General features: G+C 31.0%; 4 protein-coding genes and 1 long non-coding RNA gene across 15 annotated transcripts; 3 read left to right on the top strand and 2 right to left on the bottom strand.

The window, feature by feature from the left end:
• Positions 1 to 50,778: 50,778 nt before the first annotated feature.
• On the bottom strand, positions 50,779 to 53,498 carry LOC121120006 (solute carrier family 2, facilitated glucose transporter member 6). The gene is made up of 8 exons (XM_040714858.2): positions 53,123 to 53,498; positions 52,894 to 53,064; positions 52,672 to 52,839; positions 52,373 to 52,593; positions 52,172 to 52,312; positions 51,659 to 51,844; positions 51,208 to 51,420; positions 50,779 to 51,135 (listed from the first exon to the last, which is right to left on the bottom strand). The coding sequence occupies exons 1-8, from the start codon at positions 53,355 to 53,357 to the stop codon at positions 50,953 to 50,955; spliced, it is 1,518 nt and encodes a 505-aa protein (XP_040570792.1). The 5' UTR covers positions 53,358 to 53,498; the 3' UTR covers positions 50,779 to 50,952.
• Positions 53,499 to 73,104: 19,606 nt separating this feature from the next.
• Positions 73,105 to 116,002, bottom strand: LOC121119951 (solute carrier family 2, facilitated glucose transporter member 8). 9 transcript variants are annotated; one of them, XM_040714803.2, is made up of 10 exons: positions 78,713 to 78,922; positions 78,501 to 78,648; positions 76,992 to 77,270; positions 76,768 to 76,938; positions 76,543 to 76,710; positions 75,767 to 75,987; positions 75,543 to 75,683; positions 74,395 to 74,580; positions 74,108 to 74,320; positions 73,105 to 74,030 (listed from the first exon to the last, which is right to left on the bottom strand). In XM_040714803.2, exons 3-10 carry the CDS (start codon positions 77,197 to 77,199, stop codon positions 73,812 to 73,814), a joined length of 1,527 nt encoding a protein of 508 aa, XP_040570737.1. In that variant the 5' UTR covers positions 77,200 to 77,270; positions 78,501 to 78,648; positions 78,713 to 78,922; the 3' UTR covers positions 73,105 to 73,811. The 9 variants fall into 9 exon arrangements, with proteins under 9 accessions (XP_040570737.1, XP_040570772.1, XP_040570778.1 ...); XM_040714838.2 differs by lacking the exons at positions 78,501 to 78,648; positions 78,713 to 78,922 and adding an exon at positions 115,911 to 116,002; XM_040714844.2 differs by lacking the exon at positions 78,501 to 78,648 and having other exon boundaries at positions 78,871 to 78,963.
• Positions 83,583 to 86,214, top strand: LOC121119998 (uncharacterized). Its single transcript, XR_005864904.2, has 3 exons — positions 83,583 to 83,877; positions 84,794 to 85,276; positions 85,409 to 86,214. It is a non-coding gene; the product is annotated as an uncharacterized lncRNA (long non-coding RNA).
• On the top strand, positions 110,399 to 113,029 carry LOC139905521 (trehalose transporter 1-like protein). 2 transcript variants are annotated; one of them, XM_071888915.1, is made up of 9 exons: positions 110,399 to 110,532; positions 110,923 to 111,152; positions 111,231 to 111,401; positions 111,489 to 111,656; positions 111,720 to 111,937; positions 111,993 to 112,133; positions 112,187 to 112,372; positions 112,440 to 112,652; positions 112,716 to 113,029. In XM_071888915.1, exons 1-9 carry the CDS (start codon positions 110,510 to 110,512, stop codon positions 112,926 to 112,928), a joined length of 1,563 nt encoding a protein of 520 aa, XP_071745016.1. In that variant the 5' UTR covers positions 110,399 to 110,509; the 3' UTR covers positions 112,929 to 113,029. The 2 variants fall into 2 exon arrangements, with proteins under 2 accessions (XP_071745016.1, XP_071745019.1); XM_071888918.1 differs by lacking the exon at positions 110,399 to 110,532 and adding an exon at positions 110,536 to 110,817.
• A 103-nt stretch (positions 116,003 to 116,105) lies between the features above and the next one.
• LOC121114408 (trehalose transporter 1-like protein) lies at positions 116,106 to 121,171 on the top strand. 2 transcript variants are annotated; one of them, XM_071888901.1, is made up of 10 exons: positions 116,106 to 116,302; positions 116,376 to 116,417; positions 116,469 to 116,738; positions 117,225 to 117,395; positions 117,458 to 117,625; positions 117,685 to 117,896; positions 118,410 to 118,550; positions 118,622 to 118,807; positions 120,616 to 120,828; positions 120,892 to 121,171. In XM_071888901.1, exons 1-10 carry the CDS (start codon positions 116,299 to 116,301, stop codon positions 121,060 to 121,062), a joined length of 1,578 nt encoding a protein of 525 aa, XP_071745002.1. In that variant the 5' UTR covers positions 116,106 to 116,298; the 3' UTR covers positions 121,063 to 121,171. The 2 variants fall into 2 exon arrangements, with proteins under 2 accessions (XP_071745002.1, XP_071745003.1); XM_071888902.1 differs by lacking the exon at positions 118,410 to 118,550 and having other exon boundaries at positions 116,139 to 116,302.
• The last annotated feature ends 23,008 nt before the right edge of the window (positions 121,172 to 144,179 follow it).

Below are 144,179 nucleotides of genomic sequence, written 5' to 3'. Positions count from 1 at the left end.
GATGCACAATTTTTTTTTACTATTTTCATAATCTGTATAAAATTACGCAAATTGTGATGCCCTTGTGTTTGCATAGCCCAAAAAAATACATTAACGGGACACCCTAATGTACAGTATATTTACGCAAATTAATCCCCCCCCCTTCATCTCAGTCTCATCTATGTTATCTTTCGATATCCTAATTTAATTTACTTCCTTTCCTTATAAATTACACAATTTCAAAATATCTTACCTCTCCTTTTACTTGGCTAAGTACTTTATAAATAACCCTAAAGCATTCTGTTAAAAGTTTCTTCAATAAATCATTCAAAAAATTTCATGAAAAAAAACAACCTAAACGAATAACCATTTCCCCCCTTCTCTCTAAATTTTTTATTTATTAATATTAAATACTATTTGGACCTTCGAATTAGAGATGATGAAAAACCTATCAGTATGTTACTTTAGCAAGAGATAACAATCGCATTTTCCTCATAGTACGTAATTATAACTTTTTGAAATATGTTAACTTTTTATATTTTTTTTTTTGCAAATGACAGACTATAAGAAGATACTTTTAATTGTATGTATGATACACATTGATATTAATCGGCAATTTTAAAGTTCACCCTGTTTTGTATTTGATAACCTGAGGAGTAAATTTCCTTTTCTACTACGTACAAGCTGCCATTGATATATATACGAAACCGGATTGAACATCTGTGTATGCTGATAAAAGACAAAGATTAACTCTGAGGGTGTGGTGTGAATTAAAAAAATTGTAAGTCCTTGTTGGACTCAGAGTAGAATTGAGGATCGACATCGGACTCATTCTTATCTATGTTCTTGTTAAATTCTTTCTCTCTCCCCCCCTTGTCGTAATTTCTTGTAGATGATTATTATTCCAATTGTCAGGGTTACAATGCCAATTTTCGGTTTCTTTTTTGACATGTCCAAAATGTTACCAATTAGCACCCCTGATGAGGTATAAAACATGTCCTGCCACAATTTAAAAATGTAACAAAACAGCAATCAACTGTATGGGTCCTTCAAGATGAGCCAAATCCAACAAGAGTTGTTCGTGGGACAAGAATGTTTTGAAAGAAAGCAGCTTAGACGTTCATATTCCAACAGTTATATGCGGCCGTGAGAGAAGGAAATAAACCCGAATCCCACTCCTTATATAGCAAAGACATATGAATTGGAGTTACCCTTATTTACAGTCAAATCCAGATAAAGGAAACTGATCTTTTTTAGGTGAAAAGTTGACTATATTCGGAATTTTCTTATATCCGATGTATATAAAAACACAATTTTTTATCCATACCTGGTATGTAAATAAGTAATTTTGATACAACAAGTATTTGATTAGATCATATTTTCGACATTTCGTCGATGATTTTTATCAAGCGAAAATTCTTTATGGGAGGCCAAGGGTGTCCCCAGGATTATATATATATATATAAATATTTTTTTTTTTTGGCCTTAGTTTTTGGAAAAAGATTTCAAATATTAAATTATTACTTTCCCTCCAGGCCTTTCCTGTGGACGCCCATGGGTACTCATAATATGAACATATCTGTATTGTTTGAAAAACAACCTTAAATAAATTTAATAAGAAACATTAGGAATAAAAATGTTCGCGACTGTTTACGATTTGTACCTATAAAAATATAAAAAATATTCAAGGGAATTCGTCATTCTCATGAATTTCCAATGAATTTATGCCAAAAAAGGCGGAAAGTTGACTTGAAAAAAGGCCAGAGCGCCCCTGGTAGTTAACCAAATAAGTCAATCATACCAACTTCCATTTATACTCTGTTTTTATAATCTGTATCTGTACTCCCAGACTATCACTGTCATAATATTTCTTCACCATTTTTAAATTGAATTACATATTATATATATTATAAAGATTGGACTGTATATCCTTAATCCTTATTCGAGTTCAACAAAGACTTACAATTATAACTTCCAAACAAAGACTTTTTGTTACTCTCCGTCTTTTTATTAGTACATGCGCTAGGTATTACATGTTTTGTCTCCAAGAACTAAATAATATTATAGCAGCTTATGAAAATAATAAAGTATGTTCAGATTACCAACTAAAAAAATCCCTCTCCCACTTTCTAGGATATACTTTATACACCTCTGTTTATAAAGCAGATATTTGATAGGGGGTGTAGCCCTCCCCAAATTAAGGAATTTTTGCTTTTTACTAGAAAATATAATACTTGAAAAATAATTTTGTTGCCTATTTTTTTTTCTAGATAACCGTGGATTTTGTATGCTTTTTTCCAAAATATTTAACATTTAAAATTTAAAAAAAATGTATATTTTTTTTTGTGAATAGGTGTTTATTAATTAATGTTTGAAACTTTTCAAAAAATTTAAGATATGACATTTAATTTTTGAAATTTTTTTCCACAAAAGCAAGCTCTCTCTCAAATATAATCCTGCAGACTCCCCTGCTAATTATTTTTGTAAATACTGAGATCAAAGAGAGGAATATTCTATACTTTTACAGCAAAGGTTACATAAATTATTAATATTGTAGGTTCATATATAATGTAATTATTGATCGAGTTATGTTATGTACATAATTGATTCAAATCACTTAATAATGATTATGCTGTTCCAGAAAATATTTAGAAAATAATTCATTATGTACTGTATGTGATAACATCAGCATAGTATGAGAGGAATGTTAATTGAGATCTATTAAAAGCTAAGTAAATACAACGTTCTACATTCCTCAAAATCCAAAGCATGTAGATGTCTTTACCTTATATTGTCTTTAGGAAATGCTTTATTTTCAGCAATTAAATAAATATGCAAGTTACCCATTGCAATAAGTAATAATATATTTTGTACAATGTATATGAATAAGTCATCATTCTTTAGATAATGGAAATGATAGGAAATAGCCAAGACACGATATTAATTTTATACTAATGTAAAAATATTTACATTCTTCATAATGTTTTCGGAATAGTATTTATACTTTATTTGTGGAATTGTAAATACTAAGTATGTTTTAGCGTGTGGGTTTGGTTGTTATTGGAAAACTTTTTTATTGTAACCATGAGTCTGTGTACTCATGAAAGATAAAGAGTAACGTTGATGGATTGTTTGAGAGTTGTATGATTTTAAATTCTAAGCATTTTTTAGCTTGTCAGTTTATTTTTTGTTGGGAACCTGAAGATTGTTTTTTTTTAAAGCTAAAACTTGTATCCTTATTATTTCATTCTTGAGGAGACGGCATATAATTATAATTTGTAACTACGAGTGCATGTGATCATGAATGTAAGAGAGTAAGACTAAGAAGCTGATTGATAGTTATAATCAGGAATACTAATCGGGAGCATTTTGGGTATGTTAAAAATATACCCAAAATGAACATAATAATCCAGACAATTTGAAGAAGAGCAGATTAGCTATAATGACGTTTCATTAGATCAGATATTACAAACTATGACGAGAAAGGAAGGAGAGAAGAAAATAAAAAAGGACAATACAAGAATTACTAAGATGTCTATCCTTAATTCTACTCTGAGTTCAACAAGGACTTAAAATTATACCGGGTGCGGCGAAAAAACCTTTACACTTCTTTTTTGCTATATAAATCAAGGTGTTTGTGAATGCGCCAAAATTGCTCCGGTCAAATGCTAAAAATAAATAAAAAAAGTCCGCACACTTTTGGACACTGGCAAGAAAACCAACGGTGATTGCAAAGCAGTTGGGGATCCAACCCAACTACCCGGATATAAACGGGGTGTTCCAAAAGGATAGTGGGCCTGGACACACCTCTAAAAAGCCCCAGAAGTGGTTGGAGGACAACTTGTCTTTCTGACCAAAGAAAATGTGGGCCCCCTACTCACCAGCTGTCAACCCATTGGACTTTACTATTTGGGTACATGTTGAGTCCAATGCCAGCACTGTCCGTCACTCAAATATCAACAACCTCCTCAAGGACACTGTCAAGCAGCACTGGGATGTCATGTCTGAGCACTACATCTGCAATAGTTGCAAGGCATTCTGTGGCCGGCTGGAAGCCGTCATTGCTGCAAAGGGGGGGGGCGGGGCTACATCGATGATTAAGGTAGCCTAGACATCATAATAGTTTTTTTATTTTATTGATATACCCTACTACAACTGGTTGCTGAAATATATCTTGATAAAGCTGTAGATTGAAAGTGTAAAGATTTTTTTTCTGCACACGGTAACTCCTAAACAGATCATCAAGGTTACTCTCTGTCTTTTAATGAGCACACGCAAATTTCCAATCTAGTTTCTTATTTATTAATGATAGCTTGTACGTAGTGGAAGAGAAAATTCATTTCTCATGAATTAAAATATAATGACAACAGCTTAGGAAAAGAAAAATCACTCTTTAGTTTGCTTACTCCAAAAAAACCGGTTGAGCTAAAAAATGCACCCGATTTTCATAAGTAGTTATAAGGGTAAGTCCCTGTTGGACTCAGATTAGAATATGGGATCAAAAACAGGGTAAAGCCTGCCTCTGTCCTTGCTTGATAAGGAGTAGGACTTGAGTATCTCCTCCTGTTCTTGTAGCTGGTTGCAGTTAAACTAATGGAACAGCTAAGTTTCTCCCCTCTAAAACATTCTTTAGATTGTCAGTGTTAATTTTCAATTAATTTTTTTACATACCCAAAATGCTTACGATTTACACCCCAATTTATATGTACGGAAGATGTAGGAGAGTTGATACTCTTTTTGCTTATGACTCAATTACTGGAAGCTGGTTTACTTATAAAACACCTTAAAAATCCAGCACAATATACTAGTCTTGTTTGGTACAGCAATACTATAGTGACACTGGTGTGTTGACACATTCAAAACGATATTAGGTTTACTAAAGTGATATTAGAACTGGACATATAATTGCAAATATGAAATATTAGTCTGGGAGAATAAGGTTTCCTGCACCTCTCATCCAAATTTGGATACGCTCCAAGCTGCCGTCATGATAGCATGGTACGCCACAGATACGGCCTTCATCGTCAAGACCTGCCAATATGTTCGTCGGAAGTAAAGAAAGGCATATTGAATCAAAAATATAGTATTTAAACATATCATCATTTGGTCGTAGTTGTCTTTTCTTGATTCCATAAAAATAATGTTATTATTTATTTAGTGATGCAAGTTTTGGTTCCCCTTTGTAGATTAATTTTCATAATGGATATATTTTTCTGACTTGTTATAACAAATTAAAAAAATGCAGTTTCTTGACCCAATGAGTGTTAATAGTGACACGATAATTATTCAATATATATAATATATTCAGTATAAAACATCAATTTTCAATCTTTAATTTTGAGTATTACCATAAGAAATGGTAATTACATATTGTAATGAAATCCATAAATAGTCGGAAATATTTATAAATGATTTCATCCTTTGATAAAAAACATGCATTTTTTTCTTCTTCTCTAATATAAGCATATGTACTTAGCTAATTAATTATCTATGTACCTATAGCAAATGTGTTTATGCATTTCTATTCATTTTTGATTAATCTCAATATATGAGCATATATTTTTTTGCCATTTTGCAATGTACATATTTGTTTATGTACTTAAGATTGCATGCAAATTAAATGGAATGAAGCAGTGTTTGCAAAATAATATCTTCCTTAATCCTATAATTAAAAGTCGAACAATACATAAATCAATGATCCAATAAAATATAATAAAGGTGGGAACTAGAGGGGGTCTTACAGAATTCTTGTTTGGGAAATAACTAGCCTGGAAACTTCATTTTTAGCCCTAATCAACAACACAAATTTACTAAAAAATAATTTTTAACACTAAACCACATCTGTCAATCTTCTTGCCCTTGTAGTTCCAGGAATTAAGAATAAAACTTGTAAATATTGATTAGCATTTACAATATAATAATTTCAATCTCGATATGTAAATAATGGACTGTTGCATAAATACAAAATCAACTAATAAGTTATTGTTTTTTTAAACGAATTTAAATCTACTTTTGCACCATAAAGTTATTGTATTGAGTTGCAATTTATTGACATTGCCGTAATAAGATTTTTCTTACAACAAGCAAAACCTAATGAATTTATCATTGGAAGTAAATCGCTTAATGTTATTAATTTAAAATATATATATAAGTTGGGGCATGATTCAGAATGATTTATTGGTTCCAGTTAATGTATATTACACTTCCAATATCCAGAAGAAAAGATCATATCAAACAAAAATTACCGTTTTTTGGTGTCTTCTACTTTTTATAATATTACCATCCAAAACCTTAGAAATTGTTGTTAATGGCGATTTAATTGATTTGTCTAAGAAATCATTTAAAACATTTCGGAATTTCTTTTGATTAAAGACGGTCAATTTTCTGAATGGATCAAAATATCCTAATCCAAAGACATCTTTCCTCTGACGATAGAATCCTTCAGCTAGTTTCGGAATAGCAAAGACTTTTACTATTCTGTTGAATTAGTTAAAAGGCTGTCCGGGTGGCTTGAAAATATTTAGGATATCTCTAGGCTTTTTTGTTTTCAAATTAAGATAAAGTTTCTTCATTTGAAATATTAATTTATTGTATCAAATTTTAATGTATATTGCTAAATCGTAGGCAAAATTATATTAAACGTCTAAAAATACATGTATCTCATAAGAAATCGAATCCCTCAAGTAAAAATGGGAGCAAGAGTTTTTGTGCCACGCCCATATTTTGAGTGAAATAATCAAAAATAAAGATAAAGTTATATAATCAAGGTACAACGGTAAGCCCTCACACCAAATTCTGTTCCAATTCATATAAATTTATTTCATTATTTATGATTGAAATAATCACTAAAATACTGTTTAATGTTATAATGTGGGCTTGTAATATATCGTAAATATCTCTATTTTTTGAGAATACATGAGGATTTCTTATTTTTTTTCCGAAATTTAATTTTTCAAATTTTCTTCTAAAATAACTAATTTTTTGTGAACAGCTGTAAATTTTTGATTTTTTCTCTAAAAAAATTAAGATTGTACTTTTAAAAATAATTTTCCAAAAAAAAAAAAGTAATATTTGAAATTTTTTGTAAAAAGCTGTGATTTTTTGAAATTATCCTTTAAAATATTTAATTTTTTGAGTTGTGGATTCTCACAGTTTTTTTAATGTAATTTTTCCAATTTTTTCAAAAAAAATTTAATTATTTGATTTAATTTAAAAAAAATAAAATAAAAACCAATAATAAAAAAAAGGAAGATATATATATACATATATAATTCATAAATATAATCCTTCGGATACCCCTTTAAATAGTTATAGAATTAGTATGAGAATCGGATCTCTTGATCTGGAAAGTAAAATACAAGTATTACAAGCGTAACTTTGATTCTACGAAGAAATAGAATCCATTGAAACCCTCTGGAATTAACAATCTGGTATTTACAATCTCGTGTTGTCTTGAAGCATGTAAATTTAACATTAAAAAAAATAATTATATTCTATTTTATTATCATAGCATTAATAGTATTTTATCAAGACCATTTATCGTATATTATTTAAAACCATGTATATATATATATTCATATCCTCTAAGCATTAGAATGTTACGCCTCATAAATAAAGTAAACTATTTGAATTTATTCAAGCAACCATTGAAATGAGGATTTTTTAAACTTTTATTTTGTCAAATACACATTGATATGACAAATTGAATACAATATTTGATAACAGCTTTTGTGTCCATTATTCAAACTGTACATTTTACCAAAGAGTTCCGTTCCTTGTTCTGTTTTTTCCCCCGAAATAAAGATAATAAAGAAGTAAATGATTATACCATAATGGTTTGTTCTTTTAAGAGTTCCAAGGTTATCACATTATTAGGGCTTAGGAACGTAGATGATGACCGCTTTATGTAGATAAGTTATTTCTTTTTTGGCACATGTTTGTTTTCCGTGAAATGATTCGAGTCATTATGCAAAAAAAACTAAACCAGAAGGATTAGAAGATCAAAAAACATAATCTCACCCGAAGGACAATGTATTATTATGTACTTTTGTAGCAACTACTTGCGACTTCTTATGATTATTTCTTTCTTTCTACGGAGCCAATGACATGAAGATGTTATGTTATACAAATATAATGCAATTTGAATTATGGATTCAACTAAACAATAAATAAAACTACCAAACAAAAAAGAATTGCATTATAGATGTATCAATTATTGATGGAAATATTTCTTAAAAAATCCTGATGTCAATTTTTCATCCAATTCCAACATTATTTGTAACACTACTAATGAACTTTAGACTATTTTACAGAGGTTACTACAGTACAATTTAGTTTCAATTTTAACCCCTTCATTTTTAACTACCAGGTTTCATAACACAACCAAGCGACTGTTGAATAAAAAAAATAATACAAGTTTTGTTTTAATCCCATGTCTAAAAGTGTAACAATGTTGCAGTAACAACAAAAATGCAATGCGTTTATAAATGCTTCCACGCTGGTGTTAGTGCCGAGATGGCACCAAAGACCGTTGGCATTTAAATCCAGACCGTCAACAACGTCAAAAAGTCCTTTACAACCCATTTCCAGCTAAGAAGAACCAAAACTTCTACAGCAACGATATGCCCTACCTCCATGTAGCCATCCATCCGTCATCACCTCAAACTTTGTAGTATTTGGATAAGAATATCTATAGCATCTCTTATCTAAATTTAGATTAGCTTAGAGCTGCTAATATGATAGTGTGGTACGCCATGGAAACGGGGTTCATCGTGTCAAAACCTGTCAATCTGTTCACCAGCAGTGAAAGAGGACATAGTGAATAAAACATACACCTAAATATAGGATTTCAACATATCCCAAATGTGTTTTGAGTTGTCTTTTATTGATTCCATATATTTAGTCATACTACAGCAAGTTTTTAGAACCCGCTCTTTACATTTGGTCATTTTTGACTTATCTAAAATAATCACTGGTATAAGCGTAATCTGTAATATTGTGCACTTGTAGTTTAACTGATGTAAAACACTAATAGCGAGTATAACGTGTAAGTTAGTACATACATTGCAAAGATCATAAAAGAACCTTCTTTACGGTCTCAGATGTGAGCCAACATGTATTAGATTTAAAAAACATATTGTAATAAAATTACAATTGCATGCCCTGACGCATGTGCTAAGAATACGTTTTGTTAATGTTCTGTTTTTGCTCAACTTGTTTCTTGTTTTTGAGCAATTTTTGATATAGAGACTATTATATAAAATAATAGGACTACAAAAAAATCAAATCGTCCTTTCGTGTATCTTAACGAAAATATTTCATTATTTTTTCATAAATTCATAATTATCGGAAATTAATAATTATTTTCCTGATTCAAAAAAGTACACGATTCTTACTAATTGTCTTATCACTAATCTCCAGTTTTAACCCTTTGTTATTTCCCTTCAATTTTTTCCTGGCCTGCTTTGTTATCCACAAAATTGATATCTTAGCAATATAAAACTGTATTTGTTCTTTGAAGTTATCACATCTGATACCTTCTATAAGGTCTAGTACACAAATTGTTTAATTTTTTTTTAAAGAAAATAATATTGAATTTTGTATAAAAAAGTTCGGACCTATAAAAAAGACTGAAGAGAGGGGGGAAGAAAGTCATATTAGGAAATCAGTCTATGACCAATCCAACACTATTTGTACTCAATCAGTACAACTACATCTGACCAATTAAAGGTACATTGAAAAAAACTTTGTTGTCTGTTATGAAAAAAACTATTTCTCTAATTTGGCATTTGAATTTAAGCAAAAACATTCTTTCAAAAGTCCCCATGGGCTCCCTCCCTAATAATATTGTGGAGCCCCTGATGACGTTTCCAATATATAATTTGGACTCCAAATACATTGCGGAGCACGTACTTGAGGATTTATCCATCCTGGTAAATAAAATATCCTTGTAGTTTCTTGTATCCATCATATTTTGGCTCCACTTTCTATGTTATTCTAAATTTACGATATACTTCCTATATTCAGTTTTTGTTGATGGAAATTTATCATTTTTTGAGTTATTATCAAATTTATAATTTAATTCTCGAGGTTTCAAAGAATCTTTTTGATGTATCCTTTTTTTACTCTTCATACGTCATTACTTTATTGTATCATACAATCTTTCTTCCAAAAAAAAAACCAAAAACACAAAAAAAATATGAAATCATTTGGTAGTTAGCCGAATAACCCAATCATACGAGCTCCTATTTATCCCTTAAATACTCTCATAATCTATAATTCTCAAATTATTATAGCACAATTTTTAAAATCAGTTACATAAATATATTTTGTAATTTAAAAATCTTACATAGTGTTTTATTCGATACTCTATTATAATATTTCCTAGTAATATTTTATTAAAAGTGTAGCTATATTTATATATATAAGATAGGCAAAATTTATTCAGAGAAATAATAAGATAGTCAATATATACATATATATATATATGACAAGGGATCAACAAAAAAAAAACCCATCCTCCTGAAAACGGAGCATAAGTATGGTATAAATTATAAGTTCGTTTATTTATAAAAATGATTAATTATGAAATAGCCATGTCGTATAAAGCGCGACGAAGGAATCGACAGCTGGCAACAAAATACATCTTTATAGCAATAATTCATTTTCTCATCCGCCAAAAAAAAAATCATATAACCAGCACCTGATATTAACAAGATTCTTAATTCAGGTGTACGATATGTATCACTCCTACCTTCTCTTCGCGCACTTTTTTTCATTAAAAATTGGTCAACTCTACTATGCTCTATAAAACATGACTTGAATGATAAAAATATATTTAGAAAATGGAACGACCAAGCTTAATGGACAACACACTTGGTAGAAATTATTTTATTTAAATCAATGTGACCGTATGTAAATTGACTTTATTTAACTCTACGATACTTTTATCGTAGAGTTAAATAAAGTCAATTTACATTGTGTGTTTTGACAACTTCCTTTGAATAAAAAGCAAAATATTTTTCAAAGCAATTTGGTTTTAACTTCCTACCAATCCTTGTAATTATCCATATGTAAGTCTATAATTGAGCTTTTCCACTCAATTTTTCAAAGGTCTATCTATACATCTCTTTCTTTCCCTCATTTCCCAACTCAACAATATGAAGGAAGAAGATAACCCTTATCAATTAGATCTCTGTTATCCCTTCCGGTCTCATTATCTAATGATGCTAGCAAAATCGATTTTGTTAAATTTAAAAGTAAATATTTTGACAAGTTATATAATATAATTATAATTAAAAAATCAGTCCACGATTTAATAAATGTTGTAGTATTCTTTAAAGAACTTTTCAACATTACAAGGAAGAGATTATACATTATATAAGTAGGGAATACTGGGCTAAGGTGAAAAGGTTTTTATATGCACGTTCACAGTGCTCCTAATTTTATATTTTAAACACAAATTCTCGACACGGTAGGATCATTCCTACAAAAAACATAGACAAATGACTAAAATGAACACTTGGAAGAGTGCAAAACCTCCCTCTAAAATGAGATTGAGTTATGTATCTCAATTTGTTCCAAAGTTATGGTTGATTATGATTTTTTTCCGTTTTGTGTTACCTTGACCACTCGATATGTAATGGCTTACTCTAACCATATATATTCTTTTTACCAAGTTAGATCAAAATCGATGAGTAATTTTTGTCATAATCATGATGACTAACAAACAAACAAATAGGAGAAAAAACATAGCCTCTGTTAAACTTCGTTGACGGAGATAATAAATTGGCTTTGTAGTTAATATTTCATTGTTCCAAGTTGTACAAAAAAGTGAGCTGGTTTTTAGGTCTGGCTGATCCTCTAACAACACAAGGGAAATGAAGTTTTGTAAATATGTCATGTTTCTGAAACGTAGCCTCGTCATTATTGTCAAGGATATAACACGCTGTGATAAATTTCCCCATTTTACATGCAAATTAATCTAATAATGCTATGAGAAAATGGATAAAATACCATATACTTTTGGACGGGAGGGGGGAGGTTCATACGTTATCTCACTTCTAACTCTCATTTTTGAAAAACCGGGGATAATATCATTCAGGAATAACTCCCTGGAGGGAGTCACCTTAAAAATAAATATATAATGGGAAGCAAGTAAATACAGGGGGATCATCTTACTCCAATGGCCAATTATCCCAGTCTCCCTACAATGTTAGACGTTTTCTAGATGATTCTTGATTTCTCATCATCATTTATTGGTATCAGGGGAGAGGCAGCACCTATTATTACTAATAAATAAATATTATTATTATGTATATTTAAACTTACTTTGTACCTAATTATTAATGTAGGTATATCGTCATTTTTTTCCCCAATAATACTCATAAATACAAGGCTAGACATCATGATAAAGGGTGTGTATTTAATATACTATGCAAAGGTCAAAATAATATATTTTTTCCTAGAAGGTGTGTGTGTATGCAGTAGGATTTGAAATATCCTATAAGTTTCACTTATATGTGTAATGTGCATGGTGATAATCTTCTTTTTGCTACGTCTTTCTGTTGAAAAGACCCTCAATTATACAACCCCTACGTATAATAATGAAATCAGGGTCTTTTGATGTATTTAAATTAATTAATTAATTTATCTGATTAGCGTAAACGGTATTTTTTTTAATTTATTAAAAAATGGTAGCAGTAGATAAAATCATTGAGGATATCTATCTTATTTAATGTAGCCTATTTTGTCCTCAATAACAGATATGATTTGGGTCAGTAACTCCGTGCATGCCCTGCAAACTAGAGCCCAATCTGCATTCTTGAATTACAGGAGGATGCAGTCAATCAGGGTATTGGGTTAGGACCTCTGTAATCCTTTGACTCAAGGAAGCTCTAGACAAAATAATCAATCAGCTTCAGGTCGGGGGAGCTATGAGGCCAAATATCCTTGAATTCTCAGTCGTAGTAGTGGTATTGGAGCCAATCCTGAGTCGTTTTGGAGATTAAGCAAGCGTATAGGCCTTTTGCCAGACCCATGGACGATCTACAGTGACCTCATTGATGTAGTATAGCTAAATATTAAACATCACAATAAAGTGCCTTGAAATCTTCTGTTGTTGACTCCATGGTGGGGTTAGGCTACTAAATAAAACGTTGTTACGTTTAATTCACCATAAACAAAGTGTTGCACAATTTCATCATCGTATATGCCGGAAAAATACGGAAATTTGAAGCAACCAAATTTTGTTGTTACACTCTGTACTACAATGTTCTATAAGTTATTTTGCGAAAGGTATGTTTCAATCAGATTATAAGGTAATAGACATTGCCGCTCCTTTTTTTTTTTTTTTTTTTTTTTTTTTTTTTTTTTTTAAGAATAAGCATGAATTTCTCCGTTTTTTTAAATATATCTATACAAATGCCTTTTCCTCTTCCTACTTCTTCTTATTTCCCTCAAATTCAATGCAGAACCAAGGGCATCATTTTAAACTTATGTAAAAATAATTATTATTCAAGGATTAATATAATTTATATTAATAATATGTATAAATCAACTGATCATTTACGTCGAGAGCTTCATTAGGGGATTATTCTTTTTGTGTTATAGCTAAACTGTCCGATTAAAAGATGGATCCATCAAAAGGGATCATTGAGGTACATACATATGTTCAAGTTAAGTACAGATTTCAAGATCTGTTTTTTTTTTTTTTTGTTCAATCCGAGTATACACAGGTAATTTAATATCGGTTTCGAGTAAAATCGGGTATTCTAATACTTGTATATAGGGCATAGCCCCCAAAAACTTTCAGAAGTACGGCATGCAACTAATTAATTCACTAAAGTTACTAATATGTAGAGTTGAGTAGCTTGTAATGAAAAAAAGTACGAGGGGAAGGTAAGAGACATATGGCAAACCCGAATGAAGACCTTTTTTAATATCAGCGGCTTTTTATATGATTTTTTTAGGGGGGGGGGATGAATTACTTATATATTACTTAGGAGAACCTTCTACATTGAAAATATCATTAGTGCAAGGAAAAGTATAGTAGTTATATTTAAATTCATACCTATTTATTTTATCATGCACTTTAACAAAAAAAAAAAAAATACACCAAAGATAGGCAATAATACATACATCAAAAAGAAAAGTTCACATCACGACGACCGATTAAACAATGAACATAATAGAAGGAAGAGCACAAGTAACAACCGTCTTTCCTTTTCTATTTTTTAATGTTGTTTTTGCATTACAATTTACTCAACTTTACTGATAAGTCATGGAATTCTAGATACATGGAAGTCTATTGCCCTCATTTTGTTTTAATTTTTTCACACTTGCGTCATAAATACTTCTTCTTATATTATTTACTTTATAAACATAATTTGTATTTACATAGTTGAGTTTTTTGTTTCAAACTTTAAACAAAACTAATTCAATTTTTGCCCAATATAATAGTTTAGATTAATATTTGTAATAAAAAAATGTATAAAATTTACTCCATCCGACTTTATCTTTGAAGTCCGCATACATAATGTATTTTCCCTTTTTCTATGAAATGACCGAGACGCAAACTTACACATATTGCGTCCAAGAAAACATTTTTTCCCGAGCGTCGTCCATTGAACTACATCATTTTTTTTAAATACTTGTAATACTAATCATTTTGTCGGTTGTCCATTTATGAACTTAAAAAAAAACACTGACGAAAATAAACGACAAGAATGTAAAACGAAGGATAAATGGAGAGAAACTGGATAAACGATCAACATAAAATGCCGATTGATCATGATGAAACTATGTAAAAAAAATTAATAAGTATTCATAAAATATAATTAAAATATTCAAGTTTTATTTATACTTTCTTCCTTCTACATCTCTGTTCGTCAATTCTCCGATACACACCGGCCTCTTCTATAATCTGTGAGCAGCAAATCCTGTGGAACATTGGGAGGAAACTCACAATTAAATTTCATGTTTTTTTTACAATTCGAGTGTGGGCTAGACGTCGTTATGAGCCAGTCTAGGACGTCTAATTTTACCCCTTCGACAACTTCTGACATACCTTGAATATTTCAGTACTTGTAGAACATGTCTCTATATGTCTTATTTTATAACCCATAGAAATTGCAAATTCTATTCGTTTGATCTTGTAGTGACTTATTCAGAAATAATAAGGAGGTGGACATTCGATAGTGGAAACATTTCTTTCTGGAGTCCATGAATGGTTGTTTCAATACACGTCTTCAAATTTGACTTTTTTCATTTCAAATATATAGAAACTGATATTTTTTCCATACTCCAAAGTCTAAACTAATTAAATATAAAAATAACTTTAATTTTGGACCTTGGATATCCCTACTGCAGGTAGCATCTAGCTTTATTATCGACGTTTTTCAAAAATGCTGCAAAATTCGAAATATTATTTCCTTGTTCTCATTGTACACTGAAGCTCATGCCAAAGGATTGGAAGGGGAACAAAATGAAAGTGAACACAATATTCTTTAAAACGGAGGTAAAAATATATATATTCATGTGCTAGTGAGAATTTTATTTATTTCTCGTGTCCAAACTTACAAATAATATTTTAACAAAAGCACAAAAAATGTCACAAATATATGTATTGTCACTTGTTCAATGTGGTTTTCTTGAAACTGTCGAATTTGTTCCTGGGGTGCTTTACTGACCCTGAGCAGTTTCTCGGATCTGGATCAGTTATGACTCGAGTTGAGTTATCAATCATCAGCTTAACACCTCTCTTAGCCACATCATTAGTCACTTTTACAGACCTCACAAACTTCTGGGCTTTCCTGTTGCTGTCATCATATTTCCAGGTGTCAGTATCAGTAGTGGGCCAATCTCATTTCACTTCAAGAGAAAAAAACAACAACACTGGATTGTATGTTCTGTAACTCTCAGGTTTCTCCATTTCTGATAGCTTGACTGCTAGCTTCTTCTTAGAGGACATGTTCATGCTGTCATGATTCCTGGGTCAGATACCAGCATTAACATTTCCTTTAGAACAGGGGTTGCCAGTTCATAGTCAAACTACTTGTATTACAGCATGTCCTTCAAAAGATGGAGGTTATGGATAAGTGCATCAGCAGCAGATGTAGTGGTTACTCAGTGGCTGATGTAGAATAAGTCCAGGAACTCATGCATTCTCTCGAAGTTGAAGATTTGCTGTATTTGCAGTAAAAGTTCCTGGTCATCCAGTGGGCTTGGTGAATGCTACTTGGCTTTGCCTAACGGATACTTCGAGGAGATTTCTCACCAAGCAGGATTATGCATAGCTCTGGTGCCTCTCTATAATTTAGCCTTGGACTTGACATGTGAAGGAAATTGCTTATGACTACAATTGTGATTGTTGTCTTCTGTTTCAAATAGTTTTCAACTTTACCGAGAACTCTTGGGCATTCCTTTTCCAACTTATCTCACATTTTTTTCGATTGGTTGAACATTTAATTGTCAAGGATATTAGCTCTGCCAAACACAGTCTGTCATGCACTCCCAATTATTATATCTGATGGCGCCAAGCGAAGTAAAGTACCTTAACCTTTATTTTTTTCTTCTATTAACTTCACTGCACCTGTAATTGATGCATCTGTTGGTCGCTGCGGTATCAAATACTATACGTACAATGTTGTTTGTGGACCCTATATATTAACCGTTCTAAGGTGGCATTGCACTGTTATATTCTTGGGGAACTCTCTATGAAGGGTACACCAAGAAGTTTTCCTTCTTCTAGGGTGGAACACCAGAGACAGGTACTGAAAAAATTTCCCCCGTTTATGTTTCACAGAGAACATTCCTTATAAGCCCTCCATCATCCCATTATAGTGTACAGTAATCTGGCAGATTTTCCATGAAATTATTCATGTAAGTCTGGCACAAGTTATGACGAGTATTTATTCTATTGAGTCTTAAAGGAAGCTAAAATTAACAAGGTTAATCTGCACCTCCTGTCTTCATCACTACGGACACCATGGTTTTTGTCTGATTTTCAGACAGTGAGCTGTCCATTGTCTAGAACTAGGATCTCCAAAAAAATTAATTTATTGCAGATTTAAACTAAATTTATAATAGTTGTTTTTTTTTAATTTTATTATTATATCTTATTATTGTTCTAATATTTCTTGACAAAACAATAAACAATTAAGAACAGAAAAAATATTTTGCCCTTTGAACATTTTTTTTACATCTTTTAAGGAAGTTTTCTGCAAAATATCTTTTAAAATTAACTTATTTTTTTTCTTAATTTCCAAAAACCTTTTTCGTAAGTCCACCCCGATCAATTTGATTGATAAGAGTCTGCCGTTCATGATCACTTTCGTATGTAAACAAATTTACATTAATTGTTTTCCTTTGATATGTAAAAATATTTTTACATGACTTACACGACACTATTTTACATAGGAAATGGCTAATATACCCTGAGCACAAATAAATAATTGGTACATCTTCAGTACGCTTTAAAAATATTTCTAACGTCAAGCTTGTTATTTGTGAAAAAATATTAGAGGACACAGTTTCAGTTTTTTTGTTATCTAAATAAAATGTATCCTTTAATTCCTGATGTCACCAAATTTTATAATGTTTTGAATGCAAACACATTTTCTGCTTCCAAATATTGACTTACACTCAAATCAATAATCGTACCGCATCTTCTCTTGTAGTCAAAGCAAGCCTCAATGGTATTATAATTAATATGTCCAAAAAGAACATTGGCTTCATTCAGCATATTTGGTTCTAGATTAAGTAGTCAATTTTTTGTTTGAGTGGCAGCCAGAAAGGCTTGTCCCCAAGCTCTCCTTATTGGCGGTAAATATGAAAAACCCTTTAAAAAGTAATTGAGTAAAATAAGACGTAATTAGCTTTTTCCGCTGGATTCTTATATAAGTGCCAATTCGTGGAGATCGAGTCTTGCTTATCATCCACCATATCCAAAAACTTCCAACAAATATGTTGTAAAACTACAATATTTTTTATTATCTTCTTTGCTATAATGGCATAATCCTGCCATTGTGGATTCCTGAAATAAATTGTCAGTATTTTTAAGTTTAATTTTTTTATCGGACGAAGATTTAAAACTCTTTCGGTCAGCTTGTGAGGAATTTTAAGTGGTTATCCAAGCTCTATATTATAAAGTTTACTATATGTGAGACCTTTGCTTTCATTACTTTTCCCCTAAATTAGGACAAGCAAATTGACCAACAATAGGATATTATTGAATAAATTTTTCATAATATTGACAGAGTCAAAAATTAAAGATAATTTTGAATCTGGATTCCATGGATTATAAATAAAAGAAGTAATATTTTTATTAAAAAGCTCAGAAGTGTGTGTTTTTTGATTAATTTCATGAGTGGTGCAAATTGTTGCTCGAACATTGAACCCAATTTGAGTGATAGCTTTTACAACATTTATGTTTAGTTTTTCTCTCATTCTCTCTGTTTGAATATTGTAAAAAAAAGTTGAAGCCGGTTTACTGATGCACCACCCAATTCATCTTCAGTGACATTTTAATAATTTAATATAGCATTCGAACAACAAAATAAATTCAAGTAAGCTAGTATGTTCAGTAATTTTTCAGTACAATTGTTTGTTATAATATGCTTAGGTGGTGAAATAAAAGTTTTTTAGGTTTTTATCTAAAATTTAACTATTTTAAATACTTAAACACAAAAAATAATTTGGATTGTTAAATCTCTTACAAAGTTTGAATCGACTGTGACACTAAATCCCACGGGAAATCCAGGTGCATTCACAAATGTATGATTATAGAATATGATTTAATTTAAATTTTTATATGTTCCTTTCGGTAAACGAGCTCTATCAAGCTTCATGTAAAGTACTTCTAAGGAAAATACTGTGTCAATCATCTTAAAGTTTTGAATGTTTTTTGTTTTTTTTCATTTTCCTAAACAAGCTAAGATGAAGAAAGACAAGCTTTGGATCTAACTGTTGGAATTGTTTTAGAGTAACAAAGAAAAATATTGGGAAGCTGGGATGGAATAACATTTTTTTTCAATATTTTTTGGACTATGTTAGGGTCTTTATGACAAAGTAAAGGAGATAAAATGGAAATCACAAAGCATAAAATATTTTTAAGATTCCTAATTTTGGCGAAGTACGGATTGAATCCAAAGTTTTCTTAATGACTCGCCCTTAGAAAAAATATAAAAATGTTGTTTCATTGTGTTTCCAGGGCCATTTTTGACAATTTTGGTCTTAGTAACTATGTAGCCACTACGGCAACATGATGCAATACAATTTCACCCACGATTCTATACTTAAATAATTCAAATACTGTACATTTAGTTAAAATATCACACTTCGAACTTAATGCTGAGTTTACTCATTATAGTTTAACATAAATATATGTTCATATTTTTTATTATATTTTGAATCTCTTTGAGCGAATGAGGGGAGGAGAAGTTGCAAGATACTTTTTATACTAAGTTGTTAATATATTATTTCCAGGCATAAAATACATTTATGCTTGTGTATTAAAAATAATTAAATTTTTCACAAATACATATTTTTAATCTTTATATTCAGGAATATTGTATTGGCTCTCATTTGGTAACACTTTCAGTGCCATACCATACCTCCAAGGGTATCTACAATAAAAACAAACAAAAAATATCTAGAACTTTTCAGCACTTTTTAAAAATGTCGAGGATAAAGCCTTATGGCTCTTGTAGCAGTCATGTAATGTAAGAAAATCATAGCCTAAACAAGATTGTTTTTATATTGATGCACCAAATTCCAAAATAAAAGTGATATATTTAGTTAGTTTAGATATAGGAAGATAGGAAAATATCAGTTTCTATATTTTTAATAAAAAAATTAAATTTTATGAGGTCTAATTTAGCATATTTGGCATGGCCGCGTATTTGCAAGTTTCCCCCAAAGTTTGTTTGATCCACACTGCTATTATCGTGTAAGAACTCAAAATTTAACTCTGGACAGTATCATTATTTCTAAAAGATTCTAAAGCAATGACCGATAGAATTAATGGAACATATGGAAGAGAAGGTTTCGGCATGGTCTCTCATGGTATTCTCTTAATAGTTCAAAAAATCCTCATGGTAGGGATAAAATCCTCAATATAAGCTGCCCCAATAATATTAATCCAGTAGATTCATAAGCCTCTTTGCCACTGGTGAAACGTGATCAAAAGTAGCGTGACTATACGTCATCATATCAATATATATATGACTTTATTTTCATCAAACAGTACTCCTCACTTTTGAATTAGTTCCTCCGCCCTTGTTGATGGGTAATGACGATGAGTGAGACTGTGAAAACGAACAACACATACACTTTGACGTCATGGTATTAATTTATTGCTGGATTTTGAAAAAAGTTGAAACGTCACAAAAACTATAAGCTATATCTTATGCATCTATCATACAACATAAGAAAGAGTCGTAATTACCCACCTACACTAATTGATAGTGAGAAATACTCGGATAACAACGTCGAGTAGATAACTGCAGGGTACCCGCTTTTTGCAAGTGTTTCTTTATATTAATGTTCTGGATATAAGTTCATGGGTACGAGTATTAACCGGACCCATCCCTAAAATCAGATATCAAGTGTATGTATGTATATTTGAAAGTTTATTAATCCAAATGGAAATAATGATGAGTTTACAGTATCCTCCACGCCTGTGTCGGTACTGAGAAGGATGCAGAGAACGTTGACATCTTCATCCAGAATACAACATCAATAATTTCATTACAACCAAGAACAAGCAAAACTTCTGCAGCAATAATATGGCTGAATTCTTGCCATACTCCATGTGGCCTCCTTCACCTCCGACATCAAACCCCTGGGCTTTACAGTTTATGGCGTCTTGGAGAAGAATCTCTGCTGCAACCCTCATCCAAATTTGAATACGCTCTCTCATCATGACAGCGTCATACGCCATGGATAAGGCCTTCATCTTCAATAGCTGACAATTCGTTCTCCGATTCATTATTATTTCAATTGTCTTTTTATTTAGAGTAACTGTAGTCTTCTCTATCGGAATTAGTGAAATTGAATTAATGAATTCTTTAAACAGAAATTCTGGTGTTTTTGAGACTGTGATCTTAGGAATCTCTTCAATTTAATTTCAGTAATATCACTTCCACAATAAACTATTTAAAATATACTTTGAAAATTTATAAAATATTTTTTAAAGATACTACAGATCCTTTTTGATTTGATTAGGGGAGAGTGAAGATACATGTTACAAAAATAATTTTTTTGTAAACTGTCATAAGTTTCACAATTTTAAAGATACCGTGCAACATGAGAAAGGTAGTAACCTAAGAATCAGGAATACCATGTCTGAGGACTACATCTGCAATGGGTTCAAGGCCTTCCGTGACCGCCTGGATGATTAGGATAGCTAAGACATCAAATTCGTTATTTTTATACTTTTGACATACCCTAAAACTACTGGTTGATGAAATACATCTTGATAAATTTCTAGATTGAAAGTCTAAAAATTTTTTTCCCGCACCCGATAAATTGTTTCTTCCATAGCAAGTATCCTCACTCTAACCTAAACTGTTACAGTACTACATTTGTTGGTGGAAAAGTTGGCTCATTAATAATTATAAATATAACTTTCATCTTCTTTAAGACAATCAAGAACATTTAAATAAATATTTTTATCTTTGGCGCTCTCCTTCATGATATATAATTGAGTTGAATCATAGTTAAACAAAACAAATAAAAATAAGGCGTGATGAAAGGTATCTAAGTATTTTACTCACGTAGAAGATGTTGTAAAAATTCTTTGTATCTATGGGTCATTATTTTGTGTATTACTCTGTATTTTAAAGATTTTTAAAACTTTAAATTTGATTTGATTTGAAGAGTTTACTTTACCATCGACAATTAGGGTGGTTGGCTCATCACCCATTACTGCTTAATCAAACAATGCTCAATAAAAATCAATATAATTATTAATTAAAATATAAAACATTTTCAATAAATTTTATTGAATATTATGGGAGTTGTATACATAATTAATTCTAAGAGTATATTATAAAAACCATTCTTGATGAGTGAAGTAATATATAATACAACAACGCTAAAATCTATTTAATATATTTTTTTTAAATTAAATGAGGCAGGATTAATAATAGTTATTTACTTAGCTATAATGACGCCTAACCTAAATACAGGGTTCGGTAAAATAACTTCCTTTTTCATAATATATGGCAATCAGGCTGTGGAAGTAGTAGCGAAATTGGGATGGTTTCATTCTAGAGGAGAGATTTTAATGTTTCTTTCAATAACTCCATGGATCATTATGCTAGAGAGATCAATTTTTAATTGATGTGACTTGTTCAAATGAGGTATTTAAAAACCTGATTAAGTCTAGAAAAACCAACCTTTGTAGAATCACCAAAAACTAACAACCTAGTCAACTAATCATCCATAACCGTATAATAAACTATTTAAGTGATTACTTTTTTTGTCTTTTCTATAAAATGATATTCCTTCTAAAATCTCTGTATAAAATGTTACAAAAAAATGAAAAAATCACCAGGTATTAAAAAACTGGAGTTCAGTTTATTCGATCTATGGACAATGGTGGACGTCATCCATTCAAAATTATTTTTAAAATTAAATTAAACAAAACTTATAATATGTCCTATCGCCATGAAACAAAAGTGGAGTTTTTTTTACTAATATATCTTGTTTGATTGCATTTTGAAAAAAGGAGGTTATGCTGCTGCACCCTGTATACTGTAAATAATGATTTATTAAATTTACAAAATAACTCATTATTAATTATTGAGTTCAATAATCATCCACAATTATAAGATAAAACATGTTGCAGATTCAATTTGTCATCATTTGTTTATATAAAAAATCTTCTAAAACCTTTCATTGGAAAGTTATTAAAAGAGAAAATAAAAAGCTGGGTATTAAAATTCCGAAGTTTGGTTTCAGGATCTGTAAAAGTCATAACGTCATTAAAGTAGATTGGTAAGACCTATGCACCTTGAAGTTTTATAAAAATGATAGGACTTGTGAGCAAGTGCAAGAGTTCTAAATATGTGCCTATGATGTTGGACCACAAAACAGTATACATATAGACAATAAATCATGGCCACTTTTCCTTCGGTAGAGCGACACGTCATTTAAGTAACTGCTAATTAAAAAGTATGAATTATGATAATTAAAAGAAAATATTATCTACAAAATACATATCTTGTTTTTTGTTTTCGTTCCTCCTTTTGTTATATCCTCGTTACTTTGCAAAACTGGGCCAATTTTTGCATACTCTAATAAATTATGTATTAATGTAATTAAAAAACAAACATACACATATAGAAAGATCGTAGAGTGAGGTCCAACACCAGATTTCATTTGAAATGCTTTATCAAATCTTCAAATAATATACATGTTTTTATCCCAAGGGCGTATTTTACTGTGAGCGGGACCTGATACAAAAATACAATGTGGGACCTTTTCAGTTCAGTCGCAAAAATTTTACATGGGGATTGACAAGTACATTGTCCAATGTATTCAAACTTTGACAACAATGTGTAGTGCTTAATGCAAGTGCCCTAAATCCCTCTCCCAACCAGCTTTGCTCACCCACTTAAACCAAAATTTACAATATCTTTAGATATTATTTGTCCATTTTCTACTTTTTCCCCCTCCCTATCACCTTTTGAACGTTGAATTTGAATGAATTCTTGTTGTTGAGCTGTGAACAATTATCAACAGTTAATTATTAAATAATAATTTCAAAGTTGGAAAGAGTTGACTAACTACAATTTGGTCTTTGGACATTTTTTCATTTTCTTTTTGGAAGAAAGGTTGCGTGATACAATGCAGATAACGAAGTTATAAATTAAGACAATAAAATGAAAGTCCTTGTTGTCCTAATACAGATAAGTGCTAATTACAGTAATTATATTCATAATATTCGGAATATAATATTTGAAATATTTCATAGAGAAAGTTCCATATAATGTTTTACGCCTTCATGAAATGTATGGGAAATCCACCATTTCATGATATATAGTCCGCAAATGTTAGCTAGTTTTCTTTATAAATATGATTTAAAACTGTTATTTAAATTTTCTTTCTTGGCATTTTCTTCCTGAAAAACTATTACTTTTTATGCGCCACTGAAGCTAAGCTATATTCTTTTTTTTTTAAACTATTCTAGGCTAAAGCACAGAACTCTAGATACCTAGAATAAATACGGCATTTTATCTTATCTATATTATAGAAGCAAAGTTTGTCTGTCTCCCTCTATGAATGTATGAAAACGAGTCTCTGGGTTCAGGGTATATACTGCTCCATAATGTACATATTAGACCTATTTTGATCCAAGAAATAACAATACATATAGTCCTATTAATGCAATATAGCAGGAACGTACAAATAGTATCCAAACAAGTATACAGGGTTCACTGTTTGTAGTGCTCCCCGATGTAAATCTTATATATATTTTTCATATAAGAAATAGCTGTATTAATAAAATATTGTAAAAGTATGCATCTATAACAAAAGCACTGTTTCTGTTTGTTTTTGTTATGTGTCTCTTATTTTACGTTATCTTCTATATTATTAAAGCAAAATTTGATTTTTAGGCGACGCCTAATTACTTCAGGAAATGCCAAATACTTCCGTTTGTACAATAATATATCACAGTAGAATAGGGCCCAAATATGTTGTTTTTATTGGAAATTTGAGCACAAATAGGTTTTCCTCACATTTTTTTTAAATACAAATTTTAATATTAACTATTATTTTGGAAAAACAAATAGCTCCACCATTTACCACAAATATCTTTTAAAAATTTTATTTCGGAAGAATCACCAACAAATAGAGATTAAGGACTAAGAACTGTAAGTCTATAATGTATATTTAAAAAGAAGGAGAAGAAGGATCTAGTGGGACTCAAGTGGGGAAAAACATAATAACGACGATAGACTAACATGTATTAAGAATTCCATGGCTGAGGGTATCAACTTCAACGAATTTTTGTTAATAAAATAATAATATTCTATACTCTTGTGGGGTCTTTGCCTTTTTACTTTTTAATTATCTCATATTCATTTTTAAATCAATTTTCGCTATTCTTCATATGTCCCCCTCTTTAATTATTTTCCTGATAATAAATTTAGCTTTTTTTATTAAAGCTTCCTATTTTTTCCTGTCACTTATGACTCATTTAGCTCTCGTAGAAACTCCATTTAAGGTATCGATAACTTCAGCAGGGATTCTACTAAATTAGGAGGTTTTTGTCTTATTCAATTTGTTATTGTTATTTATTTATTCCTTTGAGGATTTATTAAATTTATGGTTTTATTTTCAACAATGGAGGCAGCTTTTACAATAACATTCGGTTTTGCGTAGGTCAATATAAAAATTATTATTGCTTACTCCCCTGTAAGTACATACTCAGAGATGAGAAACGTGTGTGTTTTGAGTATGTTAAAAAAAAAAGGAAAAAAAATCAACATTCTAACCCTGACAATTTAAATAATGATTTAGAGGAGAGCAACCCAGCTGTCATGACTTTTCATAAGATCAGCTACAAGCAGGGCACACAAATGTTCAAAAATGTTTTCAATATAGTTAAATGTAGCAGAAATGGAAGTTCACTCTATAATTAACTTTGTTGCTCTTAACACCAACTGTTTTTTGTTTTTGGAGTCGCGTTAGGTTACGTAATTTATATAGTTGGGTCTGTTGTTTCCAAAAAAACAACCCAATATTTACTGGGATACAAAAAACGACCTGTACAGATGGGAGACCCAAAACTTACACTAGCATGACTTCATTACGATTAACGTGATTTTTATAGAATCAAGAAAACACAAATGTACATAAACCAATTTGTGATATGCTTTTGGGATTAAGCAATTATTTTTTTTTTTTTCATTATGTCTTCCTTTAAAAGCCGGCGAAACGATTTGTAGCTCTTGAAGATGAAAGCCGTGTCCATGGCGTATACCAATGTCATGATGGCAACTCGGCGAGAATCCAAATTTGAATGAGAGGTACAACAGACATTATTCTCTGAAAGAGGGCCACATGAAGACAGGTCAGAAGTCAGCTATATTGTTTTGGTTGTATGGGGTTGTACCAGACTTTTTGATGGTGTAGGTAGTCTGGACGGAGATGAAAACCGTATTTCGAGCTGTCTCAACATAAGAGATTACACACACGTTGCCATTTTGATATTACTCCGACATTTATACACTTAGAGATATTAGATAAAAACAAAAATTGTTGTTTTTTTTCAACTGTCGTTTAATTGAGTAATGAAATCTCGTAGTTAAAAAAAAAGGGGATAAAAGCTTAATTTAATACACTCTGTTGTTGGTACGAATGTACTTTTTACAACAGTTAAAAAATATCACACTATATGTAAAAGTAGCTCCTTATAACGACTGCCCTAATGATTGCATGCTTACTTGGCATTTGTTTCCATAATTGTTATAAGCATTTACTCACAGGTTAATAAAAAGTTATGAGGATACACATTCATAGTGTACGTGCTTCATACTACAACATAAATTAAATATTGAATACTGTTGATGGTTTGCCAAACGTCATAATCTTGAAGAAAAAAGTTTAAAATACGCATATTTGAATATAAATAAATAGATATTATTTTTAATAATTATCTGCTCTGTTCTCTCTAACCGTTGAATTACTTTTTATGTTTAGTAGTAGAAACATGATAGGCGTTCAGGTTACTAATAAGAGGGATCACAAATAAAAATACATTGTTGATGTTTTTTCAACTATCGATTTTTCAACTTTTGAATAAAAAATATGGCTAAATATAGTTTATAAATACAACTCAAATTAGTTTTGAGTTGTCTTTTATTGATTGGATAAAAATGACGCTTTTCATAATTCAGCCATGCTACTTCAAGTTTCAAATCCCCACTCTGTACATAATATATTTATTCATAGACACATTTAATCTGAATGATGGAAATTCGAAAAGATTTTGAAAATCACAACATTTTATCTTGTAAAGATAGCATTTAGCATCACAAGCAACTTTGATCATGCTACGCAGCAAGAGTCCTAAATATATTACTCATTGTTTCCAACAGTTTTCAAGTGAATTGAAAAGGAGTAAATCAAAACAATACAAACAAAACAGGAAGTGTAAGAGCCAAACTTTGCAACAAAATAGCAGACACTTAAATTATTAAATATTAGTTCTATATCATTATTTCTATCCCTTCAAAAGACTACATTTGTGATAGAAACTCAAAAAAGTATCAATTTATTACTCTTAGGAACGCTTTATCTGAGTATTGAGTGTAATTTGGAAGGTTATTTGTAGTGATCTGACGATTTCAATAAACTTCCAGATGTAGATTCTGGTCCCAATTCTAGAACAAATTCCCAATCTCAATTCTACAACTCATTCTAACATAATTTATAGCATTGCTAACAATTATAGACTGTTATTCATATTTTACCAAAAAAAAAAATCACTGTTTACAGCGTAATAAATACACTTGTGCACTTGTAGGTCGACCGATGTTACAGCACAACTAGCAAGTCTAACGGGTTTCCCAGTACATTACAGTTTTTCCTGCAAGTTCAAAATTATTTTTTATTAAGTGTATAGAATATGTTTTTGGATCCAAAAATGAGGGTTAAAATTAAATTTGACGTTTGTTGACGGTAAGTTTATGTTTATATTGTTTTTTCTCAGTTTTCGAGTACTTTTTTATCTTAAACTATTTTATTATGATATCATATATAATAAAAGACTAAGGTCATAAGTTCACATGATAGTTTCCTGTATCTTGACGGAAATATATATTTTTTTTTTTTTCCAAAATTTGGAAAATTAATAAAGAGTTAAAAACCATTAATAAATAATAATGCAGAAGAAACGTACTAGGAAAGTCGGAAATTGAATCTTATTTTCCCGATTCCTATTCCATAACAAGTACTCGATTCTCTGATTCCGATTAATCGTCCGATCACTAGTCAATAGTGTATTTTGTTCTTCATAAATTATCTAATAATCATTTAATATTGTGATGTATCGATCTTGTTACAGGTACAGATCCTATCCTTTTCTCCCCAGTCCCACTTTTTGGTATTTAAAGAAGGTAAAATAAATCCCTTATGAACTCTTTGAGGGTGCTTTTTTATAGCTCTGTTATTACAATAAATTATATAACTAAGTAAACATATAATAATTTTTTTCAATATATACTGGCCTGGACATTGAACGGAAAAACGAAAGGCGTTCACGCTTTCCGTTCTTTTTTGAACGATGAACGGGAAAAAATGATCGAGAAATGGGGAAAAATATGAACGGCGTTCATTTTCTTATTGTTTATAAATGGTCACATTTTGACTATTTTTTTTTTCAAAGATTACTACATCTTTTTTTCTTGATTATGGGTATAACTATAATTATTATCTTTGATGGTTGCTTAAATATAGTTTTATATATATATATTAAAAATTATAGATCTGATTTTGTTTGTACAACTTTCAATTACTTTGTAAATAGATTACTTTCTATGAAATGTCTAACCACACAATTTGTAATTTATTTAACAGTCTTCACAGCGGGATTATTGTTATTGTCCAAGTTTGTCAGAGAGGCTTGTATTTGGCTAAAAAGATCATTTCCAGACATCACAATATGAATAAAAAGAATAAATGAAGTAATAGAAAATGGGTTAAAGTATTGGTAGTTCAATGGAAAGGATATGAATTAATTTCAAGTGGAAAACGTTCATATTTATTCTCTGAAATGGCCAAAAAATAGGGGATTTGCAGATCTTCACTTAATAATTACAGAGTACTCCTAAATTTAGTTGTATTTCAAAAAATCTTGTTATTTTAACTAAGCTTGACGCCACCATACGCTCCTGCGTCCTTCCTTTCACGTTGTGAGAACAGAATATAGGATCAAAATTGAGGTACTTTCTATACTAAGGATGTCCAACCCAATGAATTATAAATTACAGGGATTAACTACTTGTCCTTAATCGTACTTATAAAAACTGAAGAGCTAAATTGCAATTAATATAAAATTTATAAGATATTATGTCAAACTATTTTGTAGCAAAGTTTATTTTTGGCTGCAAAGTACGTTCCTCATTACTCCAATACAAGATAGCGATTGACTGTATTTTTAAGAAAACTTTAAAATATTGCCTTTAGAATAAAACTATGTTTACATTGTCACTACTTCTACAGCTCGATTGCCACGCACTATAAAAAAGAAACTTATATTGCTACACCCTGTAAATATGTATATGTTGAATGAAATAATATAAGACTAAGAAAATCAAAAACCTGAGATTTATTTAAGGGCTGGAGCTACAAACAACTTCCCAAAATTATGTAGAAGAAGTATGGCCAAATTTAAAGAAAATAGAAAAAGAACATATTTATTAAAAGGGGAATTGTGAATCTTCTTATCTTACCTCATGGACCTAAAACTTAGCAACCCTTGAGAGAAAATTGGAGGTCCTTCCCTCTCATCATTGGCTCAAATTATATTTAAATTTCTTGTTATTGTAACATTTGATCGCACATCCCATAATTATCTTTTATGTGACCTTTAAAAAAGAATATATTGTAAGAATAAACAAATTTTCTTAAATACTGTTTAAATCAGTAAGCTTATTAAAAATGTATATCTACATATATTATCAGTTGTTAAACGCTTTGCTTATTTGACTAAACATATTTAAGGTTAATTAACGTTTTGAAAAAGAATATGTTTTAAAATTGAAGGTTTTGTTGTTCCATGTGTTTAAAACTAAACAAATTACTGTATTTAGAATGTTTATTTTAATATTTGCATATCATAGCAAACATTATTTATGTTCGTATATGGAGGGGATAATACATGCAGTAGCATTTAATTACAATTTTATCCTGGATTTTCAATTGTGAGGTTTCATTTTGTAACCAAAGGACAGCTGACGGAAAAAAACAAGTTTTGTATTGATCAATTGTCTCCAAATGTCAGTGAAACAACAAAAAGGTAACGCCTCTACAATTTCCTCTGTGCCAGTATCAGTGCTGGGAAAGACCGTCTCAATTCAGACTGTCTACAACATCAATAAGTCAATAACAGCTCCACACAGACAAGAAAAACCAAAGCTCCTGAAATAACATTATGGTTGACTTCTGTGGCCCTCTAAACCCCAATTTTACAGTTTGAAGTGACTGAGAGAAGATTGACTGCCTCATCTCTTCTTCAAATTTAGGTTCGCTCTAACCTACCATGATGACAATGTGATACGCCATGGACATTGTCTTTATCGTCAAGAGCTGCCAATCTATTCACCGGCAAGTCGAGGTTAAATTGCACGAAAAAAGAACCATTTGGGTTCCCATTCTGTAGTAATATAAATCATAAGTACACAATATCTTCTTCATTCCACTCCAAAAGGAACTCTCTATGAACCTTATAATAGTTCCAGGACAATTGGAGAAACATTTTGCCGAAGAACAATTTGAAATATTTGACCAAAAAAATTGTATTTATTATAATAATAAATATATGTGATTACATATATGAATTCAATATGAAATGGTAGTATGATGATTAAGTATTTTTAAAATGCTATATAGGTGTATTAATAGGTGTTATTTTGCAGAAAAATATACTTTTTTAATTATATTCATTTAGGATAATTATATAAACACAACATTGTAGATGGATTTTCGAACGTATTTTAAATTGAATACATATATGTATTCAATTTATACTAAATATAATTTTTCGGTCATTTTTCCAAAATGGTCCTCTGGCGAAATGTCTAACCTTTTTTAAATTTCAAATAATATCGATTTGAACGGGTGAAATCATTTATTTTTTCAGATTTTATTCCATTTTCGACTTATTATACCTCCAATTCACATAAAAAACTACATATATACGTAATAAATTTGTATATGATAATTTGTGTTTGTCATAGAATTTATAAGAAATTAAAAGTTGATGATGCGTCTGCTAGTAGTCGCATGTTCCAAAATCAGATTATTCTTTTGGCATTATTCGTATTTATATAATATCGTTATAAAAAGTTGTAGATTATTAATACTTGATATTTTAAACAATAAAAGTATTTTTTATGACAATTTTTCTACCTAAGCGACGAATTTACAAAAGAGTTGCAATACACAAATTGTTTCTAAGGATAAATAAATGAACGAAAATACGCAGAGTTGGGCAGCAAAACGTGATCTTGAGAGGTCTTCATGAACTTTGTATGAGGAAAATCCCTATTTTCCCTTCAAAACTCTCTGGATGTTCCTTAAAGCCATGGAGAAGTTGTTGCCCAGGCGATTCATCGATTTGAGGGTCCCCTCCTTGATCTTTTCTCCAAACTGGACAAAAACTCCGGATCTCTCTTCAAATTGAACCCTCCACTTCCTGATATCCTGGAGAAGTCTACTCCATGATTATTTATCTTGCCCACTTTGAACACCTGGTTCCTAGAGCACTTCAGAATGTCCATAATCCTCCCCACCTCAACTTCAGTATCTAGGAGCTCTGAAATGCACTGCCTTATGATTATTTTGTCATATTCAGGATGACAAGATGAATAAATCTTTATTATAGCTTGTATATGTACAAAAAATGGCTGAACCAGCTTGTCAAAAAATAATCACTAAGCCTTCCCATATTAATGAGAAAATTAAAATTAATTTAAACCCAACATTTTGCTGTCCAGCCCTCTATAATTCATTTTTTTTTATTTCACAAGAAATAAACTTGGTCATGATAGTGTTAAAAGAATGAATTACTATAATCATTGATCTTACTTTTTGTTAAAAATATATGAAATATTTATAATGAAACAAGTAACTTATCAACAGATTGTTGAAACAAAAGATTTTATTTCAATAATTCTCGAGGAAATGTTTTTATAATCCTTGAAAACAAAATTTCTCATTTAAAAAAAAATATACTACTGAAAATGCATTCCTAGATTTGTTTTGACTACACTAATCACTTCAAGCTGAATTAGTAATGGCTCCACAGAAATTAAAATGAACTAATTGGTTATCATTTTTATAAATTAATGAAAAAAGTACTAACAAAATCGTGATGATTAATTGTATCATAGAAGCTTTAAATGTTATATAATTAGTTAACTTTTTTATCACGTAAAGGCCTTCGAAGCATAAGTTTGCATATTTTTTTTTTATTTTTGTTAAAAAACCATTAAACGTGTTTTTCTTCTTATTCAAAGGTTAGAATAATAAACACATTGCTCATACTGAAAAAAAAAATTCTTGTAGTAACAAGTACGAATGTGTATTACTGTCCACAAGATACACAATGCTCACTATGTGTCGTCTTTGTGAAAAGACGATCAATATCATGGATGGATGGACTAAGAAGAAGGAAGTGATATACCAGGAGTTTGATGACTCTGAATCATATTCCTAAATACCCAGGAGCAGAGGTTCTGTGGGTCACATTTCACAAGGTGCCCATGTGTAAATTGTATTGCTCCTACACTACAAATTTACAAAAATCTTCTTTTTTTTTATTAGCTCTTTGTTAGGGGAATTTTGGAGGATTATACTTTTTTTTAGAATAGTAAAGACCTAAAACTTACAGTAGCATGACTAAATCACAATAAGCTTGATTTTTATTCAATCAGGAAAAGACAAATCAAAATGAATTTGTGATATGTTTAATTATTATATTTTAGCTATTCTTTTATTCAATATATCCTCCTTCATAATCAATAACAGGCTCAACAAGCCAGCAAAGAGATTGAGAGCTCCTGTAAATAAAAGCCGTATCCATGGCGTTCCACACTGCCATGATGGCAGATCTGAGCGAATACAAATTGGGATGAGAGATGGGGCAGACATTTTTTTTTTTTTTTTTTTTTTTTTCCCTTCTTTCAAAATATGTTTCAATGCCCCTAGACCTGTTTTAGCGTGAGTGGAGCCCAAAAAAAAATGTGAGTGACCTTTTCTTTCTTCCCTTAGGAAGAAGTTTACATAATGCGGAATCATTTTATTTCAATGACTTTTTTTAATCAAATTTCAAATTTTTGAATTAATTTTCCTGTATATTTAAAATTAGGGAGTCAGAGCTTATTTACATTAAAAGATGTTTCCCTTTCTATTCAAAATACAGCATTGTTTATTACTCTGGCTTACCTTGGAAAAGTCCTTGTTTAATTAATAATAAACGGAACAGCAGAAATCAAGGAAGAAAGAATGTTCTATTAATGATGTAATCATTCCAATATGTACTATTTGGAGTAATATAATTAGTTTTTGCATAGTTTCCATCAAGAAAAGTTATGGAATTCCATTGTTCATTACATACATATATGATAAATATATAGTTGAAACATTTATCCTTTATGTTACACAGTTTATCATAAGATGACGATGAAAAAACATGAGCAAAATATGCGAAGAAATCACATTTCAAGGACATACAACTTGTTGAACGTATCCGCAATAATATGATGTAAGAAATAATATACTCACACAATATATTAAATAAATAGGATCAAACTAAATATTAATGTGTATCATTTGATTTGAGGTGTTTGTAAATTACCTGCAGAGTTGCTATATCAATATATAATTTTAGTGTACGTAAGCAAAAATGCATCATGCATTAAAACTTCAATAAATTTCATAGAAATGAAACATATATTGATTGAAAGAGCAGTCTTTATAACTTACATTCTAGAGTATAATTTTTTTTGTAAACAAAGTCCATTTTATGATATCGTCGAAGAAACGTAGAGTGCTTGACTTACTCCACGCTGTAGTCCTTGTTTATCCTAAAATCCTCAAACCTCGAAAAGTAAGTTCGCAAAAAAAGCACAACTGTAGAGAAGATATCTAATGAAGTACACCGTAAATCCTGGGATTAAGGCCAACTATCCGGAGGACAATTATTTGTGAAAGCAGGACTCTACCGAGGGCCACAAGTCAAAGGAAACCCAAGCATGATGCACAGAAAGTTGATGCTATTTCTCTCCTGGGACATTGTGGCCTCCTTCATCATCATATCTGAACCAGCTTGACTTTGGGATTTCAGGTGGTATTAAGCCAAAGCTCCTTGCTTCCTCTCACAGAAATATGTTCAGCTGAAGGCCTCCTATGAATGAGGGAGTGGACAGCTATTTCTCATGAGTATATCATCAGAGTGTGCAAGGCATTTCGACCTCGTGTAGAGGCTGCAATTGAGGCCACAGGAAAACTTTTTGAATTTTAAGGAATGAGGATGTATTTTTTTCAATAGTTAATCAATTTCAAGGTGCTAACCTTAATTCATTTTTAGCTCTTGATGATTTTGTTAATATTGTGTGCTATGATGTATTTTTTCTTACGCACACTTTACATAAATATCAAAGCGTGTACCACTCTAATCATCCAATAGATAATTATTCCAATGTGCAATAATAATTTATGAAAAGGATGTAAAATTTGACTATTTTGCGCGACTATCTTATTGATTGATGATTTCTAAAATATTACAAATATTTCCCGAGAATTTACAACAATTGACATGATCCCTTATCTGATTTTAATCTATTTTCTCCTCCCACTTTTATGGAGCGATCATTGTGAAATCAGGCAACAAATCCTTCAATCAAACAAATCATACTTATGTATGAAAAAGCTTTAATTTATATTCTACCTCTGCTATGGGCTCTAACTTCCCTTTACTAATGTGATACTAATATTTTATAATTAGTTTTTGGCATATTTATATACAAATTATATTGGAATCATAAAAAAAGAAAGATACTTAAGTAGTCAAAGTGTTGTCCATTCCCAGTTTGGGATAATTGGGCAACATTACGGATAACTCTATGACTACATTAGTGTTCAGACTCGGTTCAATACCTAATTTTGTTGGTTAGGATGTTTCGCCACAGAAATTTTCGCCCTGGGAACTTTTGCCCTGGGATGTTTTGCCTACAGGTGTATATATTGTGTTTAAAATATATATTCCCACTCTGAGAGTATGAATACAGCAGAGATGACGTCAAGGGAAGAGGGGAACTATGTTCCAAAACGGGAATATCTTTGCTGATATCATCAGAGAAAAAAGAACCAACACAACTGAGTTGTGTTCTAACTCCTACAAGAGTGTTGTGGCCTTCATCTCCCTCAGAGGGTTATTTAGTTTCTACTCGGACTTGGAATAACTAAATTTCTAAAAGTTGAAGTAGCAGTACTGACTGTGTTTATACAAATTTATTTATTTGTGTTATTTCTTACTCTTTTCTCTCAGCTAAAGTTCACGAGTAAAAAAACCGTTTCGAATTGATCATATTAAGTAACAACATTATCTAATATGAATACTATACATCCAAATTGAATTAAAATGCCCTCATTTCAAGTTATTTCATATTAAAAAAAAAAATGAATTACAAAGGACTTCGAGTGAAATAATACGAATTTTAAGACATAAAAAAAATCACAGAGATACTTTTAGGCTATAATATATATATGAGGGCGAAAATTTCTGGGGAGAATTTTCTGGGAGAAAATCACGGGGTAATGGAGTCGTCGTATGTACAACTAAATATAAAAAACATGCTTGCTATTTTATAAGGGTAAAATGAATAATTATTTGATGTTGACCAATATAAATGTGCGTAACCGAAATTTGAACTACCATAAAAGGTTTAAAATGGAGAGTAAGAATTAGAATTAGAGTTTTGAGAGTAACTTTTGATATATTTTGTTTTAATTTAAATCATAGAACTAAAAAACACGGCGGATTAAAGCTAAGGAACACAGCCTACCAGTTTGAGTACTTATGCACCACGTATGTAGTTAGGAACAGATTTGAGGTATCTGGGTCAACTTTAAGGCTTAAAGTTCAATGTTTGTATAGAGTCAAAGTTATGTGATTTTTGACCTCCATCTATGTGGCCTCTATAATCAATAGATCTGAATCCATTAGATTACAGCATATGGAACTGTCTGGGAAGAGAAACTTATCGAACCTTTCACGGGAAGGTCTAAGACGTAAAGGCTTCCATAATTGTAGTTTGAACAAAATGGAGAAGGCCTACATCAAGAATACCTGATCTGTCTTTAGGACCAGTTTGGAGGCTGTTATGGCAGCTAATGGGAATCATCGTGAATAAATTATAACTTAATTGTATGATGAATTATTCCATAAACCTTCAAGTTTCTATCCATTTTTGTTCTTCAGATATATGATCAAATATTGGTGTACTAACATTTGTTAAGATTTCGATTACACACCCTGGAGATAAAACGAAAATGAATCTGTATCTCTCATACAATATCTCTAACACTCGACTCTTTATTCATTAAGTACCCTTACATTTTACAGAAAAAACATTATCTCTCCTCCAGAGTTTTTCCATAATATTTCCAATGGATAAAGTATTTTATATGGTTCTGTAAATGAACCAATGCATGAAAAATCTAGTCTTTTACCAGTTCTAGAATAGACTATTCCCTTAACAGATCTATTTTTTCCCAAAGAGATCTCATTCTATTGCTGTTTTGTCTCCCCTATCTTGGTTTATAAGTTATACAAATATGATTTATGTAACTCGATGTACGTTTTTAGGGGCTTCAATAACCAAGTTGAAAAAAAAAAGATATTTTTCTTCAATTATCTTACTTTACTTATACCTAATCGATCCAAAAAAACCAAAAACAAATAAACAAATCTAGACATTTTTAGAATTTTTTGGTGCATCAAGTTGTATTCAATGCAGATGTTTAGCCTTTTTTCGTTATTAATACTTTTTATGAATTTTATCATTATTTATAGGAAATGTCTGCATTTTTTTAAGTACAAGTATACATTTTGATCCCCTAAAATGGGGTTTTCTTCAATTATGGTACAATTTATGACGTCAGTGCAAAAGTTCTATAAATCAGCGTTCAAAAATAATTATGCCAAATGAAAATAATTTGTTTCTTAAGAATAATCTCCTGCAAAATCCAACTGTTTCTTAGTTTGATGATGGCAATTGATTGTTTGTATTTTGCTCTGTAAAAAACTGCAAACTCAAAAATTATGACAATTCTCGAAACAAGAAAAATAAAAAACAGAATAGGAAAAGTAATGACTGTCTATAATAACCACCAATAAGGGTTTGTTTTTACCTGTGGATCTAGAGTTTGGGAAAATGCTTGCAAAATACAGGGTATGTTTAATTATCTAGCAAAAATCATTATGTATTAACATCTTTAATATATTTTTCTAAATATGCGCAAAAAATTATTCACATTGCTTCCCTATCAACTATTACAGATAAGATAGCTAAAATAATAAACTCACGCCTGGACAGAGAGTATAAGTGGATCATTAAATATCTAATGCTACTGATGAACTTATGTGACTATTTGACCTTTTTGTTGATAGCTTTGCTTTCTATTATATAGCCTATGCATTTATTCTAAAGAAAATTTGCTTTACTTAGATTTTAAGAGATTTTTTTCCTTATTTAATTTTGATTCACTGATAATTATCACTCAATAGGTACAATAAACCATTATTAATTTTTTTCCCCTATTTCAAAAAATTCAAACACATTAGCAATTAAGGAGCACTATACTTGATTTAGTGATATTTATCAGTAGATATGTTGTCCATCAAATTTGCCAACATATACTTTTCTTCTTAATTTAGACTCACGAAGATTTAGACAAAGTTTTAGAGCTATATTCATATTGTACAAAAATATGCAAAATATAATTAATAACTTATTTTATTAAAAATATTGGGATTATTAGTTGATAAAATTGGTGATTCTTCAAAGATCTTAGAAATATATGTTTTCTGGAATATATCTGGTTTCAATTACCCAATTTCAACTAATGCTATTGATTAATAATTCTTCCTGATCAAATGTATTTGACCTCATTAGTATACCTATTTGTGGAGTTATTCACGTTCAAATAATTTTAATAACTTGTAATGATGAAATTGTATTGAAAATTTTTTTTAGTTTATTAGACATTAACGGATCGTCATAAAAAGCACCAATAAAAACTCAAAAACTAAATTACAATTAGTATAATTTTATAATATATTTTGTCAAACAATTTTTTGGCAATTTTTCGAAAGCAAACTTTATAATCTTATCTCTAGAATGAAGTTCATCCCGCTATTACTTCTACAGACTGATTGCCATGAATTATATTAAAAAAATGTAAATTATCTTGTGACACACTGTATTTCAAAAACGGTGTTTTTTTTTGTATGGTTGTATTTCTTTTATTTCCTTCAACACAAAGTGTCTTTCAGGAAATATTTAAATGGTCCCTTTTTACGCTTATTAAGCGGAGTATATCAAGAATTCGTTATTCCTACTTAATAAGGAATGTTTTTTGTGTTTGAATTCACATGAACCCCAAAATAAAATATTTGATCTTTTTTTATCTTGAAATGAATAAAGATCCTAAATTTTTATAATATACTTAAGATTTGTGTATAGTTAAATTTTTCATCCTTTTAAGTGATTTTTTTGCATTTTATGCAATAAGTTTAATTACTTTATGACTGCCCATAAACTGTTTTTTAATAGAAATGTCTCTATGGAAAGTGTTAAAAAAATTATATTCATCTTCTGCAAATCAAAAAAAAAACTGAACTTATTTATTACGAAAATTTAAAAGCCTTTGGTTTAAGCTCTTATTGATAGATAGAATAGATGAATACATTACTTTGTGGCTTTAGGTTGAAAAGAAGTTTGCCCTTTGATCCAGGACTATGATAAATTTTGAATTTGAGCTTGTTTTTGTTTTTTTATTTCCTATCCTGTATTAGTAAATATGACTTCTACTTACTAACGAATTGACTTATGGGTGTTCCTTTAATAACGTCAAGATAATGTAATCCTTCTTTACAAATATATGAACGTTTTTGTAGAAAAAAGGGCACTCTTAGAAACAAAAAAAAAAAAAACACTTTAAATATTATATTTAAAAATACATATTTTTTAAAAAGTGTTTGTGACATTTTGTCATAGTGACACACATACATTTGTTTGAAGTGATGGGATGTTTAACCTTCATTAAGGAGTAGTGAAATAAGTAGACAAATATTTTGTTGTATTAACAAATGAGAATCTAGGAGACGCAGTTTGTTTTGTAAGAAGTGTTTGTTTAATTCATGGTAACCTTTAAATTGAACAACACTTTGTAAACTCTATCGAATCCAAAAAGAGAAAACAAACTTATCAATATTTGTTGGTAGTTAGCCAATTCTTCTTAGCTCGGAAATTATTCAACAATAGAGCATGAGCCAACTAAAGAAATATATATTTCCCGCAAAATGGTGTGACAGTCCGTAGCTTACTTTTCAATATATGACACATGCTCAGAAAGGTTTTGACAGCGCCTTCTACGTTAGAAACATATGTACATAAACGTTATTTTTTTATTAAATAATATTATCATTCAGGGAGTAGTAGTATTGTGCCACATGTCATGTTGCTTTATTTACAAAAAAAATATAAGTAAACCACACTTTATGTTTAATTACTTTATGACTGCCATTAAACTGTATTTTAATAGAAATGTCTCTATGGAAAGTGTTAAAAAAATTATATCCATCTTCTGCAAATTAAAAAAAAAACTGAATTTATTTATTACGGAAATTTAAAAGCCTTTCGTTTAAGTTATTATTGATAGATAGAATAGATGAATACATTACCTTGTGGCTTAAGGTGGAAAAGGAGTTAGACCTTTGATCCAGGACTATTAATAGAGGAGTTATTATTAGCTAGACTCTTGAAAATACCAGACAATCTATGTACATAGAAAGAGTTCATTTACTCTTAGGCATTTTTATGTGTTTATTGCTTAATATGGGTTTCACTATGATTTTTTTTTTCAAAAAAGAATTTATTTCAAATATTTTGAAATACTGGAAACATGCTACAATAAATTAATAAAAATATAATAAAAAATAAAAAAATCGCAGAAATATTAATAAAATATTTAATACCTAAGCCCTAATCGTTTTTCAAATTTCAATTTAGTTTTTTAAAACATTTATCACACACTCTTCAAATTTGGTTCCGGAAGCCTTCATGGTGTAGATATATAATTGAATTTTAACGATCACTACATGTTGATATACTTTTTCATTGCAAGTTAGGGTTAAAAAGTCCGTTCTGTTCACGGAGTCTCCGAAGTGAGAAGCTGTATCTCTTTCTGAACTGCAGAATTAACGGTTAGGATTACCTGATATTACCGGGTGCATTGTATACAGTACTCCCTGATGTACATCATATATATATATAATCAAATATTTTTATCGAAGAAATAACAATGTAGGTGTATTAATGATATATTCCAGGTGTGTGTATATAGATTCTAACATGTATACTTGGTGTACTGTAAATGGTGCTCCCTAATGCAAGTCATAAGCATACTTTGATCTAGGAATGACAATATAGCCGTATTAATGAAATATTGTATATTTTAAGCATAATTGAGGATTCCAATGAAATATAAATGCTAGTATGTAAAAATAAATGTTGGTTGTTTTTATTAGTAAGTGCTCTAAAGATGAAAGTACTCATCAGTCATCCCAATACCTTAAATGTTTGTTACAAACTCCTATTAATTATTCTTCTTTAATTCTTAAAGCAAGAATACATATGAATTGATAAAACTATTGAGAAGGTTCGTGTGGGTATACCCATGAAAAAAACAGACGGTTGCACTTATTAATTAAATTTTAAAGGTGTCTTCCATGCAACTCCAAGCGTGTACACAGTATATACTGTACACTGTATATAGTTCTCCCTGATGTATATCACATACATATTTTTGATCTAAGAAATAACAGTTAAGACATATTATTGAAGTTTTGCCGATGTTTTGTAAGTAGTATCGAGCGTGTATACAGGGTTCTTTGTATATAGTGTTCACTGATGTATATCATTTTTAAATATATGTTTTTGATCTAAAAAATAATGAGGTTGTCACGTATTGAGGCTCCTTAATTCGTTGGATCTCCTTTCTCTCTCTTCTTTTAATTATTTTTATTGCAAGATACGCTTTTATGTATATACAATTTATATATCTTTCATAAGAGACATACTTTATATTTCTTACTATAAATACCCTAACAAGACGACTTCTCTCTTTTTTTCTCCTACTGGTTCCCTATGGTTGATTCTAGTTACTTCGTGATATAAAACATAGGTATGATATTAATGAAATTTCGCAGGCGTTTGCATGTAGTATTGAGCGTATATAAAGGGTACACTGTATATAGTGGGTCCTAATGTACATTTATCATATACCAATACAGTATAAATAAATGGAGAATAATATACAGGGAGCACGGTATAAGATAAATGAAATATCGCAAGAGTTTAATTCAACTCATATTAAAAAAATAAAAGGAGGTACTTTATATACAATTTTTTTTTAAATGAATTTGACTTTAGATTAGATTTAGTAACGATATAATGCACTCATTGGCTCTTCAAATCATACAAAAAATTATGAAGCTTTGATTATTATTTTTTGTAAACATAGGGCGATAATGTCCCAGTAATAAGTAATTCAACTATTTAATATTCTGCAATAACAACTCAGGCTTGGAGCAATGAAAACCTCAGTGATATCTGGCATACTTACATAAGTTATCAAGGTAACAGTGCATCAATGAACGTAATTCCTTATATGGTAATCATGCACTATCCTACAGTACAACAACAAAAACTGGAATAACAAATTTAAGCAAGGCTGGAGTTCGCTTCAGGACGAATTTCGTGAAGGTTTTCCCAAATTGGTTGTTGTGCCAGAATATACCAATACTTTACATGAGCTAATAAAACAGGATTTTCATATAACTTGACTGGAGATCAAGGCATGTGGGGGGATTAGTATGACCAGCATCTACAGAAAATTGCATCAAAATATGGTTGTTAAGAAGATTTTTTCATGTTGGATCCCACGTAATCTGAAAAATGATCAAAACAATTTTCATGCTGATTGGTGCAAGGAAATACTGATATAAAATAGTTAGAAGTGCATTGTATAATATTTACAAAGGTGACAAAACATAGATCTACTAGCATATAAGCCTAAAACTAAACAGCAATCGACTGTATCGATCTTTCAAGATGACCGAAATTCGTTAGTTATTCGTAGAGAAGCATATCAAAGGAAATTATTGCCTCTTTTTTCGTTTTGACGGATCAAGTAGCTTCCATGGCATTTAAAGCAACGTAGAACAGTTAATTCTGAATGATATACCATCATTTGTCTTCTGGAAGTCTTCCAAAAAAACATCCAAAAACAGAAGAAGAGGCTTATCATTCTTTAAGTCACAATGCAAATGCTCACACTCTGCCTAAAACAAATCGATTTTCGGCTAGTCAAACCAATGAAATGATGGTTCTTCTGCCGTACAGCACTGATTTAGCCCGCAATGACTTTTTTATATTCCCATACATCAAAAATAAATTACGTAAACACTGGTTTTCATCACGAAAAGAAGCCATTGATGCATTCAAAACCTATGGTTGGGAGTTACCTGAATTAGAATGGAAAAAATGCTTCAAAAACTGGTTCTATGGAAAAATATGGAAAAGGGTAATGATTTTTGTGGATAATATTTTGAAAAGCAATAAAGCCAATTTCCCGAGAAAATATTTGTTTTGTCATTATTAGCCCAGAAATATAAAAAGCAACCTATGTATCTAATTCAGAAATTAATTTTCGAGGTTTCGAAGATTTTTTTTATATTATTTCTTATTATTTAGCTAACCTGGTGGATGAATAAAAAAAGAGACAGAAGGGGAGTTCGAAATATCTTATATTATCTTTAGAACAGTCCTTGTTTTGTTATAACTTAGAAAAACAATTTACAAAATTTCATTATATTTTATCGAATTACAATTTTGGATTATGAATAAACAGAAATAAAATAAATATATTATTAAAAAGGTGTTTAATGTATTAACTGTTTTTATGATAGGTATAAGCTGTAACAGGGAAAGTATAGTTACTCAAGATGAAGAATAAGTTTTACTTTATAAATTCAATTAATTAAATAGCATCAAATTTTGTGAAAATGATCAAATTTTAATATAAATTAATTTTTTTTAAATTGTTCAAAATACTGTCCTTTGCCTGTATTACAGTACAAAGACGAATAGGCATTTAGGCAGAGGCAGCAAAAACTGTTGCTTCAGATATATTGGCCCATTCTTTGATCAAAGTAAACTTCAGAGTGTCTTGTGTGGGGTGGTGGTAAAACCCCTGGGCTGAAAGGTTGGATCACATAAAAAGTACATGTGGTTCAGGTCAGAACTGCTACGAGGCAGCATATTCTTTCCCCAAAAACCTTGAAATTTGCTTTCGACCAGTCCTGCACAATTTTGTGTTTTTTTTTAGTGCCCTGTCTTGGCTGAAGATGTAACTAATAACACCTATGTATCCGGAAGCCGAGGAAGGATCTTGTTGATCAATATGACCTAGTAGAGTTGTTGGTATATCTTCACGCCCTCCTCAATGAGAATGAGAGGGATCTTCTTCGCGTATGACATAGTACCGGCCCAGACTAAGACAAATATGGCACCGGGTGATTATGCATTACTCATAAGGGATGCTGTGAATGGTCTTGTCTAAAACATGGTCATTTTGGGAGTTGTTGAACTCTGAAGAACTGTGTCCGTACTGTTTCTGCCCAAGTGCCTCTTCGTTTCTGCAATGTAATCCGGGCAAAAGGTAGTATTTTGAGCAACTTTTTGTTTAATTAACTTATAATACAATTTGATCATCTTCACAAAAATGTACTACAATTAATGAATTTATAATCTAAAATATATCTTCACAACTTATTTATCGCCCTGTTTATTGATAAATGTGCTAATTTTTATGTGGGGTGTCTAAACACACCAGAGTAATAATCGTCTGAGGAATTGAATATTAATTAACGAAGGGTTAAGTAAGGTATTATTGAATGAGAGTTTAAACCTCATTCTGTACTTTCTTTTACACTAACTGACACTATGCAAAAAGATTTTCTCCCTTCAGCTCAATCACACGTTTACAATATCATTGTTATTTAAGCCATGGAACAAAAAAATGAACATGAATACGTTCGACGGCAATAGGTGTGGCCTTCAAAGCCTTTTTTCCTATCAAGTTTTTGAGTATAATTTCGATTATGAGCCGTATTTTGAAATAAAATAACTATGTAGATGAAGATAAAAGATAATAACAAATTGATGAAAACACTCCAGCATTCGAAAGATAAATTTTACACTGTGACATCATTTTTGCCTGTCGATCAAAACCTACCTTCATTCTTGTTATTTAAGTCATAGAACGTGAAATGACCGTTAAAATTATCAATTTCAGTAGATTTGGCCTTTAAAGCTTTTTTTTTTCTTTTTTTTTGAGATCCCATTTTGATTATAATTTCGATTTAAAGCCATATTTGGAAATAAAATAACTAAAGATATGAAAATTTAAGGGCATAAAAATTGATTTAAAAAAATCAATATTCCAATCATTAATTATTTATTAAGTTACCTTCAATACAATTTCTCCAAAAATTTACCTAATCATACAAAAATGCGGTAAAATGATTGAAATGATGAAACAAGTTTTAATAAAGGTTTTTCTTTAATTTAAGCAATGATATGTATAAAGCTATTGGAAAAAATATGCAAGAATATTAGCTTCTAAAATCTTATATCATTTTACTTGATTTTTGTATGATTATTTATACACATCTTGTAGGAACTGTATTTAAGATAACTTAATCAATAATTTATCTTTGCCATACTTGAACATTTTTTTACTATTTGTTAATACCTTTAATTTCCATCTATTTAGTTATTTCACCTTGGAAAATACTCTGAGTCGTAACTATATAAAAATGTGATCTAAAAAAATGCTTTAAAGCCCAACCCTATCTCAGGTGAAGTTTTTAATTATCACTTTTGTGTTCTACGGCATAAAAAACAATTTATTAATGGGACTCTGTAGCTCGTTGGACAACGTGCTTGGGAGAAATTATATTTTGAACTCAATGTGCCTAAGTTTGTGTCTACATCATTCCTAAAGAAGAAAGAAATATACTTAACTCATTAATGTCGATGGTGTGTTCACACCACATTAGGTTTCTCCATAAGATATTTTTTTAATTATTTTTATACTAACGATGACCATGACAAACTTGATCGATTTAAAAAAAAAATTTGTAAGATAAAAAGTACTAAAAAAATAATATTGGTACCTTTTTTCAGGGGAATTTAATAATGATGCAACTCAGCGAGTAAAGATAGATTTTATTCTTTTTGTATATATTTTTTTAGTATAATATACTTTTCATTTAATTAAGTTCATTTTATATTAGAGTAGTCAAGGAATATGTAAACAAAATTTGAGACTTATAGATCATTTTTTTATTACAAATAGATGCATTTCAAGAAAAGGAGTTGTTATATAGTTTTATCTCGCTTAAACAACATTTTTTTAATCTTTTTTACAGATATACTTTTTTCCCCTGTTCCGAACTACAATAATAATAGTCAAAGAATAGGTGTACCAATTTTGATCATTTTAGTAAAAAAAAGTTATCATGTTAATCGAAGGATGCTTTGAAATTTTAATTACTTTTTGAGTCTCGGGCATAATGGGTTAATGTTTATGGACTTCAAAAATAATTCCTAGGTCAGATGGAGTAATTCTAATTCTATACTGTTTACTTATACTTGATTAGTACAACTCCATCTGAACAATTAAAGTAATATTAAAAAAAGGATCCATTGCACCCAGTTGGTATTTTAAGAGCTATAAAATACCAAGAAGGACCGGTCCTAGGATTCACAAATCGTGCCACTCAATTTGACTTGTTAGTTAAATATCTATCACTTCATTTGACTAATTAAATGAACATTAAATATATATTAAAGTGGGTATTAGGTGGCAGGCGTTCCAAGGCTTGAATTTGGTTCTAAAGGGTTATTTAAGAAGAATAAATCCCTTTTCAAAAGGTCAAAGTTTAACTACTTTAACTTGGAAGTACCTACATTTGTATACTACATAGCGTTATTATCATTTCTACAAGCCCCCTCTCTTTTACTTAGTACACAAATATTTAGCATTGTGTTTATCTTGTATTTCTTTTCCATTTTTTCTTGATATATACTAAAGTAAAATACCAATGTACAAACGTTGCATATATTTTGTAAAAAAAATGATATGCTTAAAAGATTAATAATGGGTGAGGAAGTCCTGGACCATTTTATGCCTACATAATATGTTTATTTAAATTAACCAAAAGAATTGGCTTAGGTGATATTTGGTGTTGTGTTTTTTTTTTACATATCTCAGTGATTGATTCGAAATTACAAGTTTTTTGGAAAGAATTTATATGTATTGGCCTACAAAATAAAAAGAGGTAGGTTTTTAAAGAGTGATGTTACAAGAACAAAATTCGTCAATTTGTACACGAGTTTTAAGAATCAAACAATCAAAACTCGGCTCGTGTACCTAAACAGTGAGTATTTGCTTGTGTCTCGTCAAAACTTGGTATTCCCATTTATTTTTTTTCTTAAGCCCATAATCGTAAGAAGAAATATTCTTAAACTTACTTCCTTTTTATTTGAAATGTATTAAGTATGTTTTCTCACAGACAACACAATATAGAAGTATGTTAACTATTGGTGATGAGCATTTTTTAGCTCGCCTTTTTTGTTGAGTTGGCTAACTGAAGAATAAATTGTATTTTCTTAACCTGTTGTCAAAGTTATTGAACTCCTGAGTAGTGAACTTTCTTTCTTACTACATTCAATTATATTCAAAACCTAATTGAATATTCCTGTGTGCTCATAAAAGACAGAGAGTAACCTTGAGTATTTGTTGCGGAGTTGTAAATGTAAGCCCTTGTTGAACTCAAAGTGTAATTGAAGATCGACATCAGAGTAATTCTTGCCAATGTCGTTGTTTATTTCTTTCTCAAATTCATCCCTTGTCACAGCTGATTTAATTAAACGTCATATCAGTAAAGCTGCTCTCCTCTATAACATTTTTGAAATTGTCAGGGCTACCATATCACTTTTCGGTTTCTTTTTTTTTACAGATGCCCAAATAGCTTCTGATTAGTATCATTATTGAATATTGTGAAATGTTTACTATTACAAGGTTGTCTGCGGTGTGGATGACCTGTAGCCTCCTCCAAAGAAATATATTAACATTGTCACCACTATATATAACTATAGTTTTTTTGAAAAAAAAATCAATATGTGAAAGTTTTTGTTTCTTCTAAATAACCCAAAAAAATATTGCAAACGTCCCCGTTTTAGGCCTTGTCCACCTTTCAAACGTTTTCAAAACGCTTCTGTATTTATTTGATTCGGATTTAAAAAGTTTTATGTCCACATGAGAAAGAAATCTGTTAAGTCCGAGCAGGTCAAAATATTTACTGAATTCAAGTGGAAATATATTTTATATTTGGTACATATAATATCACTAAATACAATACCTTATATTACACTTATTTCAGATGAATTATGTATAACAGAAGACTTTTTTTTAAAAATAAGATTATATCAGTCACGTCCAAAACATGTTCTCTCTTCTTAAAAAAAGTCCCTAATTTTAAGGAAGCATCCGAATAATACGTAAACTCATAGATCAATTTTTGTTAAATTACGTCATCAAAGATACTTACCACTGAAGTCTTTCTATCTTCTATTATTTTAATAAACCTATGTTAGACTTTAATTATACCTAAATTAATTTAATTAATGGCAAAATATTGAAATGTTTTATAAATACTTTTAGTTTTACTATAGCAATTCAAATGGTAAACTCAGATAATATAATATTATTGTAAAGGCTGTCTGGTAGAGAGCACTTTAAAGTTTTGGACGTTTTTCAAGGAACAATACTAAAAGTGAGACGGGATTTGACCAGGGATGGGTCTAAATCCATTGGTACTCTTACTTCAGTGTAATAATGTATTACTTATAGGTATTAAGTACTCTTAACACAATACATACTGATATGTGGTTAAAAAGCAGGTAATATATTCTCCATAGAAATACTTGGTATATAAATACTTATAGGTACTTGAGGAATTTCTTAAATACCTCAAAAGCATAAAACTTATACTTGACTTAAGTATATTTAATGTTCTTGAACCCATCCCTGAACTGAACTGGCCATGAGACGGAATACAATACCACTATATGTTACACTAATTATTACCTCCACACTATAGATTTTGGAACAACTAAATCCCTAAAATTGATGTATTTTGGATTCATTTTAATATTTTTCATCATATTTGACATATTTCAAACTTGAAACAATGGATTGAGAACTTGAAAATACAAATTAACTACATCCTTCTTTATACGCAGTTTGAAAAGTCTAATTCTTAAAATATTTTGATGTGAGGTTGGGCGTAATTCGAATTTGTTACTTTTGCCCAACTTCCTATCTTTATACAAATATGACGGGATGTAGCAATAGGCAAATGAAAACAAATCATAACTACATATATACAATATTCTTCATCTAAAAAATACATTGTGTTATTATTTTTTGATAAATCCTTTTATTTGGTTCACAAAGGATAATTTATTTTCTTACCTATTATTTTACATATATTATGAAACGGACAAGTCATTTTTCTATTAGTTTGTAATCCCACCAATTTATGAGCATTAAATTGAGTAGTTAAAACCTATCCTCAGGGAATTAATACATATGAACACAAAATATTATTTACATTGATAGTAAAATATATCAAATTTTGTTTTTTTCGTTCATTGTTACTTCTGAATGAAAAAAATTCTTTTATAATATTTGTACAACCTTATTACAATGAATCATAGTTCACTATCATATATTCATCTTTATTTTATTAACTCATTGCCATTTATTAATGCGTACTTGTTCAAAAAATTGGAATAAATGTATCTTCATAATAACACATGGGCTGAAAAGCCCTGGCCTAAATAAAGCAAATTGGTTTTTTAGTTCATAATTGCCTTTTCTTTTTTTTTTTAATTTCATTTACTTTTCGGAGTGGATTCAGCATAACACTTTTCAACCCATAGCTTAGCTTCATCATTATTTTTTTCCCATCAAGAAGCAGTGTAAAGTTAAAACAAATTGTTGAAAGTTGAATTAAAAAATATAAAGTATTATTCGATATAATCGATTTTGGAGTCAATAACAGCAACGACTCTACCTCGGAAACGGGAGCAGAACCTGATGACAATTTCCTTTGTAATATTCCTGAATTCCTCTCAAATCTTGGACATCAGCACAGATTTTGTGTTACAAAAGGACAAATTAGTACATGGGATTGAGGTACGGTAAGCTTGGAGGCCAAACACTGGGCTTTTACAAAGTAAAAAAAACAAAAACGGACAACCAGTCCAACGTTTTCTTTGCAGTGTGGTATGGAGAAGAGTCATAATCACCTCCAGACTCTTCCAGTTTCTTCCTGCTCTCCAGGCATTAGACCAATCCAAGTTTAAAAAGTGTGCAATCTCAACATTAGTTACTTTCGCGACCAATACAATGATTAAAGTGGTCATACAATTATGCCTTGCCGTTTTTATTGTACGATTTCTCTTTAGTCTCAGTATTTGAATATTTGTCTTGATGATACTCCACTTCTTTCTTCTTAAAATGGGGCTATTTTTACGTGATTACAAACGCTCCAACAATGCTATGTTTTAATTATTGTTAATAGTTTGGTCCTTATCGAAGTAATCATCCTAAAATACACACGCCCTAACATTGCCCGTCAATTGTTTTATCTTTCCACGCTTTAAATTCGGTTCATCCTACACATTTGACTTGGCGATTCAAATCTATAGTGTCATAACGGAGCCACGTTTCATCAATAGCACCATATTATCGAAAAAATTATACTTATAATGGTTGAATTTCGCTAAAAACTGCTTTGAATCATAACACATTTTCATACTGATCGATTATAAGCATGCTTGGCACGCACTTTGCATACAGATTTGGCATGTCAAATATTCATGCGCTTTATCTCCAACTCGCTTTTTTGTAATCTGTAGATTCCCATTTATGTCGATCAATTTTACTTTACGATTATTCAAAATTAATTTGTGGACTTTTTTGATATTTTAGACGGTAACTGCCTCTAGTGGACGTCCACAGCGTGAATGTGTTTCGACGTATATTTCATCTCTTTTAACTTTCTCAAATCATTTTTCAATGGTCGATTTTGTGGGGACATAGTCCCAATAATGTTTATCAAACCAAGGCTTGGCTTCAATAGTATTTTCTTTATTCAAAAAGCAATGTTTTTTAACCAAACGAACTTTTTTAAATCCTTTTTTTTTCTTCAATATTAAAAGTTGCTTCACTCTCAATAATATATCTCACGAACCAATTGTCCTACAAATGAGGAATTTGTTTCCTTTGAAGGCTAATAGTAATTAAATGTAATATGATTAAGTTCTACCGGCCCCATCTATGTGTCAGTCTACGAAATTTTCTTCGATGTAATAAGAAAATGCATTAAATTAATGTCCAAAAGTTGAATACAAATATACTTTTCCCACTTGGTGGTGCTGATGGTAAAATGAATTACCCGATAAATATCTACACAATCTCCATAAATTTACAAAGTAAATTCTCTCAAGGAAAGGAAATTTCCATATGTCACAAAGAAAAATCATTAAGTTACGTCATCTAAGATACATTGAAAGTGATATCTTGTTTTTCATACCCGGAGAAATTTGTACAATTTAAAAAAAAAAAAAAATAGAACGATTCAACATAAATAAATTAACGTATGAAAGCAGAACGTTATTTTTTTTTTAGAAAAGAACGAATAAATGTATCTTGTATATAAAAATTCAGAAAATTTTGCATCTCTAAAAAATGATTACAAAATATTGATAAGAAATAAAGTCAGAGTAAACTCATTTCATTTATACAATTGAATCATATATTATTTTCTTTATTTTTAATTCCAGAAATATTCTGATAATGATTCTCTATGTCTTCTAAGGATTGATCTTTTGTTTCCGGAAGAAAAAAGTATGCAATCAATACGGCAGAGACAGAAACACATGCAAATATTCCAAAGCATCCATACATTTTAAAGTTTTGAAGCATAAAAGGTGACTGAAATAGAAAATTGATAATGGTAAAAACTTGGAAAAATTAAAACAAAATGTAACAAGTCAAATGACGTACAATTTTAGCTATAACAAATATAGAAATCCCTTCTACAAATCCAATGATTCCAACACCAAAACTTCTTTTATCTGCGGGTAGCAATTCCCCTTGAAGCGTCCTTGAAATTGTACCAAATCCAATAGCATATGATCCAAAAAGAAGTGCAACCGAGAATAGAGGGAACAAGCAAATAACTTGATACTCATGAATCCCCCATGCTTGAAAATATCCCTATCAAATATTGACTATTTATATATGTATATACGTTTCAAAGAATAATCACGCAGCATTTTTATTTACAGATGAGGGCAATATAAAAGAAGTGATGGGTTGCAAAAAAAAGCAACAGTAAAGTCATTATTACTACATTCCTTCAAGAGGTAAATAAAGTAAAACAAGCTAAGCTACATGCGTGATCCTTCCGTGTATTTAGAATTACATGATACACTTTAAAATTGGCAATACCTACATTATGCATAAGAAATTGATGAAGAGCAAGGGAAGAGTTAGCAACGAAAATAAAGGCTGAAAGAGTGATGTAAACAGTTCTTCGCTTCACTGATCCAATAATAGATACTCCAAATATGCCAAGGATCATTCGAAAAAGGGACAAAAATGCAGAGATAAGATATGGATCAATTGGGAGGTCCATGTTCTAAAGAAGGAAAGGACCGATTAAATCATGGCTTCAATTAGTGTTGGATCGGTCTATTCAATGATTTCCTAATCAGTCTTTCCCTATTACACCCTTAAGCTTCAGAATGGTATATCATTAAAAGATATTCTTCTGAACAGCTAAAATGACGACGATAGTTACTACGTTATTTCAGTTGTTTCATTTACCATTAAGGAACAGTAAGGACTGGTCCTCGGACTGACAAATTTTATTAGGACTGCACTGATAGAATTGCATTCTCTTTAGTTTTGGAAGACCGATGCAACACTATTTCTTATAAGGGTCAGAGAAAGAAATAACATCTACCTGAAAAAATGTTATCATATAAAAATTAATGAAGGTTGTGCCCGTCCAGACTTGAACAAAGGCAATGAAGAAAAGAAGAATAACAAAGGGCTTTACGAAAGTCGGGTGAATGAGATCATTCCAATATTGACGCAGTTTAACCTGCGTAATAAAATGTGATATGAAATTTTATATTATTCATAGTTAAAGAATTACTCTTACCAAAAGAGTCTTTTTGCATTCAAATTCATGAGCTTCTATCTCTGTGTTGAGGTTATTCTCAATTTTTTTTATTGCATCTAGAACCTGAGCTCTTTCTCCTCTCAAAAACATGAGGCTTTTAAATGCTTCAGCTGTTTTATTTCTCCGAATGAGCCATGTAGGTGATTCGGGACAAAATATAAATCCAAAGAAATTGATTATAGGAACACAGCCCATAATGCCTATGATTTAAAAGAAGTTTAGGCTATATTCAATTACAGTTCTGAGTGTCATAAAAAGTACAAAATCAGATATCTTGCCCATAGTTATTCGCCATGAGAGTAGTCCAGATGAAATACTCACTACCAAAGTTCCAAAATAATATAGGAGACCGAACATCCCTGCAATGGTCCCTCTCATATGAGGATGACTTATTTCTCCGATGTAAATAGGGAGTGAAGCCAGGGATGAGCTCGTAGCATGACCACCTATGTAACATATTAAGATATAATGTTTCTAGTCTAATAAAGTATTATAACTACCAATGAATCTTCCAAAAAGTAGCATTGGAAATGATGTTGAAAAAGCCATACAGAAAAAACCTGTCGACATGACCGCACAATCAATCATCATGGACAACTTTCTACCAAAGTAATCACTTTGAAATCCTCCAACAATCGATCCAAAAATAAAACCAATGGAAAATAAACTAGCTATAACCGATTATAAATCCCTTTCAAAAGACTTGGATGAATTAATAAAGAGCCTTACCAAACCAAGAGCCTTCCTCCATTGTGAGTGTGAGTTCATTTATACTATCTCTGGATTCACCTTGAAGTTGGGGAAGTATCATTGAGGATGAGATGAGTGCAATAGCTCCAGTCATGCTCACAATATTTGCCACAACACCGACTGCCATTTGTCGTCTAACATTTCCAAAGGGTCGAAGGATTTCAAGAGGTTTATCAACCCTCGGGATAGAGGCTTCATAGACTATGATCACCATCTTGGAATTTTAGATCTCAAGTGGAACGAGTTAAATTGATATGGAAGAAAGGAATCGAACCACATACACCCATCTGACCGCCACTCTCATATATTGCAATCCTTTATAACATTTTCTTATTATAGTTTTCCCTGTACTGATGATGAAATAGACATGTTTCTATACTATCTATGAGAGAAAGAGTTAATGAAATTCTCCATCATGTTTGGAAAATTAAGCTAATGTAGGCAGTGAGCAGATTATAGTTAAACAACTCTTTTATTATTCTGCAGTAATAATGATTTAATAATTTGATAAAAAAAATAATGATTTAATTGCAAACTATTTAAACAATTAAGATATCTAGTGTATATACTATTCGGCCCATCAACAAAAAACAACCTAGCCTTAAGTCTGAATTACATGCGGTTGACCCTGTGCAAAAACATCCTAACTGGTAAAACATACAGAAATGAGTTTTATAACTTTTTGGGGGTATCCATGGAAGGAAATACTATGTTGGGATTTCTTCAAAAAAAAAAACCAAAAGTGAATATTTTTTATATATTTCAAGGGCGAACGTAGGCTAACTCTTTTGTACTACAGATTTATTCAGTATGCATTCATGCCACATGCGCTGTTTCACATAAAGCGAGTGTAAATCTGCCAGTGTTAACAGTTAAAGAATTAACAAGTCTACTACTGTTAAGTACGTAAGTGGAGATGACAGCACTACATATAGGGAGCGGGGATCAAATTGTCACCAAAATATTTTTCTACAAAAAAACCACACAAAATATACATTTTTTAACTTTTTTATTGAAAATCAAAACTATGACGAGCATATAGATATAGAGTAGCCATTCATTCGATATAATCACCGTTGGCATCAATAACGGCCTCAATACGACCTCTGAACCGGCGGCAGGCTCTTCTGACACTCTCATTGTCCATGTTGGTATGTCTCTCGACATAGCCCCAGACAAAATAGTCCAAAGGATTAAGGTCGGGAGAGTTAGGAGGCCACAAATCCTTGGTTACGACGTCACAACAGTTCTCGGTTAACCACTGCATGGAGATTTTGGACACATGGCAGGGTGCTGAGTCCTGTTGCCACACCCAGGGCAGCCCAGATCCCTTGCCATGGCCTTCAAGGACCTGGTAGGGGCATCCTCAACCATCTTCTTCACCTTGTCGACAAAGTCGGTGTCCCTGACCTTCCTGTCGCCGCCCTCCTCCTTGGGTGCCCTCTTTATGGTGGCATCAACATCCCAGGTGTCCTCTAGCTTCTTACGGATACACTGAACAGTCCGTAAATTCACTCTTAAGGTTGAAGCAATCGTTGAATTGGAGATTTCACCTCCATTATTAACCAATGCCATGACTACGGCGTACCTCGAAAGCTCATCATTCCACTTATAGCTCTTTATCTCTTCATATGATGACGGCATGATGCTAACTGAACTACGTATCGTCAGCTGACAAGAATAGCTTTCCTATTTGGTAACCGGTGTTTTATTTGATAATGTCGTCTTCAAGTTGATCCCCGCTCCCTGTAAAAGCTCTAATTTCCAAGTTTATAAAGTGAGAAAAATTATGACTGTCTTACACTGACAATTAGATGCAGTAGTGTGCAATTTATTCTATTAGCTTTTAACAAATATAATTAAAACAATATTTTATTTTAATACATGTTAGTATGCTGTTCATCTTTTAGAAAATATAAATAATTACATTCATACCAGTTAGTACGGTTTAGCGATTATAGTCACCCAAAGATTGACAGCTAAAGTTTTTTTCCAGAATGCATGTTTTCACACTGGATCAACGATTTGTGTTCTTCGAAAAATTACACCATTTTATCCCTTGGATTGAGATGGTGTGTTCTTGTTTGTTTTTACCCAAAGAAACATGCAAATGACCTTTATAACCCAAAATTAATGTTTTTTGTGGTCTACAGTGAGCAACATTTTTTATACATACTATCATTAAGTCTTGATTGCTCCATAAAAATACAAAAATATTTTTCAAGCAGCAAATCTCACATAATTTTAAAAATATTGATTTTTAAGGGTTTTTTTTTATGAAGCTGTTTGTTTTCATTTTACTACAAACTAAAATTTATATCAAAAATAAGAAAAATATTAGACTTCCTTAAAAGGAGTTAATTTTGTTCTTTTTTTAATAAAAGTATTTTCTCCGATTCAGAAAAAGATACAGAAATAACTGATTGTTTTTTATTTTGAAAATGTGTGTATACTAACTATATTGAATAATTTTTTGTTTTTTTATCTTTTAAACCAAAAAATAACATTAAATCATGTAAATGTTGTGAAAAAATATTTTTCATAAAAACACATTAGCTATTTGGAATATTTTGGACCAATTTTGAGTGAAAAATAAGTTTTATTTATTGTTATTTGCCAAGTACTGCTATTTCCTTGAGAGGAGTAACAACTAGCAACATATTGTACACAAAGGCTTGAAAATGTCCTTTTCTCTTCGTATATATATAAAAACTATAAAAAAATAGCGTTATACCCTTGAGGTATGAATTACCAGTCCAATAATGAGTTTTGGAAATGCCATTTTGTATACTTTTAAGTATCATTCAGTGTCGCTTTGTATCTCTAAGGGAGCAAATATAATAAAAATTAAAATTCCTAGCGTAATGGTTCCAGATTTCAAATAAGTTATATTTATTTTTGTATCTTATTTTAATTAAAGAAAATGGCTAGGATGTTCATTAAAAGAAGTTGCATACTGAGCAGTATATACAACCATATAAGAACATATCACACTCAATGTAGTCTCTGCAGGCCCTGAAAACTAGAAACCATTTTTTTTTTTTCGGGGGAGGGGGAGTTCTAGGAGACTGGAGTAGATCAGGGATTTTTTGACCTATCTAATGAACATTGAATCAAGATAGCTTAAGACAAAATAATCCAACAGATTCAAGTGTGTGGAGCTAGGAAGCCAATTATCCTTGGACACCCGGCCTTAGCGGTGCTCCTGGGGCCAATCCCGAGTGTTTTGGGTAATAAGTGAAAAATTTAAATTTGTATTTCACCACATAATAACCGACTTTGTACTGGTATATTCGCTGAAAATTCGGAAATTTGACCCGTTTTATTTCGTTGTTACACACTGGATATGGTGGTATAGATCCCGTTAGTTTGAAATCATTATATATATGCTTATATACTTTGATTAATTGCTACTCCTTTGGTGTCCATCTGATGTTTTTGGTCTGAATACGAGCTTGCCCCTCCTTCCAACAAAAATCTGGTAGATGTCCTTGATATGCTTTATAGAGGTTAATAATTTATGTACAATCGAACTTGAATTATATCCAGTATAAACCCCAATAAAACCGGAATCTGTATAAGCATTATGTCGAATTAAATATCAATGATTGTGAATTACTGTTTCATGTTGACTATAATTTGATTGTATGTAAATGTATTGATGATAAAAGTTAGACTTTTATAGCTGTTTTATATGATTTTTTGAGAAATACACAGGGTTTTTTTATTGGCCTTTATTAGCACGCATTTAAACATTTACAATCTTATTGTAATATAGCACAATATACTCGAAAAATAATTCGTTAAAACATGTAGACAAACGAAAATTAAAAAGGTCATTTAAGATATGGCAAAATCAAGAGTATTTGAAATAAATAATTTCGAAATAACATCAATTGGACGATGAAATAAAAACATAAAAGAATTTAAATCTTCAATAAAACATTCGCATAAAGATTAACAATATGTAAAATTCCATCGAGGCTGTCTTCTTTTACTGTCCGTAATTTATAGACTATATATTGCGTTTTAATAATAATTGCATCCACTCTCTCATTATTTGAAGTAGTCTTCTTTACCCAGTTGTTTATTGAATAATGTACTAACCATTTTAATAACGTCCCCATAAATTTTAGATAAAGATTTAAATTCCTACAAAAAAATGATCGGTTGTCTCTTTTGAACATAGACAGAAGAAGCAAATTTCCCTTTCGTTATTGAAATACTTAGAAACAACCTCGAGAGTCCTGGATAATATTTTGGATTTAGACCATCTTTCGCTGGAACTAAAAAACTTATTGGTGATTGCCTTAAGGCTTTCTTGCCTACGTTTTTTAATGCTGCGTTGTTCCAAATATGCGTTGAATAGTGTTAAGGTTGGTGTGTGTACATACGTTTTCTCAAGGAGGAAGTACTTGTATAAGATGATTTCAGTCTAAGAGGGAGGAGAGGAAATTTACAGAAATGTTTGTTCCAAAAATAGATTCATAAAACACAAAATCCATTTTATTCATTAGACAATCTGTCAAGTTAACATCTGCAGTAATATCGGAGCTTATGGTACACACAGCATTTTGTTTAATGCAACCTCTAGTTGCCATTGCCCATTGTAAAGATAATTTAAACTTTTTAACTACTTCAGTAGCACCATCACAAAAAAATCATGACAAGAATTTTAAAACATCCAAAAGTTCCAAATGTGGGCTTAGCTGAAATTCTGAGTAGTTTAGCTTTAAGAATTAATTTAAATGAATTTTCCAATATTATTCATATTCCCATAACTTTCTAATCCAATAGTAGTTCAGAGCTTTCCATAGAAAATGAAATCCACCACAATGGGTTATGGACTCTTTGGTGGTTTATGATTTATTTGGTAAATAATTTCAAGTAGGAACCGTCTAGACATAATATTTCCCTATCGATACTGTTTTTAAAAGGTGTAACACAGAAGAGGTGTGTTACTTTAGGAATAATATAAACATTCCATGCCCTTAGAGAAATACACAGGTTAATTATATTTATTTTTAGAGCAGTTGCTTTATCTTCTTCTTTTTTTAATGTTTTTAAAAGAATATTTAACTATTAGTGATTGAATAGTAATGTGAATTGGTTCTAGGACCATTGACCGATAATATTTTTACCGAAGGACAATTTGCCGTGTGTACATTTAGCCAAAACCCAATTTTCCTAATAGACATTTTGCTGTACGACCATTTGGGATATTTGCCCAAAAAAGATATTTAATATATGGATATACCTATGTGATTATATATTTTAATTCAATCTAAAATAATAATTAAATAAATAGGTATTGTTTATCAGCTTTATATATATATAATGTAAATTAATGTGTGTTCTTTTGGAAAAAATATTTTTTTATTAATTAAGCATGAATTATACATATGTATACCACAAAACATTAGTATGTGGTACGAAACAATAGGTTGCTACAGAAAATATTGTAAACACTTTAATATACTTCATCAATGATTTTAATTATCAAAAACATAGCTCCGTGATGAGTAAAATGCATTTTTTTTATCCAAAGGCACATTTTAAGAGTGGATCCACTCAAATTTGAGGAAATATCCAGTTTGATCCGGAATAAAACGTCCGTTAGAATTAATAGATATCAATTTATTGTAATCATGCATCAGCATAAATTCTCCTAATTCTGACATATTTGGTTCAACAACACGATTATTCACTTGTTATATATTTTGGAGCTCTTTGTTACTAACGTTTAAATTTAAAAGTAAATGAGACAATGTTAGATAAATAAATTCATGTTTGGCAATGCTAACTGAATACAAATTTGTAGGGTTTTTAGTTAATGAATAATTCTAAATCGATCTTTTCTACTTATAGAAACTTGCATTTACTATCATTTATATTTGTAGAGTTGTAGTAATCATACAAATTCTTAAATACATATATAATACTAATTTTTTCAACTAGAGTTATAGTCATTCGGATGTTGTTTACTATTAAGCAGATTTAGAGGCACATTAGTCCATTCTCAGATAAATAAAACGATGGACATAAGATGCTAAAAAAAAATATAAAACAATAATTCTGTTATCCTTTGGGTTTTTTCATAGTGATAAAAAGTTATCAAAATTGTCCATCTAGGTTGCTTTCTTTGTAATAGTGTTACGGTACAAAAGGGTAATGAGCGTTTTTAATGACGTCATAGACTACATCTTAATTGAAAGAACATCATTTTCGGGGATCAAAGTAGATATTTTTACAACCATAAAATGAACAAATATCCAATAAATCATTATGAAAATTACTTTATGGATGAAAAAAACTTATCAATTGCATGGAATACTACTTAATTCTAATCATAAACACTGATTGTTGAACTAAAACAAAGTAATATGTTGTAAAAATTCCTAAAAATGGGCTACTTTTCTATTTTTTTATTTTATTTCTTTTGATCGACTAGGGCAGTGGTTCTCAAATGGGGGGGTACGCATACCCCTTGGGCTACTTTGATGCACTCCAGGGGGTACTTGAAATTTTCAAAGAATATTTTATACGTGGTATATAACTTAAGGGTGGGCTGGGGGGGGTATTTTTACTAGAAAATGATAGAATAATGATCGATTTTTTCTTTCAAAAAATTTAATATTTTAATTTAGTTATGTGTGAATAGCTATGGATTTTTAAAATTTTTTTTAAATTTTTTTCTAAAAAATTTAATATTTTAATTTTCATTTAGTTATGTGTGAATAACTTAGGATTTTTAAATTTTTCTTCTAAAAATTTTATAATTATAAATTGTTTTCAAAAATTTTCTAGAGTAGCTATGGATTTTTGAATTTTTGGGAATAACCAATGCTTTTTGAAATTTTTTAAGAGTAGATATGTATTTTTGAATTGTTTTTGTGAAAAAATTTCATAATATCATATATTAATTTTTTTTACCTGCCGCAAAATTGGGATAAACGGTCATAAGGGCCAGTTCTGAGACTTTATGGAACAAAGTAAATAAGCACTGACTCAACACAAGTTGTCATGCCATTTTTCGGTTTCTTATTTTAGCATATTGGATTTGGATGGAAATGTGTTTCTAATGTTATAAAGTACAAACACGAACACACTATCTTAAAGATAGCCAAATAAAAATATTTTATTTATATTTAGCTGGTTTGTTTTAAAATTCTAAACTAAAACGATCTACTATAAACTATAATTATATCATATGTAAATTTCTATTGTATAACATCTCTGTATACAACATTTTTATTGTTTTCTGTCCATTAGAAGTAAATATAATCAAACATGTATTGACACTCTTGAAAATCCTACATATATTCACCATGTGAAAATACTGATTTTGGTAAATATATATGAATTTTTTCGAATACTTGATCTTGGGATTTATTTATTGTCATTTCCATTGGCATCTTGACATGTTCCTTCTTCTACCATAATGAAGATACATACTAAGATTAACTTGCTAATCCTCTTCTTCATTTATTTTACTAATTTTCTTTTTTAGTTCGTATTCAATATATGATTTCCCTTTTTCCGTACAATAATTCGTTTTTATTTCTATTTTTTTGGCAGATTTTCGAATTTACAATTTAAAAACCTATGAAACATGGGAATCGATCTTGTTTTATGAAAAAAAAACGTATTTGCAAAAAAACAACTTTTTGAATTGAACATAGATTTAGATACGTAGATTAGATTTTCAACCAACTTCTATTTTTGTCAAAATTATGTATTTGGCTCTGTTTTTGAAATAAATACGTTTTTATCATTATTTTTCTAAGCGGGACGTACATCACACACAAACACACACATTAATAATTTTAATTATAGAGGATTACACATCAATATCAGCAAAATGTTAGGATTATTTCAATAGATTGTAAGATCTTACAAATCTTAAAAAAAAAAAAAAAAAATACCCTTACTATAGAGACTGCTAGTTTTTTTGAGGCAAATATTTTTCTTTTTTAATTTTCATATGCTCATATTTTATCTTATTGTGGACCTGTTTATGTCATTTTGGGTATGCATGGTGTTGTATAACCAGAGATGTATAAATTATATATTCTTGAAAGCGGAAGTGGCTTTTTCTAGTTTGCATCCAAACAGGATTTTTATTTTCACAAGCTCCTATCATTATTATTTAATTCTTGAGTAGGGAACATCTAAGTATTAAGTAATGACTCGTGCGTATGCCCATGAAAGACGGAGAGTAACAATCGAGGCTTGTACGGGAGCTATAAGTGTAAGTCCTCGGTTGACTCGAAGTAGAATTGAGGATCAACAACAGAGTAATTCCAGACTATATGTCCTTGCTATATATACGGATGTGGGATTTGTACTTATTTCCTTCCTCTTATGGTTGCTTGCAGCTGATGTAAAAGAATGTCATGACATCTAAGCTGCTTTATTCTTGATTTTGTAGGATTATCACAATCAATATCAGTTTTTTTACCTTTACGTACCAAATTCCTGTGCATTACTTATGTAGTGTATAAAGTAGTGATAATTTGAATACTTTTATTTGAAACAGAAGTATTTCTTATCCTTAAATAGTCGCAGTGACATAATATATCTGTATACAACATTTAATGACACTAAATTTAATCCTAAAATCTTCCTATATAAATGTATTAATAAAAGTTATTTGGGATGCCATTTTCACTCTCTATGTACGTTAATCAAAAGGTATTTTTACATTTGATAAAAGACTAAAAAATCAGAGATTTGATGTTGTTTACATGTGTAAACGGTCTGTTTCAACGATTGTATAGTTCTGGTATAAAATTTGACTTGCAATTAATAGAGATTCATAATAACATTATCCTTTCAATCTTCAACATTTTGGTGTTAGATTCAACAGGTTTCAACAGATTCAACCAGGGGTTTTGAATCTTGTAATTGGGGAGTCCAAGAATTGAACAAAGCCTGATTGAGGAGGAATATTGCACAATTCACACGGTTTTTCACCATCTCTGCTATCAGAAGTGGTACTTTTTGGGTACGTGGGGTGAGACACCGCCAGTCTGTTTGATGCACCTTGACACGGTGGACCTCGAAACATTGACGACCATGGTCGTTTCGGAGAAAAGCAAGGTTCAAACCTTCCAAAAACATTTTAACTATATATAATAGGATCACAATACAAGATTCAAGTTTTATGTCTGGAAAAATTTATGACACTTTGCTAAGAGCAGCTAAGTTTCATACTTTGGTATTTAAATATGATGCTTCAACCTCCATTGGAACAAAATGTAAAGAAAATTTGTAGAACATACATTGATCTTCTTAACCTGCTCTAAGCATGGGCAAAGGTAATAATGAAGTCCTTCACTTTTGTCAAGGAGGATAGCTCATTTATAGCTCAGTTCCAAATTTTCGCCTTTGTTGTTTATGCTACATACTCTCTGTAGAAGTTTTAAGAATTGGCTTAAAATTTTTACACCGCCCAATATGTTTTCATCAAATCCTGAGAAAATCCAATTTACAAATGAAAAACTTCTATACTTAAAGGGTTTAATCGGACGATAACAACTGCCAATTTATTGATACTTTCAAAACTGCAAATGATTTTTTTATGTTCCATAATTGTTCAGATGGAGTTGAACTAATTAAGTAATAAGTAAAAAATTTATTATTTACTCCATCTGACCTTGGAATTGTCTTTGAAGTCCATATACATTCAGTATATTTCCTTCTCTAGGGACGACTTAGTATCTAACCTACGCACATTGAGTTCAAATAATTTCTCCCGAGCGCATTGTCAAGTCGTTCCATTATAACTAAACTTTTCACAAAATTTGCAAAATATTGATGAAAATTATTTGTTTATTGAAATAAAAGATAATTACAAAAAGTTATCTAGATTAATTTAAGAGAAAAGTAATCGTATGTTGCTTGAGTTTTGTTCATGAGTCTAATAACTGAAAAAGAATTCTAGGCACATATCATTACCATATTTACAAACTCAATACCTTAAATTAAAACTCAACTGATCTCTAACGAATTAAATGTTAATCTATTATATTTTTAATAATAGATGAGTAAATCAATAATCACTTTGCAAAACTGCATTTAATCAGTTTTAAAAGTGTAGTGTTACGAAAAAAATATATATATACTTTGCAATTCCATGCTTTTCCTGTTTTTGTAAACTGAGTTTATTGCCTTTATAATTAATGCAATGACAACACAATTCAGTTCAAAACTGAGAGAAATATACAGGGTAAGGGAGAAAATCGTGAACTCAAGCGATGGATTTAGAAAAACATCAATTATTTTATTTTTGCAATAATGGGGAAAAAAAATAATCCAAACAAAACATGTAGACAAGGTTTTTGTAAAACTTTTTTCACTCAATATGGTCACCTTCATTATAAATTACAGCCTTTACACGTCACCTGAAGGCCATGCAGGAGTTGATAACAAACTCCTCTGAGAATTTTTCCAATACAACTACAATGGAAGACTTCAGTGAGTCCACATTTGGTCGTGAGGTGCTGTTGATTTCCCTCTCGAAAGGGATCCATGCAGAAAAGTCCGGTGAGTTCAAATCTGATGAGGAAGGGGAACATCTCTCTTTAGACCAGAATCGAGCCATATTATCTGTACATAACTTTTGCCACTTAGCGGTTTGAGAATGGGCGCCTCCCAATTCATCGACTTACTGGGATCCTCCTTTATATTCTTCTCCAAACCTAAGAAGAACTTCGTATCACTCATTAAATTATGTCCTCAACACTCTCACATCCTGGAGAGGTCTTCTCATTTTTTTATTTTTCATTTTGTCCAACTTAAAACCAGGCTCATATAACACTTGACAATGTCCGTAATCTTCATGACATCTAAGATATGTTCCCTTTTTGTTCGCTCATGATGATAAAATGACTAAATTATTGGCATGGTTTGTTTATGTCAAAAGCACTGTGGAAAAAGAATACCAAAAAATACAAGGTCAAGGTCTGTCTCGAAAAGGGATTCTCCAAGTTCAGGCTTATCTCTGCAAGGAGATCAAGAGCTTACTAAAGTTCAGAGGAATTAATTTCACCAATTTTAATCTTTTATGATATTGATGTTGCTTAAAAAACAGACCAAAATTGAAGATTTTTGCATTGAAACGATCTCTAGGTGTCAGGAAATCAGTTTGGTAATTGGTAAAATTATTTCATTAAACGCAATGGGAGGACAAAACTATACTTCCCGTCACACCTTAATGAAAAGTTAAGTTCGTAATAAACCTGAAATTATATGCCTTCAAGATATAAAGGCTCCTACCTCAGCATCTTGTACACTGAAATGCCCTATTTGTATTCCTCATAATTATCATTACTTTTTCACAGGCTCTAATATGGATAGGGGAATACTTTCTCTAATTTCAAAATCAATCGAAGAACCTAAACGTGTTAAAGAGTTATTAAGGATTGGTGATTGGCATAAAAATTTTATTACAACAAAAAGTGATGCTTTTTATGTAGTAAACGCATATGGACCAAATGTGAAATGTCCCACCTTCTTTCAATCTATTATAAATGTTTGTAAGAATGACTTCTATCCTCTATTAATCATTGGAGATTTAAACGTTGACTTATATAAAATGAATCGTCGGCACCCAAATCAAAAAACTTTATTCAAACTCATAATAGAACTGAGTTTGAATGGTATAATTAGAATTTTTAGCATAGAAGACATTGTGTCCTGGAGAATTGGCCAGAATACTTCCAGAATTGATCTATCCCTTGCCTCTTCATATATTTTATCCAAAAACTAAAAACGCTTTTTACCGGCCTCGTTCTGATTCAGTTCATAAGCTTATTGAAATTGTTTTCCAATTTTATAGACCTTAAAAACGCTTTCAGTCCCCCAAATGAGTATTGGATGACAAAAGTTTTATCAAAAAATTTCAAACACGTTTTATTAATCAATTTAACTCTTCATTTAATTTTAAAAAAAGCTTGCTCATCTTCTGATTGATACTGTTACATCTAATTCCTTACAGTTTGTTCGTAAAGAAAGAAATGTCGTTTCAAAAAGATATTGAGGAAATACTATAAAAAGGTTTCTTTTTTGTACGTACTATTATTCCGATACTATAAACTTAGTTCGATTCTCAGAAATTGCTGAATTGCAATTTAAAGCAAAAATTGACACTGAAAATTTCCCCTGTAAAAGATTGAAAGACCTTCTTCCTAAATAACGTTTTTCTACATCTATCATGAAGAAAATTATCAATGTAGGTAATATAATTACAGACTTTCGGGAGATATTGAATCTTTTTCTGTTGCACTTCCCAAAGACTATTAGTGGTAAGAGGGTTAATTTTCCTCACCCAAAATTAGGTAAGCACTCAATTTTTACTAAAGAAGATATAACATCTGTTATCAAAAAGAACTTTAAAGATGGAAAAGCTTCAGGGCCTGATGGGGGTAAATAGGAAAATTTTCACTCGGTGCATTGATGGTCCTTACCTGGTTGAGATAGGAAAGTCCTTGGAAATATATGTGCATTTTCCAAAGTCTTGATTCCCAAGAGAGGTTCGCCTACGGATGTCAATAACTGGAGACCAATTAATGTTCTTAATGAAAGTTATAGAATACTTTCTGGTATTTTTGCAGCCAAAATGGAGCCAATTTTAAATTATAAGTTTGGTCTGAAACAGAAAGTATTCCTGAAGGGGAGGATGATTCCCAAAATATCAAGAAATATTCAAATGGGAATTGAGAGTAACCAAAATATGGGGATGTTTCGTGCAATAATTGCAGTTGACTTCTGTAAGGCCTTTGATACCATTTTACATGGACATATTTTGAGAAAAATAAGAGAAATAAATAAACTCCTTCCTAGAAGATTTTTCAACCCAATTAGAACTCTTCTATTCAATGGTGCGTCGACTCTTACATTAGGGGATTTAGAAAGTGACCCAATAGTTTTAAAAAAAAGTTGTCGCCAGGGTTGTCCTTTAGCTCCGCTACTTTTCGTTGCGGGGATCAAATATCTTGGGTATACCATAAGAAATAAGTTTGGGGATTTTGGAACGTCAAAACATATTATTGATATGTATGCTGACGATATCACTTTGATATTGGAGGCAAAGTCAGAAATCCAATTAACAAAGAGGATTGAAGTTTTAATGAACTACTTCAAGAAATATAAAAAAAGGTCCAGTTTAAAGATTAACAAAATACAGTTATTCTTCCTTTGGGTAAATAGGATCTTAAACGACTTAGAACAGCTGATTGTTCTATCAAAAAGAGTGTCGATATTTTAGGAATTAAGTGGGAGAGTAAAGGTGCCTCCAATACAAACTGGACTGATCTATATAGTTTTTAATAAATTCTTCGATTAACAAATGGAAGGAATTTAATATAAAAAAAAGAATTGACCTATATAATTACCAAATTGTTCCTCCAACTCTTTATAAAGCAATGTATATTCCATGGTTATCCGGAAAGGTCATTGACTAAGAAAATTGCTGACTCAATAAGTTTTTTCATCGAAGCTACATAGATTCCTTAAAAAGACCCAAAAGTGAGTTAGGAGGAGGGTTGTCTTTGCTCTCTAGAATTATTCAAAAAAATTATCATGAGAGTCTAATTGACCTTTCAAGAAACTCGGAGTCTGAGTAACGTGCATCTATTTCGGCCCATCCTGCCAACAACTTGTTAATGCATGGAACAGATTTTATTTATGACAAAATTGATGAATTATCTCATTCTTGGGCAGCTGTCCAGAGAATCATTTGCAAAGGGGCACCAGTCTTTTTATCTTCTTCTACTATTGACATTGTGCGTCAGAATAGTAATAGGAAGTTTTTCTTTAAAAATCTCATAGACACAAAAAAGTTGGAATGGACAGCATTATTTAAGAATATAATCACGGTTCATGTTCTTGACCATAATTCTTTCTTAAATAGTGGAAGGGTTTTCTTTCAACTGAAAAGAGCCGCAATCATCTATCTCACTCCAATTCCGTGGCACTTAAGGACGAATTTTCCTTCCAAATCTGAAGAAAAAGCGGATAAAATCTTTGATGTATACATATATTGTTTGAATTTACCTAAAACCTGGAAGAAGAGGATCACAAGTTCCATATCTTAAATCAGGGATGGAAAGCAATTGACTACCCAATTTCAAATATCATTGGGTGGTCTATTTCTTAATACTCCCTGTAAGGACTGTGGCAAAATGTTCAACACTATTATGCATGCGTTTGCAAGTTGCCCCACACTCAATATTTTCAGAGATTTTACATTGCTGGAATTACATACAAATTTATAATGCCTTTAATTTTATTTGGTCTCTCCTTAAAAATTCAAAGTGTACCAACAAAAAGAAAAGCTATGGAGTTGACCTTATCAAGCTGAAAAAGCTTGATTGCAGATAAGTTGGCAGTAACGCCTATCAAAGTCGAAAAAATCAGAGCTATTCTGATTGTATCCGCAGCTCGATATTTTGCCTTGTTCCCACAAAATATCAACACTGTTATATAATTACTTATTTAAATAGGCATATTTTTAATATACTAGCAGAGGTTGGGGAATAGAAACAAAGAATGAAGGTAGAAGAAAAGAGAGAGAGAGAGAGGTATGTTGAAGGATACCACTTTTAGGGGGGCTCAAGCCTCCTTCCCCATAAATTTGTAGCAAGGACAGTCTCTCATTTAATATTGATTCAGAATAAGGTTTTTATGTGCTCTCTCGAAAGGAAATATGCATATATAATTATTTTAATGATTAAGTGATAAAATTTGGTTTTGAAGATCTCTAACTTGTTACGGTTATAAAATACAGCGTACAGTCGTTGCTTAACAATCCACACCGGACAAGACAATGTTAAGGTTCCAAACTTCTTAACCCAGGACAAGTCCTTTTCCTGGAGTCAGTAAGAAACTGGAAGAGTCTGGAGGTCATTATGAATCCACAGAAAAGCCTACTGATCACAAGATGAGGTAATACTAACAGAGGGATCATAATTTCATAGCAAATTTGCAGAAAATCATTATTGATGATCCATCCAAATCAATGAAGGACATTGCTGGGGATCTCCACTGTTCTGAAATGCTGATCAAGAAGTGCTTGGCTGATGAATTGTGACACATATCCAAGAAAACGTTGACCCAGTTTTCATAATTTCTTTTGACTTTGTTGGACAAAGTGTTTGGCCTCCAAGCTCACCAAACCTCACCCCTATGGACTTTTTTGTGGGGGGTGCAGTTTAGGGACACACCAGCAGATCCTTCTGTAATACAAAATCCGAGCTGATGTCCAGGATCAAGGAGGAATTCCAGAATCTGCCAATAGAGACTGTCATCAAGACATGATCCCGTTTTCAAGATCGAATAGAGGGTGTCACTGACGCCAAAGGCGGTTATATTGAATAATGATAATTTCGATAATAATCGGAAGCTTAATTTAGTAGAAAATCTATTTTGGTTTTTTAATCGGTTGGTTGTTAAATAGAGATCGCGCCCTGTAAAATTTGGTAAATTGTTAAGAATACGTAGACAATTATTTATTTTTTTCTCAGCTGTTAATCTCTTTGGTCTGGTCTGAAATTATTCTACTAATGGTTTATTTGGGGAACTATAACTAAATCTTACTATGCTGTGAACATACTTTCAATAGAGGTACAAAGAAAATATACTTAGAGTAAGGAAGTTTGGCGTAATTGACTAACTACCATATAATTTTTCTTTTCCTTTTTCCAATGAATTGAAACCGCTACTTTGTAATTACACCTGTATAGATTTAAATTATAATAAATATTGTTGAAATATCATAGCCCAAGTTTATTATATCACAGGAAAAGTTGATAAATAGTAGTTCATTTAAATACGGTCACAGAAAAGACGAAGAGAGACAATCACATAAAAGTTTCTAAACTCCTAAACGCAGGGCAATCTCCAACGGACATAGGCAAACTGATTTGTTGACCGGAATACTTTGTACATGTTCCCAGGTGATAATGTTATCCTCAAGTAAGATGATGACACTGACCTTGTGACCCAGTGTTTACTTGGAGATTGCTTGTCCTTTTGAGACACCATTTTTTCCTGATACCAACACACTGGACAAATATTTTTGGACACATGTTCAGACTAAGACTTGCTGCAAAATTCATCCCAATATCAATACTTAGAAGGTATCCCTCGAGGCAGTATGGGAAGAAATGAACAACCCCATGGTGATGAAGCCATTGTCAAGGCTGAAGGTGGCTACAATTTTTTTCAACTAGGTAGTGACTTATTCACAAATACAGCAAAAGAACTATGTACACAATAGTAAAATGAATAAAAGAAAATTTTTATTTGAAATAAAACATAAATAAACATTTTACTTTAAAATTAATTTGTTGCGGATTTATAATTGCGAGTCCTTGTTGAACTCAGAGCATAGCTGAGGATCAACATCGGAGTAATTCTTGCCAATGGTCTTGTTTATTTTATTTATTCCCTCCTTCCTCATAGCAGCTGATTGTAACTGATCTAATGAAACGTCATGACAGCTAAGCTTCTTTCTTCCAAAACATTATTCTAATGGGCAGGGTTACCATGTTGATTTTTGGTATCTTTTTTTTTTTTAATGACCATAATACACAAAATTTTCATAACTTTATATAAGTACAACATTATTAAATATTCGACCACAGTCCTTGCACGGTAGTACGAATTTTATCATCCCAGTAGATATCTGGAACTGGGCTGTAAACTATTTGCCACCATTACTACCCCTCAATTGATTTTAAAATTATAGCAAACAAGATTGATTTATTATTTGAAATATACTATTTGACTCTTGCAAACCTAGTTTTCTGGCTATATCTTGATGGATTCTTTGACAAGAGATGAAAAGAAAAAAAATATATGATATCTGGTAAAAATATGAGTATAGTTAGACTAATTTTCCGAAAATCCCATTCTGATACGTAATTATGAGTCTGATAAACCATAATAATTTGTATTTTGGGCATTAAAAATTAATCATAGCGATATTCTACATTTTTTTATAAAATTGATGATCTATGAACAATATAATCTTATTCATGTCCATTATATGTTGTTCTGTTTTTGTTTTTTTTATAATTAAAAAAAGCGTTCCATGACCATGAACATCTTTTGGGCACTTATAAATTTATTTTATGGTATTTTATTTTATACTACTTCGTAAATTTGATAATTTAAAAAAATCATACTTTTAGAAGTATGTTAAAAATATTCAAGAAAAGAAAATGTGTTTTTTTCTTTAATTCTATAAGTACCACTGTGTATATTCTTAACCAATACAACATTTAAATGCATTGGGCCTTCAAAAAGAAATGTGTTGTTTTTTTTGCGGAATTCGCCTATTTATCCTAGGAAACAAAAATTTCTTCGCATACAATTAACTAAAGTTGTCACAAAACAAAATCTGACATGTTTTGCATGAAAAAAAAGATATTTATATCGAAGGAAGTAATACAATATTTTTCCTTATATGATAAATTGAAACCTCTGTAACTATAAAAAAAAATTGTTTGTTAATATTTGATTCAATCATTCATCCAATTTTATGGCGGAATCTATCTTTCAATATCTACGACACTGTCAATTAAACGCGTTTTAGAGTTGATTGAATAGTTGAAAAAAGTTTAATATCTTTTACGAAATGCTGTTCTTGAAATTATTCCAGAAAATAGAAAAACCATCCAATATGAGTGTTTTATTTCAAGAAATATAAAAATAGTGATTGTACTCACTTCAGTGCAATTCAATAAACAATTCTATCATATATATAACTCGTGGCAAATTAAATGAAAACTATACAAATTTATAATGATGATAATGAATTGAAAAAATTATTGATTGTAAATTAGAAATTAAAGCAATATACAGATTCTCATAGATTTAACCAATAAAAAATCAAGAGCTAAATTGTGGGTAGTTTAATGCTATAAACCATTTTGGCAAACAATCTTTCGGCAATAAGGTGTGACACTAAAAGATTGTCTCTGGAGAAACTACCGTGTATTTCATAAGAAAATAAGACTGACAGTACAAAAATCTACCTCATAACGTCTCCTTCTCCTTGATGATTTCTCTGATTCTGCCAGGCATGCTTGTAACCAGATTCTCCAAGACTCTGGGGTCCAGAGTTTGCCAGACAGTTTTGACTTGCTGTATGAAAGTGCTCTTGCACTTCTCCTTCATAATTGCCCACAGATTTTCAATGGGATTCAAGTCAGGACTTTTACCGGGCCGGTGGTCTTTCATCCAGAACCCAGAGAGATGCTCAGAACACCATTTTTGATCGATAACTGGTTCATTCTTGCAGAAATCATTTAATAAACATTCCGAAAATTGAAAATACATCAATATTTAATAAGTCAGAAATTAAAATGTTAGGCTTGAAATTCCTCGCTTTGTGGCAATTCTTTAAAAAAAATACGTTTGTTGAAAAATGAGAAAAAAATTAAAATTTATTCAGAAAATCACATATATTTTAGATAACAAAAATTTTATGCGTCATATTTATACCCAAACGAATCTCCTGACAATTTGAACCTTGAACGGGCAGGTTCATACTAGTTTATACTACATATACTAATAATTATAATATGATTGTTTCTTTGTGGTCGAAAAATATCTTGATAAATTCTAACTCTTTTGGAATCTTCAGACTATAACAATCCGGTTAAGTGATGTAATCTACAAAGTCTCATCAGAGCAATTTAAAAAAAATACTCATATTATTGCTTCCTGTAAGCTTAGTAAAAGGTTAATAGAAAAACAAGGTTAAACCATCATGTAATCGAGATTGCTAGAATTTTCAATCTGATGAATTGTACAGACTGCTGGGTAAGACAGGTAGATTTTGACAAAATACGCAACCACTCATAATATATGATGTCACTATTCCTAGAATTTTCAATTTAATGTATCTTACCGATTGCTAGGGAGAAAAAATATTAAAAACGTGGTAGAAGTCAAACATCAGTCGTACACACGTTATGACTTATGGTATAACCTTGTATTTCTATTAACCCTGACCTTAGTAGTATTATTATAAATATTAAAAAAATAATGTGATATAAATTTCAAAACATACAACATACAGAGACATATATGAATTTAAAAAATTGTCTAGATGAGAAGTCCATTTTTTAATTAGTTCAAAAAGTTCCCAAATCGAAATTCGCGAAGAAAATAGCAATTGACTTTATTTTCACTAGTGAAAAGGAAAAAAGGTTAAAAGCATTTATTGGAATTGTAAACAAACACAATTCTACCAATATTTTTTTTTATTTGCATGTTGTCGAAAAATTAACACTCGATAACTGGGTCATTTTTGCAAATATTGTACAAATTATGTAATAAAATGTTCCGGGTATTGAAATACTTTGATAATTAATTAGATAAGAGTTGTAAAATTTCATATCTAAAATGTATCCTTTTGTGAAATTTCTTTTTAAAACAATGAAAGTTGACGTTTCATGAAAAAAAAAAGAAGAAATCAATAGAAAAAATATAAAAATTATTCAGAAATTGACAGATATTTCAGTTAGACATCAAATTTTTATTTAGTAAGTTTATATGCAAACGAATCTCCTGACAAATTTTGACAAACTTGATTCTATTTACAAATCCCATAGTCCATTGGAAGTTCACTTTTTTGCACATGAAATAAACGAAATTACCATTTTCACCGATTTTTTTCTTTTTTCTCTCACCTTTTCTCATAATGAATAATTTTAGAAAACGTAGTTATTCGTCTAATTGTTTTTTGAAACGCCAATCTCTTTATGATAAATAACTCAACCCCCTATTTAGTCTTCTAGAGCTGTGTTTTAGGTCTATCTTAAGCCTCCCCCTCTTATATAACCCCCAAAAATGACACCCCAGTCTTAGCCTGTCAAAGCTGGAAAGATGGACAAATGCAATGTTTCAGCCTCCTAGGTTCAACGGTATGGGAACGTATAAAGGACTTGTACACACACGCATTCTATTTCATATATATATATACAGATAAGGTCTTGACAACTTATAGCAGAATATGGTTTATATAATTAGCAAACAAGGTATACAAATAAAGGATGTATGTTACAGAGTGCATACATAACTCTGAGTTCCCTTAAAAAATGAAGAGTAGACTCAGAAGGTTATTATGGTGAAAATGCGAGAATGTTTGCATTTTTAAGCGAGGGAATATAAAATTATACAATTGTTTGTACATAGTACAAATTATTATATTCAAGTTATAACTTGTACAGAAAGGGTGTATGAGCATTGTTTACTTTGATCAGCTTGTAAACAAAGCGACAGAAATTGGCACCGTTTTGCAGCAAAACAATACAACTCCCTGAAGGATAATATTCAAGAAAGAAAGACGACATAGTCTTTCTAAGTGATGTCACAATTTTAATACCTACTATAATGGTGGTCTAATAATTACGTGTATCTTTTTTCATTAATATTAAGGAAAATAGCGAATGAAAAATGTGCTACTCACAAGCTACACACTGTCACGCCATCTTGCGGATAATATTTTTTAAGTTTCTTATTGCCCTATTTTATCCTCACACGCTTAAAAATGTGCTCATTTTCACTTCACTACTTATTAGTATTACATATGTGGTTATCTGAGATCCAATTAAATACAGATTAATGTGTTTTGTAGAATAATTTGTATTATCTATGGAGGAGCTGTTGTCTCTTCTTCCCTCTCCAAGGATTGCGCTTTACTTTCTTTTTTACTTATGCTGGAATTATGATAATATTTTTCAATTTCCTCGAGGGAATGTCCTTTTGTCTCAGGAAGAAAAATATAAGCGACAATGGCGCCGAATACGAGGGCAATTACGAATATTGCAAAACATCCATAAACATGAATCAACTCACTCAAGGCAGGCGACTATTCAAGAAGGAGAAAGAGAAAGAAAAACAATCAAAAATAGATTGTCATAATCTAAATACAATAGCAAAACATACGATTTTTACAACAAAGAAAATGGAGAGCCCATCCGAGAATCCAATGATTCCACATCCTAAACTTCTTTTATTGGCTGGAAGGAGTTCTCCCTGTAGAGTCCTCGTAATCGATCCATAACCCAATGAAACAGAGCCATAGAGTAACATTATTAATGCAAAGGGAAGCCAACGAATGAACTGAGTGTCCGCGATGCCCCAGGCTTTGAAATAACCCTAGAAAGTAATTAAGTCGTTACATATTTTGAATAATCTTAATTATCTATTAAATTTGTAATTTATGAACTTACCTCTTCAAAAAGATATTGATGAAGAGCAATGGAAGAATTAGAAAATATCATCGTCATGAATATCTTTAGATACATTTTCTTTTTAGAGAATACTGTAAGTAGTTTTACACTTGAAATTCCAAAGATTAAACGGATGAAACAGAGTATGGATGATGCCACGTAAGGATCCATTGGTATTTTCATATTCTAAAAGAAATATTTGCGGAATATGATGATAATTAATAAATTCACAACTTGTGATTTCTTTTTCGAACACATTATAGCATTATTCAATGAAGTATTAGCGTTGTTTACAAAAAATCTAATGGCAAAATAATAAAACTCCCTGGATGATAATATTATTTAATTTAGGTGTATGTCACTTAAATAGTGGGTACTGTGAAAATTCTTCTCCGCATGCATAATTTTGAAAGCAAATAGTTTGAACAGACTACACACTGTAACACCACCTAGCGGACAATATATATTTTTTAATTTTGTGTAGTCGTATTCGCTTGTGAAATGCCACAAGAAAAAATCGTCAATTGGAACTTGAGTTTTATGAAGTAAAGAAAAAAAGACAACCAAAACTAGGCTAGTGTACAAAAAAAAATGCAAGTATTTACTCGTAACACGTCACAAATTAATTTTAAATATATTAAAATTGAATTAAAATGCCCTCATTTCAAGTTATTCTATGTAAAAAAAAAAAAAAAAATAAGAGCAAAGGTACATTTATGCTATAAAATATATGAGGGCGAAACTTTCCAAGCCAAAAATTCCTAGGGTGAATCAATTACAAAAATATATGAAAAAGTTTACATGAATGTGGGTCTACTTTTTTATATAACTACTATTTAATTAGATTTCCTTATAGGTTTTCAGCTATTTTTATAGAGCGGGTCTGCATACTACTCATAATAGTTCAAAATGATCCCAATTGTTTTGTGCAGGTTTATCTTGAATCAACTTTCAGAGAAAAATGGAAGTATTTTTGAAAAAGATAAAGATATATCAATGTATCAGATGAAAGATTGTTTGTAATATTAAGTATGGTCATTTTGATATCCATTTATCGTGTAAGTCTTTCGTTAATTGACTTCATATCAAAATGAAATAATTAGTTGCTTAGCCTATTGAGTCTAATGGAGTATAAATATCCTACTCACATCAATAAACGAAACCATGTAAAATGAAATGAAGGGCATTCCAGACCAATTTTGCACAACAGGTAGAAGAAACATGATAAGAGCAAATGGTTTCCAAAAAGTGGGTTTTCTTAGATCCTTGATGTGATGTTTAACTGTTAACTGAAAATGAATCAAAATTTAGATTTCATAAACTGCATTCAATTATTTCTTTTAATAAATATTTTGGCGAAAAAGATATTTACCAAAAACGTTGGCTCCATTTCTTCATCGTGATGCATTTTAGCTTTCTTTAAATTGTTTTCCATTGATATCAACTCTTCATTTGCTGCTTCTTGAGATCCCCTAAAGTATACTAAAACTCTGATTGCCTCATCTTTTTTCCCATGACGTAATAACCAAATAGGAGATTCCGGGCAGAAAAATAATCCCGTAATTGTTATGAAAGGAACACTTCCACATATACCTTCAAATTTGTATGTGTACAATATATATAAGATCATACAGAGCGCGGACCCAAAATTTGCGGTAGCATTACTAAACGTAGTTTTTACAGAATCGAGAAAAGAAATCTTAAAACACATTTGTCATATGTTTAAATACTATATTTAGCTATATTTTCTATTAAATATATCCTTCTTTATAAGCAATAACAGCCACAATATGCCGGCAAACAGATAGTCGGCTCGTCACGATAAAAGACGTGTCCATGGCGTACCAAGCCACAAATTTAAATGAGAGATGCAGCAGAAAATCTTCTACAGGAAATCTCCCACTACAAAGACTAAGGGGTACGTAAGGGTTTACTTTATTAATGTGCGTAGTTTTGCACCCGGGCCTTTCCAAGAAAAATAAATATACTTCGTGTATATCGACTTCAAACAATATTCCTAGGTCAGATGGAGTAAATGTAATACTATAATCTTTACTTATACTTAATCAGTGCAACTTCATCTGACCAAAAAAAATGCTACTGCAAGTTTTGAGACACCAATCTGTGTGTATGTTAAATATTTATTACCAACGACGATTCTCCAGGGAAGTAATGCGCCAAGGGCCATGAGAACAAATGTCCCAGCATAATACATAGCTCCAAATACCGCTGTTAATGTTCCACGTACTTTTGGATGACTTATTTCACTCAAATAAACAGGAAGGGATGCTATGCAAGAGCCCACAGCATATCCACCTATGGCAATACAAATATACTTTTTTAATCAATTTAGTTATATTTTAGAATACGAACTAATATATCTGCCTATAAGTAACATGTAAAAAGAATTAGCTGTTGCAATTATAGCTGCACCAATTATTGCAAAGGTATTATCTATCATCATAGATCTTCTTCGCCCAAAGAAATCACTCTGAAATCCTCCAATGAGTGCTCCTGACAAGTATCCTAATGAATATAAGCTTGCTAGAAAATAAAAATGTCATATTTTGTTACTGGAGTAAATTTTGCATATTTACCGAACCAGGATCCCTCATCTGTTGTCAGATAAAGAGTACTTGTACTATTTGCAACTTGTATTTGAGGTAAAATCACAGAGGATAAGGAGAGAGTAGTCCCTTGAGTAATAGATGATATAGTTGCAATGAAGCCTATGACCAATTGCCTTCTAACATTTCCTCTTGGATCAGTAGAGATTCCTACATTCAAAGGTTCGTCAGTGGTCATAATAACGTCTTATTACTTAAAATAACCTTGTGATCGAAAAAATTCAACTTAGTTTAATCGTTAATCAAACTCTGCAAAATAAGTTTGATGAAGACATATAGATATACATTAAATTTTTAAGGCATTGGGTCAAGTATAAATTATGTAAAGTTTGAACACTGCTGACTGTTATTACTGAATCGGCACTAGGAATGACTTCGTAATCAGTCTTCTGCCCCCCCCCCCTTTGTCTATTTATTTTTCCGATCTTTTTTACCATTCAAGGGAACCATTAGGGCTATTGGTACCCCACTTTTTATACTAAGTGTAATATTTACAGTGTGCGGAATCAAATAGGAAACCTTAATCTCAATTAACCCTGGCACACTTACTCTCATAAACCACAAAAGTCAGGTTAATAACTATTTGCCAAGAGATTAATTTTAGATACAAAATATTGACAATTTCAATTTGCCCCCCCCCTTTTTCTGCAGCCAATAATGGCTCTACACTGCCCCTAAACGCCTTTCACAACGAAATCACGACATCGTCAGCCAAATTTGCCTACTCCCTCTCAACTTCAGCTTTTACATCTCCTACATTTTTATGAGGTGTCGTACAAGCCTACCTCTCAACTTCGCCCTAATCAGCTCAGTATAGAGGTGGAAGGTCAGGTGATGAATCCCAACAAGTTTCTGTGTGACAAAGCGAGATCTTGATGTCAAACAAGATCCTTTACAGCCGATCGGATCGTCTTGGAGCTCCTTAGCAAGGTTTGTATTCTTGTAGTTAGATTGACCTTTACTTTTGTCATCAGTGTTTATTCTGTTGATTCCACTACCACCAGGGTTCCTGTTAAATTCCTCTCCATCCTCCTGTAGCTCCTTGAAAGTAGCCACAAGCTTCCGGGAGCAGAGCAAATATCTTAAGTTGAGAATTGTACGTGGAGAAAATCTCACAACTCCTACTCTCGGCCTCCATTTTGAATTGAGGTGTAGATAAAAAAATGTTGAAGGATCAAAATTATCAAGTTTGAACTACTTAACAGGCTGATACCATAAAAAAGATGTGTTAAAATAAAAGCTATAAACATACAATTAATCAATCAAAGTGAGGTATTCTCTATGTTTCACCACACTGTAAACATAATAATTAATTTGCCCCCCTACACCACTTGTAAATTTATTCCGCCGCCATTAGGATATACTCACTCACTGTTGCGTATAATTAATAAGTCAGTTTCTCCCCCCTCTCAATCTCCTTACTCTCTTAAGTAGTTTTATAATGAATCTACTGTGATAGTTGTATTTATCTATAAATACCTTGATTGGCTAGATACTGCAGGGTAGGATGACGTAAGTAATAAAGTGTTACACATACTAAGTCTCCTCCACGCCTTTCATTATCGTTAACGTCGCAACACTAATTATCCTTAAAGACCCATAGCTAATGCAGCACCGCTCTTCCCATCTCAATATTTAGAAATACATATATTTTATAATAACAATTCGACATATACTAATATTATACATACAAATTAATAAAAACCATTTAAAGAGTGTGCAGTAAATGTAATCCGACTAGAAAGGTTCTCTATCTGGCTGTGAGAAGGTGAGAAAACGGAGACTAATGATGACAATATCATCGACAACGCAGATAAAACTGTTTATATGATTGTTTCGAACTACTTACACAACTCTGATATTCTTTGACATGTTTCCGAAATTATTGAGAAAATAAAACTTTGTAGGAATTAATTTTCTTTGCTACAAAAGCACACATTAAACAGTAACAATAACAAAAACAAGTTCTATCTAGTTATGAAATTGATTCAACTCCATGGGAGTATGAAAGGGAATCAATCAAACATTTTATGAATGTATTACTACAAGCATTTTTTGCAATTATTCAGATGGTAAAACGTAAGCATGATTTCTAAGGATTATTTTTTTTTGATTTATTCCGCCAAATAGTTTATTATTTTCTGTTTTATCCCACAATTCTGACATAAAAATCCTCCATCTTTTGCGTTTAAATAGTAACAAGATTTGTACAAAATATGACTTAAAAAAGTGCGAAGCTTATTGCACTTACAATCTCAACCGAGTTTTAAATTATTTTCCAAAGCTATTGTCATTATTATTGTATTCGGGAAGAAAGTTCAATGACACTTTGATACCTTCATTGTATCTCGCAACCTTTATTCTTAAAATAAACAAGAAAAATGCCCAAATCAGTTAATTTGTAGTTACAAAATTTAGGACTAATTCTACCCAACCATAGAATTATTATTCAATACTTGTTCGGAATGGATGACAGCAAAATAAGATATAAATTGAATACAACCAATCAACGTTCACAACACAGATTAGGGCAAATGAAGTAGAAGAAAGAGAGCTGTCAGCAAAATACAGTGTACATTTTTGTGTCAGTGAGACTAGGATTATGCCAAGTACAAGTACTTCATTGAAATTTGAGGTACAAACAACAGGCTTTTTTTCTGAAGTATTGTTTTCAAAACATTTTTAAAGGAATTAAGTTAAATCTGTTTTCTGTTATCTTGTATTATCTATCTTTTCTAAATTTCTGGAGAAAAGTAACCTAATTTTGCAATCCTACCCAGGGAGCTATGATAAAAAAGCCAACACGATTTTTAGGCACTATTTATGTAAAACATGTCCCCATTTCATATTCATAAGAATTGGGCAATTTTTTTTATTGTTGATCAAATACTTACTAGTGTATTTCAGATTTTTTTAAAACTCAAAATTGACATCATAAGAAATTTAAATATTCTAATTTTGACTTCATTTTTGGAATACTCACACTTCAAAATAGTTAAGTATCAAATTTCAAGGAGTTAGCTCTTCTGGATAAAAAAAATATACAAGAAAAGGTAGCGTCAGGTAAAAAGACATTAAAATGACGTATTGTATTCAAAATATTTTTAAAGGAATTAAGTTAAATCTGTTTCATAAAATTTTTTGTTGAACGTACTTGGAAGTTTTATATACGCACACCCACGAGTGAATCAGCCCTAAGGGCTGCTAATATCTGCCATTTTCAAACTGTTTATTATTTTAGAAGAAGGATGTGAAAGGATATCCTGTTTGCCTCTTATATATTTATCGTATGATATAACTCTTTTTATGAGGTGTCAATATTCTTATTTGTAATTAACTTTAAAATTTGATCATTAATTTTACTTGATTTTTATTTATATACATTTTCTAGGAACTGTATTCAAGATAACTTAATCAATAATTTATTTTTCGAATGTTAGAATGTTTTATATCAATTGTTATTATCTTTAATTTTTAATTTCTATATAGTTATTTCATTTCGAAATGTGGCTCTGAATCGAAATTACCTTCTGTAAACGAGATTAAAAAAAATAAAAAATCCGAGACTAAACCTGTTGAAGTTGAAGGTCTTAATGTTAATTTTCATATTTAATGGCTCAAATAACAGTAATAATTGTAGGTGTTAGTCGTCGGACAAAAATGTTGTGAATGATGACGAATGAGTGATGGTAATCGACTACGTCATAAATAATATGACCCAAGGATGACGTAATTCCTCAAATTTCTGAGTTAACCTCCACTGCAAACACATAAGCCCTAGTGATGTACACTAATTCCCCTTAACAATATTTTAGTTTTATATAATATGTTGCATACAACTTGCGATTTCTGTACAAGTTACAACTTCTTTTAACAAGTTGTACAAGTCGCAATATCAATGTATTATTTAATTACAACATTGGTCATTGACATTGCCAACTATTAATTGATACTTTCATTTCATTATGATCTATTAAAATTATGGGGTAATTATTATGTATTTATGAGTAATATAACTGCGGCATTTGTACTGTATAGTGTGCCACAGAATACTTATATTTTAATAAATACATTAATTAAAAGAGTCAAAAATTACATGATTAATATCACGATCATCCATGGAATATTCAATTATTGCATTATCCTCATCATATGTACTGTAAATCCTTCATTTTAAATTTTGCATCTCATTTTCTGGTAGAAAATTGTGCAATTTGATTATAAAATGTACACAACATATACATACAGACTGAGGACTCAAAAATTGCAGTAGCATTTTTAAATTACGAAAAACATGATTTTTGATTAAATGAAGTAAAAACAACTCCAAGCCGATAGTCGATACAATATTTAGCTTCTTTTATTCAATATGTCCTCTTCACAAGCAATAACAACTGTGTGGGGATGTTGTGGACTTTTTGATGTTGTAGGAGATGCCAACGTTCTTTACAACCTTGTTGGCATTGACAGCGTACCAGTGTTGTCTTTTTGCTGCTTCTTTAACGTCTTCACACTTAGAGACATGGGATACAAACAAAACTTGTTTATCTTTGTTTCAACTATTGTTTGATTGCGTAATAAATTTTGTCATCAAAAAAGAGTAAAACTTTCCCCAATTTTTGTTGGCCTTTTTGATTAATCAAAATTGAGATCATAAGAAGTTTAAATATTCTAATTTTGACTTCATTTTTGGAATACTCACACTTCAAAATAGTTAAGTACCAAATTTCAAAAAATATAGAAGAAAAGGTAGCGTCAGGTAAAAATACATTAAAATGACGTTGAAAATTTTGGTCTGAGATGAGTATCTATATCTCAGAAACTACTCAGAATTATGTAATGAAATTTGGCACACTTAATTTGCTCATGAATTTGAGCTTGTGCCAAAAATTATTCAAATTAGAGAGGGTCGCACTACATGCCCTCGTTGATTTGACATGGAGTGACCCGATTGACAAAGTCTTTTTGCACATTTTGAAAATTTAACTAATAAAAACAAAATAAAAAAAGGTTATTCAAAATGGCCAACCTTGACCTTGATGGCCCTAGCTATACACTTTATTACCGCTTTCTAGGTGATTAACAGAGTTTTTAGTTAATGCTATGTAAATATGATTTAATATGGGTGAAAAAGTTGTTATTGTTTGTTTAGATAAACCTCCTGGTTGATGTTTAAATTGTCATAATTTAGTGTTTTAGAAACATCATAACTTTATTTCTTAATTTTTCAGCTTCCATACTGTTTCACTTGTCCATTTGAAGAAAAAAAAATTGAACAATTATGTATATAATTGAATTTTTTTTTAAATATATAAGATTAAGTAAAGCGTCAATCTGTATATTTACTAATAGTAATTTTACGGTTGATTGGAAAATTTTAAGAAATTCAGTTATAGTTACCTAAATAAAAGTTTTTATAATGTACACCTCCAAATCTCAATAAACTTACAAGGATTCCCATTAAAATAGATTGTGAATAGATATTCAGATATTAGAAATATATAATTATATTTATGGTCGCTTATGTGTTGGTGCATGGAACCCTAGATATCTAGTATAAAAGCGGCATTTTTCTGTTTCCCATATGAGTCAGTTTTTATTTTATGAGTACAAAGTATATTAATAAAGCAAATTTTGAATACATATAAGTACGGATATATGTAATCTGTACATTTATTTTTGAAGAAGTAACAATTCAATCAAACATGCGTGTTATATAAAAAAAAAGAACAAGAAGTATATAGGTGTAGAGTTGTATCAAAATTACCCAGACAGTTGAACCTAGCAGGCTAAAATTTTGCATGGATGCCTCTTTCGAACCTGGTCAGGCTAAGACGAGGGTGCCATTGTTTTTTTTTTTTTTTTTTTTGGGGGGGGAGGGGGGGATGTCATATAAAGGGGCTTATACTATACCCAAAATACAAAAACCGCTTTTTGTAGCTCAAGAAGACTGGATAAGGATTTGAGTTATAAATCAAAAAGTGATTGACGTCTCAAAAATAACTACACAAATAACTGTGTCTACTAACTTTATTCAAAATAAAAAAAGTTAAGGGCAAAAAAAAAAAAAAAAATAGGTGAAAATTGCAATTTTGTTTTTTTCAGGTGGGGAAAAAAAAATTAACAGTAAATTCAATAAAGTTTGTAGAAATTTGTTTGGAGATTCGTTTGCATGTATATTTTATACATAAAAATGTATGTTTCACTGAAATATCCGTCATTTCTGAATAGGTTTTTTTTCTTCCATTTTTATCATTGTTTGTCTCCTATTTTTTTTTTTTTTTTTCATCAAGCGCCAATTTTTAATTTTTAAGAAAAAATGCCAAACAATGATGCATTTTGTATATACAATTTTAGGCTAATATAATTATTTACAGTATTTTTAATTTCCAGAAAAAATATATAAATTATTTTTGCAATATTAACAAAAATGAACTAGTATTCGCGTGTTATTTTTCATGACTTTTTTATTTTTGCAAGTACGGAAAAACACATACATTCAACATTCAAAACTGGTAAAACTTATCTTAAATGATAACATAAACATATATATGGCAATCTTCTTTCTCATCAAATCGCAAACAACATATTAATATGTCAGTGTTGACAACACTCTATCATTCCCCCCTTTTTTTTTTCGTGTGCATCAGTTCAATTCTCAATATTAATACAAACAAAGGATATTAATAATATGATTAATTAATTAAGTTGAAACATGAATTTCTTCTTTAAGTTTCTCCCGGGGTCTTCTTCTCGTGTGGGATGCGATAAAATTTGACGATGTTTCAGTTGTATTTGTGATTATTAGGAATTTCCTATTCCTCACATAAATACGACAATTTCCCAGGCGTATTTGGTAAGTTCGATTTTTTGTTTTAATAATTCTTACAATCTTATCCCACAACTTCGTTCCAAACTCGACGTCCAATATCTAATGTGCATAAATCCCAAGTACCGATGTTTTAATTACATTTGGATTTATTACGGATATTGTGTAATTTATTTGGGACGTCATAAATTAATTTTTTATGTGAAACTTGTTCAAGAAAAGCACCTTGACAATAACAAGGGAGTTTGAAACCAGATGTTATAACACAACTAATATTTGAATCTATATCTACAGATTTGTCTATGTTAAATAGAAAATCTTATCTGGTATGTGTGGATGAATTATCCAGGATACACTGTAGTTGAAGAATATAAAAATACCCAAATACGGAGAAAATTATTGCGACATTTTCAAAAAAGGTTTGCTAACTTTGGATATCCAAAGATTCTGAGATCAGATCAAAGCACTGTCTTATCGTTCCATGTGTTCCAAGAATTTTTGAAAAAGAATGGCATCATTTTGTTCCAATCACCTCCTTACAATCCTCAAAGCAACGAAATGGCAGAGGCAGCCCTAAAAAATATGAAGAAACTCCTTATTAAATGTGGAATCAATACAATTGATTCCGAATAATATAGAGACGGGCTATTAGAGTACAAAAATACACTCCCAATCAAATAGTCCATGGACAAAACCTACGGTCAAAAATCCCAGGATTTGGGCCTTTTTTTATATTCTTCAACTACAGTGTATCCTGGATAATTCATCCACACATATACCAGATAAGATTTTCCATTTAGCATAGACATATCTGTAGATATAGATTCAAATATTAATTGTGGTATAGCATCTGGTTTCAAACTCCCTTGTTATTGTCAAGGTGCTTTTCTTTAACAAGTTTCACATTTCTCCATAATCATGTCGATTTTATTGTTCATTCCAGGCCAGAAAATTGGCTCTTTCGCTCTTGTTTTGGTTTTAGTCATTCCTTGATACAACAAATATAGTTTAGCAAAAATGTCTCTGGCACGCTTTAGAGACGACAATGCGTGTTCCTTTCAAAACTAAACCGTCCTGCACAGCTTAGTCTTCGATCATGCTCTTAAATAATCTTACCTAATGATTTTCTATTCTTCTTTTTTCTTTCAGGCTACATTTCACGAATTGCACAAGTGCTCAATAGTCTTGTTCCGCTTTCGCTATATTTTGTATCACTTCAATTATTGGATTGACGAAACCAAAATTTCAATTTTATCTTGTGTCTTCTTCTTTAGCACATCTTTCTTCACCATGTCTTCTAACGTTTTATTAACTTGATCCCTGTAGCAAAATGGGATTCGTCTCTTTCCATGGAAATGGCTTGGCATCATCCAAGAGCTCTATTTCCATCGGAGGGAATTTCATCGTCATTAGTTCTTCAACACAGGTAGATATATCTGAAAATTTGGACACCAAATCTTGTAAGAGATCCATTTTGACTTTTTCTGATATGTTTTATGACATTTAATACTTGAATTCATCAACGATTGACTAATTTATTCTTCTTTCAATTGTCTAGGGAAGTCTGGGTGTATAATTCCCAATTTTATACTCGCATACTGTGATAAAACCTACCAATCTGACCAATATTCTTTACAAAATAGAAGATATTTTTATGTTGACGATTACAGAGTCTAAAAATTATTTTGACACTATTAATAACTTCAAATCTTGAGCCGTTCACTCCAACTATCTTGGGGCTAGCAGATGGATGCCACGGTCTCTTTGATGGCAAATATAAATATTTGTAAACTCTTAAGCCTACAATAGAAGACATTGCACCACTATCACCTGTATAAAATTTATTTTCAATGAATTCTCCACTTAGGTTTAGAGAATCAATTGGAATTCTATTCAGTTTACATACACAAACTGAATTGACGAGTAATACTGAATGTTCATGGATCGGCATACTTTCAACTCATCATTATTGGCATTGAAATTATATTAATACCATTTAAACTTTCTGTATTATTCTTCGCAGTTTCACCTGTTCAGCACAATCTGATCTACTTTTAGTGATGTTATACTATAACCTAGTTTCAATTAATCTTTATGTTTTCTTTTAAAAGATGATTGTTATTACTCATATTGATTCATAAGTTAGCAATGAATTTCACACCATTAGACCAAACTATTACATGAGTCATCATATACTAATTAAATAGTTGGCATGTTGGTTTCAAATTTACAAAATAATATCTTATGAACTTTTACAAAATATATATAATATATTTTTTTAATATTTCTTATTAAATGATTCTCTTAATTTCCATATATATATTTAGTGAGACAATATAATTGAAATAAATAGTTATAAAACTATATTGACCTAGATGAAATCCTCTATAGGCATTAATTCTTCCCATCTCTTTATAGGTATATTTTTGATTTATTTAGAAATTACAGGTAAATTTAAAAGCAAAACAAAAATACAAATAAATTAATGTTTGGTTTATTATCATTAACAACTAAATATAATATTTTATATGATAAATAATCTAAATATGTACTAATAATTTCGTAATGTTGCAACCCAGCAAAACTATAAATGAAAAAATTAATTGTAGAATTTATCTTACACAGTTAAACTCCTGCACCTAAAGTATCATATCACGAAATTATACAATTTCTTTAAAATATTAACCAGACTATGTATTTAAGTAAATTAATAATTCATAATATAAAATAAATATTAATTTTCTTCAATTTTCATTGTTTAATGTTATTTTCCTTTTCATATTTGTTATTAAAAATAATAAAATAAATTAATTCATTATGGGGTTAATGAGTTAATTAAGATTTTATGTATTGTTAGAAAAGAAATTAGGGTTATTTTTTCCATGTTTTAATATTTTCAAATAGATCTAGCTTATGCGCTATTTCAATATTCTGAACTACTTCATATAAAGCAATATCGTCTATCACAATATGTAAGTGATGAAGAAAAAATTATAACAATTTTTTTTTCAAAGTTAGAAATGCCGTAGAATACGTAAATGAAGAGAAAAAACGAACAGTGGTATGGAGGGACAAATGAGATTTGTTGAAAATTATGAATATTGAAGTAATTCCTAGAAATAGTTTTCAAATGGAAAATTATGAAGAATTTTGCTCGATAAAAAAAACCCATATTTACATAACATGTATATTAATTTCATCTAGAGGTTATCAGTTGTATTTTGTAGATATATGTAAATCTTTTGCAGGATTTTTGAAGATATTTTTCCTTGTAATGTTTACATATTCTACATTTTTTTATCTCCTTCTTCAAATATTTACTGTGTAAATCACACTTATCTTATGAAAGACACATTTTCTTTCTTTTTCCTTGTAATTTAAATACATTAGTTGCATATTCATGTGAGCATCCTTGTTCTGGATCAAAATGGGTTGATAGTTCCTTGTACAATCAAAATAGCATGCTGAGTATGATCAAAGAAAAGGGGTGGATTACAATTTATAAAATTAAACAACTTAATGCTGAAAGATATCTTGTAATAAATTAACCAATAATTTTGATGGAGTTTTTTCTCCTAAATAATTAGATGGTGAAGATAAAAATGATGAAGAGTCTTTGGATAAAGTGACGGGTGTAGGAGAAAAAGTCAACTTAGGCAAGAAATGTTGAGAAAATGAATATTTATTAATTCTTTGATAGGGAAGTTCGTTTCATTTTTTTTATAGATTTAAAAAAAAAGTTGTTTTTTATAGACATTTTTAGACATCGATCTTGCCGAAAAGAAACAAATTCATAATCAAACCAATCAAAAAAATAAGTTTTGTTTCCTAATAGATCCAATGGGTCCTAGAGAACAGGAACAATCATTTTTGAGATATTTTTCAATTCTACATCCACATCACAAAATGAGACGTCTCCATTCTCCTAAGTTCGGATATCAGAGATATCTTTAATAGATGAAGAATAATTCTTGGAATTCATCACGAAAATAGATTATTTATATCAATATAATGGCTCTGAAGAATTTAAAATATATAACAATACAGAAAGTAACTTCATTTGAGATGAGCCGGTTAAGAACTTAATAGAAGATAAACAAACATTTATATGTAGAGTAGAAACGCTCGTTAACTGTAACCAATTTTCAGGCGTTTGATTTCTGGATTTGCTAATGGGATGGTTAGATCCGAGTTTACGGCATTGGACAAAGTATAGAACTCGTCCATAAAAGCCTTGAATTGGACATGAGAAAAATCTTTTCTTGAAAGTACAGAAGAGTTTCGGAAGAAATTACACAATTTTCCTCCTTCTCATCAATCGAAAAAAAAAAATTCGTGAAGAGATTGATGACGAAGGGGTCCTCCTTCTCCATGTGCGATGTCCTCTCTTCCAGCAAGGACTTATCATCCAAGGGCTGTTGAACCACCGAGGGGATCGGAGGTGTCTTGCAGGAACGGTTTCACCAGACTTTCTTGAGTGACTCGCCACATGAATGGCAAACTCATCAACTGAAGACAACATTGAGTTGCAAATGCAGCACGGAAAATAGGAACCCAATTTGGTTTGCCCTCCTGCTTCGTACAATTACTCACTCATTTTATATTTTTTTAAATTAGTTCAATTTTGATATGTTGACACTTCAAGTGTAGATACAGAAAGATGATGAGGAAGCGGAAATAACACATTTTGTAGAAGTGGGGAGATTCAGGGTGACCAGATACTTATTGCTAAAGTTTTGAGGTATGTTTTTAAAATAGCCAGGGTAGAACAGAATTGCAAATGTATAGCTACGCTTTTAATAAAATATGACATTAATACAGTAGACTTAGTTCATATCTACTTTTACAATTTCTGAAAATTGAAGTTCCTTTTATATTCAAGTTCAGGATATATTTGTACGGAACACTAATAAGAGCAAAAGTAGTCTTATTGATTGCTGAAAAAAAGAATAATCCAAGAGGCAAATAGTTTAATCACAAACACTCTTTTCCATATCGAATATTTTCAAGTCATTAAATGTATATGACAAAAATATTCGATTCAGTACAACTAGATCCATTATTAGGAGTTAATAACATAAAAAAAATGCGGTATTCCCTTTATAATGCCTCTTATCCCTAAAAGAAGCCCCCCAAAAAAAAAAAAATATATATATTTTATACATGGGTAAAACAGATATCACACATAGCCGATTTTGCCTTAAGCGGGTGTTGCGACGCACAAAAATGGAAAAATTGGAAGTAGTCGCAAAGGTTGTCCGATTGTCGTACGATATTCGTACGATTTTACAAACAATTTTTGGAGGTTGCAAGGCCATACGATTTTTTCTCACGACATTTTGTCGTCGTTAGGGTGTTGCAACGGCATCGCTAAGGCGTCACAAGGTAATTATGCAATATTTTTAGCGGATCACGCATTTTTTTGGAAATAACCCTATGGGTACGGGCATGTTATCCCACGATTGTCGCACAACTATCCTGAGACTTCCCCGGGACGACTTCATATTATCCCCGATGTCATATTTATCGCTGGGTTGTGCAACTATCGCAGGATATATTTTTGCTAGTCGGTGACACGTCGTGCGATGATGAAGGGGGTGTCACAAGAGACTCGCACGACTCTTGCAGGACCATAGGTATACTATCCTAAGACAAATAAAAATATTTTGAAAATTTCAATGTCGCAAGATTTCTGGAAAGGCAAAATCTATTAGCCATCTTTTGGAGACGTCTTGTATGTGTGAGCTAGGCTTAAGATATTGCATTGTTTTAAAACATATTGTTAGAAATATGTTGAATCATAAATAATGTTATTGAAGCAATGAAACAATTTTTTATCATGTATCATGTTTTTTTTTACATGCTATGAATAATTTGCATTTGAGGAGGGGGGAGAAAGAATTTCGTGACACTTATAAGTACACTAATATAGACCACGAAATTCTATAATAATGGAAAACGCACGCTTTTTTTCAAGTTGTAGGATGGATGGAATATTTTTTTTTTAGAAGTTAACGATAATTTATTTATGAGAACAATCAAACTTCTATATATGTAATTTAACATGAAGATTATTTGTTTTGTTGCCTCTGTAGAATAAATCAATAAAAATAAATAAACATTATGAATTAGTCTTAATTTTATTGATTAGATGATAGTTAAATAATTTTTCTAATTTTGTTTACAATCCTTTTTTAAATTTACAGTAGAACTTTTTCATATTAATATTATATTTTCTTGGGTGTGATGAGGAGTAATATTGAAGAGCAGTAATGATGCTTTCATGGAAAATGCTGTCAGCATTTTCAATTCTTTGAAATTCAGGGTACATCAAAGAGAAGAAGGAGAGCTGGATTTGGTATACTTGGTTTCTAAGATCCTTTATAGAATTTGTTTAAGTAGTATTTCCTGTTGGGACTTTCATTGTCCATCGAAATAGCTATAGCATTAAATCCGATTTTAAAAAGCTAAGAGTTTATTTGTAGCATTCAATCATGTACTTTTTCCGAGTTAAGGTTAACAATTGGATAAAGTACGACAGTGTCTCGATAATTTGAACTTGTTGATTTAATCATAGAGACAAGCAGAGCTTTTGTTACTTGACTTCATTCCTACCCTGTTAAGTTTCCCAAAAAAAAAAATCCACTCTTTGAGCAGTAAAAACTTCATTCACTAAGAGAAGAAATATCTTCTTGACTACTCATAAAGACTTAGATCTTGTAGACAAGTATTCTCTTGATGATGGTGATAATCCTATATGGATAGTAAACGAAGAAGAAAGTTTATCAAGATGATAAGGCGAAGGTAAAGTCACACCATCAATGGGCATCTGGTGATATAGTGCAGTACTTGTGTTGTGCCAAACGAGGGATGATAACAAATATCCTGGTGAATAACGTCTAAGGGCTGTAGGACAGTTAAGCAGACTATTCATTTAACTTCTTCTTCTTTTTAATTTTTTGCTGCTGAGAGTCGAGAGTCATTTTTGTGTTCTAGAACGTAGTTAACGATAATAAATGTGGGTTTTAGCTAGTATGCAAAAATGCTGTTGCATAGTTTAATTTATTATTTTACAATGCAAAACATTCATACCTAGTACTACCAACTACTTTGAGACTAAAATGAACGAATTAGACAATGATTTATAATTTTGTATACATTTAATATCCAAACAATTTAAATTTATAATGATAGTATTAAGGATAATTAATCTTGAATATGACCAGTGTAGGCAACAATAACGGCTTCCAGGCTGCGGTGGAATATGCTACAAGTGTTTTTAATTTTGGTAGGTGTCTGACATAGCAGCCTAATGCTCATTGACAAAAACCTTTTAAGGTCTCAATATTCTGGTGTCGGATTCTGCAGGCCTAGAACTTTACTTTCCCCTGATAATATAATCCAGGGGATTCAGATGTGGCGATCGGGGAGGCCCAGAGCTCACCAAAAAATATGTAACTGAACTGATAGTTCACTTTTTTTTACCATATCTGCTGTCTGGAGTAGTAATTTTTTTGTCTCGTAGAGAGACACTACCAGCCTTTTTGATGCACTTTGACACGATGGACCTTGAAACATTGATGTCCACGACCATTTCCGCATGGAAATAGCTGGTTATTCTTCAAATGCTTTGACTACATATTCACCTGTCATTTTTTTTTTTTTTTTTGACTTCCACTACTAGGAGCTTCTGCAAGATCTTTACCCATATCCTGGCGCTTCATCACATGGAGGATCGTTGCTTTTGAAACAATTGGAAAGAAAAGTTGGCGGAAATATTATAAATTATAATGCTCTGGGGTGACATAAATTGATAAATAACTCTTCTTAAGCACTTTTTTATCAATTAATGGCAACCAAGAGCCCGTACCTCAACCCGCTGGACTAAAGCATCTAGTAGGAAGTGTAGTCCAAAGCATGCCTAGTCCGCCACAGCAACATTACTGAGTAGAAGAAGATTACCTCATCTATATCACACATGTGTGTGTGATCTTCCAGCCTGCTTGGAGGCTGTCGTTGCCGCCCATGGCCCCAAGTAAATAAATAATGCAGCTGTATAGGTTATTATTCAATAAATCTATCTTTGATTTTTACCATATCTGGGTTCATATGACTTTATTTATATAGATTAAGAGAAATGCAGCACGCCAGGTGGTGTATGTTTACCCAGGACGATGGCAATTGATGAGGTAGGGATGGACAATTTGTAGAGTGCAAAGAGAAGGAAGGACCAATACTACTTATGATTAATAAATAATTCCATAGTAGTATATTCATTGTAAATATACATAGAGTGTTGGTGTAAGTTCTCAATGAAAATACTTTTAATGAGTATGCTCAAAAGCAAAGTTCATAATACATGTGTAGGAATTACACAATTATCTCTTTTATGAAAATATTAATTGTTTATGCTACATGAAGTATTATTATAAATTAATTAACAATAACTTTTGAGTACAAGGGTATTTATAATGATGTTTATCATGGTGTCTGTCAAATAAGGAACTCATTAATTTTTCTTAATAATTATAATAAATTATAGAATAATATTTGTTGGATACAAAAGGTACAACGTGTTATTAGTCTTTCAACTTAATAAACTCTAAGGCAAGAGGGAGTAACTAGGACTATTCAAATAGTAATGCCACAAAATCATGTACTTAGGTGCATTAAGTTTTTTTATAATGTTCACCCGTTCATAGAGTTGTTTTCCCATTTCCCTGCTAGTATTTGATTTATATATATAAAAAATAATAATGTGATCACCCTAACATTTTTGAAGAATGTTTGGGAAGAGAGCAGCTTTGTTTGAGGGGGTTATATATGATAAGCTACAAGTATACAAGGTTGTTCACTACAATTGGAATAAACCTTTACCTCATCCAGATCCCATCTGAGTAATTCAATGCCGATTTTTTCCTTCTCATACAAGGGCAAGGAGACTAATAACATAAATTTCCTTTTTTTCATTTTTAGTCATTCGTTGAGATGGAGAAGCACGATCATGCATCAAGTAATCGTTTACTAATTAAAATTTGCATTTTTTTAAAAATAACTACAGATTTGATAATGCTGGAGTGCTAGAATTGGTAGCATTTAATTTTTCCTTATTTAAGGACACCAAATTCCTGTAGTTGGTCCAGATCGTGTAATTGGAACCAACTCTGGGACTGATTATGGATCTACTAATGCTAAAACCATTATTTGAAAGTAAATTAATATTGCCAACTCTGGGACCGTTTATGCAAGATTGATATTTAATAATAAACATAAACAAGATTTGGTGTGATTGATTTACAAAGAACTACCTATAAGTTTAAAAGAGGTTATGTTTTAAACTCTTTTTGTTTGTTAGTTTGTTTCTTTTTTGTCAACAGGATCATAGCAAAAGTTACTGATTGATTTTCATCTTACTTTGTACGAAGATTATATATGGTCACATTAATTTTTGAGAGGTCAAGTTAGCACAAAACGTTAATAATAGATAATCAGCCATAACTTTGGAAGATATTAAGGTACAGAGCTCAAATTAGTGTCATTATGTAGGGTTAAAAAAATGACGATAGGCAGAAGTTTGCGCTCGACCGAGTGCTAATTCTAGTTACTTATAAATTTCATTACTTTATATAAGTATAGACTGATTCAATACAAGATTTGGAGTGATTGATGTATAAATGACTATATTTTTCATTGGTTTGGTCAACCGAATTACTTAATTCAACATGGAGGCACTAATATAAATAAATAGGGGCAATAAATATATTTCTCGCTGTTATTTCTTAAGGTCTTTGTCTGTTTGAAAAATCAGATTTGTACATAACTATCTATTATGTATTTGTTATTGTGATGTAGTCTCAGGAATGTATCCATACAATATAGTACTGTGATGACTTTTAAATATAGCAATGTAACTTTGCCTCATACCCCTTCTTCTCAACATCATAACTCACTCTCCTTCACAGACCATAGTAACTGAAAAAATACCATTTTGAAGGTAAAATAGATATTAAATAGATGGATATTTGGCAGTATGTCATTAAATATTTGCATGACTCAATATTCGTATCTTCAGAGAAAAATAAATATAATGTGGCAAATTGAGTATAATAGGATATATATTTATGAGTTTTGCTAACTAATTTAGTCTTCGAAGTAATAAATCAACTAATTTATTTATTTCTCAAAAAAGATAGTTAAATTTATAGATGTAAATTATTAACTCTTCAGGAAGACTCCATCTTTGCTACCAACACTACAAAGTCAAAAGTAAACTTTGTGTGTGTTTATATGGAATGAAATTTTTATAGTTGATTTTCAAAACGAACATGTATTTGTTCAAAGTTTAACACCATTGCACTCTTTAATTATAATTAAAGATGATATTGTTTAAGAGCGCGAGGAGAAGGAGGGAGCGAGAATTTGGTATATCTGAATTAAGAATTAATACCTTTTGTAATATCAGATGCCTGTTTTATGATTAAAGAGGGAGAAAATGAATTAATGCTATAAAAATGAGAACATTCTACATTTAAAATAGCATTAGTGCAGATAAAAATTATAATTATATCTAAATTCATATATATTTATTTTATTATGCATTTTTAATTTTAATCAATTTACACCAATGGTGAGAGAGAATTCTTATTTTAGAGGGAAATGTCAAATTACCAAGACTTATTAAATAATGTACAAAAAAGAACAAGGAGCACAGGCATCAAACGTTTTTCCTTTTGAAACTGCTCTACCTAGTTTTTTCTTTACACGGATCTCTTCTATAGTTTTAAACAAAGATGTTCAAACTGCTATCCACCGGTATGCTAAAAAAGAAACCAAAAATTAACGTGGTAACCCTGACAATTTGAAGAATGTTTTAGAGAAGAGTAACTCAACCGTCATGACATTTTATTGAATTAGCTGTGAGGACCCTTGAGAGTATTGGAAAGGAAGTAAACAAAAATACTACTCCGTGTATGGTGAAAAAATTGGCAGGGATTACTTTGAATTCGATCCTAAACTCTAGTCTCAGTCCAACAACGATTTTTTATCAAAACCATAATCATAATTTCCCAAGCAATGTTGTATAGCGAAGAATGGTTACAACATTAATCAATTTACATTATCTTACTCAGTTTTTATAAAGGTTATCATGTCCTCTAAATATTGAAATCATATTAGCCTCTTAATTATAAAATTGTCATTGCCAAGAATTGCATTCAATATCATGTAGGACGTCAAAGAAAAATTCCGTTGTCATCATCAAAACCCCAAAAAAGACAGCCCAACTCTTTAAATTTATTATAGTGATGGAATTTTCGAAGTTTGATTAAAAATTAAAGAAAAATGATTCAGAATTTAAAAGTAAAAAATTAAGTAAATTTCATAGCTCGTAATCTTCCTTAATATAAGGTAAAATAAATAAATATTTCAATTTGTATAAGATATAATGTGTATTTTATAGGTAGTTGAATTTTTTATATGTATTCATTCTAAAACTTATCGCACATACAGCTTACTTTTCTTATGAAGAGTTTGAACATTTTTAAACAAAATACTATGCTTCTAACTAGAACAAATAAATATAACAATTACATTTAATTTTTTAACACTAAATAACATTTATTTTGATTATATAATTCTTATATCCAAATATTAATTTTATTTCTTTTTGCCGATAATGAAGGAGAAAAAGTCTAGATTTATGGCAAGGCTCCAAGAATTATGTCATGTGGTCTTTTTGATTTTCGAAGCGAAGCTTTTATAAAACTCAAATTTCAACAGCATAACAAAAATCGTATTGGCGATAATAATTAGAAGCTTTACTGAAATAATATAATTGAATCAAGTCCCGATGCTTTTAATTTTTTGTCGGATATTAACAACATGCATATTTCCTGCAATGTCCCACTCCATATTGATACTCGTCCAAACCTTGTAAAATTAAGGGAATTTTATGCTGGTAAAGCCATTCCTTCTAGCTCCCTATCACAAAGTCAATGGAGTCCCAAAGTATAGTATTGTTGTCAAAGATTAAGAAAGAGCTTATAGGTAATGATAATCTTCTTGTCTTAGACGAAACTGCGATCCATGGAGGTAGTATTATTCAATTGTCCCTTATTCAATAAGTTTAGAAGATGTTAAAAAGGCTCGCAATAGAACAATTACAAGTATTAACACGTTTTGGGCTCCGATTTCTGTGGCGAGAGATTAAAGGTTTTTATTATCGATGGTACAGCTTATTGTATAAAAACCTTAAGCAGCAAGATCTTCTTGATATTAATTTAAATAATTAGTAATTACTAAAATTACTCATTCCAAATAGTAAATACTAAATATAATTGAAGAAAACAGTAAAGATGCAATACTCAAAGCTGTTTATGAGTCCAACATTTCAGTGTTCAGGTCAGGTCTGAGTCATCATGCTCCAGGTTTCTCTGGTTCCGAGTCCATAGAAAAATAAGTAATCTCTGGATTTACCTGTAGTCTTGTCTAAGGCAAGAAATCCTTTCCCACATGTTATTCACTTATCTTTCACAACACTAATTTACTTTTGGACTCCATTGACTTAGCGATGGAGTAGTGAGGATAAAAAGGAATAAAAGAATAACGATGACAGCTTTGGTAAATAACAACAAATATTAAAGCAGGGATCACTCTCTTGAAAAAATGAAAAAATCCGGCCTTTCTTTTATAATAACATTTTTGAACATCTCTGGTTATAAATCAAACAAAATTCCACTCTTTCATTATAATTGTTTGTCTCGGTGTTACCTCACTAACAAAAAATAACAGTGTATTTTGTTGTCTACTTCTTTTTACACAAATGCAGGGAAATTAAAAAAAGGTAATGATGAAAAAAATGTCATTCGATTAAATTAGCTGTGGAAAAACCCAAGCCCCCCTGCCCCAATTTGTAATTCTGTGGACGCCCCTGAAATGACTATATTACCGAATGTTGATTAGGTGAATTATAATTAGCTCTTGTTAAGCTGTGAACACTTTTCAACTATTATCTATATTAATAAAGTAAGGAGTGTATGTCTTTCTGTATTTCTTAACTGCCATTACGTTTCATTAGATCAGCTGCAATCAGCTGTGACGAGGGAGGAGGAAAAGAAAATAAACAATGATATTGGTAAGAATTACTCCAATGTTAATCCTCAATTCTAATCTGAGTTTAACAAGGACTTATGACTCCGCAACTCAGGGTTGTTCTCCGTTTTCTTTAAGTGCACACAAATTATTATCAAGTTTTGAATATAATTGAATTTAGTAGACAAGGGAGTTTACTAATAAGGAGTTAAATAATAATGGCAACAGCTTAAAAAAATAAAACTCATTTCTCAAATTATAAATAAAAAAAACGGAGGAGGAAAAAATACACCTGATTTTCCTGATTAACAATAATTTATATATTCTATAATTTAGCGTCATCTAAATAATGCAGCGTAAGGATATGATTATTGTAGAGCGCAAGGAGAGGGAGGGAGCGAAACTATCGAGTCTTAAAAAAATCCCACTTCCTTTTATAAAGAAAGTAGAACAAAAAAGAATAAACCCTCCAAATTAAAATATTTTGCCTCATTTTGAGGACATAAAAGACCCCAAATAAAATATTGACAGAAACAAAAGTTTTTTGAAATATTTTTCAGTTTTTTTCTTTAATGTATAAAAAAAATAATTTATTTTTCAGGATAAAATATTATGGTATTTCAATGCTTCCCTGGGATTATTCAGATCTACAATGGGGGTAGGGGTTGGGGTGGTTAGTAGATCAGGGAGATAATTTTTAAACAAAGACTCGATACTTGACTTGAACTCAAAAGCTAATACTTATATCGTCTTAATTTTTGCACTGTGTGTGAATTACTTTATTTTTTTTTTCTGAGGACTTAATTGAAGTAAAATATTTAAGGACTCGACGTGGACCTCATACAGTTTTCAAACTGTTTGTAAAGACTTGCGACTCGACTTGTACTTGAAGTATAGTTTTTCCCCTCTCTTATCATAACTTATAGAGCAATATTATATATTGCAGTGCTAGGTACTTTTGCTTTAAGTTATTTTGCCTTGAACCATTTTGTCTCAAGGAAGATTTCGCTTTAAAATATTATTAAATGAGATTTATACTTCTTTATTCATTATTTTTAGTGGAAATTGGTGTTTTCTTTTAATTTTAATACTTACTAATTATAGAAATTTGCCTGAGTAATTCATTCGTAACAGAACAATATAGCCAAATAAATTAGAATATTAATAAATAAAAAAAGAAAAGAAAACACGACAGTTCAAACAAAATAAGTGCTAGTTACTTCTCGGTTATCAATTAATTAGAATTAGACATGATGAATAATCCATATTGGAAAATACTTATGGATTAACAAACAAGCATAATATGAGGCAAAAGCATAATTCCATCATTATTTCAACAGAAAACAACCATTTAATGCTTTTTATTATAATAAACACTTCATTTTTTGGATGTATAACTTCAAAAGAAACATCAATTTCAACCAAAAATAAAAAAGTACGACGTATAAATCTCATGTATCTATATTTTTAAATGTAAAATATCCTTGATGGTTAATGCCTTTAAGGCGAAAGGGTTTAAGGTAAAATGATTTGATGCAAAATTGTTCAGTCGAAAGTACTGGACACCATATATCTCAATGATTCACGTCTAGTTTTTTTTCTTTTGAATACCAACATCGATTGTCAAAAAGAAAGGAAAAAATTCGAAAAAAATTATGATATTAGACTTCTGTATTTTTCTAATTGCCAACTGTTAATTACATTAATTATGATGAACAAATAAATATTACTTTGTATTGAAACATTGAATTAAGGTCCTTGATTTAATTAAGTAAAAATCCTATGTAATACAATTTTGAGTTTATCATATGCAGAATCAGCTGCAACAAATCATACAAGAGTCAATTAATGAATATGAAATACAACAGCTAAAAGAAATATGCACCGGATATTTGTTTATTTTCAAAAAACTAGTCGTGAGTGTGCTTATAATTATGATTTGTAATGGGCATGAGCAAAATAAAAAATATATTTTTTCCCCGTAAGATGGTGTGACAGTATGTAGTTGGGGATGCAAACTGAAGAATTTAATTTCATTTATAATATTCCCTTTTGCACTCTAAATACAATTTTGAATTTAGAAATATCAAATAAACTATTATTAAGGGCGATGTATTATTTTGCTGCAGCACTCTTGATCGTTCTCACTTCGTCAGCTATATTGTATAATGCAACCTTTCTTCTAAAAAGAAATACAAAAAGCCTAAAATCCGTTTGCAATTATTCAAAAAAATCAATCATATCAAATGTTTTTAAGTCCTTCTTTCATTGTCATTTTATATCTCCACAAAACCTTTAAAATGAATTATATATATAGAGAGAGGGAGAGTGGGGACCCAAAACTTGTTGTTTGCATTGAATAACGATTTTATAGCCATTACTATTCATTACAAGGTTTACTTGCTCAACCAAACGACAGCTGAAACAAAAGTAAGTAAGTTTTTTATACCATGTCTCTAGGTGTAAAAATGTCGGAGCAAAAACAAAAAAGGCAACGCGTCTGCGATCTCCTCCACGCGGGTGTCAGTGCCAAGAAGGCTGCAGGTACCATTGGCATCTCCATTCGGATTACCTAAAACAGCAAGAAATCCATTACAATCTCATACATCCAAAAAGAACCAAAACTTCTACAACAACAATATGGCTCATTTGTGGCTGCCTCCATGTGTCTACTGCAACTCTCATCCAAATGTTAAATCGCTCTAAGCCGCCATCATCCATGGACACAGCCTTCATGATCAATAGCTGTTAATTTGTTCACTGGCGTTATTGCTTGTGAAGGGGGACATATTGAATATATCAATAATACTAAAAATAGTATTTATCTACATCACAAATTGGTTTAGAGTTGTATTTCCTTGATTCCATAAAAATCACATAATTTAGTCATACTACCGGAAGTTTTTCGTACCCACTCTGTATATATACATTTCATAGCATTAAATCCTACACTAATCAAGTTATGAATGAATAACTTAATGTACAAGAATAACTACTAGAGAGCACTTTCTCCAATCTAAACAAGGTGTTCTGTCATAATTATAGATTAAAATCCTATTGAGTTTGGCTACGATACACGCGCCGTGCATCCTTTGACAAGTAGTGCAGATCTACTTGTAACTTATTACTTAATTTATTTATGAGGAAGAATAAATTATGAAATAGCAATGACTAGAGTTGAGTAGTTTGTAGTGAAAAAACTACTTTTAGTCCTAGAGAAGAAACAAAAGTTGTTGAGTTTGCTTTTTTTTCATTATCTAATCGTTAGTCGTGGTGTTAACTTCTTTCTCTGAAGTATGAATTATTTCCTATCTTTGGTGTAACTTGTTTTAAAATATATATTAAATAAATATATATGAATTTAAATATAATTCTCTTGCACTCATGCTAACCTATAACAGGCAGGTGATATTAAAAAGGCTCTTAATTCGGGCGACTTCATAGTCACAGAATCTTAAATTATAGAGTATAATTTTATTTACATTCATTCTAAAAGAGTGGGTGCCAATATCTCCTGGGTTCTACCTAAATACTTACTTCATTCCTTATACTATAGTATTGCGGGCCGTACTTTTCATTTTTTCGAAAATCAAAAATGTATGTATTTTTGCGTTGAAAATTTACAAATAAAGTTTTTAGAACTACAAGACAACTCTCAAATTCATTCATTTTAGTTTGAAAGTATGTGAATAGTGTTATTTATATATTTTTTATACGATAGGCTTTATAATACCCTTAAAATATAATTGAATTTAAGAATCCAAGCAATTTTAAAATAAATGCAAAAATTAATAAAATGGGACAATTTTTATTAATACGTATACATTGTCAAGTTGCTCAAGTTCTGCTTTGATTTATTTTTTGACATTACCCTCCTTCTAGTCTCTTGAGCCCTAATTCATCCATCTTTGATTTTGCGAACAAAGTAATTGGTGGAGGTTTTAGTGACTATTTTCCATATTCTTTCAGTGCTTTGTGTGGTAAGGCCAGCTGTGTATCTTCGTAGGGGTATCGATGAAGTACTTCACCTCTGAATACTGTATACTTAGGATATAGGTGAGGGTGGTTCTGATACATTCACTGTCCAGCATATCAAGTCACTAGTCATAGAGCATCACCATTGATATTGGGTGTTCTTCTGATCCTGACAGTGGAGTCTCCCAACTGAGTGTCTGGGTACCCTTTTTCTCTGATAGTCAAGATTATTTCCACCCGATCCATTACTTCCTTCTGATCCTCAAATTGCAAGATTGTCTGAATGAAGTAGTAGTCAAAGTCAGTGCTTTGATACTCAAATCTCCTCTGGACTTTTCTCCCTTTATCCTTTATTAAATAGCTTAATTTTAATATTTTATCAGAATAAATTAATAATTTTTTATACAAAATTATTTATATTTTGATTTTTTTACTTGTAGAACAGAGAACTTGAACTTCTAATATTCAATTACATCTTATATCTTTGTATTTATCTTAGAAAATACTTATGAATAACACTATTCAACATATTTTCAAACTAAAATTGATGAACATAGCTAGGAGTTGTCTAATTGTTCTATAAATTTTGCTTTTTGATTTTCCATGCAAAAATATATACAAAAATCACCTCTCCTTTTTGATTTTTAAAACATGAAAAGTACAACCTGCCTTAATATTATAGGGACTGTTTAATGCCCGGCACAATTTGGCTACAGATGCACGACACTAGTATTGCAGCCAAATACAATAAGCTTTTAAACCATAATTATGACTGAAAACATTACAAATTGAGTAAAATCCAAAATCACAAGAAAACGATGCCATGGAGCAATTTGATTTTTTTTACAAAATTCTGGTACATAAAACAGCCCATATGAATAGGACATTCAATAAGTTACTCTTTACAGAGTGATGACTTTTATTTGATTAATAGTTTCATATCTTTTTTGAACATGATACAACGGAACTCATGTTGTAATTAGAGATAACGGTAGTTCAAATGCCATGTAGTATAACGCGGAAGTAGGTAAGTATATGTACATTGATTTCATTAAATAGATGTAAGTTTATTGATGTTAGTCTACAAAAAAGGATATACTATGACTTTACTAAGACTCCTTGTTTTATCAACTTCCTTTCATCAAAAAGTCATTGTTATATACCTAGTTCCTATTGCTCAACAAATGAATGTACGTACTTATAAATTAGGAGTCTGTTTTATTTCCATGTTTCAAAATATAACGTTGAGTTTATTGCAGTAGTGTTGATTAATCTACATATTTAACATGAAGTAACATGGGATACCATTTTGCCCAAACGTCATAGTGTAACTGGAATGTTGAACTTAAATGATTGCAACCTTTTAATAATAAGGAAAGAACTTCGCGAAGTGAAGAAACGCAAATTATATTGGGGTTATCACAACTATTTCCCTATTCGGAACCTCGAACTTAATAAAGAACTATGCACTACATGAGTCTAATGTTGTTGCACCTTTTTTCTTATTTGTGTACTTTATATATACAGTTTAGGATTATTACACCACAATATGACCTCCATTAGCCTTAATGATGGCTTCCGACCTGGGACTGAAGCCACAGGTTTACCTTCTATATAATTGCTTTTGCATATTGTCGCCAAACTCATTTACAGAGGCTTCCAGGCCCTCAGTATTCGGATGGGCCTTGGTCTTCATAAGCAACCTGAAGGCAAAGTCCAACAAGTTCATGTCAGGTGAGTATGGTGAGCACATTTTCTTATCTCAAAAACAATGTTCTTCTGGAGAAAGGACTGGGTCACTTTGAGAGTATATGTGGGTGCTCCATCCTTTTGGAGAACCACATTGTGTAAGTTGTCCTTGACCCATGGGATCAACTTGTACCTCAACTAGATGATGTAGCCATGAGCATGTACCTGGAAGAAACCTAATTAAAGGACATCTTTAGGCCATTTGATTCGACAAATCCCAGAGTCATGACTGAAGCCGGGTGTTTTGTGGCTTGGAAACTATGTCAGCACTTTCAGAAACATACCAAAATATAATATATTGATCATTTATAAAATTATACACTAGGTGCACAATGCAAGAATTATCATAGGTAAAGATGATGTCCCGATTGGCTGGCGCTGACTTCAAATTGTGTAGCAATTTTAGACAACGAAGAAGATGTTTGGACTTGAGGAGGTGCATCTTCTTTATCACCAAAGACTTTCCACATTCCTTTTTGATGCGCCCTCCTGACAGTATCCAGTGAAACATTCAGATCCATGGTATGTGATCTCATGGACTTCCTTGGTGGAGTCATGACTGCCTCTTTGATAGCAGATGAGGACTTTTTTATGGAGCGACTACCACCAAGCTTCCTGTCCAACGGTTTTTTGGCTTCATACTTTTTTGAAGTTGTACACAGTCTTGGGGTACATGCCGGTCAGCCAGACCTTCTTTGTGACTCCTGCACAAAGTAAGCAGCAAGTTTTACGCCATTCAATTGCTCTGTAGTTGTTAAATAACAAAAAAAAAAAAAAAAAAACAAGGAAGATCAATAGTTTAGACCCTTAACTATCATCTACCGTCAGAAGTTTTAAAAACAATCAGCACAACCTATAGATATTACTATTGAAAGAAATTGGTAAATATTTTAGATACACCCGGTACATTGGAGAGTGACAAAGGTTGATTTACACGCTAAGACTTCCGAACAAGGTATTTTGGTAATTCCACGTCAACTATACACACTAGAACGGTTTGATTTTCAACTTTATCTCACATTCGATTACGAGTAGTGCGGAAAAGTTGTCATATGGTATGAAAATTATCTAGGCAAAATTTCATCTTTCTTCGATTTCATCTTTAGGTAGCAGATTTTGTTCAATGTTTGAAAGGGCACAAAAGTTCTTTAGTTTGCCAATAAAATATAAAATACAACATTAATCATTATTTAACATTAATTAATAATCATAGACATTATTTTAACCTATAATAACATTATTAAAGTTTTTTTTCTACTGCTATCCTATGGAGAATAAAGAGATAGTAACATAAAATTTTTGATCCTTTCTTTCTGAAAATGCAAAAAAAAAAGAAAAAAAAAAAAAAAAAGAAGAAGATTTGCGCTATACGTGCTACAAACAAATTTTTTTTTAAAAATAATTTTCCTTTTTCAAGGAAGCTTTTCTGCTTTACCCGTAATCAAAATTTGAAAAAAGTTGAAAATCAAACTGGTCTAATTCACACCCTCACGGCATGACCATCACCGATTTTGATGATTTTTGGTGAGCTGGTTTTCTATATAAAATAAGAGCGTGGTGTATGAAATATTAGGATTCTGTGACTAGGCTCAAAGTTAGGCCTAATGCGTTGTACCAGTGTTGGTCTGAAAGGTATAATTTCGCTCATAGAGGCTTGATTTAAAAAAAAAATACGTCAAAAGATGCACAAGAACACAAACTTTAACTGATATTCAATCATAATCTTATTTTAATGAAAAATAAAAATTTGTAGCTCTGGTGCTCTGAGGAAAATATATGCATTATGTGTGGAATACTGCATTCCTGAAGTAATTAAAGAACTAAAAGAAAACTATGAAGTTTCAAATAATAAACAGAAAATTCCGATTTAAACAATTTTATAAATGATTATGAGCATCAGAGTAATGATGTATAATTTCTATTGCTATCAAAGAATGGCAGCTCAGGAAAAGAAATTACTCGATGACGACTCCAAAAGAGACTAAGCCACTGGCACCTGATTTAATAAAGAAAGTGATGATTCAAGTAGAGTTTTACCTGGTAAAAAAGATTATGTTGTAATACAAGAGTCTACTGGTAAGAAGTACATCCAAAAGCGATTAATTCTAAACATTTTAAGAGAACTTTATTGGAGATTTAAATATACAAGGGTTTTTTGGTCTACATAGAGGAAGCAAATATATAGATACTAAACTGTCCCCATAAAGTCGTGAAACCTGTATGCAATCCTGCATTACCTTCGTGCTACTTTCGTAAATGTGATGCCTGAAAACTTACTGATAACCATGAAAATATATTACTTGACAAACTTGAAAACAACAACATCGACAAGGTACAACTTCATCAATGGGTATCCACTAATAGATGTGAAATAACTTATACAGTACTACAATTACAAGATTATTATTTTTTGTTCATTTAATTGGTGAGATGGAATTGCACTGAAGTATAAGTAAGCATTATATTATTACAAATACTCCAGCTAACCCAGGAATCTTGTGTGAAGTTCATATATATAAAGTATATTTATTTCTCTAGAAATCACATGGGAGCGAACCTACGCAGATTGAAGTTAAGAGAATAATTTCTCAAAGCTACGGTGTTCCAAATAACAAGATTTTCAAGAGTGTTTCCTTGAAAAAGCTGTCAAGCTAGCCAAACACGACTTTATTTCAAAAGCCCAAAACAATTTCTTAATTTAATTTCTGAAAATATTAATAATGATAGCTACAACAACAAGCCGTGATAAATTACATGATGAGTACAAGCCAATGAGAAGCAATCCCTCAGTTCAAAGATACTCTCCGTGTCCCTCTCTCTGATACTACATAAGGGACGAACTCACAACCTCTTACACATAATGCGACATTCCATTAGTTTTCAAGATCCTCTAATGTACTAAATTTCCGAAACACTCGAAAGACTCGAGTTTCCTCCTGTCCTTCTCCAATAAATCCGCTTCTATTCTTATCAAAAATTTTCGCCAATTTAATTTCAACATTTTGCTAAGTCTGTCTCGAATTCAGTGGCACAAAGAGAAAATAATAAGAACGGGTAAAATTGTAAACCATCCTCATAAAATATACAATGGCTAGGAACGGTTTTAGTGTGAGCAAGGCCTCGGACTCATTCTTTGTATCTTTTTTAAAATTTTCATTTATTTTAATAAATACTTCCATGTTTTTAGAAAAAAAATGTAGGCCTTGATCCCTTATTTAAATCCCTTTTTTATGCTTATAAAAAATAAATAATGTTCTATTTTATTTTAGAATAACCTTTTTTTTTTTAAATATTAGGCCTTCGTTGAGGTTTCTTAATAATTTATTTTCAGGTTTTTTTTTGGAAATAATATTTCTTTCTATTTTTATGGCATTTTTTAAATGTTTTATTCATGTTTATACTTACAAATTATTCCTGCGCGGTACTGCAACCAAGAGAGGGGCCTAAACCAAGGAATCCTTCCCTAATACTGGTCTAGACCAAGGATACGGGTACAAGACCCTTCCTATCTCTAATTCTTGCGTGTTTTTGTCTCCTTCTAAAAGAAAGTCCACCTCAAAATAAAATTCTGCGGACGCCCCTGCTCAATCATGGTGTTGGACAAAAAATGAGCATCAATAAGTTGTACAATTTCATAGTTATGTTTAGAACAGGGGTGTTGGCTAGCTTTCATCATTTTTGGGGCTTGGCCCCGAAAATTATCGACGCCGTAATAAAAATATTTATTTAAATAATAGTGTTGAGACTCAGTCCAGCACCAAATTTTTTTTTCGGTTCGGTCTTAAGTAATTTTTTCTAGGCCGGTTCCAACCCATTTTTCGTTCCAGACCGCGGTCTTATACGGTGGAACAATTTTTTTCGGCCTCACTTTGTAGGCCGATTTTTTTCGGTCTCATATATTATTAGAGACCAATTTTTTTTCTAGATCAACTGTCATTCCTTTTTATCAAAAAAGTATCATTAGTGCAAGATAAGTTCTATAACAAGTACGGTGTACATATAAGAGACGGCGGAATCAAAATTAATCCAAGTTATCTTTGTTTAAACTTCGTATAACGTCATTCTACTTGAAGAAACATATGATGTTATGATATAAACAGTTTTTCTGTCAAATCAGAAAAATTTTGTTGGACGGAATTAGTTCGGTCCAACAAAAATATAACAGTTTCAGACCGGTCTAGGATTTCCACACCACAACCCAAAACTAGTAATTATGCTTATTTCATATACTATATACAAGTAGTACCCAGATTAGGCGTCGACGAACATACAAATTTTGCTTTATTAATATAGAAGATAATTCCTCAACAAATTCTAGGTGTTACTCTTCGTTAATGATGCGCACACACATACACACGTAGCTACTCTCTAAATACTTAGGGGTTCTCTCCCCAATAATAAAGATATAATGATTATAGCCTGATAAAACATATTTAATACGATTTGATGAGCAAGGGAGTACTTTAGCCCTTGGCTAAACCTAATCTAAAGCCATTATGTGTGCAAATTACATACACACATATAAACTTTGCTTTATTAATATAGATATGTCTTATTAAAAAATTGTGAGGGACAGGGGGGTTGAGCCACCCCAAAAAGGGGCTAGCGACACAACTGGTATAGAAAAAGAAACATTTAATACCTTAGACCCAAAAGAAGCAAATGAGTATTTATTACGTAAAGAAGGTTAAGTGAGAAGTATATTGATGGCTTTGGGAGGAACCTTGGTGATACGAAGAATAATATAAGCCCTAAAGCAGGGGTGTCAAACATACATCCCAAGGGCCCGATCCGACGGTGTGGCACTGCTCGGGATATAAATATTCATTTATTAATATAAAAATGAACTAATTTATTGTAATTTTCTTTAAAATCTGTGATTCCTATATTGTCTGGTAGGGGGTCAATGTACCAGTAGACAACATGAAAGAAACACTGTGGTGGAACTAACAACAGTAGATATTAGCATTTGAGTCTGTAGAGTAGTTGCATTATTAATTTTTTTTTAGCCCTGCACCCACATCAGCGAAATATTTTCGTCAAAAAAAGGAAAAGTAGACACAGAGTGTAGGATTTTTCAAGAAAAATACACATTTTCTTATATATTCATAAAGGTGATTTTTAGCTAAAATTATCAAGAAAAGAATTATCATACAAAACTCATTAAATGGCAAAAACAAGTGCTTAAATGGTCCCAACAACGTGGGTAGTAGCTTTGTATGGTTCGCAACTAGTTTGTCTGAGACTAGTTTCTTCACTTAAAGACTTGGGTATGATCATTAGGTTTTCCAATATTACATAGTCTATAAATATTAATTTTTTATCACTTAAGGATTAGCTGTGGTTGATAAGCTCCAAAAAAAAGTGTTCAGAAAACTCATAAAAGGCAAAAACAACTGTTTAAATGGTCACAACAACGGGGGTAGTTCCATTGGGTGTAGCATTATAATTAGCAATTGTGCGTATCTTTCATGATAATAGTATGTTGTTATACAAATATAAATAACGGAGGGAAATATTTTTTGATGCCCTTAATAAGGAGTAATATCGCCGGACATAACTACATAATTAGCTTTTGCTCTAAATCTTTAAGATGGATTTATTTCTAACATTTTTTTATTAGTATTTTTATTGTCTAATTTTATGATTCTGAGATTTACTTTATTATTAATAGTTAGTTAAATCTCATCGGTAGAGATATATCTATCCTATGCACAATTGTATATAGCAACTTCCACATGAAGAAGAGGGGGTGATTATCTTTTTGATGAGTAAACACCACGTCTCGCTTATGTTTTGCAACCTAAAGTTATGACATATTTAACTGGATTGCGGTGTCAGAACAAGAAAATATTATTTGGATCAAACTATTATTTCAATATTCTGTATTTATAATTTATTGTTATTATTGGTTATATGATTCTAATTGTTTAATTTTGTATATTTAACATAAATGTATGATGGTTTATTTTTAGTATGTAGATTCTATTTAATTTAAGCCTTCTTTTTCCTTGGAACTTCCTATATATTTCGAAATACTCTACTTTGTCGTTTCATTAGCTATTATTCTGAGAATAAGGTTCAGTATGAATTACAATTTCATGGAGTGTGACGTTTTCAAATCTACTGTAACGGATAAAAAACGTCTAAGTCAATTATACGTAGTATATCTTCATTAAACATTTTGCTAATAAATACTTCCGTTATACCCTCTCAAAAATCATAATAAAGCAGGCAGCTGATAATCACATCAGTATTTTAAACAATGATACCATAAGTCTTTCTCCCCCCTTCTCCTTGCACGCGTTTTTCTCTACAGAAGTATCAACTTTAGTTATAGACTATAGTATAACATTGTATTTCTATTAACCTTGAGTATAACGACATTTATTACTTCTTTTTAGACATAATATTCCAAAAAAAGTAAATAATTATGTACTTATTTAATGTTATAAATTATAATCTATACTGTAGTCAAAATATTAATATAAAAATAACAAAGTGATTTTGTAGTCTTAGATCAATTTTTTATTTAAAAAAATATCATTTCGGTATCAGGCAATGACGTAAGTTGTTGTATTTATTAAATAAACAGCATGCAGTTTCATTAAATAAAACTACATACTGTTTACTAAATAAATACAACTCCAATTTTTCATTCATGTCCTGGGGTAGAAGATGTCTTAGGATAGAAGGGAGGTTAACCAAATTTTATTTTGTTTGACCACAATTCAGAGTCTCTTCCGTAATTTTTATTTCTGGCATACCTTTCTATAGTTATGTGGTAATTTTGGCTTAAACTATTTCACTTTAGGGCATTTTGCCTAAAAGTTATTTTGTTTTAGTATATAAATAAATAATATTAATACGTTATTTTGTTATTTTTGGTTAAAATTGATGTTCCCTTGAAATTTTTTAATCAAAATATGTTATGTGTGTTATCATAAAACGCATTAAATGGTTGTTTTCTGCTGGAAAAATGATGGAATCAAGTCCTAAAATTTTGATGCATACATCAACAAAATCTCACTATGGAATTAATTCGAACCGTAGACAAAATAAGTCGCAAAATAAGCCTTTCGAAACTTATCATCACAAAATCATCAGCCTAAAGTCCTCCAATGCCAAGAAATAGAGCATGTCAGAAAAGTATAAAGTAAAAAAGGAGGAGTTTTTGAGAAAAAGAGTAAATATTTAATATATAAATAAAAAACTTTAAAAAAGATTGGCTAAATTCGTCAAATCTTTCTCTAAGAGATATGAATTTGAATTCCATTTATCCCTCACAACAAATTATGACGCTTATGGTATATCTGACTCTAAAATGTATCAAAATTATGTTATTATATCGTTGTACAATCTTAGTTCTGTGTTGTTAAAGAAATGAGTAAGATATTTTTCTCTAACTACAAATATTACTTCTCTCGCCCCTTATTGATCCAAAAAAATATGTACAAATCTAACCATTTTAAGGGATTTCATTACATATTACATTGATTTGATTCAAATATCAGAGTTTATAATAGGCGTCAAGTAGTATTCAATGCAGGTATTAAGTCTTTTTAATTCCTAAAACCATTTATCGGAAAGTAATCCATTTTATGTAAAAAAAAAATATATATATTAACTTTGAGCCCCCAAAATAGCGTCTCCTTCAACTATGATGCAGTTTATTATCTCAGTGAAAACGCTCTCTTGACAGTGTACTCAGATAAACTAGATCTTGCTAAATATTTAGTAATAACCTGATGATCTAAATATATGCTTTGTACAAATCTTCTTAATAATAAATCAAAGTGTGTTAATAATATTTATTATTGGGAACCTGGAGTACAAAGTGTCAAACATGAGCGTTTTTGGACTTTTTAGGTTAGTATTGCTAGATATTTTCTATTAATATACTTATTACTTGATTTGAGCATGTGCGAAAAACAATTAAATTAGTTGTCAACTGCATTATATGTTTATGTATATATTTATGCATGTAGATGTTTAGTTTCATAATTATAAAATCAGTTTTTCCATAATCTTCATCTCATCTATTTCTATATAATATCTCTGATCACTTTGAATGTGACGCTAATGAGATTTTTGATTGAAAAAAAGTTCTGAAACGGAAAGTTGAAAGATTGCCTATTCTGCATAAATAAAAAAGTGAAAAAACCAGCTTATGATAGTTCAGATCGAATACTAGCATTTATTTTTTTGTTAAATAGTATATATGATATACTTATAATACAACGTTATCATTTTCTTTAGATTGAAACATAGAATGGGGGATCAGTATGAGGAATTAGTGAGCCCAAGAAATCCATCTGGGAATGTTATTGGTCAAATGTTGGTTTGTATTACGGCCAATCTCATCTCTTTTTCTCAGGGTTTCATAATCTCTACGTCCTCTATATTGCTTCCACAAATACAAGAGATGGAGGGAAATAAATCTATTGATGGAAATATTAGTATAACTATGGACGAAGGATCCTGGTTTGGTAAGAGAGAATGATATATCTTGATATGATAATAATATGTACATTACAATTTTTCTATTTATTTTTCTATTCCATTAGCCAGTTTGCACTGTGTCGGTTTTGTCATTGGTTCTCTTGTGGGTGGATTACAGAGTGACTATTTAGGAAGAAAAAAATCAATCATTTTGGATTGTTTTTCGGTGATCATTTGTACATTGACTATATCTTTGTCTACTTCATATCCTTTCCTTTTGGTTGGAAGATACTTAGGTGACGATTGTATATTTGCAGATTGAGTTTAAAGAAGTTTTATATGTATGTAAAACTCTTAAACTTATTTTGCATTCTGATTTTAAGGTGGACACGCATGTGGATCTACTTTAGTGGCTTTGAGTGCTTATAATAGTGAAATTAGTCATACATCCATAAGGGGAGTGCTGTATAGCATGCAAACATCTCTTTTTTATTTGGGGAACTTCTGGATCACCATATTAGGATATTTGGTTCCATGGAGAATTGCTGTAGGTAGGTACCAGTGTTTTAAAGATAATTTTGTATCAATGATTTATTTGGTAATATGTATTATAGGCGTGTGTACAGCTTTTCCATTAATTATCATCATTGGTCTGTATTTTTGCCCGGAATCGCCTATTTGGTTAATGAGATCAGGGCTAAAAAAAGAAGCTAAGAAAGCTCTTGTTTTTTTATGTGGCTCTGAAGATGAAGCAAACGAAGAAATGAAAGATATGGAACATTCCTTAACTATGTTAGATAAATCGGAAAATCTTTCAAACAAATTGATATGCGTAAATTATTATCTTACATATTTTCATAATATGAAGTAAAAAATATTTATCTTAGGAAAAGTTGGTAATGATCATGAAAGATTTTAAAAATCCTTCGTTTTGGAAGCCCTTGCTCCTTGTTATAGTATTGATAGCAATCATAAGCGTGTGGTGCGGAGTATCCTTCATTACTCTCTACTTGGTTTCATTTTTAAGTGTATTTCTTATCCCTAGAAAGGGATTATGTCTAACAATTTTTTTGTTCTTCAGAAAATCAGTGTGCCAATTGACCCATATATCGCAGCTTCCATTTTATCCTTTTTTCGTTTTTTGATGGGAATTATATCTCTCTGTGGAATGATAAAGATATCAAGAAGAGTCACTCTTATGTCAACACTGTTGATGATGTGTTTAGCTACCATTACTGTTGCTGTGCATCAATTTTTACTTACTAAAGTAGGTTGGATTTTGAAATGTATTATGCTCGTGTTGATCTGTTATTAATGATGATGAATGATCATAGGGTTACGCTTGTGAATGGGGACTCGCAGACTATCAAATTTTTCACTGGATTCCTATAATTTCTATCATTATTCTCTATGGAGCTGTAGCAATAGGTTTTGCACCTGCAATGCGGACACTTCAAGGCGAACTTCTTCCAGCTAGTAAAAGGAGTTTAGGTGGGAGTATTATTGGACTGCTGGAAGGACTGATGTTGTTCATATTAAATAAACTCGTAAGATTGTTAAAGGATCACTAAAGTACTTAAGTCTGAACATAACTAATGTTATATATTTAGGCTCCGATGATGATTGAGAATATGTGTGTCTACGGATGTTTCTCATTTTTTGCTGGTGTTCAGTTCAGTGGAATATTATTTGTCTTAATTTTTGTACCAGAGACAAAAGGAAAGTCATTTAATGAAATTCATGAGTTTTTTGTTGGAGGTATGAAGGAACAAAATAGTAGAGAAGGAAAATTACGAAATGATAATGAAATGTTGAGTACTTAGCTAATGATCCTCTTATTTTTTTTCTAAATTATGATATTTAACTTACAAATATTTATATATATATATATACATAACATGCAACTATAAGTCTTATTATGATACCTCTTTGATTGATTAATTATTCCATATGATAAAATGATGAATCATTACTTAATTTTGATTATTTAAAGATTAAGATATCTTATATGTATATGTAGATTGTTAGTACATAATTTCAATGGGGATGTCAACTAAAGTTCCAATCTTAGAACTATTGAATTACTTCTCAAATATGTATTCCATTTGGAATCTTTTTTAGTCAATTAATGAATTAAATATGAATATATAGTCAATAGGGTACGAGCAAATTAAAAATTATATTATATATATTAACTGCAAGGTCGCTTGGACTAATATAAGTATTGATTGTTTGAGGGTACTATTGTCTTGTAAGATTACGTCAACTGTTGTGTTCTCCCACTGAAGGCTAGAGTTAATAATATTCAAACTTATAAGATTTATAGTGAATAGTTATACTTATATTAATAATATTTCATATTTCCAAATTTCAATATTGTGATAATCGTAACTTGTAAGTTTGTAATTATTAGAATTTATTAATATGCCATCGTCTTGTGCTGTCCCTGAGTGCTCAAGGGAGGATCATTCCGATTCTTCACATGAAAGTACATGTCTTAAATGACGAATTGCTCTGAGACGAGAAGACTTTGGTTCACTATGAAGGTCATTACCATATTCTATGTTATGTGATTTTCAAGTGGAAAAGGAAACTAGCTTCCTTGGGAGGCAAAATATACGGATATTTGAAACAAGATACAGTCGCATCCCTTTTTCCTTGATTACAAGCTTATAAAAATCCAGTAGAGGTAAATCATCATTTGATCAATATAGGAAATAGGGCAAGTTTAATCTCTTTAAATCTTCCTAAGAAATTTTAATTTATAAACCCATACTTTTTTATGGAATTTAACTTAATTAGATATGACAACAGCATGGTTATGACTCTGATCAATATTTGGATATGTTAGTGGAGGAGGTACCGACTGAGAACATCAACGAGAGTATTTTAAGTCCAGCACAAGACGAAGATAACCAATCAAATCCGTTTACCACAAATGATCAGTTCAAACTACCTGTACCAAAGAAGTCCTTCGTCCACATATGTTCTATATCCAAAACTTTATTAATGATAAAAAATGGTCTTATCCATTTCTAATCAAATATTTGAGGAACTTTTGGAATCCTTATCGTAACTTTCCTGATGCACTTCATCTACATAAATTATGAAATTGTATGCACTATTTTTTTACTAATATTATAATATTCAAATAAGAAATTAAATAAACTTAAATCAACTAATTTGAAATATGCCCATACCAATGTATTAATTAATAAATAATTGCATTTCTACTCCGAACTTAATAAAAAAATGTATAGGGTAAACACTAAATAAATAAATTGAAAGGAGTTTTGAATACAAAAATAGATTTAAAAGGATCATCTGGATATCATCATGTATTTATTAAATATTAACATTAAAAAAGAAAAGTTAAATGGATAAGTATGAGTTCTGAGTATCTAATTCAAAAATGCTAGAAAATTTACAACAATATATTAAAATATAGTTATTTCTTTAATTCCAATTTAATTCAATAAAAATTATCTTGACTTTCGTGTGAAGAAATGTTGTTCATTTTCCTTTACTTCGTGAGAAGGAATAATTAATGAATTGACTATATTCGTAATATCTTGAAAGATACTGATCCTAAATTATGATAGCTCTTCCTTATCTTGATGGTTTAGTCCTTGATCACTAAACAAACGGATTCCTAAGATTTAGCTTCTTTGAGATTAGCATCTAATTGAGGATGCAGAGACCCAACCCAGTCCATACTCATCTATAAATTATTTCCGAAGAAATTTTGGAAAAATGAGGGAAGGAGACCAATAGATGGATTCGTTTTAATGGATTTAAATCCAAAATTGTAATTTAAGGACTACTAGCAAGAAGGACTTTAGACATGTCTTATTTCTTGAAAAGAGTAGATTCTTGAAATTAACTCCTTGGGTTGTCCAACTCATCTTTGGAAGAACCATTTTACGTCAAGGAATACTTTTAATTTAATTATCACTTAATAATATCACTTTCATAACGTCTCAAATAATAATGAGTAATGAATTGATTAATTAAAGGTCTTAGTTAACAGCCGATTCAATTTCGTCTGAAGTCCTTCCCGAGCTTTTAACTGTAAGTACTTGCCTGGATAATCGTAATTATTATTCAGGGAGTTGTCTTATTTTTCGGCAATATGGTGTTGCTCATTGTCCCCTTATTTAGAAACAAATCTGATTAAACAAAGCTCATACCTATTATAATTTATATGTCTAATTTAATTACTGAGAGTTATTTACATAAATGCCAAAGTAACATTTAATGAATTAATTTGAAAACCTTTAAATAAATAATCATCATTATCATGTTATTACACTTGATCATCATCATGATATCGTTTTATTGAAAGGCTAACACTGTTGGTACAATTTAACTTCTTAGGCCATCAGCTTTCAAATTATTATAGGGGCCCTCTATTTATTTCCTCAATATTAATGGTAAGTCATCCGTAGTCGCTCCAATCAGTTGGAGTTAAGATATTGATGCAAAAACAAAGGATAGAATATATATTTGTTCGTAGTGCAAAAGCCTAAAAAGAAGATTGCCGACATTGTATAAGTGAAAGACATCTTTTGTAAATATCCAGCTGATCAAAAAATACTTGAAAGACGTAATTTAAACTTTTAAAAGCGACCATAAATATGTACTAATTTATATAAATTGTTATGTATATTCCATTAAATTTTAATGAGATAAATGTTATGTGAAAAATTACTCCTTTAAAAAAAAGAGTGCAATTATATGCACATTAGGAGTATAATTTAAGAAATAGGGATTTTGTCATTCGGCAAGAACGGTTATTTGCTTACCTTTTAGTATATGTTCGTTGTATGTATATAACATTCTACTCTCTTCAGATTGGGATATGCTGAGCACGAGAATAGAAACATCTGATTCATCTAGTTTTTTGTTTGCAAAAAGCGTATTATTACACATATTATTTTCTTTTTTGAAGACACGATCTCCTTATCCACATGCATGGAAATGAGCTTTCCTCTTCATGTAACTTTCTTTTTGTCAATTTTTTTAACTTATACAAAGAGTTACATTACGTACAACCTACTCAGACATATAATTTTACTATTTCTAAACTCAGTCGTCCGTAACTCTCTAAGGAATCATTCATATGTTTGATCTTGAAAAGATAATTATTTTAATTTAAAAACCTGTGGATCAAGTGTCTCTCACTTCAATAAAATGGGTATAAAAATTTATTATTCTACAACCATAGCTTTTAATTTATATATTTGTTTTTTCATTTAAAACTAAACTAGATGACATCAAATGTCAAGGAATTGTCAGTGGTCATCATCAAGGTAAGTGATATAGAAAACTCCATGCCTAAACTCAATATTGTTACACAATAGATTGTGATATGGACTGTGTAGAGACCATGACTTTGGAGAATAGTTTGAGTCATAAAGGTAACTCTGTTATCACAAAATGCGACCAATTATCGAAGGGAAACGTTAAAGGACAAATCTTAGTTTGTGCTATATGCAATTTACTCTCATTGATGCAAGGCTGTGTGGTGCTCATGTCCTCCACTATTCTACCTCAAATTCAAACTGATGACCCTAAAAAGTTATCGAATAGAGGGGATTTGGTCATCACTATTGATCAAGGTTCATGGTTTGGTAATGTACATAATTTTATTTTATACTTTTAATATGTATTCAACTCATGGGTGCAGTTGGGTGTGGGTAAAGAAAGGGAATCTTACTCCCCTCAGATTTTCTATGACCCCAAAACGCCCCTCTCCCTCCTAGGCTTACAACATTTATCGAGTGAAATCCGTGGATGATCCCTCCAATCCCCCATTCAAAAATAATATAACTATATAAGACTGATATAACTACAATATAACTTGCCATAACTATTCAAGTAGCAACAGTTAAATTAATGAGCATGAATTATGCAAGGTCATTTTTTAAATTGAAGTGCCTACATTTTAAAATAACTTAGCAATATCATTCACCCAAGCTTTTTTTTTGTTTCTCTTTATTTTAGAACATAATATTATCTTTAGACGACTAGCTTTTAAAAGATGTCTGAGGGCCATTAATCTACACAATAACAACAATCAATCAGTTTCGGATATTAATGCTTCTTTTACTTTATAGCAAGTCTTTTTTGTGTCGGTTACGTAATTGGAGCATTATTTGGTGGAATTCAAAGCGACTTCATTGGTCGAAGAAAGTCATTAATGATTGATTGTCTTACAGCTTTTACTGGTGCAGTTGTGATAGCTCTGGCAAATTCATTTTCTATTTTACTTATTGGAAGATATCTAGGTGATTTCAATACATCCTTTAAAATAAAAAAAATCTGCAAAGTCATTATTTCTGCCATTTAGGAGGTCATGCTTGTGGCTCAGGTCTTGTTTCACTTCCTGCATATAACAGCGAAATAAGTCATCCAAGTTTGAGGGGTACTCTTTCAGGGATGCTTGTATTGCTTTACTATATAGGAACATGCTTAATGACAACGTTGGGGGCTCTATTTCCTTGGAGATATGCTGTAGGTAATATGTTACTAAGAAACGTAATCTAGGTAGGTAGATAATCAATACTTTTATTCAAGGTTTTAGTTGTATAATTCCAATTTTGAATATTGTTGGATTATATTTCAGTCCGGAGTCTCCTGTATGGCTAATAAGATTTGGATACAAGGATAGGGCGACAAGAAGTCTGATTTATTTGAGAGGATCCAGAGTAGAGGCCGAGAAGGAAATCAAAATTCTGGAAGAAGGTTTTTCTAAAGAGGAAACCGTTATAACGCTCAATGGCTATGTTGTTAAGTATATACTATTAAGTAATACAGTATTTACTGCATATGATACATGGGCTGAAAAACTCCGGTCTAAACAAAGGAAATACGTTTTTTTTCGCTCAAAATGGTGTGTTTTTTTAAAATTATTTTTATTTTTATTCGCTTTATGGAACGCAGTCCCCATAACAATTTTCTAGTCATTGCTTAGCTTAAACGTTATTATTTCCCATCAAGAGCATTGTAAATTTAAAACAATTTTTTTTTTTGATCCATTGTTTTAGAAATAACCAAAGTAGCGTCATACTTAGCACAATAACTTACATATTGAAAAACAGATTGACTTGAAATTTTGACTGCTATCTTTTTAAGGTTGGTACTAACTGAAAATGAGGCGAATAAAAAAATAGCGCAATCTATGTTTGAAGCGCGGGACTTTTTATCCAATGTGTTATGTATATTTGTCAATATTAGATTTTGGTTTCTTTCACTGTTTAGGTCCTATCTAAAATCTCTGATTAACATTTTATTTATTATAGAGGAAATTTTTAAGTGTGTTTGATGGAGTTTTTGAGCCTTCCTTTAGAAAACCCATTCTATTTTTGATGTATATGGTTCCTATTGTAAGTGCATGGTCAGGTCTTGCATTTATAACATTCTATCTGGTCACATTTTTAGAAGCAAGTTTACAATTTAGATTTGTGTAGGAATAGTCCATTTTAATTATTAAATTTTACATTTTTCTTCGTAGAATCTCAAACTCCCAATCGATGCATATATAGCAGCCGCCTTTTTATCCTATTATCGTTTATGTTTTGGCTTTGCTTCACTCTATGGAATGTTTAAAATACGAAGAAGAGTTATGGCTCTTGGATGTTTGTCCTTCATGGTACTTGGAAATGCTACGACCGCTCTTTATCAATATTTACTTTATCAGGTTCATAATGATCTTCTTTTTATTCCATATTTTTAAAAAAAATGGAATATTTTATGAGGAGGAACGTTCTTATAGAGTTATTAATGACTGTCAAAAAGTGCTCACGTGTTTTATTTTGCACTGGTTTTGAATTGAAGTTTATATGTGAATGCTTCAAACAAGGCCAATTATGACTCTATGCAATTGTCATGCATTGTATTTTCCTTTTAGATGCTAACATACCTGTATATGAGTATATTTATCCATATATAGTCCTCTAAGAATGAAACAAAATCCTTCAAGATTAATGTTAAAAACTTACTTCATATTTGGTGTAGCAAGGTAGTTTCTATAAGTCTTTTCACCACTCTTTCTAACTCTGAGTGGATCCCAGTTTGCTCTTAGCAGCTTAAATTTGTCATTTTGAATTGAATAACTTACATACACACATAGATGCTTACAATGACGTTAGTCACGTTATTATGTTTATTAAATCTGGCAAACTTCCCCCCAAAAAACAAGACCCAATGGCAGTTGGTAGTTAGCCACTTATTACCAACTTTGAAGTTATTATTTAATAATTGTTACCTCGGAATTGTTGAGGGCTTAAGAGGAGCTAATTGTAATGCAACCAATCAGCGTTCAATACACTAATAGAGAGACAAGTAGTAAAAGTCGATAGATGTATGACAAGAAAATACAATAAAATATATTTATTGTAAAGGGGGTAATTTTGTTCAATAATTTACTTGTTGAATACTAAAGGAAGTAACCGGCATTAGTCGGATATATTACAAATCGACAAACAGACAGACAAAGTTTAATTTAATAGTAAAAATATGTACTCCTCTTTTCTTTTTTAATATGACGCGCTGGGCTTTACCTACACGCTCGTTATTATATTATTATTTCTTGGATAAAGTATTCACCTACTTTTAAGATATTAAGCGTAAACTCATAAATGAGATGTGGAAAGATCAAAAAACTTTGTTTTATGAATATATATTGTTTTCTAAAATAAGTGACAAATCAGTTTTCAGGCTTTAGTTCATCTAAATATATATAAAAATGTTGCATGAATCGTATCATTCATTATCGCAGTGTTTCTGAACATTTTACCCTCATTAACCAATTTTAGAATATTAAAAGCCCCCAATTTTTTTAAAGTTAATAAAAGATTTTGAATTGTGCTATCAAAAGAACTTGAAAACCTAAAAAAAAAGAGGCTGAATGGTGATTTTTTTTCATACAAAAATCAGAAATTATTTACTTTGTTTAACTAGCTAGTGTTGTATTGGTCCTTATTTAGGACTAAAAACTACAGTACCGTCCAGTTTTGTCTTGGTGCAGCCCAATTCTCTTCTAAAACTGATAAAGTTCGGTCCTTGATGACAAATTTCAACTTTATTTCTTAAGACTGTAGAGGACACAATAAATAAGGAGAGACACAACACCATAGCTTGCTGATACCTTTTCAATGACATATTGTACTTGCTCATCATTGCTTTGGTTAACAATATATCACAAATCAAAAATTTATTAAAATACTAATTCCTTCATCCGTAACACCTCAAAACTCAGAGCTGCATTGAGTTACATATCCAACATTTTAATTTTTAGTAGGACTACTAACAAAAGTACCACTTGCCAAATTTGAGTCTTTGAAAATGTTTAAAAATTTCGTGGAATGACCCATATAAAAAGTCATTAATAATGAACTTTTTAAAACATAATCTAATTTACACATTAAGAATATTTACTTTGAGCAAATAATCTCATTTAAATTATTGTGTAATAAAAAAAAATGTGTATCCATGTGGGTTTTTCAGGGAGTTTGGACTGATTGGGGTCTTGAGAATAATAAATTTATTAATTGGTTTCCTATATTCCCAATCATGATGCTTTATGGCGCAATGGCTTTTGGATTTGGGCCATCAATTAAGGCCCTTCAAGGTGAACTTCTGCCATCAAAGAAAAGAAGCTTTGGCGGTAGCATACTTGGAGTTTTTGATGGAATTTCCTTATTTGTCGTTACAAAAGCTGTAAGGTTCATTTACATATTTATAGTGAAATTTGACCATACAAATTTTATCCTTATCTCTTAGACTCCAACCCTACTTTATCATCTGAAGCTTCATGGTTGTTTTACTCTATTTGCTTGTATTCTCTTATCTGGTCTGATTGCAACTTACTTTTTCATGCCAGAAACACAAGGAAAGCATTTAAGTGAAATTGAAAAGTTTTATGGAAGGATCGAAAAAGATGGCATCACTTGAGTAATATGCATATTAATTTTCATTGGATCAATCCTCCTTGAGATATTCTTCCATTATAATAGTCATTGTTTAATTTATTTTTTCTTTATAAATAAATACATAATTCCTACATCTGTACATATGTACACAATTTTAATGATATGGTGAAATAATATAAAGTTGTAAGGTTACCTACTTATCATGGAAAAATTATACAGGGACGTAATGAATGGTCATTGGCATACTCATGTTATCAGACTGAATGTTTAGGATCATTCCCTGGTTTCAACGTGATTAGTTCATGAGCAGTGATGCTATTCAGTAACATTAGGGCCATGTTACAAGAAAAATAAACCAAAAACCAACATGGCAACCCTGCTAATTTGAAACATGATTTTGAGGAGAGAAGCTTAGTTGTCATGACGTTTGATTAAATCAGCTACATGCAGCTGTGAGGAGGGGAGAGGGGGAGAAGGAAATAAACAGGGGAATAAGAAAGAATTACTCTGACGTTGATCCTCAATTCTACTCTAAGTCCAACAAGGATTTACATTTACAACTCCGCAACAAATCCTCAGGGTTACTCTCTGTTTTTTATGAGAAAAGGTAAATGTTGAATCAGGTTCTGTATATATCAATAATAATATTTTATTTAGTAAAAAAGGAAGTTTACTCTTCGGGAAATTAATAATAATGATAGCAGCTTAGGAAAAGAAAAATCACTCCTCAGGTTGCCAACTAAGAAAATCAAAAAATGAACAAGCTAAAAAATACAACCGATTAGCACCACTGGTCATGAGTGGAATTGCTTAAGTTGAATAAAATATGACCTAGAAGAATGCGATACTTTTTAAAGTTACAACCTACACAGGGTTTTTTTTATCTTCAAAAGATGTGACTTTTCATTATTGAAGAGAAAACATCGAAGTAATCAGTAGAGCGTGTGCTCATGGAATACGGAAAAAATCAGTTTTAGCTTGCAATTTATAATTGTTAGTACTCGATAGTAGAGTATTTCTAGACTTTGTGTTTATTTCCTTCTTCTCATTAATGCTTGCAGCTGATCAAATAAAATGTCTTGACAGCTTAGCCATTAATCAGTAGATAATGAGTCAAATAAGTCAATCATATGAAATGTTCTGAAGTACTCCCTGAGTCCTGACTATATTGTCATTTTATTTTTCGACAATTTTTTAAATAAATTAATTATACATTCACATAGAGTGAGGAACCAAAACTGGCAGCAGCATTTAATTACAATTTCATCCCCGCTATTTTTAATTACCCATCCAAACAATAGCTGAAACACAACAAAAAAACATGTTTTGTTTTATCCCATGTCTCTAAGTGTAAAAATGCTAGAGCAACAACAAAAAAAGCAACGCGTGTGTTTTTGTATAGATCGTTGGCATCTCCATTCCAACTGCTTACAGCATTAAGAAGTCAATCACAGTGCCACACAGCAAAGAAGAACCAGAAGTGCTGCAGCAACAATATGGCTTACATTTGGCCTGCCTCCATAAATGGCCCTCCTCCAATCTGTTCCGGCGTGTAGAGACTGTTATTGCTTGTGAAGGAGGACATAGTGAATAAAAAATGTAGCTAAGTATAGTATTTCAATATATTAGGTATTGGCTTTGAATTGTCTTTTTTTTAGTTAATAAAAACCACGTTGTTCGTAATTTAGTCATGCTACTGCAGGTTTTGGAACTCCACTCTCTAATATGCTGTCAACTGTCGTTTTTTCTGCTTCCCACCCCCCAACTTCGTGTTCTGAACGTTAATTGGTTTGTTTAGAATGAGTTATTATTAAGTTTTGAACAATTTTGAAGAATTATTGAATAATAATTCCTTATTTGAGAAGAATTGGCAAATTACCAACTGATTTGGGGCCTTTTTTCGTTTTTGTATTGGAGGAAGGGTTTGCAGGATACAGTTAATGTAATAACGTATATGAGGATATATACAGTTAATTTTTAAATCATTTTATTTGACAATTCCATTTTGCAATCCAAATACACGATAGTAGTTTATCATTTTCCTTAATCTTCAACTATTATTCGTTTGAACGATAAATTTCAAGTATTGTATGGATTTTTTTTTTTAAATATCCAAAATTAATATATTTTTATAAAGTGCTTTGATGTTACATGATCTTTTTACATTAAGAGTTGATAAATTGTTTGTGTTGTGTTACTTTTAATTATTTTATGGAAACATATATATATGCTTTGTTGTAAATGATGGTTCTTTATACAAGGTTTTTATATGCATTAAATGAATGCCTCTTTTCATACAAATTCTCATTCTCAAATAAAGCTTACAAGAGTTAATACTAATAATTAGTCAGAAATCTTAAATTTCCCTCATAATCTTGACATATTATATGCATGTAGATATGTGCCTTTGTGCAGTCAAAGTTGTGAAACAACGGGGAACAATCTAAGGAAATTACTTTAAATATCGTTCTTCAAAAACAATGAGTAATAAATGTACGTACAAATAGTTCCATTGTGAATTACCTTTTTGAACTTGTGTCGAATAGGTATTCGTTGAATGTATACACATATATATTATTTCGTATTGGACCACACCGAAATAAACGTTTTTGTCTTAAGATCATCATGGATTAAGACGATGAAAAAATTAATTTAATTAAAATACCTATGTATGTAGCTTGAATGCATGATTTTTTTTTTGAGTAATTCCTAAAGAAAAGAAAGGATCATAATATCTATTATAGTCTCATTCAATTTCAATTCATATTACATACTTCAAGTAATAATTCACAGAGTTACCTTGCTAATACAAGAATTTAATATGCTCTTCCCTTCCCCGTATTAGTGTCCATAACGTTGATTCGTTGTACACGAATTAGCTGTTGTTAGGCAATGAGAAATTCCCTACCATTAAATGAAGAATAATTCTACAGTTGGGAGGAATGGGTAGGCTACTAGTGTTAAAAATCGGTGCAATATCAATTTTTTCCCCTCTTCAATTTTATCTAATTTAATAAAAGGCGGTTTGGACCAATATTCCGGCGTCATAAACCACACATTGGTCTCATTGATAATAAATAACAAAACATAGAGCAATAATTTGATAAAGAAGTTCACGTCGTCATAGTTGATCAAAACGTTCAAACTGTATTAGTAATCCAAAGGTGTGTTAACATAGAGAGTATTTCAAATATTTTTATGTTTGATTCTCGCTGTATTTTACATCTTATTATATTTTTGGCCTGTGTTCCTTACTATATGTCCTGTCTACCAAATAAAGACATCATGAACACCACCTATAAATTCCTGCAGTCCACCACACTTTTACCGTATCCCCTGTTAAAAATACCGGCTCTCACTTTACATCTAGTTAAATTTAGTTAAACTGCCTCTGGGTCTCTAACTGATCTAGTGTTTCCCCACCGAATCCCAACACTACTAGCTACACTCATATGTAGTTACTCAATACTTCGATATTCTCTCATCAAGAATGAATAATAATAAATGGAACAAAGTTGCTCAATGTATAACACGCATGGAAGAAAATTATTCTCTTGAACTCAATGTGCGTAGGTTCGCGTCTTGGTCGTTCCTAGAAAAGAAAATTTACTACATTATGTAAATAGATTTCAAAGAAGATTCCTTGGTGAGATGGGGTAATTATAATGCTATAACGTTTACTTATACTTAATCAATGCAACCCCATCTAACCAATTAATCCAACATTAAAGAAATTATTGTAATAATTATAGCTAATTTTTTTTAAATATGACGTGATGAGCCAGGGAGTACTTTAGTCTCTAGAATCCACTGTAGCTGAGCTTTAGCTACGCCTACTCATTGCTAAACCTCATCTAAAGTCACATTCATTATTTCTGTTAAAATTTACACTGTATGTTGTTGTCGGCTGTCGATATTCCTGCTTCTTTTGCCCTGGTCAGTCTTTTGAACTTTTAAAAGTGCCTTTGGACACTTTGCCGAGCAGACATTTTGTAGAAAAATATAATAATTACATTTGATGATAATTCATGCTGCAATACTATGTTAGCATGATTCGCATCCATGTTACACCAATTAAAATAGATAAAATGTTGCAACAATTAAGTGCTGAATAATTAATAATTAATTTATTTCATAAAAAAGATGCTTCAACTGTTGGCTCGAACAGCTATTTAAACAGTTGTAACAAAAATAATGACAAACGCTCAATAAATAAATAAATTAGAAAGAGAATAAATGTTTTAAGAAGAGAAGGAGTCTCAATCAATGATGGAGACTGAATAAACAATGAGAATGAATAAATTGTTTTGATCAAATGTGTTGGAGCTTTTATTTACCTAGTCAACTCTTGATGGGCACTCTTTTATCCCGAAGTCGTTTTTGAACTTATAATTATGAAGGTGTGTTCATCATTGGAGTAGTCTAGTAGATTTATTACAGCAAATTATCTTTCGCCAATGTGTCCGTTTGATAAATGTGTATTCGGCAATGTAACTTTCGGGAATAAGGTTTCTGGGAAAGTGTCATAAAATCTCTTTTAAGGTATAAACAATGCCCAACAATTACTGACTAATAATTCCATAGTTGTGACAAATTTGTTAACAACTATAAACTGATTTTGGGCCTATTTATTTGCATGATACAATATAGGTAACGGCGTATTATGCCACTAGCTATATTTAAATACTTGGTTTCTTATTGATTTAAGAGATAATGATTGTTCATACGGATTTGGATTTGGAAGAAATTGAAAGGGCTTGGATGCACCATCACTTTTACATTCAAAGGCAGTGCAGTGTTGTAAACTTTTATTTAAAAGTATTAGTAGAGGTTATTGCTTTTTTTTTATATGCATAACTTTTTCCAAGGAAAAAATCCTTTGACGCCAGTCTTAATGATAGTCATTTATCAAACAGACTTCTTTTTTTAAAATGAAATAACATTAAAGTTTAATGGGCATTATTACTTAGTATTTTTACGATAACAAAAATATGTAATAGGATTCAAAATCTTATGATGTATACATAAGTATGCTCCCTTCTCTGGACACACGGTTCATCAGTATCCATTTTAATTTTGCTATTTATATGCATGTATGTTGGAATAAATATATTTCTTTTTTGAATGTTATTTCTCTGTTAATGATTATAAATATGAAGAACTAAATTATGTCCTTAGTTTGACTTCTGAATACTAATTCAAAAATAAACATACTTCATAATTAAACTTTATTATGATTGGAACTATGGGATGGACATAATAAAAGGAGGGAGAAAGGGATTTATTCAATCACAGTGAAGTAAAAATGATGATGACTCATCAAAATATATTATTTGAGAAATGCACAAAGAGGGTCACAGAAATGAAAATTGTTTGTTAGTATGTATTCATAACCTACTATAAAGTGACATTCGACATTTCTATCTCAATTTTTATATTAATTGGTATATTTGAGATTGATAGTTTTATTATCTGATAACTCAAAATAGTCTGTAAACGAAACATAGTTATATAAGGTGTATTAAAAATAAATCCATTAATGTCTATCTCCATGGCAGTCCAAAAAGTGCTTAAATTACAGTCGGACTCGATGTTTTCCATTATTGCCTATATTTTTGACAATTGACCTTCTAGAGAGTGGTGCATCTTTGACATCAAAATTACCGAAACAGAATTGATGAAAACAAAATTACATATGATTGACTATTACAATATCAAGACCAGAAAACACTATTCATATTTTTAGCCGCTTGGCTTGCGTTTTCGCTTTTATTGAAGAAAAACTTCATCGATTGGAATGTGTACAATACAATATACACATTCCTAAATCCATCTTTTAGAAAAATAATGGATATCTTGAAGCATGTGCAAAATGCCGTTTTGTTTTTCAAATGGCTAATGTGGTAAAAAACTCATATGCAAAGTTTAATTGTTCTACAATGTCATCTTTATGTCGTCGTATATTTTCCTCAAAGTTAAAAACAAGCCACCCTACTGAACAGTTCAAATAGCCATTTCCATTACACAATTATTTTCTAAACTATCTATCGGTATGTCAAAAAAGAAAAGAAAAAAAGAAACCGAAATGAACGTGGTAACAATTTCATGAATGTTTATTAAAAAATAAAGAAATACATGAAGTATTGCCTACAAAAAGGAATGCTTATGGGCTAATATCCTGTCTCACTATCAATATCTATTACATCGTTGGTCTCCGGTTTATTTATATATGTATAGAAAATAAACCAAATAAATAATGATAAGAAAAAAAAAAGTTTTATAATATCAAAATATTTCATATGTGATTATATATATATACTTACCGCACCTCGGCTAAAAACATGCGGTGCCGTAAGGGTCGTGCCGAACCGAACCGCGGTACAACACCGTACCATATCAGTCCTAGTAGCTACCAATTGTTCCATTTGTATTTGGAGAGTCAAAGTTGTCAGTCGATAATAACGCCGTGATATGAGACATTGAATTCTTCAAATAGTATCCCTGAAAAAAAATAATAGTTTACTATAAAACTCAAAATATTTTAAGTATGTTGAAAAAAATTATGAAATAACGATAAATAGGAAGCAATATAATATATTTGTTATCATACCAAAAGACTGATTGTAATTATGTACATATTTTGTGAGTCATAAACACTCAATAAATAAGCTAATCATACGCTTAAATGAACAATCGCTTCCAACCTTCTTTAATCATCCATAAAAGGCTATGAAACAAAAGATGATTGGGTATTTATAAAAGTAATAGAGTCTTTAATGTTTGTAAAAAGTATTACTGCTTGACTCTAATTTAGTCTCTTTTTCTTTCTAAAAAGAAAAGAATAATTGATCTCCAATTTTCCAAACTCATTGTTAAACCTACTGTTATGAATAAATAAATAGTAAGGTTTTAAATCGTAAGCATTTTTGATATGTAAAAAGAGAAAAAGAAACCGAAATTTAACATGGTAATGGAAAACCCTGTCAGCTTAGCTCTCATGACGTTTCATTGCACCATCTAGAAACAGTTGTGACAAGGGAGGAGGGGGAGAAGGAAATAAACAAGGACAAAGGTAATAATTACTCCGATGATGATCCTCAATTCTACTCTCAGTCCACCAAGGACTTACAATTATAAATCTACAACAAATCCCGAAAGTTACTCTCCGTCATATATGAGCATACGCATATGTTCAATCCGGCCTTGTATTACCCAATGATGTGGTTGCAGTTAGTTGGAGTAGAAATGGAATTTCACTCTTCAGGAATTAAATAATAATTATAACATTTTAGGACAAGTTAAAATAATTTTTGAAATGGCCAGTCCGCAAAATGGAGGATATAAAAATGATTACAATTGACATTATTACTTATTAACCCTTTGGAGGAGTTGCATATTCCACTTGAATTAGGCGCAAAATTGATCATCACAAAAAAAGAAAAAAAAAGAAGAGGGATAAATTGATCGGTTTGTTTTGGAAGCACGATGTCGGAGCCAATATAAGTCCTTTAAATCAAATTCAAGTTTTAAACTATAGTTAAAGCTCTTGAATTTCTGAACTATTCCTACAAATTTGAATACAATGCAGAAAATTGACTAAAACATGTCTATGAAATATTGGGTTCTAGTATTTTGTCGATCCTTATTTAGGAGTGAAGACTGAGGTCCCGTCTACTTTAGTCACGGATAGAACCAGTCCTAAGACTGAACTCGACTGGAACGAATGAATAAGGACGGACAGAACACTATTGCGTAGTAAGCCGTACCACGTTCATTTTCGGTTTCGTTTTTTTGACATACCCAAAATACTCTCGATTTTCATCACAGCATATGTATGTATATGAAGTCGAAAAATCTATGAAGCTTTTTTTTTATCTTTGTGCCAAGTTTATTTTTATGTTGACGTAGCACATGTGTACATATATTTCCACTAAACAACAAAGATAAAAAACAATTTTCCATTGAAAAGAATGTCAATTAATCCTTTAATATAATAATGAACAAACCTTCTACATACTTTATCTGCATTATACTTGAATATTAATTCAATGAAAAGTGTGTCCTTGATTGCAAAGAGACATCCTCCAATTTTTTGATTCATTCATCAAATGCAAGAAAAGATGATTACCAAATAAGACGTCATGATAATAATAATATGATGATAGGCAGTTGAAAATAAATCTTCTTTCTTTCTTTCGTGTGTCTATTTATGATGTTATTATTATTATTCTGTGATTGTGTGTGTGAGCATGACAAATAAGATGCCATTAAAAATATGTGTAATACGTCAAGAAAATACAGTTATTTATGTTATTGTTTACTTCAAAAAAAAAAAAAATACATATAGTATTATAATAATATGTAATATTATTTATAGAGATCTAAAAAAGGATTATGATGCATACGTATTCATTGTCCTCTGAGAAGATGAAAATAAATGACAATGAATAAAGGATTATTTAGGAGTCGTGAGTCATTCGTGATGGGAGCATGCTACTAGATGGATTTTCAAAATTGCATTAGTATTAATATTATTATCACTAGGGATGTGAAAATAGCGACAATTTTCATGTACATGCCTTTAAATAAATGTCTAAGTTTATAGAAACATAGAGAAATAAACATAGATATTTATAAAAATAAGTTGTACTTTGGGTATGGTAAAAAAAAAAAAGATACCGAAAATTAACCCAGAGGATTTGAAGAATGTTTTGGGGAAGATCAGCTTAGATGTCATGACGTTTTATTAAATCACATACAAGTAGCTATGACAAGGGGGATAAATAAAAAAATAAGGACAAATTCTCAAGTTTACTCTCCGTTTCTTATGGCACACACAAATGTACAATCAGGTTTTTTAATATAATTCAATATTGTAGGAAAATAAGTTTGCTCCTCAGGTATTAAATGATAATGCCAGCAGCTGAAGATAAAAGAAAATTTACTCTTTAACTTGCCAAATCCAAAAAAAACAAAAAAACGAGTGAGAAAAAAATTTCACCAAATTTTCATCACTAATTACCGTCATTGTATCATGAAACTTTTTATTTGAAAAGAAACTGAAAAAAGCCCAAAATGGAACTTTATATATCAATGGACAACAAGCTCGGGGATTTTTTTAATCTATAGCTCAATGTGTGTAGGTTGAATACTCGATATCTCCTTGAAAAGAAAATATACAATCAATTATGTATATCAACTTCAAAGACAATTCTTAGGTCAAATGGAGTAAATATAAAATATAATGTTTACTTATACTTAATCACTGCAGCTCCGGCTCTATATATTTATTTCTCTCAAGGTGTTACCTTGCTAACACGAAATTGTACATTGTATTTGGTTTTCTACTATCAATGTTTCTACTTATTTTCCCTTTATTAAAAATTACTGTAAAATTTATAAATTTTACTATAAAATTAGCAAACTATATATTTTTGAAACCCTTAACTCATGTTGTTTAGATTTTTACAAAATAAGTTGTTCTGGATGTCTTCTATTCTATAAGTATTTTTAGCATATTAAATCATATTGACAAGTGAAAAATGGAGTGAATGGTTAAACAAAGGATACAAAATAATAAAACGTATTTATTAAAATCGTTCAACTATTTATCATGTAATTCAGTACTGTTTCTTTTTGGGATTTCTTTTTTTACCCAGTTCACTCAGCATGTTGGAAAAAGGCAGTTCACTTACGGAGGGTTATAGAATGAGTCAAGTATGTAAACTTATTAGTAGTGTTATGTCGGATCCTATTTAGGACTGAAGACTGCAGTGACGTCTAGTTAAGTCCGGTCCAGTTTAGCCCTTTATATCATGCCTAAAATTGATAAAGTTATTTCCTTGATGACGTTACTCAAGTTTATTTCTTTTTTATTTAATCAGTTCTAGTAGTGACAGTCCGAAGGGCCAGTCCGATCCTAAGCCTGGACTGGGCCATATATATGGACTGCCAGAACACTGCTTATTGGCATTTTAAGGGTTAAATGTATTGTACACGCATAGCTTAAAAGAAGAATAAAGTCCTTCTCTAGTGATATAGCACTTCTGAGATTCAAGGTAATCATTCCTTGATGATGTATTTTGACATGTATTTAAAGTTTATGTTGGAGTTTTCATTGAGTCTGAGAAGAAAACTTGTCCTCAATTTTTATTGTACATGAGTGTTATGGTTCTAGATAATATATGCAATGCAAATCAGTGTCCCTTCCAGTCGTACTAAGGAAATAAAAAACCACATCTATAAATTTAAATAGAGTCAGTTTTTATTCAATATCTTAATGAATACTTAAGTTTATATTTAGTGATTACTAAATCTATTATTTGCTCAAAGATCTTGAGTGACATTTTACTCTTATAATTACCAATGACTATTTGCAGTTTATGCACATTTGTCGAATATATTTTTATGATGAAAATAGCAAAATGATATGTCAAAATTAGATTTCATTTAATATCCCCTTTCAATTATGCAAAAGGCTTAACGAACACCAATTAGTTTATAATTCATTGACAAATATGAACGATTTTGAATCATTTTCGAACTATATTACAGCCCTAAACACAAACATCAACAACTTCAATATAAAGGTTTTTCCAGCAGTTGATTTGCCTATTTTGCCCCGAAGTTTTTTTTAATGTTGATTTGTTAAACTAAAATTGTTTTTCCTTCAATACTGAATTCATCTTGTATATGTAGAAAATATTATTTGTCTTCCAAAATCTGCAAGATCAAAACGATTACTTGCACCAAAAAAAATATTCTACTTCTTTCATGACAAAAGAGGCCTGCATACCGTGAATTCCTGTGAAGAAACATTATAAGCATTGCAAATGAGACTGGAGGGAAAATAGATAATAAAGAGAAATGAAAAGCATCCTGAAGAGACCAGAAAAACCTATTGGCTTGCAGTAGGCAAAAAGGCCTCACTTGTTGAGAGTGAGCTCAAGAAAATAGAAATACCTGAAAAGGGGGACGTGAACTAGATAGGATTAAATTAGGTGAGTGACGTCCTTGAAACTTAAGAAACTCATTCACTGGTGAAAATGGTAAAAAAAATTTTTTTTTAAATTTAATTTTTAAAAATATTTTCCAAATATTATTCCTCGGAGGAAAATTTTCCAAAATTACATTTTACCAAAGGACAATTTGCCGAACATACTTTTCGCTGAAGAACCAATTGGGACATTTGGCTAAAAATTAATATTTCTTATAGATATGCGCGATGTATATTTTAATTCAATTTAAAATGATAATAGGATAAATAATAATTGTTGATACACTATATAAATCCAACACAATAGTATTTAGTTCGAATCTTTACTGTTGTATTACTTTAAGTAAATTAAATGTTAAACAAACACAACAACAACTCGAATTGAAGAAGCTATTATGCTTGTTTCGGTATTTACCAATATGATTTTGTCCATTATATCGAATATAATTGTTTAGTAACGTAGAAATGATTAGGACTTTTTTCATTCGAGTTGCTGTCGTGTCCTTTTATGATTTAATTTACTGAAAGTACTACAACAATAAAGATTTGAACTACATTCGAACTACATTCTACCTTATTGTGTTTATGTATGATCATTAATGAATTAAAATATACAATTATATATATCCAGGCTTGTTGATTAGAGTTTTTTCTGATCGGCAATCAATTGTAAAATAGCGATATTATATCGCTGATTGCAGTATCGCAATTGGTCCTGATGTTTATATCGCTATGTCGCAACAGAAATAGCAAAAAATTGGGGTCCCATCAATTTATACAAGATTACATCTCGTTCTCGAGACCGATCTATTTCTTGAGACTGCTTTTATATGGTTTTCGAAACATCAAAGTATTGAGTCTCGGTCTTGATTTTCGTCTCGAACTTTATAACTTAGGGCTTGACTTGTTTTTTCGTGGGGATTGATTTTGGGCGATATTTATAAATAGGAATTTTTGGCACTGCAACTATTGAAGAGTAATTTCTTCACCAAACGTCCCAAAAAGATGGATACGGTCAAGGAGGAAGTGGAAAGATACCTAGCTAATGACTCTGAAGGTCTGGGAATGACCTTGGACTACCGGAGAGCCAAAGAGGTATTTGAAAGATACAATGCCGTGCTTCCTAGTAGTGCCAGTAGCGCCTCTCCAAGGTCAAACAGATCCTGAGGAAGACTCGACAGAGGCCTGAGAGACAACAACTATTAGAAGCAGATCATGTTAATGCCAAACAAATATCTAGAAGAGAAATAATTTATGTTGATATTTTATTATTCACCAGCACACTATATTTTTTTTTTCTGCGTATATTTTATCATTTGCCTATATTTTAGTTTTTCCCTTATATATTATATTTTATAATAATAATAAAATTTTGCAAATAAATACATTTGAAAAAGGTGTATAAATCGATAATTCAAGTTAAAAAGGTATATATATATAGGTTTATAGAAAATGTATATTTGAATTTGATCGCAATTAAATTGATCGGATCACTGATCACAAATGGCCCTGATCGTCATGATCGCTCACAAGTCTGTAAATATCAGTACATTAGATATCGTTTTTCGGACAAATTTCCCAAATGCACATTCGTCCTTCAGCGAAATTTCCTTTACAAAAAATGTTTTCGACCAACGCATAATTACATGATGTCCGTCTGAGATCATATTCTTGGTCCAAGTCAGACAGATCTAAAATATAGAATGTCGTCATAGGTTTTTTTTATAAAGGAAAAACTTAAAAAACTCCTGTTCCATTTGTGCAAAATGCAACCAAACAAAAAAAATCCCACATTTATTTCAAGACTCTAAGGTAATGAATAGAAAATTATCTAACACCTCCAACTCCCCCAACCCCCTCATGTGCAGATACCCCTGAATAATTATGGTAGCCGTCAGGATGGGATAGGCTTGGAAAGAGTCTCTCTTCACATGGAAAATGCGTAACATTTCGTGCAGCGCCTATAAAGCAATTATTAGACTCCAAACATTGATTTATATGGCACGGTATAAGAATGTTTATTCTTCTAATAAAGTAGTAAAGATTGGTCGTAGCAAGTTTGGATTAAATCAATAACAGGCAATCTAAATTTTATAAGCTTCAAATATTAGAGTGTGATATAATTTTTTTTTTGTTTCTGTGTGTTTTTATGTTTATTCTTCCAAAGGATTTATTGCGTGAATCTAAAATTTATTATATGTTCTTTTTTCTGAGCCTCCTTCCGAAGGAGAAGGGTTGGAGATACAATGAGGATTACTATATGTGAAGTTGTTAAAAGTGCTCTTTTTTGTCTAAATGAAGTTGGCTTCAAGAATACTTTTTTCTCCACTAGGGTTAATAAGGATGACATGTATTTCTCTCTAATTGACACGTAGGTAGTCTACTTGAATTCATCCTTTTGATCATATTAACAAGGTAAATTTTACAAAGAAAAACACATTCTATGTTGACGAGGAAAAATGATCAAGTAACGTCATCTCTGATATGGCAAAAGTGACATTATGGAGGAGAGGTCAAAGTTTTCTCGTAGTCAAAGACATAGCCTCAAGGAAACAGGCATGCTTCATCACTTTGTTACGAACATAATTAATCATTTTTGGAGGTAGCTTTGGTATTTAAAATTATCCTTAACATAACTTATTTCCTTCGAAAATATATATTATCTTTCGATAACATTAACCAACGCGTATATTCACAAAAATAAGAATGGTTCCTGTCTAAACGGCTTTGTCTAACATGGAAGAAGATATACATATATAAGAAACTAAATACTTAACAAAGCAAAATATGCTGCAAGTTTGTAAAAGAAACACTCCTGTGATCAAACAATTCACTAACCAAGCGTCTCTCAATACGATATATTACTATGTAGATTGTAAATAAAAACATGGTACATAAATTTTAACATTTTAACAAAAAGTAAATACCACATAATGATCAGAGGTGTATAAAATATATCCTAAAAGGTGGGAGCTACTTTTGCTAATTCGCAATTTGCCAATTGGGTTTATATTTTTCGAAGATTAAATTATTTCTTAATTCTAGAGAAGGGAACATCTAGAAGTATAAAGTAATAACTAGTACGTTTGGTCATAAAAGACAGAGAGTAACAATGAGGTTTTGCTCAGGAGTTATATTAATAAACATTGTGGGTATTTTGAACATGTAAAAAATTCAAATAAAAATCAATATGATAAACCAGACAATTTGAAGAATGTTTTAAAAGAGTGCAGTTTAGTTGATCAACTTCAATCAGCTTTGACAAAGGAGGAGAGAGAGGGAAAAAATAAACAATGGCATATGCAAGGATTACTCCGATGATGATCCTCAATTGTACTTTAAGTCCAACAAGGCCTTACAATTATAACTCTGCACCAAATCCTCAAGGTTACTCTCCGTCTGTTATGAGCACACAAAAATGTTGAATCAGGTTTGGAATATAATTGAATACCTCATTGATCAGGAGTAAAATAGTAATGACAATAGTTTAGGAAAAGAAAAATCATTCTTCTGATCACCAACTCAAAAAAAAAAAAAAAAAAAAAACCGGGGAAGCTAAAAATACACCCGGTTTTCAATGCTATTTACAAAGGGTAAAATCCAGGATGGAATGGGCATGATAAAAAAACCCCGGAAATCAACATGGTAACCCTTACAATTTGAAGAATGTTTTGGAGGGGAGAAAGACTAATGCTCATGACGTTTCATTAGATGAGCTGACATCAACTGTGACAAGAGAGGAAGGAGAAAGGGATATAAACAAGGACATTGTATAGAATTACTCCAATGCCAATCCCCAATTCTACTCTGAGTCCAACAAGGACTTACAATTTTAATTCCGCAACAAATCATCATGGTTACGCTCCTTTTTATGTGTACACACGAACGTTCAAACAGGTTTTGAATATAATTGAATCTATTTAGGAAAGGATGTACAGATGTTCACTACATAGGAATTAAATAATAATGACAACTGCTAAGGAAATGAAAATTCCTTTTTTATACTATCAATTACAAATTAACAGGCCAACTAAAAAACACACCAGATTTACATCATTGACTATTTGTATAAGTCTAAGTCTCAGACCTTGTTGAACTGAATAGAATTGAGGATCGATATCGCAGTAATTACAGACTAGATGTCTTTGTTATATAAGAAGGGGGATTGTGTTTATTCCCTTCCTCTTACTACTGCTTACAGCTGATCAACTACCACGTTCATTTTCGTTATTTGTTCTATTTATATACAGATAGGACATATTTTATTCACCACTTATAATGAAAAAATGTATACTTAGATCGTGTCCCATGTATATGTTGATTTAGTTAATGCATTCGTCTGCAAACTAAGGAGACATGCCAGCCTAGAGAAGTATGAATAGGGAAAAATATATAACTCTGGCTGTTTGTAACATATTTTCCATGTATTTATTTACAATAATAAATATTGAGTAAGCGCATGTGTTCATGACAAACAGCGAGTACCATTGATGAATTCTGGGGGAGTTATCTTTTATATGTATCGAATGGAGGCTCAAGAATATAATTATTATTCTTAAGTATCTCAACAAGTTATAATATGAGGTCCATAATTGACCGAAAAAGTCAATTAAACGATGCGTCATTTATATTTAGGAAGTAAAATAATACATTGGGATTTAATCCTCTTCTTAACTTTTGTTCTAGAATGATTTTGTGTTGACATATCACATATATGAATGTTATATGTGTACTAATTAACAAATTATCAAACATCGTAGGTGGTAATTTGAATACAAATTACAAGTCATGATTTGAGGAACTTTCCGGTGGTTTTTTGTTTGTGTTTTTTGAAATTGATGTTCAATTAAGAACAAGAGAGATCTATTATTACAAGTTAATAATCATCATTCTGATCCTAGGCAGGTAGTTAATCCCTTTGTATGTATTATTAATGTGTATGTACATTGTACATATATCCATACTTTAATCATCAATTAGCATTGAATTCATTGTGTATTGATAATTATGATTATACTAACAACAAGGTAGTGAGAAGTAAGAAATAAAATATCTATCCTCGCAGGGGTTTTAAGTCATTTGAAATAACATCATCATCATTATTGACTTGCTACTTGTACGTCGTACGCATATTATATGCATAATCTCTGAACAGAAGATAATTCGTCGGAAACAATGGAAAATGACTTCGAATAATAAGAGTTGAATCATATGTGATAATTTAAGTATTGTCAGTTATCAGTAGGGTTGTAAATCATAAGGCCTTTTTTGTATGTAAACCATGATAATTTGAAGAATGTTAGAAGATGATAGAAGAATAACTGTCATGACGTTTCAGCTATGAGAAGAAAATAACATATAGGTACACCACTCCGTATCAAGCAAAGATATAGACAGCGTTTACTCCGATGTCAATCTGACTTCATGATGATTATCCTATAACACGTCTTTATCTTTATTGTATCACGCAATCTTTCCTTAAAAAAGAAACAATACTATTTATCTCTTAAGTACTCCAGACTATCTTTGTGATATTATTTATTCCCAATTTTTAAAATGAATTATTTATTATTATTGTTGCGCGCAATGTGGAGAATCGGACATTGTGCAAAATCCCCGTTACAGCTTGTAATGTGAAAAATTCCCGTCAGAGCAGACAATGTGCAAAATGCCCGTACAATCTATAAAATTTCCAATAGAGTGGTCAATGGTCATTTTAACTGCATTTACATTGTCATGTAAAATGATTGTAAGTAATTTGATAAATAAACAATTCATTGCAGGCAATTTGATCATTAAGAATTTGATAAAGATACAATTTCATGACAATCAATTTGATAATCTAATGCAGGGATGTCCAACGTGTGGATTGCAGGTCGCATTGCGGTCTGCTGAATTTTTAGATGTAGTCTACTAATCATTCACACTTCAAATTGTATTTTTAGCGAAATTGGTGCAATATCATCAAAACGCGTTGAACGCTCATAATACGTACAAATATTTAAAAATATTTGACCATATCTCTTGATTTCTGACAGTCAAACTGGGTTACCAGTTAGTTTTTAAAGCAGCTTGGCCTTTATTTATATTTGGTCTAAGATTAAAATATATTGTATTTAATATTTTTTTTTAGCATAACCGTTTTCAAGAAATTTACCTTAAAAAGTTCTGCAACTCATTAAAAATTTCAAGTGGCAATGCGGCCCATTATATATAAAGGGTAGACATACCTGATCTAGTACATTTGTATTGAAATTTAAATTGTATTCAGACAATCAAACTATAGTATGATAAGAAACACTCTACCCCCCGGGTTATGCGTAAAACCTGCAAGTTCAAGAGGTGGATCATTACCAACCACCAACACTTCCTTGCATCAAGGCCCCCTTCCTATATCCTATTATAATTCACCCCACCCCATGAGTAGTACAAGTGAACCGCTGATCATAAAGGTGGGTCATTGGCTACTTCCACCGCTATATTGAACATTAAGGACCCCGTTTAATAGGCTATAATAGACCTCATCCCATGGGTTGTGCAAGTGAACATGTGCATGGAAATCCTCATAACTCACGATCTCAGGAATCATATGCGAGAGCAAATGGAGTAATTCAAGACATTTTTATGATGTGGCGACGTGACAAGACAAGTAAGTTGGCTTATGGATAGTGTTTTTTCAATATACCAAGAATCGACGCTTATTCTTGTATTGGGTGAACTTCATACAAAGCATTGTATGATCATCTGATAAAGGTCAGACTTGAGGCTTACATTTATCTAATGAGTGTGATATAACCACGGAGTAGCATGTATTAGAGATGTATGGCAATATAGACAACGAAAGGCCCATAGTGGAGAGCATAGAGTGGACACTGTTAGATCAAAAGAAAAGGGTATTCTATCAATAATCTATATCCGGAGAACAAAATTGTTCCGTCAGCAGTCTTAAATACTACGCTTTAGAACCCTCCAGCGTTGTCATGAGGGAAAATGAAGATGATTGGACATATCTAAAGTACTGATTCTGACAATCAGCTCAGGAAGGTCAAGTGCAACAGAGAGGATCTAATCAAAAGCAAGAAGAACAAACAGACAGGGTTATGCAACTCCCCTCAAGGTAATTTAAGGAAACTTAGGTAGGGCAGTGTGTCTAAGTCCAAGTTCCAAGTAATGACCGTGGGAAAATAGATCCCCATTACATCTTGGCTATTGTGATCCATGTAGCAGAGAACATTATCATTATAGATTAAGGACAAAAAATAAGGTATTAAAACAACTCAATGTAAGAAAGCAGTTTGAGCATTCCATGGAATCATTCCTCAGGGTTTATGAAGTTCCCAGAGAAAAGAAAGTTACATTGCGACTGACTGGATTAATTTTGTCGGATAGAAATGAACAAGGCTTTAGTTAGTGCAATTACACAGACTCAAAACAAATGAGTTCATCTATAAAAAAAGGGACACTTCTGTATTAGCAAATACCATAATAGCACAACATGCTGCAAAAATAGCTTATTTGGTGAATGTGTATATATTTAGGATATATTAAGTGAAAATATTTAGGAAAAAAATTATGAATATTAGTTATGTTATGTAAGTTCAAAAGGATGCTTTTTTAAAAATTCTTATATTTGATGTTTAAAGTATATTTTAATAAGTTTTTGTTTATGTCTAGTTTGAAAAAACTAATAAAATTTATTTGAAAGATACAACCGTGTAGTTCGAATATTATTATATTAAATAGGATCAATAACTCTAAGGTATATTTTTATAAAAATCTTTACTTGTTGCTCTAGTCATCTTGATATACCCACATTTTATCAAATTAATTCAAATTGCTCACCTTTTTGGTTTACTTTTTAGTATTAAAAACACCTGAACCCTGCTGTTGCAGAGGTGCCTTATGACGGTCATAAAACACCATCAAACTTACATATACCTTTACAGAGTATAATCCTTAAGAAAAGTTAAAACCCCTTTAGTTGTGAGTAGAACATAGGTTCTTGATGCTGAATGAAGCAGTGGCGGTGGCTAATGACTCACCTTTTAGACCAGCGATTCACTTGACACCAAATATAGGCGAGAATTCTTCTTTTAGAGGGAGATGTTAACACCCACTTATTGATTAAATAATGAACAACAAAGAAGATTTTCTTATTTTTTTTATCAAACATAATTAATTTTGAAGTAGTCATGATGTATCAAGTGAGACGAGTGCATTAACAGCTGACAGCAAATATATAAGGTATTTTTGTGTTAGCGAGGTAACGCCGTGATAAAGGTTCTTCTTAGTGAATGAGTAAGGAAGAAGAGCTATATTTAAGTCCAAAATATCAGAGTTTCGTCTGAATTTATATGCTTCTGAAATCAATACGATTCCTATTCCAGCCAATTATGAGTCTAAAAAAGAGCCCTTACTTATTGAAAGAATTGTTTATCACTCAAATGAAATGCTCGAGTTTACCTGTGACCAGGTTTGTAAATCGTAATCATTTGCAGTATGTAAAAAAATAACCAAAAATAAACATATCTACATATTTTGGTTGAATTATAATGACTTAATTTGACATTAAATTTAGACAAAATCAACATATATTTTATAGGATTGTATAAGGTAACTTTTTTCTTCAATATACAATAAAGATTGTATAACGATGTAATATCAATTTTCTTAAGTAAAATTTAGTTTTCAGCTTGGACACTCTTTGGGCGGAGAGCAGATTAGCTGGCATGACGTTTTAATAGATAAGCTGCAAGTAGACCTGGGAAGAAGACACAAATCTCACGCCGTATATAGCAAGGACATCTAGGCTAGAATTACTCTGATGTCGATCCTTAATTCTAATTCGACTCCAACAAGGACTTACATTTACAACTCCCGAGTAAATCCTCATTTTTAATCTCCGTCTTTCATGAGCACACACACTAGTGATTACTCTATAGTTAGATGTTCTGTCTTCCAGAATTTAATAATAAAAAGAACAGCTTTGGAACATAAAAAACCTGTTCAGATTGCCAACTAGAAAAAGCTGCTCCCACTTTCTAGAATAAATTTTATACACATATCCAATGGACCATGTTAGTAATAAGATTAAGTTAATTTTAAAAGCTTGATCATCCATTTTTCTAGTATCTATGCCTTAACCAAAGGATTTATAAAAAAAGGATAATTTTTTTGTTAACGTGTTAGTTATCTTTACCTTTTATTTTGTAATAACATTTGACTACTAAAAGAAATGATTATATTTTTATAATAATTGAATTAAAGAAATTTCATACTAGAGGGATCGAGTGGTCATTGGTTGAAAATCAGATTTTGATATTTGTAGATTCAGTAAGTTAGAAATCCCTCCCGATGAAATAATAAAATTAAGAACATAAAAATGGATCTTCAGGAATTGATAAAGATATTAATGCAACAGACATGAGAAAAAAAATGAACCCCTTATATTATCAGTTGGAGATAATGTTTCAAATGATTGAATTCAACCAAAAATTAAATATGGTTCGTTTACTATTTAACTATCTACCATAAGTAGAATATATTTTATTTCCGTATAATTTTTGGTGAAACATTTTTAAATTTTGTATGTTGGTATAAACAAATTTGATTTTGTCTTCATTTCCGTGATAATTCATTGAATTTTCTGGTTTGTTGTAAAATGAGACTAATCTTATAACATAATTCCAATAATTAATTTTCATCATAAACTTATTAGTTAATAGTAGTTCCTATTTGATTCGTTATTTTTTGAGAGACTTATTAATGGATGAAATAATCTATTTGAAAATTATTGAGTGGGTTGACTACATAGTTGCCTCATAACAGAACTAATGGTATCCAAATCCAAAATGAGTAAGTCTTTCACAGTTAAGATTTGCATTGGGGTAATAGTTTTATTGCATATTTGGGCGACATTAAGTAATGAAATGATGATAAATCAAAAACTTTTATTGGATAAGAGGAAAAAATGAAAAAGCGCGTAATTTAAACTAACGAATAATTATCAATCGTCTATTGTGTGTAATATGAAACAACGGACATTATTAGTCTTGATTATTTTTATACTTGTGGCTCAACTAAGGCTCGAGTCCTTGCATTAGTATTCAAGACTTGCGACTCGACTTGATCCCACAGTTAAACACTCGAGACTTTATTTGGACTCATAAGTCATTTCAACTTTACCACTGGATAAACAGGACTCTTTAAAGCAAGGATTATCAGCAGGTGGCCTGCGAAAATTATTCAATAAAAATAATAAAATATAAAGGATTATATAATTACCCAAAGTTAGGTGCCCAATGCATGAGGGACATACACTACCCAATAATCTTTGGGAGGGGGTGATTTGATCCTATATTTATTTTTATTATGGATGCGAGTCTGTTTTCTCTGAGATGAATTTGAATATCGTAAATAACTTATGAAAACTTATATCAGATAATGAGGATTGCCACAACCAATTGGGATGCGAATTTTCAAAATGTAACTCAGGATTTGCAAGCAAATTAAATAAATCAGAGTTATAATATGTATAAATAAAAATATTCAAACGTCAATGACTTTTGTCATATTTATATTATTAACTGTCCAATTAAAATTAAAGTCAATTAGTTTGGCCTGCACGATAAACTCTTCATCTAACTTTGGCCGACATCCAAAAACAGATGAAAATCCCAGTTAACTGTAAAATTATTGTGTTAAAAAGGTTGCAAACTAAATCGTTGGGATAATATTGTTGCGTTTTGTTATTGTGAGACCGAATTGTTGTGTATATTAAAATCGTGAAGCAATTTCATTGTAAGTAATATGATTATGAGTAATTTGATTGCAAGACAATATTGTCGTGTGCAATTTCATTGTAATTATATTATATTCACAGAATCAAACCATTGAATCACAAAAAAAAAAAAAAAAAAAAAAAAAAAAAAAAAACCGCAGTCCTTTTCTTGGGGATTATGAACGCCCTTTAGTATCCAAAATTTCGGTCCTCATGTTGTGCAGGTGAAATGCTAGGACCCACGACAGTTTAACTACACTGGCGTTCCTTTTAAAAGCTTCAAATGCTCCTTCTAATCTGCTATAGTACACCCCAGTCCACAGGTTGTGCATGTTAATGGCTGGTTCCAAAATTAGTTTAAATTTTAGTAGACCTGGGAACAATTGCTATAAAGTATAGTTTATTTTTGGAGGACTTGTACCGGACTCGATGAAAATATTCAAAGAGTTGGACTTGTGAGTAAAGAGTTGATATTAGACTTGAACATGCAATAATGTGACTTCTCTACATATTTGTATTTATTTTTGTAGGACTGTGATCATTTTATATGTTTCTTTAACACCCACTTTTAGGTCAAATGCAAAAAAAAAAAGCAGTAATTCATTTTATCTCCCCAAAATCATATGATAAGGAGCTGATATAAACAAGGACCTTAATTCAGTAATACCATATATCTCACTCCCACTTTCCCCTCGCACTTTTATCTCTACCAATAGGTATATAAATTCTGTTTACATTCCTTTATTTCTGGAATGATTATTTCTTTACAAGGAAGTATATACATATACATAATCGAAATTCCAATTCGTGTAGTATCATTGCTTATTCAGATTCTAAACATAAATACATGTATTCATTGAATTATTCAATAAGCTTATTTGGATTCCTATATGGGGTGGAGTGTAATCCTAGTCTAGTTTGAAATATATACCGTTTGGTTAAAAATCACCATAAAATAGAGTAAAATTAAATTATTAAATATGATTTATTGACCCTAGAATATTTTCTCCATTGGCTGGAACCAAATACAGCCTTAAATCTCTTAAAAACAAAAGTGCAACTAGTAACCATAGTTTATTGTGGTTATATCTGCATAAAAAACCTCTGCAGCAGCTACAAGCTTATTCTTGCTAACTTTTGAAACAGAATTGATCTTCTTCTCCACGATATCCTACATATCAACGTCCCAGCAGTCGCAATCAGGAAATAATAGATGCCTTAAATGGTAAAAATTAGACACAACACATCAGGATAATATTTTTAGTGTGGGAGAGTGATTTATCCTGTTAAAAATAGATCGAAATCCCTAAAAACTCACCTTCTATACATGGAAGGGCCTTACACCTATGTCGTAAAGAAGTCC

This window comes from Lepeophtheirus salmonis, chromosome 1, assembly GCF_016086655.4.
Source record: "Lepeophtheirus salmonis chromosome 1, UVic_Lsal_1.4, whole genome shotgun sequence".
Lineage (NCBI taxonomy): Eukaryota > Metazoa > Arthropoda > Copepoda > Siphonostomatoida > Caligidae > Lepeophtheirus > Lepeophtheirus salmonis.
This window is presented reverse-complemented; position numbering and strand designations above follow the sequence as displayed.

Excerpts from the sequence above, each read along its gene's own strand:
- LOC121114408 (XM_071888901.1), top strand. Across the intron at positions 117,396-117,457 it reads ACTTATTGGAAGATATCTAG|GAGGTCATGCTTGTGGCTCA; the intron begins GTGATTTCAATA and ends TCTGCCATTTAG. Across the intron at positions 118,808-120,615 it reads ATCAATATTTACTTTATCAG|GGAGTTTGGACTGATTGGGG; the intron begins GTTCATAATGAT and ends TGGGTTTTTCAG.
- LOC121119951 (XM_040714838.2), bottom strand. The coding sequence starts at position 77,199 with ATGACCACTGACGAACCTTTGAATGTAGGAATCTCTACTGATCCAAGA. Across the intron at positions 75,988-76,542 it reads TCCCTGGAGAATCGTCGTTG|GTATATGTGGAAGTGTTCCT; the intron begins GTAATAAATATT and ends ACAAATTTGAAG. Across the intron at positions 74,581-75,542 it reads ACATGGTTTCGTTTATTGAT|AATATGAAAATACCAATGGA; the intron begins GTGAGTAGGATA and ends TATTTCTTTTAG.
- LOC139905521 (XM_071888915.1), top strand. The coding sequence starts at position 110,510 with ATGAGCGTTTTTGGACTTTTTAG. Across the intron at positions 111,657-111,719 it reads TCCATGGAGAATTGCTGTAG|GCGTGTGTACAGCTTTTCCA; the intron begins GTAGGTACCAGT and ends TATGTATTATAG. Across the intron at positions 111,938-111,992 it reads TTTCAAACAAATTGATATGC|GAAAAGTTGGTAATGATCAT; the intron begins GTAAATTATTAT and ends TATTTATCTTAG.
- LOC121120006 (XM_040714858.2), bottom strand. The coding sequence starts at position 53,357 with ATGGTGATCATAGTCTATGAAGCCTCTATCCCGAGGGTTGATAAACCT. Across the intron at positions 51,845-52,171 it reads ATATGATAACATTTTTTCAG|AACATGGACCTCCCAATTGA; the intron begins GTAGATGTTATT and ends TTCCTTCTTTAG. Across the intron at positions 51,421-51,658 it reads ATCAATTTCTTATGCATAAT|GGATATTTTCAAGCATGGGG; the intron begins GTAGGTATTGCC and ends AATATTTGATAG.